The sequence below is a fragment of the Lepisma saccharinum genome, unplaced genomic scaffold, assembly GCF_977018435.1.
Source record: "Lepisma saccharinum unplaced genomic scaffold, izLepSacc3.1 HAP1_SCAFFOLD_588, whole genome shotgun sequence".
NCBI classification, from domain to species: domain Eukaryota; kingdom Metazoa; phylum Arthropoda; class Insecta; order Zygentoma; family Lepismatidae; genus Lepisma; species Lepisma saccharinum.
In genome coordinates, this window is record NW_028143261.1 from 35,187 (window position 1) to 160,056 (window position 124,870).

General features: G+C 36.1%; 2 protein-coding genes across 3 annotated transcripts; one reads left to right on the top strand and one right to left on the bottom strand.

Moving 5' to 3' along the window:
* The first annotated feature begins 22,227 nt into the window (after window positions 1–22,227).
* eIF3a (eukaryotic translation initiation factor 3 subunit a) lies at window positions 22,228–99,754 on the top strand. 2 transcript variants are annotated; one of them, XM_083116329.1, is made up of 21 exons: window positions 22,228–22,413; window positions 30,910–31,106; window positions 32,281–32,429; window positions 35,490–35,640; window positions 41,348–41,548; window positions 45,346–45,554; window positions 46,582–46,753; window positions 48,377–48,574; window positions 65,081–65,197; window positions 66,126–66,311; window positions 68,648–68,785; window positions 72,465–72,674; window positions 73,897–74,073; window positions 77,046–77,210; window positions 82,261–82,475; window positions 84,524–84,774; window positions 87,553–87,893; window positions 89,519–89,607; window positions 92,773–92,847; window positions 94,072–94,271; window positions 98,991–99,754. In XM_083116329.1, the coding sequence occupies exons 1-21, from the start codon at window positions 22,353–22,355 to the stop codon at window positions 99,056–99,058; spliced, it is 3,570 nt and encodes a 1,189-aa protein (XP_082972455.1). In that variant the 5' UTR covers window positions 22,228–22,352; the 3' UTR covers window positions 99,059–99,754. The 2 variants fall into 2 exon arrangements, with proteins under 2 accessions (XP_082972455.1, XP_082972456.1); XM_083116330.1 differs by lacking the exon at window positions 92,773–92,847.
* A 7,431-nt stretch (window positions 99,755–107,185) lies between these two features.
* Window positions 107,186–119,522, bottom strand: LOC145983049 (uncharacterized; the record flags this gene model as incomplete). The annotated part of the gene is made up of 2 exons (XM_083116328.1): window positions 107,186–109,589; window positions 119,305–119,522. Coding segments are annotated over 2 exons (354 nt in total), but the record flags the coding sequence as incomplete, so codon positions are not given.
* Between the last annotated feature and the right edge of the window lie 5,348 nt (window positions 119,523–124,870).

Consider the following 124,870-nt stretch of genomic DNA (forward strand, 5'->3'; position numbering starts at 1 on the left):
TAACTTTTAATTGAGTCCAAACTTGAATATCCCTAATTTTTAATCCGATAGTAGTCCGGTATAATCAATTTACAACATTTAACACAACGCAGTACAAAAGCCTAATATTTAGTTTCTGACTGAATCCTTCCTTCTTATTCGTTCATAACGTTGCAATCATTTCCAAGAACATTTCAAATTTTACATAACATCAGAAAGTTTTAACATTATACTGATATACTTAAAATCCAATCTTTACCGTTCTCCATAATGTAACTGTATTTTTCAAATTATCAAGTGAAAGATGCAATATACAATCTAGATAAAATTTTACTCTGCATTTGAAACTTACTCTGAATTCGAAAGAACCCCAACCTTCTTCATATATTTATTTACTGTACAATAATTTACGGATCAAAGTTCCACATGCAATTTTTTTTGTTAGTTCTTAGTTTAATTAAACAATAAAGGAGAAAAGTTACATGAACTCACAATGATTGACCGTGCAAATGTACGAATCATTATTCGTTAAAGGACAGTAGATTCCACTAGAGTTTAGACCAAACAATAGACCCTTTAATTGACATTAATGGCTTTTTTATTCATTTTCGAGGGTGAAGCTATTGTTATTTAATCTAGCGCCACGTGTCGTGGGTGGAGGAGGAGATGAGTCATCGATGACTCATGCACACGTGTGAGTTTGAAATTAATGGTTTTCCATTAGTGCACAAAAGACACTATTATGTATTCCGTTTTTGACCTAAGCTAACACTATTGTTGTATTTTATTAATGCGTTTCTGCCGGATATGAGTCACAGATGATTTATACTGACGTTGGAGTTTGGAATTAATGGTTTTTCCATTAAGGTACAAAATACACTATTATGGAGTTCGTTTTTGACCTAAGCTAACACTATTGTTGTATTTTATTAATGCGTTTCTGCCGGATATGAGTCACAGATGATTTATACTGACGTTGGAGTTTGGAATTAATGGTTTCTCCATTAAGGTACAAAAGACACTATTATGGAGTTCGTTTTCGGACTATTCTAACACTATTGTTGTATTTTATTAATGCGTTTCTGTCGGATATGAGTCACGGGTGCTTTAGGCACACGTGGGAACTTGGAATTAATGGTTTTTCCATTATTGTACAAAAGACATTTTCGGCCATTTTGGCGTCGGTGGTGAGTTATATTTGGTATAATTAAGGATCCGGATTTACCCGTATTCAACCGATGCCGACGCGTTCGATCGGAGGTAGAAGATATTATAACACATGTTCGCTTTAAAGGCGAAGAAATTGAACGATGTATCCTATATGAAAACGAAGTATGCGAGCAGAATCCATGTTATTAATATTAACCTGTTACGGAAGAACCTGTTATGTGGTTGCATTCATCGGCACCCCCAAACCGCGCGCGTTCATGGACACGTGAGGGGAAAAAAGGTTCTCTATTGTTACGGCCCCCATCGCTTGGTCTTCTTCCGAAGTTGAATGGAAGTCAAGTGTCGCCAAATTTTTACACACGAGTATTGATTTTCTTTGAGGTTCCAATTTTATTTGGTGGAAGTAATGTACGCGGTATTTCTGCCGCCTTTTGTAACATTGCAAAGACTATTTAATCTAAGGCGTAACGAATTTGGCTGAACTAGGAACATTCAGTTCCAGTATCTACAGGTTAAAGTGGATGCGATCCACTATTTGCTCTTATTTCTGGGTTGCGAACCACGGCCCATTTGATTATTGGGTTACAAACATCAGGATTCATGTAAAATTGACCAGATGGTTTTACTGTTAGAGACAATATTTCGCATTTTTTGTGTATTTTTACTCAGAAAACGCTATTTGAACGAATCAAGCAAGAGTTCGCATGGGAATTTAGACTCACAAAGACATTTTTCAACTTTTAACTTGTTATTTTAAAAGTTTATTTCCATTTTTTACTCTAATATCACAATTTCTTCTATTCAGGCAACATTTTTTATTAAATTTTGGACTCACAAAGACATTTTTCAACTTTTAACTTGCTATTTTAAAAGTTTATTTCCATTTTTTACTCTAATATCACAATTTGATCTATTCTTGCAGAAGTGTTTATTGCAATTTTGACTTGCAAAGATAATTTTTTCATCTTCTTTTATTATTTTTTCTATTTATTGCCTTTTGTATCTTATATTTTTAATTCTTAACTTTGAGTTTTGTTCTTTATTTAAAAAATTTCTCTAATCACTAAGGAAGAAGTACTTTTAAGTAAAACTGTATCCACAAAGTTTATTATTACTATTATTATTAGTATTATTATTATTATTGTTGTTGTTTTTGTTTTGATGTAGTTGTTGAATCTTGTTGTTGTTGTTAGGGTTTATTGACTTCCACTACGCTATTTTTGGTTTGCTTCGTAGGAAAGTTTTTTATTTTAGAGTTTCCTCGGTATTTTCTTACTGTTAGGGTAGGTAAAGTTTCCTAAATATATGAGTAGGGTTCCATATATTTTTGTTCTTGCATGTTTTTCATATGATGTGATCACAACAACTCTCCAAGTGCTTTTACTGCATGTTTCCATTTTTATTGAGGCTTAGTGATTCCTAGAGCCACTTTATGCATGAGAGAAAGCTTGAAAATTTCTATCTCAGATAGCCGTCAACCTTATGTCAGAGTATTTTCGAGTATATTTTAGACTTATTATGGGGCAGTAGAATATCATGGCTTGCTTATTTTTTAAGTATGTTGCGCAGTTATTGTATTTTTGCTTTTGCTTTCTAGATAAACTGTATGAAATGTTTAATATTTGTACTTTTTTTTTGCACTTATAAGAGGCCAAACTTTTACTGTAACTAAAATTATTATCTCTCTAAGCACTGAAACCCCTTTACCAAGAGTACTATAACTGAATGTTTATTAATATTGTTTCTTTCATCCCTTAAATATAACTACTTAACAATATAATGACAAATCACAGGACAAGACGATGTTAGCAGATGACTACGTGGCTCTTAAGTCCACCTGCCAAACTTTTCTTACCATGCTATTTACCCTTATAGTCTTTTATTCGGGGTACGTTTCAAGTACTACTTGACTTTTTGAGTGTTTGATTAACACCAGGGGTTATTTGTATCTGTTATGCTGTATTATTTGAGGCTTCTTTTTTATTCTACAATCACTATATGTCCCTGAGAACTAAATTTCCACTGACTGAAGCTTAAAGCTTAGGCTCTACAGCATGTTGAATGGTTAAGCACAGGTCAATATGAATTTTACAGAGGCTAGTAGGAGGCATAGGAACACACGCCAGAGCCTTATTAGCGTGCAAGAAGCATTTTCAGGGAGTACTACGAGGAAACGAAGTTGATTTTTTCGAGGGCTTTACCAGTTACACAGCCAATATTTGCTATTTCAAGTAACTACATGTACCAAAACATTTTACAGCCCAACACTAACTAGACTTCAATTTATATTTTATTAGGTGCTAAATGTAGCAAGAACACTGATTGTACATACTTTTGAGAATCCAACTATTTCAGGATTTTTTCTATGTACGCATATTTTTATTGATTACTAACTTTAACAGACCAATCAGGAAGACGCCAAAATTCACTAAACTTAGTACTATAGTGTATGTGATTGCATGAAAAGTAGAAATTATAACAACCACAAGATTTCGCTTTTTTTTTTTTTTTTTTTGCTTTTGGGACTAATCGTGACGCTGAGGATGAATGGATGGCCAAAAATCTTAAGGACTGGATGTATTTTACCACTACAGACGCCTATGTAGAAACACTAGAGTACTGTTAGCTTTCAAAATTGAGGTTATACTGTACTGTTTTTTAAATATTTCGTATTTGGCACGCTTAACAAGTTACATTTATATCCATTTCAGGACAAATATTGCTAAAACTCTCAAATTAATGTGTACAACTTTATATTTCTGCTATCAAAGGAATTAACAATCCTATTTTACAAACAAAGGGTATTGTTTACACTTTATTTACTTCAATCTGAGACTAATATTTTACAGTAATTGAATCATTCAGCCCTAGTCAATATTTTACTGCATCAGAAAGTTTGTTATTAATCTAATAAGTATCCTATTTTGTGCTATTCTAACGCAAACGTTGTTTAATTCACTGGTTATAATGCAAACTTTTGCACAAATTCGATATATTCACTACCTTCAAACCAAACAATTGTACTTATTTAGCGCATTTCATTTATATTTCTTGTAATTAACTTATGTTTCTTATAATTAACAAACTAAACTAATTACTTTGGCATGTTAAAAACCTTATTTTTTACTATTTCCTATTCTATCAGGTTCTATATTGCTGTTTTTATCAATTATGTAAGACCACACTCTGGTAAATGCACATATATTCTCTTTTATACACACGCACGTCACACACACACACACACACATTTACACACTTATACGAACATACATCTGACGTTTTTCAATATTTTGCTATGAAGTTTGCATCCACGCTATTCAAACAAGGGCAGGCAATGTAGTATTTATGAGTATTAGTAATCCCAAAGTGGTGTTTTTGGTGTCCAAGTTCAGATGAGAGGCTGCTATGTGCCTTTTGCAGGGGATTGCATGTGAAGTGTATGCATATTGAGCATTATTGAGTGTGTAGGCTTCCAAGTTTTGCTGTTATTTTCCTATAATTCTGTGAGACTGTAGAGAGTTCTCCCTTTTCAACCAGTTTTCTTTCATTGATTGGATACTTTTTGGGAACTTAGCAGTTTTTTATGTTATGAAGCAGATTGTTGTAGAATATTTTGCATGGTCTTTGTGATATTGAGTGCCTGCTGTAACGGAAGTAAGTATCTTTCCTTCTTGTGTTGATGTTCTCGTGTAGGTTTCCTATTTTCGGTCAAGTTGCAGTAGGGAACTTAGCAGTTTTTATGTTATGAAGCAGATTGTTGTAGAATATTTTGCATGGTCTTTTGTGATATTGAGTGGGTGCTGTAATGGTAGTAAGTATCTTTCCTTTTTGTGTTGATGTTCTTGTGTAGGTTTCCTATTTTCTGTCAAGTTGCAGTACTTAGAATAATCGCTACTGTCTTATTGATCTACGAAGCTCCTTTGAATAATCATTTGCATGTGACCCTATACTCCACGTTGTACTTTGTTCTGGGAGCTATCTTTTGAAGCCTTGGCATTCTGCTAGTACAGTATTATTATCGTAGAGGTAAATTAGTTCGTGAAAATATGTATTTTTCTGATTAACTATAGTCGCTTAGTTGTTCTAGCAGGTATAAGTAGTTACTGCTGATGTTGTTAATTTTCTATTCGCAGGGGCTATGTATGATGTAGCGTATTTGTGTTGGCTGTCCCTTTTATTCCTATGTTGTTGAGTTTCTCCATAAGCATGTCCTGTTTTACTCTATTCTATGCCTTGTTGCTGCTAGATATCTGAGGTATGTTGCTGGTTCATATCTGAGGTAGCTTGTTTGACTATCTATTATTTTTGCTATGGCTGTGGCTATTGATGTCCCTTTCTGAATTCCATGTTGGTTTCTGTTTATCCTTGTTGCTGCTTGTTATCTGAGTTAGGTTGTTTGACTTCAGGACTATCCTTTTTTAACTTTATTGTTGATTGCTGTTTTGTTTATTTCCTTATTTGTTTTTATTTGTCTACTGAATCTATTTGTTTTGTGTCTTGTAATATTATTTACTATAGTAACAAAATTATTTTTAAAAATTGATATTTATCACCATACTTGTATATTTCTTGTTCAGTATTTGTCAAAGTTTAATTTATTTTGTCCGCTATCTTTAGCAAATAACACTATTTTGAAATTTAATATATAAATTCCTGAAAATTTACTGTAATTTTATATCAACTAACATATTTATTTTAACAAAAATAACAAAATTGTACAAAAGTTCAAATAGCAGAAGAATTGTACTCTTAAATTATTAACTTTGAAAGAATAGTATTTTTAAACATTAACTTTGTAAAAATTGTACTTTTAAAACATTAACTTTGTAAAAATTGTACTTTTAAAACATTAACTTTGTAAAAATTGTATTTTTAAAACATTAACTTTGTAAAAATTGTACTTTTAAAACTTTAACTTTGTAAAAATTGTACTTTTAAAACATTAACTTTGTAAAAATTGTACTTTTAAAACATTCACTTTGAAAAAAATGTACTTTACACCAGAAATAATCAAATATATAGGAAAGAAGGAGAAGTTCTGTTGCTCAGAATAATAAATGTGGGATGGAAGGAAAATAATTTTGTTACTATAGTAAATAATATTACAAGACACAAAACAAATAGATTCAGTAGACAAATAAAAACAAATAAGGAAATAAACAAAACAGCAATCAACAATAAAGTTAAAAAAGGATAGTCCTGAAGTCAAACAACCTAACTCAGATAACAAGCAGCAACAAGGATAAACAGAAACCAACATGGAATTCAGAAAGGGACATCAATAGCCACAGCCATAGCAAAAATAATAGATAGTCAAACAAGCTACCTCAGATATGAACCAGCAACATACCTCAGATATCTAGCAGCAACAAGGCATAGAATAGAGTAAAACAGGACATGCTTATGGAGAAACTCAACAACATAGGAATAAAAGGGACAGCCAACACAAATACGCTACATCATACATAGCCCCTGCGAATAGAAAATTAACAACATCAGCAGTAACTACTTATACCTGCTAGAACAACTAAGCGACTATAGTTAATCAGAAAAATACATATTTTCACGAACTAATTTACCTCTACGATAATAATACTGTACTAGCAGAATGCCAAGGCTTCAAAAGATAGCTCCCAGAACAAAGTACAACGTGGAGTATAGGGTCACATGCAAATGATTATTCAAAGGAGCTTCGTAGATCAATAAGACAGTAGCGATTATTCTAAGTACTGCAACTTGACAGAAAATAGGAAACCTACACAAGAACATCAACACAAAAAGGAAAGATACTTACTACCATTACAGCACCCACTCAATATCACAAAAGACCATGCAAAATATTCTACAACAATCTGCTTCATAACATAAAAACTGCTAAGTTCCCTACTGCAACTTGACCGAAAATAGGAAACCTACACGAGAACATCAACACAAGAAGGAAAGATACTTACTTCCGTTACAGCAGGCACTCAATATCACAAAAGACCATGCAAAATATTCTACAACAATCTGCTTCATAACATAAAAAACTGCTAAGTTCCCAAAAAGTATCCAATCAATGAAAGAAAACTGGTTGAAAAGGGAGAACTCTCTACAGTCTCACAGAATTATAGGAAAATAACAGCAAAACTTGGAAGCCTACACACTCAATAATGCTCAATATGCATACACTTCACATGCAATCCCCTGCAAAAGGCACATAGCAGCCTCTCATCTGAACTTGGACACCAAAAACACCACTTTGGGATTACTAATACTCATAAATACTACATTGCCTGCCCTTGTTTGAATAGCGTGGATGCAAACTTCATAGCAAAATATTGAAAAACGTCAGATGTATGTTCGTATAAGTGTGTAAATGTGTGTGTGTGTGTGTGTGTGACGTGCGTGTGTATAAAAGAGAATATATGTGCATTTACCAGAGTGTGGTCTTACATAATTGATAAAAACAGCAATATAGAACCTGATAGAATAGGAAATAGTAAAAAATAAGGTTTTTAACATGCCAAAGTAATTAGTTTAGTTTGTTAATTATAAGAAACATAAGTTAATTACAAGAAATATAAATGAAATGCGCTAAATAAGTACAATTGTTTGGTTTGAAGGTAGTGAATATATCGAATTTGTGCAAAAGTTTGCATTATAACCAGTGAATTAAACAACGTTTGCGTTAGAATAGCACAAAATAGGATACTTATTAGATTAATAACAAACTTTCTGATGCAGTAAAATATTGACTAGGGCTGAATGATTCAATTACTGTAAAATATTAGTCTCAGATTGAAGTAAATAAAGTGTAAACAATACCCTTTGTTTGTAAAATAGGATTGTTAATTCCTTTGATAGCAGAAATATAAAGTTGTACACATTAATTTGAGAGTTTTAGCAATATTTGTCCTGAAATGGATATAAATGTAACTTGTTAAGCGTGCCAAATACGAAATATTTAAAAAACAGTACAGTATAACCTCAATTTTGAAAGCTAACAGTACTCTAGTGTTTCTACATAGGCGTCTGTAGTGGTAAAATACATCCAGTCCTTAAGATTTTTGGCCATCCATTCATCCTCAGCGTCACGATTAGTCCCAAAAGCAAAAAAAAAAAAAAAAAAAAAGCGAAATCTTGTGGTTGTTATAATTTCTACTTTTCATGCAATCACATACACTATAGTACTAAGTTTAGTGAATTTTGGCGTCTTCCTGATTGGTCTGTTAAAGTTAGTAATCAATAAAAATATGCGTACATAGAAAAAATCCTGAAATAGTTGGATTCTCAAAAGTATGTACAATCAGTGTTCTTGCTACATTTAGCACCTAATAAAATATAAATTGAAGTCTAGTTAGTGTTGGGCTGTAAAATGTTTTGGTACATGTAGTTACTTGAAATAGCAAATATTGGCTGTGTAACTGGTAAAGCCCTCGAAAAAATCAACTTCGTTTCCTCGTAGTACTCCCTGAAAATGCTTCTTGCACGCTAATAAGGCTCTGGCGTGTGTTCCTATGCCTCCTACTAGCCTCTGTAAAATTCATATTGACCAGTGCTTAACCATTCAACATGCTGTAGAGCCTAAGCTTTAAGCTTCAGTCAGTGGAAATTTAGTTCTCAGGGACATATAGTGATTGTAGAATAAAAAAGAAGCCTCAAATAATACAGCATAACAGATACAAATAACCCCTGGTGTTAATCAAACACTCAAAAAGTCAAGTAGTACTTGAAACGTACCCCGAATAAAAGACTATAAGGGTAAATAGCATGGTAAGAAAAGTTTGGCAGGTGGACTTAAGAGCCACGTAGTCATCTGCTAACATCGTCTTGTCCTGTGATTTGTCATTATATTGTTAAGTAGTTATATTTAAGGGATGAAAGAAACAATATTAATAAACATTCAGTTATAGTACTCTTGGTAAAGGGGTTTCAGTGCTTAGAGAGATAATAATTTTAGTTACAGTAAAAGTTTGGCCTCTTATAAGTGCAAAAAAAAAGTACAAATATTAAACATTTCATACAGTTTATCTAGAAAGCAAAAGCAAAAATACAATAACTGCGCAACATACTTAAAAAATAAGCAAGCCATGATATTCTACTGCCCCATAATAAGTCTAAAATATACTCGAAAATACTCTGACATAAGGTTGACGGCTATCTGAGATAGAAATTTTCAAGCTTTCTCTCATGCATAAAGTGGCTCTAGGAATCACTAAGCCTCAATAAAAATGGAAACATGCAGTAAAAGCACTTGGAGAGTTGTTGTGATCACATCATATGAAAAACATGCAAGAACAAAAATATATGGAACCCTACTCATATATTTAGGAAACTTTACCTACCCTAACAGTAAGAAAATACCGAGGAAACTCTAAAATAAAAAACTTTCCTACGAAGCAAACCAAAAATAGCGTAGTGGAAGTCAATAAACCCTAACAACAACAACAAGATTCAACAACTACATCAAAACAAAAACAACAACAATAATAATAATAATACTAATAATAATAGTAATAATAAACTTTGTGGATACAGTTTTACTTAAAAGTACTTCTTCCTTAGTGATTAGAGAAATTTTTTAAATAAAGAACAAAACTCAAAGTTAAGAATTAAAAATATAAGATACAAAAGGCAATAAATAGAAAAAATAATAAAAGAAGATGAAAAAATTATCTTTGCAAGTCAAAATTGCAATAAACACTTCTGCAAGAATAGATCAAATTGTGATATTAGAGTAAAAAATGGAAATAAACTTTTAAAATAGCAAGTTAAAAGTTGAAAAATGTCTTTGTGAGTCCAAAATTTAATAAAAAATGTTGCCTGAATAGAAGAAATTGTGATATTAGAGTAAAAAATGGAAATAAACTTTTAAAATAACAAGTTAAAAGTTGAAAAATGTCTTTGTGAGTCTAAATTCCCATGCGAACTCTTGCTTGATTCGTTCAAATAGCGTTTTCTGAGTAAAAATACACAAAAAATGCGAAATATTGTCTCTAACAGTAAAACCATCTGGTCAATTTTACATGAATCCTGATGTTTGTAACCCAATAATCAAATGGGCCGTGGTTCGCAACCCAGAAATAAGAGCAAATAGTGGATCGCATCCACTTTAACCTGTAGATACTGGAACTGAATGTTCCTAGTTCAGCCAAATTCGTTACGCCTTAGATTAAATAGTCTTTGCAATGTTACAAAAGGCGGCAGAAATACCGCGTACATTACTTCCACCAAATAAAATTGGAACCTCAAAGAAAATCAATACTCGTGTGTAAAAATTTGGCGACACTTGACTTCCATTCAACTTCGGAAGAAGACCAAGCGATGGGGGCCGTAACAATAGAGAACCTTTTTTCCCCTCACGTGTCCATGAACGCGCGCGGTTTGGGGGTGCCGATGAATGCAACCACATAACAGGTTCTTCCGTAACAGGTTAATATTAATAACATGGATTCTGCTCGCATACTTCGTTTTCATATAGGATACATCGTTCAATTTCTTCGCCTTTAAAGCGAACATGTGTTATAATATCTTCTACCTCCGATCGAACGCGTCGGCATCGGTTGAATACGGGTAAATCCGGATCCTTAATTATACCAAATATAACTCACCACCGACGCCAAAATGGCCGAAAATGTCTTTTGTACAATAATGGAAAAACCATTAATTCCAAGTTCCCACGTGTGCCTAAAGCACCCGTGACTCATATCCGACAGAAACGCATTAATAAAATACAACAATAGTGTTAGAATAGTCCGAAAACGAACTCCATAATAGTGTCTTTTGTACCTTAATGGAGAAACCATTAATTCCAAACTCCAACGTCAGTATAAATCATCTGTGACTCATATCCGGCAGAAACGCATTAATAAAATACAACAATAGTGTTAGCTTAGGTCAAAAACGAACTCCATAATAGTGTATTTTGTACCTTAATGGAAAAACCATTAATTCCAAACTCCAACGTCAGTATAAATCATCTGTGACTCATATCCGGCAGAAACGCATTAATAAAATACAACAATAGTGTTAGCTTAGGTCAAAAACGGAATACATAATAGTGTCTTTTGTGCACTAATGGAAAACCATTAATTTCAAACTCACACGTGTGCATGAGTCATCGATGACTCATCTCCTCCTCCACCCACGACACGTGGCGCTAGATTAAATAACAATAGCTTCACCCTCGAAAATGAATAAAAAAGCCATTAATGTCAATTAAAGGGTCTATTGTTTGGTCTAAACTCTAGTGGAATCTACTAAGGACTTTGTCCGCAGATTTTCCATTTCCATTTCCATGTGTGTCTGAGTTGTATAACCGGAACATATACTCCAAGGCTGATATGCGACACACATTTGTACATTAACGAAGTAACTTGCATTACACTAATCTTAGATCTTTCTCTTTTTGACAGAAATGTACTACAAAGAAATAATGTAACATCCAATGGTTTATATTGAGTACAAGGGTACAAAATTATTTACAATGTATTTGCGAAATACCAAAATTGAACAAAGTTGCAAAAATTTCAATGATGGGTGTAATATTCACTCATGCAATATTTACCATCGTGCATACAACTCTATGTAACTCGAATTGAAGATGTACTAAGTGAATTTAATTTCCAATAGCGTGGAAGTTAGTACGCGATCTTAGAAATGCACATTTTCGACAACGTTTTTCAAAATGTGAACATACAAATCACAATCAACATCGGTTTGTGTTAAATAAATGAATTTGTTAGTAATTATAAATCCGACTTACATAAAATGTACATAACAAATCAGTTAGGCTCACTACGTACTTCGCACTAGTTGAACACATTTTCAAGATATTGATGACTCTTCTTGTGGTAATGTCGGTTAGGTTACGTTTTAGATTTTGAACTTCTTTATTAAGTTAAAGCAGGTTGATAGAGGTTGTGTGTAATCTTTAATTTATTTGTTTCTGAATGCAGAGGTGTTTTTCTCCTTTGTAAACGATCGAATATGTTTTCCAACTACGAAACTTTGCTTGCAGTTTGTGTACATATCTTCGTCTATATATTTTTCTCTTTTCTAACAGCATACTCTGTTTAGCTTGTTTAGGACACGTCTTCCTCGATTTTTTGGTACTAAAGTAGGTAAATTTCTTAAATTGGGTGTAATATTAGCGCTGGCACTGCAGTTGGCTTCAGCACGTTCTTTGGTGGAAAATACAGAAATTCTGCTTTTAGATCTCGCACATAGTCTTATTCACAATAATTGGCACTACATACTTGCATTTTTTACATTTCGTCTACAAGCATGAATCCACTGTTTACTTACGCAATTATCGACTGGAAATCTATGATATTTTATGCCAGTTCTTTTAGTTTTCTGGTTATAGTTTTCATAGCTTGCTACAGCACAATTAGACATGATTGCAGTCTATAAGTACAAAAATACAATAAAAATAAATCGAACGCTACAAAATCAATAACCTGCTTGTTCCGATTTTTGCGACGTGTTAGTAGCTAAATGTACCCCGCACCAAACTTACTGCACATGCAACAAGCACCGTCAAACCCGATCCTCCCAGATGACATAATACATACGTACTTCACATAGCAACGAGCACCCCCTGGAGTTAACCTGGGTCATCATCACGGTACACATCAAGGTACACATTATCAACAACCAAGGTGAATTCATACAGGGTGGACACTTCTTGTGTTGAGAAATTTTCTTGTGACGTAGAATGAGCACTTTAATTTCAAATTTGCACGAAATAACTCTTCTGCAGTATCTCTCTTTCATATAGAGTATTCCAAGTACAACTTAATGCGTGAGATAGTAATTTCACCAGATTGTTAAAATTTATTTTATTCTTCTTCTTCAGAAAATCAATGACATCCAAATGACTTCATGTAATAAATGTTAAATATCCAGAATGATTCGGGGCCTCCGAGATGCGTATACTTCGTGTGTACTTCGTGTATACTCCGTATGTGAGTACAGTCGGAGAAAGAATTACCTGGGCCACGGGACTTAGAATTTCGTAACATCTTAAAGCCTGTTGTTTATGCAACCCAAATAACAAAATATTCGCTTAAGTTTGTCACATGACTCATGCCCCAGCCACAACAAACAGCTCGGTGCTACGAGGCCTCCAGAAGAAAATTTCAGGAACTGGTTTCTTGACAAGAGCTACTCGTAAGGAAATATACTATCGAGTGATTAATTAGAGTCATTGTCAAGAAGGTTCACTGAAATGGTGGTTCTCATCACAGACTACATGCCAAACGTTAATTGTTTCAGTCTAGTTTATGCACTGGACCTACAGATTAAAGTGATATCCGAACAAAATGTTCCTCTATCTGGTATTGAATTCGGAAGCCTTTGGTTAAATGTCGAAGACGTTACCACTACGCCATCGGAGAGGCAATGGAACGCCTTGAGAAAGAGACGAGTGAAACCATATTTGGCGTAAATTTTAAAAATAAGACAATATTTTGTGGTCACAGTTTCGAACCGTGGGAGAGGCATAAATTTTTTCTCCCATCGTCCATTTCACGAGCATATAATTCTTCCTCACCGACACGAATAACACGACTGGTAGAAGAAAGCGAAGTAAAACAGCTAACTGAAATAGAAATAAAAGGAAAAAGCGAAACAAATTTTATCCATAATATTCTGCAGTCACTTCAGTCGTATTCACGGAATTCTACCTTTAAGGAGAGCCGTGGTCTCTAACTTATCTTTTTCCCTTCCTTTGTGTTCTCGATTCTCTCTGTCAAGATCGGTCTAAAACTAATTAATGCGACGTTAATTAAACAATCCAAACAACGAAACAATGCCAATCAACTGCACAAAACAACATTCAAATTGTTTTCGAATCGGAAAACAATTGAGATGCTGTAAAATGAAGCAAGATGCAGTGATAAAGTGGGAATTTGGTACGATATAGAATTAAATCGGTGAAGATGTTCGATTTGATTGGATGTTTGTTATTTAGTGTCGCTATTCTTTCACTTTTGGCAAATAGCGACGATGAAGATGAGTAATGAGTGATGATATTGATTAAGGGACACTCACCAAGAACACCCATGGCCAAGCCGAGATTCGAACCAGGGACCCATGCTGTCGTAGCGCGCTGTGCTAAACACTCCGCTACGGAGGTCGGTTAGGAGTGGACATTATAGCATGTTTTGTGTGCGCAATTGGGATCAATGGAATGACTAGGCATATTATATGATTAATAAATTCATATCATAATATCACGTCATATTATTCGGCACGAAGTAACATTAGAGACATTCAATCTTGCATTTTTGCCTTTCAACTAATTCTTCAAATTCAGGTTAATCACAACAATAAGATAAATTATGAAGCAAATGATAGTGAATGTGGGCTATTGACAGTAATTACGAATTACCGGACACAAACATCATTAAACAGACTCGGTGGGTGAGCTCATTAAGTGGTCGACATTCGATCTCGTCACCAAAGTTCCCAGGTTTGAGTACCGTCCTTATCACGGGTCTTTGAGTATTTCGTCATTAATTTCATGCAATGGTCACTCGTCCACGACTCGAAACAAAAGTGATGTTACGTAACAAAAATAATAAAAATAAACATGATCGAAGAGTACTTATTTCATCTCTCACGAAATCTCCTACAAAACCGGGATATATGAAATATAAGTATCTTCACATACGTTTTCGATTTCTATATTTATCTAGTCGAGACCGAGAACGGGAGAGCAATATTCAATTCGTGAAACCGAGAGACGGAGACACTGTCAAGTCTTGTTTCTTTCTTGATATCTCCCTAATTGAGTTGTTGTTCTGTTTGTTATTGGTTTTGTATTGGCAATTATTGTCATTATTCTTCCCCTGTAGGTAAACCATTACGACGATTTATGATGAAATAGAGCAGATAAAAGGGTAACAACAAGAGAGTCATTCCTGTACTGGACTTTAACCCAGAACCTTACGTAACGAGATTTGAAATTCTGGAGAAGGCATCCGTGTTTCGCTTGGCTTTCTCTCTCCTCTAATTCTGTTATTTTATCATATACGTATAATTAAAATGGATCTGAGAAAATATGTTGCGATCCATAATTGTGTTGGTTAGATGCAACATACATGAATTCCAACATGGAATAAATTATTATTTTTTGTTTCGTATGTGGTTGAATATGAAATTTTCTTACACTGTGATAATTTATGATTTTAGTTTTTCTTTTCTGCACAGATAAGCTAATCGGGACTGGACCTTCAGTTTTAAATGGGGTACGAACCACTACGTGCCTCCACCGTGTATCGAACCCGGGATCCCTTGATTATAAGGTGACGACGTTATGGGGTGCGGAATGTATGGTATGATTTAATATTGTGCACTTTTGTTGTTGTTTTATATAAATATCTGTATCGTCAAAAGTGGTGTAGAGTGTGTAGTAAGGGCTGCTAGTAGCACTCAATTAAAGCTAATGAAAAAAACTAGTAATTGAATGATATTTCTAAATTTTGTGTTTTATATGAAGTTAATGCCCTCTCCCCCCCCCCACATATCATTTACTTCACTTAATACTGATAAACCTTTAAAAAATTTACTTGGTTTACAAAGCCAACAACCCCTGATAACCCGTGAGACCCCCTGGAGTTCAATTCTAGCCTGAAAAGTGCTAATTTTCACTAAATTTATTTTCATGTAATATCGTATCTTTTCCTTCGTTGTTAATTTCCATTACTAGACCTAGACCTGAAATGGTTGAAAATGTATCGTCAAATTTTCCCCGATTCTACATACTATATGGCAGCAGTGAAACTAAGTGATCCAGTCTCGCAAGCACGTGCGAGGGGGGATGCGCACTCGGTGTCCCCCCTCCCTGAAGGTGGGTTTTCATGTGTGTGCAAATTTGTATGTGTTACCAGTAAGTAAACTAAACTATTTTGCCTTGCGGTTCTAAGTGTCTAAGTTCTAGCATAGGTTTTTAAATCTTTTAGACGTAATTCAGAAACATCGTTTACATTCTAAGAAAACTCATACCAATACACAAAAATAGCTTCGAACTAAAACTTGACCAAATGTCTATTACCAAGTTCAAACTTAATGTTCATTTAACCTACCTACAAGTTTCCTGTGCATTTTATTACATGAATAGGGTTACCAGATCGCTATAAGGGAAATGTAGGACATAATGTCCCAAAATGTAGGACTTTAAGTCAAAATGTAGGACACAAAACACTCGCAACAAATAATACACATTTCTAGAACAAGTTAGAAAGTAATTTAAAATTTGCACTTTAAGGTTGTTGTTTTTTGTAAAAAATTTCATATCTTAATGAATTCTTAAATGCAAAATTCCCAAACTTGTAATCAAAACTAAACAACACACTTCTTACTACGTTTTAACTGGTACTTCTTAGAGGAACCAATTTTTCTCAAACTTTCAGGTTTCTCAAAATATATTTTTGAGAGACTGATGAACAGTCAAACTCTTTGAAAATACTTATATTAAACCACTCTCAACATTTGCACCGTGACTCAGCAATTACTTGAAATGGTTCAAGAAGTTTCATCTGGGGTAGTTTTTAGTTTTGTTCTCTATACCTCTGCTTTACAATCAAAATATTGAATAAGAAACACCTTGTTCCATCAGTATAAACCCCAAGGCAAGACATTTCGCTCATGCACCGAACAGTGACATCGTCAGAATCTGCACCCCCCCAAAAATATTCATAAATTGATTCCGTTTTTCTTTTTGGGCAATGTCTAAATCAAAATAAATTTCACTATTGAGTTTGGAAGTGCAGTCCATATTATAACTTGAATGACTTTTATTTGTTCGACTGAGCCTTCCCGATGGCGTAGTGGTAACGTCGTTGCCTTGTAATCAAGCGATGTGGGTTCGATACCCGGCGCAGGCACATACCATAGTGGTTCGGATCCCACCTTAATCTGTAGGTCAAGTCTCGATTAGCCTTTCTGTGCATAAAGTGGACAAAAAGCACCAATTCAATCAATCTTTGTTGAACTGAAACAAGTATTTTCCTAATTTATAATATGACGCTCAAAATGTAGGACATTTACGATATTTTTCAAATTCCTCCCTGACGCCGGACATTAGGCTAAAATGTAGGACATGTCTGGGAAAAACCGGACGTCTGGTAACCCTATACGTGAATATCAGCACCCTGCCTACACACCCAAACCCAGACTTTCCGCCTCCAGTTCAAGAGGGGAAAAGCGGTGTTGCTACCGGTTGCTACACTCCTGATTTTTTCCAGTCGTACACGACACCTCTTCCTGTCAACAAGCCCCCTTCGCTCGCATTTCAGGGAGAGGCAGGGAAACGGAGACCCATTCGCTTGCTACGTGGAGGCAACCATCAGGCTTCACCGTGGTTGCCACCTGTTTCGAAAACGACCCAAAACGAAAAATTTGGCAACGCAGAATACCACGAGAACTCCCCCTCCCCAAGGCAACTGGACAAAGCCGATTGGTTCAGCTGTTCATGTGAGCCTCCTTGACTTTCGACGGAAAAGACAAAAATAGAATTTCCAAGTCAGTTCTCTCGCGGGAACCACTTTAGGTGAGGTTGGTCAGTTTCAGAATGGTGTCGCCGCATACTTTTCACCAGGGAAATCCTTTATGACTGGGACCATTCATTGAGACGAATAATTTGGCATTTGTGTTTGTTACATCAATTTAATTTTCTTTGAGGAGTATAAAAACATCCCTGGCAGTAATAAAAATAATTTCCCTTTACAGGGGATATTTTTGTGGTGGGGGTCCACGGCATCCCCACGTTAGTTCGCACAGTGACGATGGGACCCTATGCGGTGATCAGTCGTCACCCAACGAAAAGCTTCTCGTCAGGCCCTGGGCCTGAGAGGGTGTTGCACCATGAAGTAGAAAAATAGATGTTTAAATTTTGGGAAATTTGAAATGACGATATGAGAGATTATATTAGCCTGAAAATTAAATTCTGTGTGTTAGGTAATTACTTATAATCTATTATTATTTATAACATTACTTATAGAATACTATAGTAGCCTTCTGAACGATTCTTTATTTATTTATGTTAGTACAGTGCTATAAAGAAAGAAAGAAAGAAAGCCGTGTGTAGAATTTTCTAAGAGCTTAAAACTATTGGATTATATTTTAATGGAATGTCTTCCAAATTATTTCGTTTCACGCACTACGGAACGTTTCGTTTTTACACAAATCTCACGTTATGTAGAATTATCTCGCTGTCATAATAAAAGCATGGAATATTCTTGATAAAAGCATGGAAAATGTGTTTGCAATGTAAATATAAACTTGCTCTTATTTTCTTTGTTAAAGACAGTCAGTGAATCTAAATCCATAACTACTCACAATAGTAATTCTCTATTGATTATCTTTACGAAGCTACTACTAGCAAATGCAATAACTAAAGTAAAAAAATGAAGAGTAAAATATTACAAGGTAACCTTATTATAAAACGATTTCCAACACAGATATTAATCGTGAATTCAGAATTAAAATTTAACCTGGGACATCAATGCAGTAGATATTATCAACAACCGAGGTGAATACACACAGTGTGGCCCATTGGACTCTTTTTGCGTTCGGAGATTTTCTAGTGATGTAGGATGGAGACTTTAAAAACAAATTTGCACGAAATAGCTCTTCTGTTTATTGATTTGGTATATTTTATTTTACTTCGCTTTTCTGCCACCTTTGGCTAATCGCGAAGATGAGGATGAGTGATAATATGACGAAATTCGTGAAGGGACATTCAAATAGGCCGGGATTCGAACCCGAGCGGGACTCCTTGTGTCGTAGTGTGGTGTGCTAATCACTCCTCCACACAGGTCGGCTATAAGTGTTTGTAATTCACTAACACTTCTAACCTGTACTCATTATTAATATATTTTTATAAAATTTTCTGTTTGATGTACGTAACTACGCCAGGCGGTTAGTGTAATTTTATCAATATTGTTATTAAGTTAATAATATTGAAATAACTGTTTTTGGAGCATACTTCACAATATTGTTAAGACATGAGCATCTGGTTAGGTATATTCAACATGACAGTCAAGATAAAAAAATTTACCATTCAAAATGTAAAATAAGTAATATGTACACATGTGTATTTAAGTTGTTCGTATTATGAACATTGGTATTGGATATCCGGGTTAGACATTCTCTCATACCGAATTTTCAGATCAGTCATTAACGTTACTGCATTAACGAATATTTGATTGCTTAATTTGGTTTATTTTTTCTGCCATTATTGGCTAATCGCGAAAATGAAATTGCACTGAGTAATGAAATTGATGAAGGGACGCTCGCAATGAAATCCCACGTCAAGATCGATCGAACCCGAGATCCCGGACGTCGTAGTGCGTTGTGCTGACTATTTCTTTTATAGTCGGATATAAGACTTTGAGATCGAGGCATAAAATGTGGCATGCTGCTGATTCCTATGTAACATGTGATAGTCTTTACATAGTGTATTATTCTTTGGAAGATTCACTACCGTGCACATAGTATCGTGCCATGAATTCACAGTTAGAGAGATCCACACATTCCCTGTAACAGTGGGTGCGTTCCGAAAGTCTTAACGAAACGAACGCATTCAACGAAAATAACTGGGCTCATGAATCTGGTGAAACCAGTTATTTTACGGACTTATGAGACACTCTAGGCGAAAGCGCAGGCGCAGCATTTTGTTTAGAGAAAGTTTCCGCATGGCGTCAGCGGAAGGAATGTCCTTATGGCAAAAATAAACTCTACTGTGGACACTGTTACTCATTTCAATCACATTCTAAGAACGGTCAAGGCATACTCATCTTGTGCATGTTGCTTCATATCGCTATCTGTTAAAATTATAATACATTTTCCGAACTAGTGCAGTTTGAATCCATCAGCACGTGCTTTGTCTGCAAGGAGCAGACGATTTTTAACGGAACAAACCAGCCTCCTGGACCGTGCGTTTGGTGAATCTCGTTCTTGCACGAAACGCACGGAATGTGACTTTTGGGACAGCATAATGAAACTCACGAAACGCATGGAAGCACTTATGGAACGGCCAGTTACCATAACTCGTTTAAAGCCCCTATCACACGGAACTGGATTTCTAGTTGGAATGCCCTAGTTGGCGATGAACTGACTTTCTAGGTAGAAATCATGGCCGCCTGGCTGACTGCTTGACTGGTTTTGAGGAATAGAACATGTTCTAATTGCTACTAACTTCTTCGACTAGATTCTGTGGAACAGCCAATCAGAGCAAAGTTTGGCTATGTGAAGATAATCTGTGAGTTTGCAAAGTAACCTTTTTTTGTCTGTGGTTTCCAAGTGCATACAGCACGAAAGGCATGTTTACAATTGAAAAAGCTAAAATATTCTTCCATACGTGTATAGTAAACGTTGTGAAGTATGTATTTTATCGGCGCCGTTCTTCTCTACCTAAAACCATTTAATACGAAGCGATATTCCTCTCGGTTGAATAGTTATCGTATTTTAAAAGTGTGAAGTGATACGTTGTTTACATCTCGAGCGGCCGCCATTATGGGAACGAAAGACTATCGACAAGTACGGTATAACAAGTACCGTGTGAGGCGAAAACTAGCAAATGGATAGCCAGTCCAGCGTCAACTAGAGCATTCCTACTGGATATCCAGTTCCGTGTGATTCAGGCTTAACGCGTTAAATTCGTGTGACTTTTGGAACGGGCCCAGTGTCGCGATCAGCGCCACGCTCCACTACCATTATCCTCCAGGTTTGCCCCAAGTATTTCCATTGATGCGAGTCGCTAATGCATGCAATTATCTATGCAATTATCTGCTGTGAAAAATTATTGCCTTGATTTGATTTATTTACTTTACTTCGTTTTTCTGCCACTTTTGGCTAATCGCGAAGATGAGGATGAATGGTGATAAGGTGAGATTGATGAAGGGATAATCACAAAGAGCTACGTATAGGGGAGACCTAACACGAGCCCCACAGAGGGTTATACTGGCTGTGAGTCCTGAGTCAAAGTTACGCTAGTGTGCAAACTGCAGTCCAGGGTGTGCTACGTAGAAGGGAGGTTGACATTTTGGTGTCTTCGGAAACGGTCATCCTTTACACCCCGAAAAAGTTATAGTCATCAAGAGGTCCAGTGTTCGATACAAGTTTCACGAATAACGTGATTCCTATCCAACGTTACACTTTTGGTCGTCCCGATTAGCTTATCTGTGCATATAGTGCACTTAAAACAAACATTGGCAAACCTTGAAAAAAGTTATTAGAAGTCATAAATTTTTGTCGTATACCATGAAATAGAAGTGGAAAATGTTTCACAAATGCGTACTGTTCTACATTCTGCCCATTACAGTCCCGTGGGCAGCTCCCATTTAATGACGAAACAGTTGGGTGTAGAAGACCTGAAGATGCATTTCTTAGTATATTGCAACTTATTACACAAGATGTTTAATCCTGCTAATGAAGTAAAGTGAACTACCACTATACACTATTTAAAAGAGATATTTGTAGAATTTCGGGGGTCGGGCGCCACTTACGCCCGCGAGCCCTTTAGGGCGGGGATATTTCCTTCTTGGGCTTCAATCCTCGAGCCCCCCTTGCTATGTGCATGGCCCGGGAGAAAACATATTTACATGTTGTTGAGCCAAGCATAAGGCTTAATCGACTCACAATATCGCAACTACAAGTTCCTACTTGAGCGGAGCCTTGGTATGGGAACAGATAAGTCTTTATTACTATTTAGTATTTACTCTGTCAAATGTCTCTATGGTCAAGACTTCCGTCCATTACATGACGTCACCATCGCTAGCCACCTCTTTGCACAAGGCATATTAAATGCTTTGAACGGTGTATAAAGAATAGATATCGGACAATTCTATTGTTGCCAACTCTATATTTTTTTTAGCGCAATACAATATTTCTGCATCCCAAGTACAAATCTGTCTATTGATCCTGCTCTTTTAATGAAGTCAATAAACTTGCATAATGTTTCACTCTCACTTAATTATAGTCATGCCATCCAATGACCTTGGTGCAAGTTCTCCTAATTTTTAGGTACAATTAACTGATTTTAATATTACTAATAGTTGGCAATACTGAAGAAATCCCTCATTTCGGTAGCTCGTGGTGGATGAGGCTGAAACTCGTAGTTGATGTGGCAGATTGTAATTTTTTCTCGGAGAATTATTTTTAGGAGTGTGTGATAATTGAAATAAGAAAAGTGTACATATAACGGCCTTTTAATGTATAAAATGAACCGATACGGTGGCCAGCGGCCGGAAAATGCCCTGAAACGGGCCAATGGTAAGTCTCGCTCTAACAATATGGTTAATCACAATGTTTTAGCGTCATATCACAGAAGAGGCAGAAATCTTGCTTACTTTTCACACATTCGATTTACTTACATAATGTAGGAAATATTAAATAATAATATTGTTATTTTATAACATTGTATCATTTTGTCTGTTCTATTTCCATTGACAGAAGTATATACATTATTAGAGTCGATCTTATCTATAAACTCAGTTTGAAAGGCATCTGAACATATGGTATTATTACAGGACATTGTTATCTTTTGAAGAAATCTTCTGTTATAAGCTAGAACTTTGAAGAAAACCACATCTTGAAATCTAATGATAATATGTTAAACATACTGTTATAAATTTCCTCTATGAATGGATACTATGCCTTGTTCATGTCATCTAATAAGCTAGTGTGTGCTCAGTGAAACTAGACGTGTACAAAGATTAGACCTACGATATTTGGTTTGACTGTGTGAAAAACTGATAAAGTATCAATGTAAAATTTTCCAATATGTTCCTTGAAGATTGTAAATGGTTCATTAACCTGTCGGTTAATATATGCATCCGGATGACTGCAATGGCTTGTTAACCTTTGGAGAAGAAACTGCGAATTTACACATGTATGAAACTAGGGCATGTTCCTAAAAATAAGAAATGGAAAAATTTTGCACTAAATAAAAGGGTAGGCATGAGTTTACAATACCGGACCACTCTCCAATTTCTATAAAATTGGCCTACTTACTAATTTCGGTGTCCTGATGACGTATCTGTAGTTCATATGGTAAATCTCTGTTATATCGGAGACACATTTCTTCATTTTTACAGAAGAAACTACGGCTAGAATGTACAATATAAAGAAAGTCTCTAATTCACTTCATACTTCTTATACTTACTTCTTATGCACTCCTAGAGACGTATCTCGAGTTACGAGACGGGGGTCGCTTGTTAAAATTGAATATTTATTTGTAGAAGTTGTAAAATAACGTTGTTAATTACATCGATAATTATCCATAAAGAAACACGGGCACCATCTTCCATGTCAGAACAAATGACGTTCGAAATTCCTTGCGCCGTCTACAGCGTTGCCACACTGTTCAGAGCATTGGTCGTTGAAAGTGATAATTTAGGCGGGAGAGAAAATTATTAACGTGACATAGCCCCACGAACCATCACGGGGACGAATTATGCCTACTAGGTTAGGTTAGGCCTGTTAGGTTAGGTTCCATTAGCACTCCTTTCGTTCAATTTAGCATATACGGACAACTACAGGTAAGTTTGGCAACAGTGCTTCAACGTTGATTTCAGGAAAGTATGGCGTCTCCTGTATTGATGAAACGTTGTTGGTCAGTTACGTGCTACAAAACTATAAATTTCTTATTGAAAGTGATCATTGGTTCACAAATCATTCACGGATAACCATTTCAGGTAATGTTAGGTTAGCTTTAGTTATGTTAGGCAAGCATAGTTATAATATTTCGTTTGTAAAAATACGCAAATACTCCACCGTTGATTTTAGGAAAAATGGCGTGTTTTTTGAAACATTGTTCGTCATTTACATGCTACAAAACAACGAATTCCGTATTCAAAGTGATTATTTGCCCAAAAACCATTCACGGAAGGTTAGGTTAGGCAAGCATAGTTATAACATTTCGTTTGTAAAACTTATAAAATTTCGTTCGTAAAACTACAGATATAAACCTTCATAAAAATTGGAAAAAAAATATTTTTTTTTTCAAATTTCTGACTTCGCCGCCGATTCTTAATAACACATTCGTGATTAGGAGGCCAAAATTAGTTAGTAAACCAAAAATTAAAAAAATTGGAGACTTTCTCTATATTGTAAATTCGCTCTGAAACTACTTACGGAAATGAGTTTCTGTAGCATTTTGAATGTTCGTGGAGGTATTTTCTCACCGTACAACAAGAAATAAGCACTTTTGATTTAATAAACTTGCATTTTGTGCAAAGCGACAAAAATTATGCCGTTGTTTCCATTATGTACCTGCAGATGGCGCGAGCATCGAAAGTCACACGGTCTCGCCAGTGTTTCCAAACGTGCCTTATTTTTACAAGAATTTTTTTAAATTTTTTTTTAACTATGCTTACCTAACCCAACCAAACCTTGCTTTGCTGGAAATGGTCCATGGGGCTATCGTGAATGGTTTTTGGGGCTATCCGTCAATGGTTCATGGGGCTATTGTGAATGGTTTTTGGGGTTATCCGTCAATGGTTTGTGATGACATAATGAACACGAAATTAGGTATTTTTCGGTTAAGAAGGTTGAAACACTGCATACCCACTCCAAATCGACAAAACACAAGCACACACACAGCTGTGTGCGCCATATTGTATGTTCCACAACGGAAGAAAGGACCAAAAGAATTGCTCGTAATGTGAAAAATCTAAGTTATTTTCATGTAAAAAGCATAATGGCACCTTCAACTATGTTCCGCAATACACAATTTGTAAGTACGAACCATTTGAAACTGAAAATATCCGATAGAAATGTGTCTCCGATATAACAGACATTTACCGTTCATATTTGGCGGCAACTTGTTAAAATTGTACATTTACGTGTAGAACTTGTAAAATAACCTTGCGATTTACCACGGTGATTGTCTGTAGACAGCAATTCGGAACCATCTTTCTTTCGCAATTCGCTAATGGTCTTCCTTTACGCACAACAATCTTGCTGACGTCGGACGAGGAATGCCTACAAGGTTAGGTTAGGTTCCATTAGCATAAATACATAGAAAAAATAATATTTTAGCTAAGAGAACTAACTATACCTTGTCTTGCCTGTTGATTTCTTCATGTTGGGAAAATGGCGTCTTCCGTGGAGTTATTGTTCTTATGGTAGGGTTACGTTACGTTAAGAAAACAGTTTATTTCATTTTTTTCTCAATTTCCATACTTGACCGCCAATTATTACATGCAGATTCGTGATTAGGAGTTCACAATTAGTGAGTAGGCGAAATTTCATAGAAATTGGAGAGTGGTCCGGTATTGTAAACTCTTCGCAAAAAGGGTATTCATAGACAGGGCTTGAAAAATCCCGGTCGCCATGGCGACTAAAATTTTCAGCCTGGCGACTGTGATCTTTTGCTGTATTATGTACGAAATTTTGAAGACTCTTTATTCTTTATTTCCGTGGGCGAGGTTCAGCCTGAGGCTGTTCTGCCACCTAACCCGTGTCATGGAGTGTGGCCAATATTTAAGCACATGTTGCGTGCGTCTGTTGACAAAATTTCAATCTGCTAGTGTTGCCATTTACGGAGGATATGTACCAAAAATGGCACTTTTTCACCACTCAACCTATAAAATCGCCAGTCAAAGATCTATCAAATGCTGCACATGATCAATATTGGTCGCAAATGACACGTTGACATGGCATCCGACATCTAATTATAACCCTTTGATAATTTCTTACATATTTTTCTCACTCAAAAATGCATTTATGGAAAAATTTTAACACTGCCTTTCGCCAGTTATTAATTTATCTAATTTTCTGTGTGGCGTAAACTGATATTTTTTAGCATTGAAAAATATCTTCATGGATGAGGCTTTATAATGCAGAAAACCCGGTGTAAATATATCTTACGCTTTTCAAGATATACATTTTCAAAGTTTGGGTTGAGCGACTTTTGAAACACCATATTATGCACAATTGCTAGTAGGTGGTTTCCTGGTGCCTGATATTCAGAGCTGGCGCCTAGCTCTGAAGAAGATTTTTCGAGCACTGTTCATAGATATAGCATATTGATGAAATTTTAGTAATTTCACCAATATTTCTATGTATCAGTCTATACTGGTACAAGACTGATTAATGTAACATAATTTACTGATTTTGATATTATGTCGTGTTAAATATATCTCTCCGTGTGTTTGTGTTTAGTTTTACATGTCCTTAACACGTTCACTGGTGGTCCATTTTGCATTGCATATGCAACAGACTGTTATCTAAATGTATTGCACACGTCAAAATCTGTTACCTTGATTTTGTTTATAACACAAGTATTTTTATAATTTGTCAATGTACAATTAATTTATCTCATTTTGGAGGGAGTCACACGGTGTTTGTCATTGTGTTATATCACTTCTAACTGCAAAACTTTGATAACAGTTCGTTATATCGGAGACCCATTTCTTCATTTTTACAGAAGAAACTACATACGGAAATTAGTTTCTCCAAGTTTTCCAATGTTCGTCGAGGTATTTTCTTTCATCGTGGAATATATTTGACCGGAAAATGATGTATTTTTCAAGAGAAATATCTCGCTGACGCACATTTGCCATTGATTTCGCTACGTGAACTGCATTCTGCATACGTTTGATGACGTAAGCCCCTGTCAGTGTTTAAAACCCCTTTTTTTAAAAATTTACTATTCCCCAAACACCTGTAACTTCTTCGTTTCATCATTTTTAACATCCATACTTACCTATCTGCTTCGCGGAACATTGTTTAAGGTGTATTCACGTTTTTGTGATGAAAGTAATTACAATTTTTCACTTTACGAGCACTTCTTTCTTTTAGTTTTCTTGCGGAAAACACAATATGGCGCATACACCTTCATGCCTCATCGCACGTCGTTCTTGTGTTTTGTCGATTTTCATCTGCTATGCAGTGTTTCAACCTTCGTAACCGAAAAAATACAAAGTTGAAAGGAATGACTTAAGATGACCGGACTCTTCTCCGATTTTCTTCATATTTGGCATACTCACTAATTGAGGCCTCCTAATCACGAATCTGAAGTTAAAAGTTGTCGGAAATGTCTTAGAAATTGCAAAATAAGTGAAAATAAGGTGTTAGTTTTCGGAATGGAAACCGTCTATTTTCGAGAATTTTTTTGTTTCACAAGGAAAAATATATATAGTCCTGATACTACCACGACACCAAATTTTAATTATGTTTGCCTAACCTAACTGAAACTAACCTAACCACACGTCAATGGTTCGCAATTATTTTGCAATTTCTAGACGTTTCCGACATATTTTAACTTCAGATTCATCATTAGCAGGCCTCAATTAGTAAGTATGTCAAATATGAAAAAAATCTGAGAGTGGTCCGGTCATCTTAAGTCATACCAGTTGAATTTTTTTTTAAAACTTTTTCCCATTGTTTTACGAACAAATTTTTTACTATGCTTGCCTAAACTAACCTTGCCGGAAATGGTTCTTGGGGCTATCCGTGAATGGTTTTTGGGGCTATGCATCAATGGTTTGTGGCACCACGCATCCACGACACGTCATGTTTGTATTTTTGGTTGGAAACACAGAAGGTTGCAACACTGCATCCCAATGAACATCAACAAAACACAAGCACGACGTGTATCTTCTAAGAAATAAACTTGTTTTCGTTTCGGAATCTACAAATTCAGACAAGACTTCGTTTTCTTGCACACACATTAATAAGAGGGCATAGAGAGTGAAGAATACTTCCAGAACAATGAACATGAAAAACCACTGTAAAAATGGTAACTGCATACACCTACTCACAACACTTCACAGGCAATAACACAACTCTTCAATTGTTGTGGAGTTGTGTAAAAAAGATTTGCAAACAGTCTAGGTTGATCTTCAGAGTCGGCACAGTACTATTGTGTGGCCTTCCGAATGTTGTTTTGGTTGCAAACTGCATCTTTTTCTATGTGTTCGATCAAGCTTAGATGGAAGATGTTCCATAAGCCTTGGCATTGCTACAGGCGGTAAGGTTTTTTCTGAAAATACCACCATGACTATAAACATTTTCAGTATCACAAACATCATCATTATCTGAGTCAATTGTCATATCCAATACATCATACGTTCTATGCCAAGAGTCTTCCGAATCAACCAGGCATGTAGCCAGGGAGAGAGTTCGGGGGCGATGAACTCCCCCCCTGAAATCCTACAAATATCAAATTTAAATAGTGTGTAGTGGTAATTAATTTTACTTCATTAGCATAATCTTTTACAATAAGTTGTAATATACTGAGAAATTCATATTCAATGCTTCTGTACCTCCAATATTTTTCCTGTAGATGACAGCTACTAATAATAAGGGATGACCTCCCCCCCAAAAAAATATCTTGGCTACGGGCCTGGAATCAACACATTGTTCACTGGAGACGTCGAATGATGCCTGTGCAATTTTATGTAACTCTGCTCCTTTCAATGTCCTGTTTAACCATTCAGTACATTGTATCTTGGTTCTCGACAGCCCTGCAACATATGGTTCCATAGCAACAACACAAAATGCATAACTAGAAACCAGTGGTGTAAACCAATACAGTATTATTTATGTCCCTCAGAAGCTGGAACAAATGCAACCTCTTGCACCAATAATGGACTCACAACCGGCAAATGCTAATTAACAGTGTCAGATGTTGGCTTCTCTCGGCACTGAATGTATTAATTGTATGTTTTTAGGTTCTATTGTGATTTTCCAATTACCAATACATTGTTGTTTCGTCTTTATTGTGTTCTGTTTTGTTTTGTCTTTTTTATTGTCAATTTGTAGACTGTATTCTGACAAGGGATAGGTGGGAGAATAACATAAATATAGTTATTATTTTTATTATTAAGTATTGTGATCGTATTAACATCACGTAATATATTAGCAGCAGTCCATATCAGAATAGCTTGTGGTATATTTCCAACTCCATTGTGTGCAGGAAAAGAAATTACTTGTCAGCTTGTCACCCACACGAAAATAAATTCACACCTACACAAGCTTGATACACACTAACTAAAGAATGCATGTAATAGACCAGGCCACGCCATAGATCACATGCACGTGCAGTATCAAACCTGGTGAAAATAGCTAAAAAGCTAGCTGCACCACCTGGAGAAGAAATTCACTTAGTTCAATTATGTTAAATTATGCTCATGTTTGACTTGGCTACAATTTTGTATATTAAGGAACCCGAGCTGTAAGTTTTTTTAAAAATAAATACTCTGTAATATAGTGCATACTATGGGAAGGAAGGGGATAAGTAACCAATGTTGTGACCACAATAACGGCAGCTATTTTATAAATGTTTTAGGCTGAAAAGCGTATAGTAACTATACTGCGGGATATGAAAATGCAAGCTTCAAGGTCAACTGTCTCCCTGCTCCCCTCTTTGCTCCTTGGCAAACGGTGTTGCCGCATTTGTATCTTTGTCTCGTCACAAAGGGATGCAGTTCTTTGATGTAACTGGTTCTGTAAAGTTGACTACGTGAGTGACACTAATAGTGCCGATGACAATGAAAATATCCTTCGTATGCCACAGCAACGAGAATCATAACTGATCGAAGTTATATGCCTCGGAAATTCTGTAAAGAGAGAAGAACATATCCAGATAAGATAATTTTGATAAGAAGTATTGTGTATGATTGCGGAGAGTATCCAAATGCTGAAAAGTGACACTTGATTTAGCAGAAAGAAATTAACTTACATGTTAAAAAGATTAGTGTTACGAATTGTGCAGAATGTAAAGAAAAGTATAAAATCATAACCGAAAAGTGTAAAATATTGTAATACAAGGGAGAGAGCATCAGCCCAACATGGCGACAGTGCTCTTCCCATGTGCGACCTTGAGGATCACATTTTTGTGTCCCACAGTATACACACATTAGTGAATAATTTGGTTTTGCATTTGAATGAAAGTGGTCAAAGCGTTTCAAGATGGTGGACACAAAAAAATGATTTTTCTCACGTTGAATAGCTCCAAATGCTCATGATGGTCTCACTCTGTCTAAACTACATTTTTGGAGATTAAGAAGATAACCTCTTACCAGTTTTAGGTCATCACTTAACCTATAATTTGGTAATAAAAATACTTTACAATATATTGCATGGTTGGAGAGGTAAATAATACTTTGACCGTGGTAACTGCTGTAAAATTAGATCTTTTGACCTGAAATTTTCAAAGCAGCCAGCTGTTTTAGAAAATGGATCTGTTATTACATTTGGACATCTATCAGTCATAACAATTAAATATGATGGATCAATTTGGCATGCTTGATACATGGTGTGAATTCTTTAACTATAATGACGTAACGTAAATTAAACAATATTAATTAGTTTCTTGTTCAGTCAACTAGAAACAATACAAATTGAATATTCAAATACATAACTCCAAAAAAATGTCATTTTTTAAAATATATGTTTTTGGGCATAATCTGAAAAAACCAATAAAACCCAGTTTTGCCTGGCTTTCTCTGAATCCAGTCCCCAAAATACCAAGGTGTTTTGCTTTTTAAAAGCCCAGGCAAATGGGCACCCCTGATATCTAACAATACACATTGTTAAGTATTTTTTTTAATATTTGCTTCATAAGAAATTACACAAGAATAGGTAAACAATGTACTTATGAGAGACTTGCATTTGCTATTGTGCATTATTTGAATACCACATAATTGAAAGCGTATGGTGATGCAATACAGAACTTCATGTGAAATTTAAATGGCAGGTGTGTAAGTTAATGTCTCATAGATTTCAGTTCTATTTAATCACAAATGTTACTAATTCCAGAGTTCATCGAAGTCGGAAAACCTGCGAGGGCTCTTGACACATTGTATGAGGTTTTCCGAAATAAAAAATGGGCCTACAGCTGGAGCGAGACTGTGCTGGAACCAATCATGTTCAAGTACTTGGACCTCTGTGTGGAGCTGAAGAAGTCTCACATTGCCAAGGAAGGTCTTTTCCAGTACAGGAACATGTTTCAGTCGGTGAGTGGTTATTCGTTGTTAGAGAAAAGACAAGGAACTGTGTTTTTATTTTGTTCCTTTGATGGTAATTTACAGGAGCTTCTACTGCAATAAGATGTCTACTGATGAAGCTTTCGGACTATAATGATAAGCGACACTTGTCATTTGCCAACAAACCTTCAGAAACAAATGCAACCCTTCATACTAGAGTGACAGAGAAGGTTACACATGTCACTTTTTGCTTACATAGCACTCGGAATATTTTTTTGCAAACTGGAAGTGTCCGTGTCATTTATCACTTTGGTCTGAACCCGTGATCGCTTTCCATTCTCCAAAGTATGCAATTATTATTGGTAACAGTCGGTAAGTGTTAATGTTCACAAATCTTACTGGTTAACTGGGAATAATAGTTCATTGAACATTTCAAGGCTATTAAATCTTTGCATATTGCCAGTGTAACAGCAGGGGCAATGTAAATAATGTACAAAAACACAAATAATACCAGTGGTTTGCTCTTGATACCAATGCATTTATGTGTTGAAACATTGAATTAATAAATTAATATCAACCACAAGAAGTATTAAACTCTACTACGTTGTTACATGTTATTCAACTTTGTGATTGTTTGAGAGATTTGTAGGACAAACTAAATATTTTTTCCATTATTTATAACGTTACAATGTTGAAAGCATTTTGTTTCAATTTCTTTCCTACTTATTATGTATAAGAATGTTTGTTACAGCACACTATTTAGTGCTTTTGAAATTACTGTTCAAATATCTTCACATTTAATTTGTTCCAGAAAGAATCCTGTTTAATGGTTGGAAACATGTATGCAATAGTTGATCGTGTAGTGTAATTAGTGTTGCAATGTATGCAATGTAATGTATGCAATAGTTGATCGTGTAATGTAATTAGTGTTTCCCTAAAGTTGAAAACTAAATACAGTTTCTGCCATCATGAAAGTTCTAAACATTATCATGAGAAAATGACATAATATATATTTCCTTTTTTTGTTTTACCAAGGAATTAGAAAAGAAGTTTGAAAAATTAAGCATAGCAGGGGAAATATAAGTAATTATGTTTAATTACTGGATGCCTGTCTGTTAGGTAATTTTAAATTTTATGACAAATTCAACCTTTTTTTATGTCTGCAGTAAAATTCCATTCGTTGTGTAATGTTTTTGCATTCCAGGTAAATGTAAACTCACTGGAAAATGTGATTCGTGGCTACCTCCGAACAGCTGAGGAAAGGACAGAGCAGGCGAGGGAAGAGTCGCAGCAAGCTGTTGTTGATATTGATGACCTGGATAACTTGACAACACCAGAAAGCATTCTGCTGAGGTAACTAATATGTTTTTATTGTGTATTTATCACTGGTAGATATAGTGAAACCCCAATTTTACATTCTCTGGTTTTACATTTTCCCGCATTATACATTCAATCTTCATGGTCCCAATAGAGCAAAATGCTATAAAATTTTCCCGGATTTTACAGTTTTCTACATTGTAAGATCTTTCATCTTGGTTCCCTGAAAAACGTAAAATTGAGGTTGCAGTGTATACGTAAAGAAGCCGTGGTAGCTCAGTCGTTAGGGCATCTGACTACCATGCGAGAGACCTGGGTTTGATCCCCGGCGGGGGAGAACCAGAAATTTTTCCAGCTGTTCAAGCGGCTCCGGTCCCCACCCAGCATTGTATAAAGTGGGTACCTGGAAGAAACTCTGGGGGGTAAAGGCAACCAGCGCCATGGTGCTGATCACATTACCCCCACCTTCGGCCGTGATCAAGAAAGTGTGGGGCCCTAACTCCACACCCCCTATACACCTTCATGGCGTGGTGCACAGCACAGAGGAGCACTTTTTTTTAACTGTATTCATAAAATACAAGTATGGTTGAATGTACAAGGTAACCAAAAAATTTCTTGTCGTTCTAGAGCAGTGATAAACAAAGAGCAATACAGTGGACTGTACGTACCTTTAGGTTTCGAAGTAATCTCCATCAGCATCCAACACCTTTTGCCAACGTTCCTGCAGCTGCACAATACCCTGGTGATAAAACTCGGCGGGCTTGGATGCATAGAAGTCCGTGAGTGCGTTCCACAGGTCTCCCTCATTTGCGAAGGATCTCCCACGGAGGTGGTTGTCGAGGGAATGAAACAGGTGGTAATCTGTTGGTGCAAGGTCCGGTGAATATGGTGGATGGAACAGTGTCTCCCAGCCAAGTTGCTGAAGGGTCTCCCGGGTCCTCTTTGCCACATGTGGCTTGGCATTGTCGTGCAGGAACAGCACACCCTTGCGATTCACCAATGCTGGCTCCTTCTGCCGCAATGCATGGTGCACCCTTTGCAATTGCTGAGAGTAGAGTCAGCAGTGATGGTCTGACCAGCTGGAAGGAGCTCGTAATGCAACACTTGCCGACAATTCCATCATACAGAGAGCATAACCTTTCGTGGGTGCAGAGGTGGTCTTGAGGTGTGAGGAACAGGGTCGCGTGGCGACAACCAATGTCTGGTACGCTTGGGAGTGTCATAGAGGACCCACTTTTCGTCACCAGTGAGCAAGGAGAAACAGGCTGTCACTCGTTGTTCCTTGTTGACAATGTGTGGGGTACCCACTTGCTTAACTTGTATGACTTGCCTATCCCATGCAGGTGAAGTCTGACTGTTTCAGCGGAAACATTGAACCTTTCTGCAAGTCCATCACATGTTAGACAACTGTCCTCGTCGATGGCTGCTTTCAGGGCCTCGTCATCCAACACATGTGGTCGTCCACTGCGTGGTTCATCCAAAAGGCTCACATCTCCCGAACGGAATTTCTGGAACCACTGCCTGGCAGTGCGTTCGTTCACGGCATTCTCCCCAAATGCCTGGCAAATGCAGCGACTTGATGCGGCAGCTGACAGGCCCACTTTAAAGTCATACAACAAACACACGCAAACAAGCTGCTTCGATACCTCCATTTCTCTTCGACACTGGACGAGCTATGACTGCTGTGTGTGCGCATCGTGCCTGTATTACTGACAGTCGATGGTCAGACTAACTCCCGATTGCTTGGCTGGCACGTGCGTCATTTCGTTTCCTCTCTGTGAGCGCATGATTAATGGGACATCAAAAACAGCAAGAACTTTTTTGGTTACCTTGTACATCCAGTAGTATGTCTAATATCAAATCTTTTACAAGAATATATCAAAACTCCCTTGCTTTTACTTTGTGTTAATTTTCAAATTATAATTTGAATGATAATTATCACAGATTGTTTATGTATAACAAAATCATTGATGACAATTCATCAGTAAGTATAAAGGTAACCAAGAAAGTTCTGTCAGTTTCTGAAGACGTTGAATGTCACATGCTCCACACACTTCAAGTTAGACTGGTAATATGCACTTTATGGTAGTCATGTACACATTCAACCAGCAGGTTGGCACAGTTCTACATGAGGGCAGGTGAAGCACCAGCATGATATGGGTCTATGCTACTGTATGAGTTTGAACTTGGAACAAACAAAACAGCAGCAGGTAAGAAAATATGACACACTTTTGCCGATGGGGTGTATGAGTGGACAGTGCAACAGTGGTTTAAAAGATTGGAGGACAACTGTGAATCTCTCAAAGATGCCCACATGCTGGAAGACCAACAGCCATAGACGATAATGCTCTGCAGGCATCTATTAAGGTGAACAATGATCAAACATGTGACGATTCATGAGTTCCGTGGCAGTGCAGAAACTATTTGACATCACCTCCATTAACTTGGAAAATGGTATAAAGTGTGTTGCTGAATGTGACACAAGCAGATTCCTGCATTTCCTTGCCAAATGCAAGTGAGAAGTAGGTTCTTTATGATACTCCATCGTGGTTAACATCACACAAACCTGTTCCAAAACAACCTACAGCACCACTGCATGAAAAGAAGTTTATGCTCTGTGCTTAGTGGGCTACCCAGGATTTCTTGCATTGTGAACGAACTGCTGCCATCTGGCCTGACAATTAGTGCAACTGTGTTATCTTAACAGGTGGAACATGTTCACAAGAAACTGAAAACTGCCACCAACACTTGTGAGTGGCAAAGCTGTGGTGTTCTGGTGAATAATATGAGAATACAACTTCATACTCGCCACCATTGACATCTCTGTCTGGCAGTGACAGTTCCACATGGGTAGAACAGCAGAAGAGAAAAATCTGGCAAAATCTTATCTGCCTTGCTAGCTCAGTTGGTGGAGAAATGGGATATGCCAGAAGACCCAGGTTTGAGTCCTGTTCGAGCCTGCATTTTTGCACATAAATATCTAGGAGTGTGAAATTATAGAGGAAGTACTTAACCTTTGTATTTGTACCTACCTTGCTGATGTAGAAGCTAACATTAATGAAATTCATGGTGTTTTCAATTATATTTGTTTGACAGTGCTGTGAGTGGTGAAGATGCCCAGGATCGAAGTGATCGAACCATCCTCACGCCCTGGGTGAAATTCCTGTGGGAGTCTTATTGCCAGTGTCTGGAGCTCCTAAGGACCAATGCACATGTTGAAACCTTATACCATGATATAGCCCGACTGGTGAGTTTTCTTGTACTCATTTTTTTCATTTCAGATTTTCTTTAAGCTGATTCAAATTTAGTGTGTATGTAAATACATGCCTTACGCTATGTCCAACGTGGATACGGGCAGCGCGGTGCGTGCGGTGTGATGCGAGCGCCGCACCGCAGATATGTGCGTGAACGCAGGGAGTGTCCAACGTTACTGCGTGCGATTGTGTTGAGCAGTTCCGACGAACATGGCTTCCAGTTCGGTGCGCTCCGTGCTATTAATGGAAAGTAATGTAATTAAAATGAAAATATTGAAGGAACACAAGAGACGTCACAGACAAAAGACGCACACAATTTTCAGAAATAGGTTGTCGTATGGAGAATTTCATCATCTGTATCCGCAGCTACGAGCAGATGAAAATGCATTTCATCAGTACACACGAATGACAATAAACACCTTTGACTATATTGTGAAAAGATTGGATGGTGCTTGTTATCATTAATTCCTGTACTCTCAGCTACGGAATCCCACTCCGTATCAACAATTAAACGATCTTTGTAACGAGGGTTTCTTTTATCCCACAACATATTTCTTCTTTGCACTTCTGCAATAAGCCCTTCCATCTTTCTTGGCGACTGGCCACCGGACGGCAAATGCGATACAAAACAAACCTGTTTGAAAATCAAACGTTGCGTGCGTTGCGAGCGGACGAATCGCACGCGTCACGTGTCTACGTAGGACGGGCTCATTTCTGACTACAGGTTTGATCGGATACGACTGCCGCGTTGCTCGCATCGCCCCGCACGCACCGTGCTGCCCGTATCCACGTTGGACATAGCGTTATACTTACATCTGAGACCACAACTCTAGATATTTGCCAGTTTCAGTCTCTCTTAATGACACAATGGTAGGAGATTTAAGGGGAATAGTGGCACTAAAGTTGATCTACATCTTTACAATTCTTATTCCGTATTTACTCATGTATAATGGGTACTTTTTTTTTACAAAATTTTTGTCCCCAAAAACTGTGGGGCATGTTATACACAGAATAATTCGGACAGCCACCATGAAACCACACATGTTTTCACTATGTCACTGGGTATAACACATATACAATCGACAGGCAGAAATACAAATTACCAAGTTGGATTTCTAATTTCATTAAAAGAAAAAAAACACTATAAAACATAATTGTTAACTTTGTAACATTTTGCGACACTGAGAAAGACTGTGCTGTTCTGGCAGAATTCTAGCATGCACCTCCCATCACATGGGATGTGTATCAGCGGTATTTGTCGGGTGAAAAATAATAGAAAATAACTTCCTGGGTGCTGCAAATCCATAACGTAATTTTGATCTCGCTTCTACTACAAAATGAACAAGTTGGTTACAGAAGTGAAAGCTAGATGCTAGACACAGTGGAGGAAGAGGGGAGATTGTGTACGTTGGTGACTCATTGTATACACAAGATGATATTCTCCTCTTGATTCGCATAGCAACAGCTTTATGGCCGACAACTAAGAAAACCATTTCTTGATCTTGAATTGTACAGCTCATTATGTACAAGAAATAATTGCTTGTTGCCTTTCCCCATCAAAAACCAGTGTAAGCATTATACGCTTGTAAATACGGTAGTTAGAATATATTTTTGATCAGAATGATACATATCTAGTACATCTTCCACACAATGTTTTTTCTCCATAAGAAGCACACACACGCTAATAAGGAATCAATTAGATTGAGTTATAACTGATGTCTGGATTTTTTTATGTAGCCAAAACATGCAAAATATGTACATAAATATGTAGAATAAATAACTGAAATATGAAAATATAGGGTTGCTGATATGCAGTTACTATTCCCACAATCAGAAGGGATCTTAATGAAACATGAAGAACAAAGAACCTCAATTTTTTTTTTTTTTTTGTGTGTAAAACAAAATGAAGTGAAGGTAAAAGGGTGGGTCTCTCACAATCAGATAAAAGTTACCAAATTTTATGTTTGTCCCAAAAATGCAAGGGAGAGTTAATTATCTACACTTTTGTTGTAATTTTTTTTAATTTGGCTATTCTGCTTTCTGTACGTGCAGGACAATTGAGTGTGCATTGGACATTTCTTTAGTGCAGTTGTGCCCAAACCTTTTCGTTTCACAGCACCCTTAGAGTTCCAAGATCTTTCCGTGGCACCCAAGTCAGAATGTAGGCCTATCTAACACTTGTAACGCTCAGTTACTTACATTAAGTTAAAAAAGAAACATATTTCAAATTCAGAAATACTTCATTTGTAAAAAGTATTAAATAAGCACATATTTGGAATAAATGTCATTTCAGTTAAAATAGTGGAACATTTCGCGGTGCTTCTGTAAGCCAGCCAGGGCACCGCGGTGCACACTTTTGGAACCACTGCTTTAGTGTATGTTTGACCCACTCATTTGCTTGTTGCAGGACAAGCATGGCTGTGCCACTCTCTGCACGAAAGGAGAAAAGCAAGCACAGATCTGTTTTTTTTTTTGTGTGTGTTAAGGTGCCCTAGGGATCTAAATCCACTGAAGAGGTGAGTCACAATAGGGGGGGGACTAATGTGCGGACGGCTTGCTCAGTGTTGTGGTCTGTAGTGGATGTGAATGGATGTCCTGCTCCTCCTCCGTGCTTAATACGTGTTGTACCATTTTTAAACTTTTGTATCCATTTGAACACACTTCGCCATGGTGTAGCACTTTCACCATACTGTGAAGCAAGGCTTGGCTAGATTTCAGTCTCTGAGATGCCTTAACACCACAAGAAATGGATCACTGCTCACAGTTTGTTCTTCATTGGTGCAAATGGAGAGAGGTACAGCCATGTTTACCCTGCAACAACAGGGAAATGAGTGATATAGGCTAAATGTGAGCTATAGCAACGACAAATGCACACACTATTGTCATGCACATGCAAAAAGCAATGTGGCCAAACTAAAGAAAATTACATCAAAAGTGCAGATAATTATTAATTCACCATAATATAGCTGCTTTATTGAAAACTAAGGTAGTGGTGCAAGTACTGCATTTCGGGAAAAAAATATGTAACATGAAATTTATATACGGTGGAACCCCATTTTTCCAATCTGGATTTTACACATTCCCTTGAAAAAGAAAAGTGAGGTTCTACTGTATATTGTTCCTAATATTGTAAAACGCCTACATTTGTCAATTTTGCTTGACCATATACAAAGGGAAAAAAGTCCTGACTCTAGTTACGACCAATACCAATTGTGTTGAAGTATTATATTACTAGGATACATGTAAACTTGGAATTTCCCCCACCCTCCAACTATAAGAATAGTGGCCTTGCTTAAAGTGTTGCTAATTTTACTGTTAGCTAATCTAGAACAGATCTAAGGTCTTTAAATAACTATAAATAGTAAGCTAATAGTCTGGAATTGTATATATGATCAGGACACATATTTGTTTCCAAACAGGAATAATAATTTTTGCAGTATCACTTCTTACCAATCACCTCAGGTGCCCACTTCTGGTTTGTGCAACACAACAGTTGTGTTCCAGCAATCCCTTCTTCTGTCCTAGAAGGTTGAGCTTTACTCACTGAGGGTACCACAGGGTGTGTGTGTGTGGGGGAAAAAAACAACAAAAAAAAAAAACACTTGCCTCCCTTTATTTAATTTCAATTACAGGGTTTCAAAGTAGTCTCCTTCTGAAGTGATACACTGATTCCAACATTCAATCCACTTTCCAAAGCAGTCATTGAATCCCTTCTTTGACATTCTTATGTAATAAACTCGAAACAGTGTTGTTCAGCTCACTGTTCAATTGAAAATGGCACCCATGAAGTTATTTTTTCACATGCAGAAACAGGTGAAAAGAAATCTGGGTACTTTAGTATTACACGGACTACCTCATTCCTAACCTAACGGGAACAGCTCATCATCATCTGGCATCGTATTTGGCAGAATACATGTGGTGATCGGTTGTGGCTGTGTCCGGTGTCAACGCTTTCAACAAGCTTCTCGGTTATATATCTGACTTTTGGAAATCACAAAGAAGAAATCTCTAATTGTATGATTAATATATTGTAAACTTCCAAATACAGTGTTCCTATTATAACCATAGGTGTTTCTTTTGCTTTCCCAGAAAATAGACTGTCTGAAATGAGGTAGTTCATATAATACTAAAGTACCAAAATCTGAAGCCTGTTGATTCACTGTTGGCATGTCATGACCCGATAAGACATTTGGTCCATGTTAGGCACATGTGGCACCAGTTTGGCTACAACTTTTCTGTGATCTGTGGATTATATCTTCAGCTGAAATGTGCATTATGTCTGTAATCTTTTTTTTATTTATTTATAAACCGTGTTCTTGTTGCATAAGTGCATCTGTGGTGTTCACGTTCTCTTTATTGTTTGATGTGGATAATGTTCCAGGACATGGAGCGTCAACAAGGCTTTTTTCATCCTTCAGTATTTTTTCCAAGGTTTCAATTGCAGATTTCTTCAAGAGAACAAAGCTAAGTGTTGTACACTGCTATAGCTTCAAATCCATAAACAAATGTCTGCCTCTCTCTAACTGGATCATTCCATAATAGTGTTGCTTATTTCACATCATGCAAGGTCATGCCTCCATGACAACAACTTCATGATGGATGCTAGTGTGTGCACATTTGTACAGAATATAATCAGTCCCAACCTTAGGTCCACTTCAGTTGTAAGCATTTTTGCTAGCATAATGCTTCCAGAAATCTTGCAGCATTTTTTATAGCAGACAATACACGAAGCATTTCCTGTAACATTCCGCTTACATTTGCAAATGCGATGTGAAGCATGCAGAGAACGTTAGATTATATATAGAGCACAAAAGGCATACAAGATGAACCAGTGCCTGGTGTTAACAATTGAAACCCATATTTAGTCTTCTTTATATGCTATAAAACATGTATTTATGCAGCACCATTGATTTGTGCCTGACACCTTTGTGTAGGAAAGGTTATTCCTCTCTGTTGAATAGTTGTCTGCTTTTAAAAATGTGAAGTAACACATTGTTTACATCTCACTTGGCCACCATTATATTTGCACTTGTGACCTAGAGGTTGCTTCTGATTTGTTATGCTACGGAATAGGACTGATCCTATTCTCAAGAAATGCCATGAAAGATGCCATGGCATCTAAAATGCCATAAGATTTTTCACTTTTATGGTGACATTTTCATCATGACATAAATGTTACATTTTCATCATGACATAAATGTTAAGAAAAATGCTTTCATCTAAACTGGGCCTTATGTATTTTGATGTGCCCTTGTTGCACCACTGCTTCAAGGTTAGAGCTGCTACAAATATGTTGGCAGATCTAAAGCTGTGCCACCTTGTAATTGAGCTGCCATGGGTTCAGTTCTAAAGTCATTTCAGTATACTGTAGGTCCAGTCTCTGTTAACCTATATGTGCCTAAAATGTACTCATAAACCGTAACTTAGCATTGTGGTTAGTGTGTATACGCACAGTTAACCATAGATAAGAGTAATACAGTTGTTCATTAGTACAGTAATACAGTTGAAGATTGATTTTATGTTTTTCTGGTGACCGAGGTGGAAAAACTTACAGGCAGGAATATATGAAATATGGGAATGTAAAATCAGCCATAACTTCTTGGATACTTTGTGAAACAGGCATTACCTTTCACTATACGAAATGGAACTTGTATGCATTTCAAATAACTTTTTTAACATTTTCCTTGTTATTTTTTCCAGGCTTTTCAGTTCTGCTTAAACTATAATCGAAAGACTGAGTTCCGCAAGCTCTGTGACAAATTGAGGAAGCATCTGGAGGATATCATAAAGCTGCCTGCCCAAGTGGCCAATGTGAGCATCAACAAGCCTGAGACCCAGCAGTTGAATTTGGAGACCCGTTTGGTGCAGCTTGACTCAGCAATCCAGATGGAACTCTGGCAGGTAATCCTTTTTGTCCTTTGTATATCTGTACTGAATGTATAAATCAGCCAATCAGAACACTTGCAGGTCTGGTCAAGGGAGTAAGAGTTATATGCAAAGGCAGATACAGAGAAGCATAGTGGTAAATTTTGCTGATCACAGCTCAAAAGAAATAGCCGAGATCAAGAATGTGTGGGGCCCTACCTCCACATCGTGCCTATGTCCACCTTCATGGTGGTGCTACAATGTGCACGGGGAACTTTTAATACTCTTGGATATTTTGTAGTGATTGAATATTTGAAAAAGAACTTATAAGCAAGTTAACAAGCAGTGTGTCCAATAAATAATTCCTTCTCGTGAAGAGGACAACTGATGGAATAGGTATGCACATACTAGCTCAGGGGTAGAAAAAACTTGAAAATTAATCCAGGCACCAGCCTCTTTTTTTTCTTCAGGATCCAGCTTTTTTCATATTTATTTTTCAAATATAGTGTAAGAAAGTCATGAATCCAACTAAGATAAAGCTACACATTGAGAAATATGATCGTGAGACATTTAATTTATTAATTAATGCAAGATTGGATTAAAAGTAATTACAGTCAACTCTCAATTCTACGACCCCGTGTATAACGACCCTCTCGAAGTAATTTAGAAAAATTTGGAAAAAAAGTTGAAAAATTGAAGGAAATCGGCCGAAAAATGCGTTGTTTTTTTCCTCCACGCATTCCCTTTACGAGCGCTCTACTGCTCACAATTGGGTCTGAACTAAAAATAGACACCACCACACCATGCTTGAGTGATATCCAATAGCACTTGACCTCTGCCCTCCCTTTCCTCAAGCGCACCAATGTGACCTCGCACCCGACAGCCGCTAACCAACGTGCCAGGTTAGCTCTTGGATACACGAGAAGATGCTTGGATGTTATTTTAAATCGACTTGTTTCCTTGTTCTAAGAGCTGCTGAAAACTCGCGGGGGAGCAGCCCGAAATGACTGCTGGACTTGCAGTCTTTGCCAATGTGTATGGCAGGTCAAGCTCTTTCATAGATAAATACACCACCTCGAGAGATAAGATCGCAGGAATGTTCGAAAATACAGATGCGTCGCGCCTGGAAGTCTGCCCCATCTGTCCAACTCTGACCTAGAGTTCAGTAGGTTCCCGTGAGTGAGCAACTCTCGACCTTGTAGCAGACAACTTCGATAACCGCTTTCATTCAAAGCATGTTCTTTGTTCCCTGCAACACTTCATAAAAAAGCGAAACTGTTAGAGATAATTAAAACCACATAGGCGAACTAAAGATCATCAACCCGCTTAATGCATTGTCATCCAGTTTTCCACAAAAGTTTACTTCGATCTTACGTGCATCATAACTCCCGTTTCCCACTTCATATGTTTTCCTAATTGTGTCGATGTCGTAATAGCTGCCAAAAAAAGTGTTCCGTTGGCTGACTGACTTCTCCCTCTTTTCCTGTGAGCAAACGAGGGGGGGGGGGATGCCGATTGTTTCAGCCACGATTTTCTTGCTCCTGTGTGCACATGTGCTGATTACAGGCGAGGGTGGAAAAGGACCCACCCCTCTTCCTTTCCTTTGACATCTAAAATGGGGCAACCAGTTCCGGATATATTTTTGAAAACAAACAAAAACCATAGAACAAGTAAAAAAAAAAAAGTAGCCCTCCCCCCCATTCCCCAGCTCAGTCTCCGCTACTGGTGTGCACAGCAATGTTGATAATTGCAGAATTCGGGTCCCCTTTTTTTATATGCTGTTGTCTGCATAGAAATATTGCCCGTATTATTGTCTGTTGCATGGTAAAACGTAAAGCAAGGGTCATTTCTTTCTTCTTTACACTGCTGTTAAAAGTTCTTGCGTTATCTTGGGATTTTTCTCTTCCGCCACCTGTTGCTCGAACTTCCAGCCGGTCTCCTTGAGTGTTTTGTCTAACGTCTGCAAAGCTCTTGCTTGCTGATAACAGCGATGACTCATCCAGCGCGAAGGAAAAAGTTATTGTTTTGAATCTCGCAAAGCTGTTTTGATTTGACGATAAGGAAATTCGATCTCCAGAAAGAAAAACAAGAGTTAAAATAACTTCATGTTCTGCACCTTCTGATAAGCAAATCTGTAAATTGAATTTGCTTTTCTTCAGAACCATTCATGTGAAGAAAGAAAGAAAAAAAAAGTATTCAATGTAGGAATGGTCGCTGAGACTGATGAAAAAGACATTATTCAAGGGGAAAACGATTGGAAGGGTGGGTGTTTGACCGAGAATACTCCTAAATCCAACGTGAGAGTAAATAACAATCTACCATTTTGATATGTGAAAATGCACAGTTTCAGAAAGCTTGTTTTCAGTTCATTTTATGCTGATGGGCTAATCAGGACTAAATATACAGTTTAAAGTGAAATTCAATTCCAAATCCGAATGATTATCGACTGCGACGCTGTTTAATGACGTGTCCTAGAATATGCATTGGGAAACGCACAAGTTGCGCATTTCCTTTTTCACGCTGGATTGCAATGCAAGTCAAGGAAGGAGTTTGGACTGCTCCCTTGAATGGGGGAGGAGGGGGAATGAAGTTGGTTGAAGGAAAGAAAAGTTACTTTTTTTTACGATGTATTTTACACAGCCGAACCAGAACGAAAATTACAGCCCTGCTTTTATTTTATTTTTTGCCTGGTGCCTAGAGAGGTTGTGTTGTTTCTCCCGAGAGATCTAATCTTACCAGTTAATCTTGTAACAGACAATGCTCCAGTAGACCCGTATAAAATCCAACATTCATTCTGCCCGATTATCTCCCGACTTTTGCTGGCACCAGTCTGACTAGTGTCAAGATTCTTCGAGTTTTGCTTGCAATAAGCGAGAGATTGTTTTCCTTTCCATTGGTCTCAGTGCAAACGGGTTTCTCATGAACTAAAATTGTAAGAATTTCCTGGAAAAGCAACGACTGTGCACAATTGAAAGAAAGTAACATTATTTTAAATTCTTTTTTTGTGAAAACTTTTTCATGTTCTATTTTCCTTCTCACAACACGCATTCTGTGCATAACAGGTTGTATAACTACCAGGATAAATGATGTTACCATCTACTAGGCATCTTTGTGTCCGTTTGAGCTCCATTTAAGCTGAAAATTGGTGCAAATTCCAATAACGACCCCTTCAAAATAATGACCCTTTTCCCGGGAACTGTGAAAGGTATTTGAATCGAGAGTTGACTGTAATTATTGTGCTGGAGTGGCCTTCCCTACCATATCACCACATATTTTAAAATTCGGTTATCAACATTGCAGATGTTTATTATTCTGATTTAATTATGCACATGATAAAGAAAACACAAAGACACACTATACTTGTTATTTTAAAAAAGATAATGGAAATTTTCATAAACGAACTTGAAATATTAAAATAATATATATATATATATATTTTAGAACTTGAATTTGAAAATTCAAACATCAGGTGAAAATTTTCAGGTGCCATGGCGAACGGGCATGCTGTACTAGCTTCTTGTACCTTTATTATTTTGCTTTTCTTTTCTTTATCTTTGAGCTAATTAAGATTATGAAGATTAAGTTAAATTGATGAAGGAATACTCACTAAGAAAGCCTTGGTCCAGACTTGAATCCATGCTTTTATTTTTTATTATTGTTACATGAAAGCAAATATTAATTTTATGTTCATGTTTTAAGGAAGGAAAGACACAGTAGTGTAATAAATACACAGGTAATAAGTAAGTTGAATGGAAAAAAAATAGTAATTTGCTTCTGTGTATTTATTAGTGGAGGAAGATGCGGGAGTATATTCTTTTTTTTGTCTTTTGCAGGAAGCATACAAAGCCATAGAGGACATCCATGGGTTAATGAACCTCTCCAAGAAAATGCCAGTGCCAAAGACCATGGCAAACTACTATCAGAAGCTGGCAATGGTGTTCTGGAAAGCAGGGAATTGCCTGTTCCATGCAGCTGCTCTTTTCAAGTTGTTCCAGCTCTCCAAGGAAATGAAGAAAAACATCACACCTGAAGAATTGCAGAAGCAAGTTATCATTATATATTAGTCTTTTTATTATATATTTGGCAGGCTTAGAAGGCTGTTGCGCTAACAAGTTTAGTTTAAAGTTTACGGTTCTTAAAATTTAGCAATTATATGACTTCACAATTCAGTTTGCCTTTGACAAACTCCACTAACAGATCTAGTTGTTTGTTGGTGCAGAATTACATTATTTTTCATCTATCAACTCTCTGAAGTCTTTAATTTCTTTTAAGTCCACTTTTATGCTTAGATAAGCTAATTAGGATGGTACGAACAGTTCAAGGTTGTATCCAAATCGCTGTGCAATGGGTCTCCATCAGGAATTGAACCTAGAGCCTCTTGATTACAAGGCAACAGCATTAGTCAGCAATGGCTTATAATGGCATGTGTATTTATAAATAACATAACTAATAATTTCATAGATATGATATTGCTGTAAATGGTCTTAATTGGATGCATGGTTTAGGCATTTTATTATTGTTTTTATGAACATAAATTCACATACAATGCTTTTGTAACTTGTTAATATATCCTGTATACTTACTAAAACTAGTCTGATATTTGTATAACTAATATAACTTAGTGCAAATCCTGTCATTTTTGTTTCTATTTTTCACGGATATGAAGGTGTAATTCATATAGTTTTGTTTTGTAAAGTGTAAATGTCTTACATATGTAGTTTCCTCTTCTAAGGCAGAACCCATTGAATTTGCCTGTGTTAAATTATTGAAAACTAAATTCAGATTTAATCTCTTCCATTTCTTTTGTTAAAGCTGGAAATATAAAGTCACCGTCATTATTTGTTAAATGTTATTTTCCTCTCATAAAGGTTGATGTTCAGTACTTAGTTGTTTCTGCAGTTCTTACTGACATTACATGTTATTCTTGATATAACTGTTGAAAGTATCAAAGCTTTTAGTATTAAAATGGTACAGTAACTACTGGGAAAAGAGTGTTTCATTAGTTCTTCCATGAATGTGACAATCTGGAAGAATTTAAATTCATTTTTTATACTTCCTGTCCTTTTCAGAATGGCCTGTCGTGTTCTGGTTGCTACACTCGCGATTCCTCTTCCTTCAGCTCATCCGGAGTTTGACAGATTCATTGAAACAGATAAAAGCCCCTTGGAGAAGGCTCAGAGGTTAGCCATCCTTCTGGGTCTCTCGCAGCCTCCAACTAGAAATTCACTGCTGAAGGATGTTGTAAGTTTTACTTTATAATTGTAAGTGTTTAAAGTTGTTGCTCATAACTCCATCTTGTTTTTAATTCTTTCACTACAATATTTCTAATTGAGTGGGTTTTTTTTTTTATTGTAAGTGTGTATATACTTTTTTTTTGTGTTCTACATGTATATTGTATTTCCTAACTTGTGCAGTGGGATCCACTAGTATTACTTGGCAAATTGTCCATGACTATTTTCATTAATTTTTCTCTTACATCCTGTGTGTTTTTAAGCGATGGATTTTTATGTATGCTGGTGCAGAAATTTGAGAGTTTGATACATAGAGTTTGGGAAAAAACTTCAGATTAAAAATAATCGAACTAGATCCAATCGTATTTCCTTAGGAATCCAAACTACATCCCATTGAAGAAAAAGTGCAGTTATCCAGTATGGCAAATCCTTCTTAATTTTTCCCATTTTCAATGCTGCAAAGGAGAAGAAAAGAAGCTTTTACAAACAAGTTCCCTCCCTCTTTTTTTTCGTTCCCGTCAACTAGGAAGGATTCTGTAAATGTTTGGGCAAAGAAGCGAATGGTGATAGTCCTCTTGTCAAGTCTCCACTCACATTTTTGTGGAGGGGGAAGGGCGAACAAAGACACCTCATTGTGCTCAAACTCTAGGGAAGGCAGAATTTAGCGAGAATTGGTTTGGCAACAGTGTGCTTGTGTCAGGATCGGCCCGTTTCATCTTCACAGGGAATGCAAGAAGTGCTGTTTTCCCTTCCTGTCCGACAAGGGAGGTAGGACAAATGCAACTTTTGCACCTCCTCTTCCCTCCCGCCTCTCAACCTAACATCTGAAAGTTCAAGGTCGCGGGGTGAACAAAACAGCTGTGAAAGCAAGGAAAAGGAGGGGATAGTTGCCTGGTCAACAGACCAGCCTTCTGGCAAGTTTTACGACATCAGCACTCCTTGGAAAACGTTAGAGCGAATGTAAGATCGAGGTAAAAGACCTATTATTTAACATAGCCTTTTGCCGGGACCTGGATGGCTGAACGTATTATGTGGGAAAACGTATGATGCAGGAACGTTATATCGGGGTTTCACTGTATTGTTTTGTAATTCGAGTATGTCATACTTTCATATGCATACTAAAGATCGAAAAAGACAACTGAAATATCATGTGTAGTTTTCAAGAAATTGCACATTACTGGTCAAAATATCGACCATATGTCCTCAATGGAGATACATGGGAGGGTCGATATATTGACCATCCATAGGCTAAAGGTTAATAATACATAACCAGATCTTTTCTAAGAAAGATACAACATTTTCATAATAATCTGTGTATTTCTTATTTTTTGTCACTTCTTGCCCTCTGATGATGAGACTTGCAAAGTAATAAAATAAATAATAACCCATGGTGCTACAACCCGTGAGGTCCTGGGCCTACCTACTGACTGCCAGCTTCACTCCCACATACATCAGCAGAGGTGGCCGATCATTCAACCAGTTACCGAGTGATGTGTGGTCAACACGACAAATCTCGATCCTTGTTGTAGGTTTTCAAGAACAGGTTACGCTACTCATTCAGTGTTTATAAGTTTCATGTCAACTGAAGTGATAAGCGTAGTAATCAATGGCACTTATTTATTTTTTTCAACAGGTTCGTTTTAATGTAGTTAACCTGGCATCACCCCAGCTGCAAGAATTGTACCAGTGGCTAGAAGTAGAGTTTCACCCACTTCATGTGTGTAGCAGAGTTCACAAAGTCATAGAATATTTGGAATCATCAGAGAATCTAGCCCTACAGCAGTACATTCCAGCTCTACAAGATATCACACTTATGCGATTGATAAGACAGGTTAGTATTCTTATGATGTTCCCATTTTGTTTAGCATTAGGCAGGGTATAATTATCTACATGAAATATTCTCAGTAATTTTGATGTGATGGTGATTACTGATTAGTATTCCAAATCGTATGCTATAATAGCAGAAGTGTAGAATTTAAATTTCTGTGGGATGGATATGAGTAGATCTATATACTTGCTCTGAATAAGTAAATTTTGATGCATTGTTTTCAGGTTCAAAATTTGTTTGTACAGTTTATACCCTGAAAGTTTTCTTTTCAGGCACCTCTTGTTTAAGAACTTTAAATGCAGGAAAATGTAAGCTCAAGAAATTATTCCAATATTTAATTGTATTAGGACCAGGAAATTTACATGTAAAATCTGGAAACTTGAAATTGGTGTTCCTGCACATGCTGCAAAGTGTCAGTGGAGCCAGCATGTGCCAACGAAATGTTTTTTCTTTGTTTTTTTTCTACTTCCTTCTAATTACTATCATTTATGGACCTTGATATCTTGGCCTTGTTTTTCTTGTCAATGTTATTTTTCTAAAATTTGCACTTTATTTCTACCAAACATACGTCCATTGTGTTTGTAAACTAGTGTTTTAATGTGTAGATCACATGGCTGTCCAACTTGTTTTGAATCACTAAATTAGTGTTGACTTTAACAGTGCTCCAATTTATTGATTCTAATTAAGCCCAACAAAATACTACTTTTAGTGGAATCTCGATTACACAATTTTCAGGGGACCAAGCTAAAGAAAACTTAAAATGCAAGAAAATGTCAAATCGAGGAAAGTTTCATAACATTTTGATCTGTTGGGACCATCAAGATTGAATGTATAATGTGGGAAAATGTAAAATCCAGGAACGTAAAACTGGGATTCCACTGTGTTTCTCTTTTATGTTTAGTTTAGATAATTGTAATTATTGTATTTTTAAGCCTAAAATGCATTTCTAGCTGTTCTAATTTAAAAGTACAGAAAACTTTACAACATATTCTTTGGTATAAAATTAAATACAACAAATACTTTCCGATACCACTTCATTGCACAGTGATCCAGAATGCCAAAAAAGTCGGCGAAAATAGAAAATTTGACTTTTCGGTTAGGAGATAAAACATGAACACTTCTGTAAATAACTAAACAGGGCATGAAACTGCAAGAGAAATTTATCTCTAAATTGGTTATTTGTTCTTTTCTTCGGGCCTCAAAATGCTGATTCGTGAAAATGGAATTTTCGGATTATATTTTGTACTTATTTTTAAGACTTGTAGCAATATTTTTTCGCCAGATAATAAAATTGATAATAAAATTGCATTAGGTAGACTCACTACTTCTCAGCAATGCACAGAAATAGAACCCATATTGGAATTAAAATGACATACAATGTTTTTATTTTTGACTTGAAAATACGAAAGTTATCTTGAGTTAACATAGCTTTCGCCGCTACTTCCCGTGATTATTTCTAAAGCAAAAGATACTTTAAAGTATTGCAAAAACGGTACAGGAGAAAAGTTTTGCTAGTTTTGACAAATTTAGCTTATATGTTAACCTGTGCTCCCCGCTATTAATGGGTCAGCTGACAACACTGAACCAAACCTGATCACACGTGCACACGCTGTGGAATGGGAGTCCAATTTCACTATCAGCTGATGCTTAATACATGTAGCAGTAGTGCAGTGTTGATTACTTTAAAGCATTTGGTTAACATACCGTTATTTGTTATACTAATTGTACAATTTTGAACATCTTTATTGTATTTCACAATTGATAAAAATGAAGGGGGAAAAGAACATGTTGAAATACCAAACAGAACGTATGGGTGAAATTTACACCGGCAGTGTTTCTAAGGCACTGTGGGCAGAACTAACAACACTAGCACAGCTGATTCAAGGTCATGACATTCGGAAGGGTTTACTGAAAAGGTACTGAGAAAGGAATGATCAAATTAAGCATTTGTTTCATTTGTCTTATATTCTACAAATATTGACAATATCGCTGAGGATTTTGTAGAGAAGATTAGTGTTGATATGTGGTTGCTCTGCATCAAATTATTTTAAAGATATGAGAATTATCGCCAAATAGAAGATAAATTTCTTAAAAATAATTTCAGTTGTCTTTAGAAAAAAAAAAGATGTTTACTCTATGCACTCTGAAAAGCAGAATGTCAGTTTTGAAGAATGTGTCAAGAGAAAAAAGCTGAAGAAGTTTGCTGGAAAAATTCGTCCAAGGAACTCATATTCGCAACCAAAGTGCATTTGAAGGAAGAAGGATAAAGAGAGACATTGGAACCATTGGATAAATATTATTTAATGTTTAAAATACATTAATTTTTCTTGAAAGTGAATAGATAGGAAGTTTCCTTTCTAGACATTAAACAGTGATTGTGCATCAATTCATTGTAACGAAAATTTTTGCAATTATTATTATTGTTATTATTATTTAATCTATTTCTGAGAATGTATTTCAGTCTTCTAACTGTATTAATTAGTATTAATGTGGTCCCAAGTGCACATTGAAATAGGTCAAAATAATATTTCTTTAAATATAAAAACCTAAATAATCAATCTTATGTTAATTATGTGGACCCAAAGTGTCAAATTTTCCTTGAAAATGCTAATCTTACACATTCGTATTGATTTAGGGGTCAAGTAGCAAGCTCCTGTTTGTTGCCAATTTTTGTGGCATTCTGGATCATTGGGCATTGGCATCGACTCAGCCCTAAAAAAGTATACTACCATGAAGATGGGGACAGAATCAATTTCTGAAACATTGGTGTATACAGTGGAATCTCAATCATACATTTTCCCATATTATACATTCAATCATCATTGTCCCAAGAAAGCAAAGTGCTATAAATTTTTTTCAAAAGACATAATGGATTAAAGCAGATAAAGTGGATAAAGAAAAGTACAGAATATTGGTGATACCATGGACTAGTTAGCGCACTGGATTTGGAGTTAAATCACAGGTCTGTTGCAGGTTCGATTCACACCACCAACAGAAATAAATTTGTTCACCTGAAGAGGAGATTGACTGATTGGATTGGGTTAATTTACATTGCTTTTCTGCCACGTGTGGCAAATTGCAATGATGGTGATGTGATGACATAAATGAAAGGACAATCACAAACATTTATATGGACGACACATGTCCTGCAGAGGATTATACTGGCTACAGGTCCACAGCCTCATTAGTCTACAGTCCAGCACTAGACAGTGAATAATGTCCAATTAACATTACAGGCTAGTGAGATATCAAGAAGATTGTCCCGTATTCAGTACATTTGCGGACGTTATTTTTCTACTGTAGAGAACATTAGTCTTCTGGCCAATCTTCTTTCTCATAGATTTCCTTACATCTTCTTTCTCTCACTTATGCAATTGATTTAGTTCAATCTCATCCACTCCTGTTGCTTTTTCATTCTTTTTTTATCCCGGTGCTTGCTCAAATTCTTCCTTCAGCATGGGAAAACCTTTTCTTATCAGGTACATTGCCTTCATTTTCTAAATACAGGGTGCCTGGACTACGCCTTTTGTTGTGTATCGCGCAACAATTCAACATTCCCAGTTTTCCAGTGGTTTTGCAACCTTGCTCGTCTTCTATCATCCACATTGGTTTCTTTGCAAATGATTGTTTTCTTTGCAAAGTCCATATGGTTTGCTTCACAATACATCAAATCACACCTTCCAGTTTTCTTTAGTTCCTCAATTTACTCACATTTCTGCTTCATCCATTTTCGTTTTGGCGTATCAATTTCTCATCCTAGCTGGTTATTTAACATCCTGTACTTTGTTCTTCTTCCTTCAGTGTTTGCATTCCTCCATTTTCTTCTTTCCTCCATCTTGTCAAGCATATTTACCCATGGTTTATTAGTTCTCTTCTTTTTCTATACCTTATTGTTTCTTGTGCTTACCACTGCTCTCAGCTGTTCCTTAATTGAGTTACATTCTTTGAAGTGTTTTTCAAGTTTGTGTTTCTTCCTCTTTTTTAAGTTTCTCGATGTCAGCCTTCTTCATAACGTGGCCTTTTGATATTTTCTTCAAGTGGACATTTATTTTGCTGTACAGTAGGTCATGATCTTAATCTACTGTATATCAGCACCAAGGTTTAGTCTATCTGGTATTGTTTATTGTCACTTGGACATGTCCATGTGTAGCATCTTCTTTTAGTTGTTGGAATAGTTAATGAGTTGCTTTTACAGAAATTTTCTAAGAGATCACCCCTCTGAAATCTCTCTCCCAATTCATATCTTTCTATTGTATTTCCATGTTAGTTTTTACTACTACAGCATTCCAGTCACCCTTGACAATGATGCTTAATCTTTTCTTTTCTTTTTTTTTTTTGTTCAGTATTTTCATGGTTCACCTCCAGTCCTTCTGTTAATGCATTCTTTTTCTCTCCTTGCAATCTCAACACTACTGATGACTGATTTACATATAATCTATACACATAACTCCTTTCACAACTTACATTTTATTTTACAGTATTTCATGACAAGAAGGTATGCAAATATTTAACTGCAACTTTAAAATGCGAATGAAAATGAATGAATTTATTTATTGGTGTTATACCTATTGTAGAAATTTTTACATTCCTGCTTTCAACTGTCTATCGTTAAAGGCAATGTAAATGATGAGTACAGATTTGAGTATTTCTTGAAAATTTAGTGGTATGTGGAAAATGTGTGCTCATACACTGACCATACATCACTTAATTAAGAATATCATATATTTTGGAATATCAATGATTATTTGATGCGGATTTCTGATGATTTAGCATGACGAGAAGGTTGTTATATATACTGAGATGTTCCAACCGTCCAGTCCTGGTGTATTGATATTTAATGTCGGGAGCACAAATTAATGAATGTATGAACTTGAAAACATTATAAAAGTATGTACGAGTAAAATTGTTGCGATTTGTGCATTGACTTTCAAACCCTTAATTCCTGATGTCTTTATGGTACAATGTTCAAATTTCATGAAAGGCATGAGGAAAATCATACATGTTGGAATATCAGTGATGATTTGATGCGGATTTCTGATGATTTCCATGACGAGAAAGTTCTCGAATATCCTGAGATTTTCCAACCCTCAAATCCTTGTGTTCTCTGTAGGTTCGTGTTTCTCAACCACTGAGCCTCTGTCAGTACCAGGCCCCGTATCAATTATACAGGAACTAGAGAGGTTCTTCTGAAATCTGTTGCTTTCGTTTGTCCAGCAATTTATTTGCTAACAAGCCTAGACATAATCAACGTATTACTCTTTATGATTGTACCATTATATCTTTATTATTTATTATTAATTTCAAGGGCACATTTTAGTTAATGTATAAAGTTTTTCAAGAGAATTTAGCAGGGCATGATCGTGCAAAGACTGCTCTAGGGCAAATGAAGCATGGTTCAAATTACATGTGCAGAGTAATATTTATGCTGTCGTCTCCTGAAGTTAACAGATTTGGAAATTACTTGGAAATTTGGTGGTATGTGGGAAGTGTGCACTCAGGAGCATACATCACTTAATGGGGAACATCGTACATGTTGGAAGATCAATGATGATTTCTTACGGACTTCTGATGATTTGCATGATGAGAAGATCTGCCGAGATGTTCCAACTGTCAAGTCCTGCTGTTGTCTCTAGGGCTGTGTTTCTCAACCGCATGACCTCGGCCAGGTACCTGGCTCGCATTGATTACACTGGACCGTAAGAGGTTCTCGTGAAATCTGCAACCTCAGCTTGCTCAGGAGTTTTTGTTAATGAATACATGTGTTTCTCAACAAGACCAGACGTAATCAAACTATTACTCTATAATTATACCATAATTTGTTTCTTAATATTTATGTAAAAGTTTAAAAAAAATAGTTATTTACAAGTAAATTTTGCATTGAACATACATCACTTCATGGGGAACAACTTACATGTTGTAAGATCAATGATGATTTGATGCGGATTTCTGGTGATATCCATGACGAGAATGTTCTTGTATATACTGGGATTTTCCAACCCTTAAGTCCTGGTATTGTCTCTGGGCCACATGGGGCAGTGGTCTTCTTGTAATTAAATGATTTGTTTCCCTTATGAGAAAGTTCTTATAGCTGGTATTAAACTGTGTGTAGGTATCATTGAAACTGTATGATCAATTGTTTCTGGGGTAGATAGTTTTAGAAAACATGTAATGTTTTCCTTAATATGGAATGTCTTCCTTAATATGAGCCATATTCTCTTACATTCAAAATTATTTTTTCTTTTCAGAAAGAATAAAAATATGAAGTTCATAATTCTTGTACAAGAAAGAAGCATGTAAAAGGCAATATTTTGTAATGATTTCCAATCGTAAAAATTGCAGCTACTCCATTTGATGTGCACAACTTTGAGCTAAAAAAGAATAAAGTGTGGTCCATAATTCTCACATTCGTACCTTCCATTTAATTAGTAATGGATAATTTTTGAGACATTTGAATTTCTAGACTTGCCCCATATTTCAAGAGATGGTTTTGCAGTAATTATAGTATTTAATTATTTTTTTTGTATACATAGTTGACATGGTAGTACCTCACTTTAATGTATTTTGAAGGAAACTGAAAGAATGAAAATGTAAAAATTGGAAGAGCATGTGCCATTGTATTACTTTTCAAAAAGTCAATGTTTCATCAGGTATTTAGCTGGAGAAACAATCCTGATGCAAGCATGTTTTTAACTTCCAGGATAATTGTGTGCTTGAAAAGTGTCTTTTCGTTCATTAAATATATTCTAGATGCAAGTCATTTCACAACTAAGAATTTATTTTATAATATTTAATAAGGATGGGCCAATATGAAATTTTGGCTGATACCAATACAGTACCAATATAACATTTATCGATACCGATAACCGATATTCTACCGATCCGATATAAAATTAGAAATGGTCCTTGAAGACCCTGAAATTTTCATTGATCTCCAGAATAAATGTGTGTTTCGAGCTGATTGCAATGCAAAAGAAGTTGAATATTTAGACATTTACTTTTTCAGGAAGTAATGCATGGAGATTATCCATAAAAATTACAACAAAATGGCAGAATTTTGCACTAAGTTATAAGATATTTATCGATATATCGGATGTATAATAATCCTAGCTGGTTATTTAACATCCTGTACTTTGTTCTTCTTCCTTCAGTGTTTACATTCCTCCATTTTCTTCTATCCTCATCTTGTCAAGGATATTTACCCATTGTTTCTTAGTTCTCTTCTTTTTCTATACCTTATTGTTTCTTGTGCTTACCACTGCTCTCAGCTGTCTCTTAATTGAGTTACATTCTCTGAAGTTTTTTTCAAGTTTGTGTTTCTTCCTCTTTTTTAAGTTTCTCAATGTCAGCCTTCTTCATAACGTGGCCTTTTGATATTTTCTTGAAGCGGACATTTATTTTGCTGTACAGTAGGTCATGATCTTAATCTACTGTATATCAGCACCAAGGTTTAGTCTATGTGGTATCGTTTATTGTCCTTTGGACATGTCCATGTGTAGCGTCTTCTTTTAGTTGTTGGAATAGTTAATGAGTTGCTTTTACAGAAATTTTCTAAGAGATAACCCCTCTGAAATCTCTCTCCCAATTCATATCTTTCTATTGTATTTCCATGTTAGTTTTTACTACTACAGCATTCCAGTCACCCTTGACAATGATGCTTAATCTTTTCTTTTCTTTTCTTTTTTTTTTTTTTTTTGTTCAGTGTTTTCATGGTTCACCTCCAGTCCTTCTGTTAATGCATTCTTTTTCTCTCCTTGCAATCTCAACACTTCATGACTGATTTACATATAATCTATACACATAACTCCTTTCACAACTTACATTTTATTTTACAGTATTTCATGACAAGAAGGTATGCAAATATTTAACTGCAACTTTAATATGTGAATGAAAATGAGTGAATTTCTTTATTGGTGTTATACCTATTGTAGAAATTTTTACATTCCTGCTTTCAACAGTCTATCGTTAAAGGCAATGTAAATGATGAGTACAGATTTGAGTATTTCTTGAAAATTTAGTGGTATGTGGAAAGTGTGTGCTCATACACTGACCATACATCACTTAATTAAGAATATCATATATTTTGGAATATCAATGATTATTTGATGCGGATTTCTGATGATTTAGCATGACGAGAAGGTTGTTATATATACTGAGATGTTCCAACCATCCAGTCCTGGTGTATTGATATTTAATGTCGGGAGCACAAATTAATGAATGTATGAACTTGAAAACATTATAAAAGTATGTACGAGTAAAATTGTTGCGATTTGTGCATTGACTTTCAAACCCTTAATTCCTGATGTCTTTATGGTACAATGTTCAAATTTCATGAAAGGCATGAGGAAAATCATACATGTTGGAATATCAGTGATGATTTGATGCGGATTTCTGATGATTTCCATGACGAGAAAGTTCTCGAATATCCTGAGATTTTCCAACCCTCAAATCCTTGTGTTCTCTGTAGGTTCGTGTTTCTCAACCACTGAGCCTCTGTCAGTACCAGGCCCCGTATCAATTATACAGGAACTAGAGAGGTTCTTCTGAAATCTGTTGCTTTCGTTTATCCAGCAATTTATTTGTTAACAAGCCTAGACATAATCAACGTATTACTCTTTATGATTGTACCATTATATCTTTATTATTTATTATTAATTTCAAGGGCACATTTTAGTTAATGTATAAAGTTTTTCAAGAGAATTTAGCAGGGCATGATCGTGCAAAGACTGATCTAGGGCAAATGAAGCATGGTTCAAATTACATGTGCAGAGTAATATTTATGCTGTCGTCTCCTGAAGTTAACAGATTTGGAAATTACTTGGAAATTTGGTGGTATGTGGGAAGTGTGCACTCAGGAGCATACATCACTTAATGGGGAACATCGTACATGTTGGAAGATCAATGATGATTTCTTACGGACTTCTGATGATTTGCATGATGAGAAGATCTGCTGAGATGTTCCAACTGTCAAGTCCTGCTGTTGTCTCTAGGGCTGTGTTTCTCAACCGCATGACCTCGGCCAGGTACCTGGCTCGCATTGACTACACTGGACCGTAAGAGGTTCTCGTGAAATCTGCAACCTCAGCTTGCTCAGGAGTTTTTGTTAATGAATACATGTGTTTCTCAACAAGACCAGACGTAATCAAACTATTACTCTATAATTATACCATAATTTGTTTCTTAATATTTATGTAAAAGTTTAAAAAAATAGTTATTTACAAGTAAATTTTGCATTGAACATACATCACTTCATGGGGAACATCATACATGTTGTAAGATCAATGATGATTTGATGCGGATTTCTGGTGATATCCATGACGAGAATGTTCTTGTATATACTGGGATTTTCCAACCCTTAAGTCCTGGTATTGTCTCTGGGCCACATGGGCCAGTGGTCTTCTTGTAATTAAATGATTTGTTTCCCTTATGAGAAAGTTCTTATAGCTGGTATTAAACTGTGTGTAGGTATCATTGAAACTGTATGATCATTAGTTTCTGGGGTAGATAGTTTTAGAAAACATGTAATGTTTTCCTTAATATGGAATGTTTTCCTTAATATGGAATGTCTTCCTTAATATGAGCCATATTCTCTTACATTCAAAATTATTTTTTCTTTTCAGAAAGAATAAAAATATGAAGTTCATAATTCTTGTACAAGAAAGAAGCATGTAAAAGGCAATATTTTGTAATGATTTCCAATCGTAAAAATCGCAGCTACTCCATTTGATGTGCACAACTTTGAGCTAAAAAAGAATAAAGTGTGGTCCATAATTCTCACATTCGTACCTTCCATTTAATTAGTAATGGATAATTTTTGAGACATTTGAATTTCTAGACTTGCCCCATATTTCAAGAGATGGTTTTGCAGTAATTATAGTATTTAATTATTTTTTTTGTATACATAGTTGACATGGTAGTACCTCACTTTAATGTATTTTGAAGGAAACTGAAAGAATGAAAATGTAAAAATTGGAAGAGCATGTGCCATTGTATTACTTTTCAAAAAGTCAATGTTTCATCAGGTATTTAGCTGGAGAAACAATCCTGATGCAAGCATGTTTTTAACTTCCAGGATAATTGTGTGCTTGAAAAGTGTCTTTTCGTTCATTAAATATATTCTAGATGCAAGTCATTTCACAACTAAGAATTTATTTTATAATATTTAATAAGGATGGGCCAATATGAAATTTTGGCTGATACCAATACAGTACCAATATAACATTTATCGATACCGATAACCGATATTCTACCGATCCAATATAAAATTAGAAATGGTCCTTGAAGACCCTGAAATTTTCATTGATCTCCGGAATATATGTGTGTTTCGAGCTGATTCCAATGCAAAAGAAGTTGAATATTTAGACATTTACTTTTTCAGAAAGTAATGCATGGAGATTATCCATAAAAATTACAACAAAATGGCAGAATTTTGCACTAAGTTATAAGATATTTATCGATATATCGGATCTATAATAATCCTATCTGGTTATTTAACATCCTGTACTTTGTTCTTCTTCCTTCAGTGTTTACATTCCTCCATTTTCTTCTATCCTCATCTTGTCAAGGATATTTACCCATTGTTTCTTAGTTCTCTTCTTTTTCTATACCTTATTGTTTCTTGTGCTTACCACTGCTCTCAGCTGTCTCTTAATTGAGTTACATTCTCTGAATTTTTTTTCAAGTTTGTGTTTCTTCCTCTTTTTTAAGTTTCTCAATGTCAGCCTTCTTCATAACGTGGCCTTTTGATATTTTCTTGAAGCGGACATTTATTTTGCTGTACAGTAGGTCATGATCTTAATCTACTGTATATCAGCACCAAGGTTTAGTCTATGTGGTATCGTTTATTGTCCTTTGGACATGTCCATGTGTAGCGTCTTCTTTTAGTTGTTGGAATAGTTAACGAGTTGCTTTTACAGAAATTTTCTAAGAGATAACCCCTCTGAAATCTCTCTCCCAATTCATATCTTTCTATTGTATTTCCATGTTAGTTTTTACTACTACAGCATTCCAGTCACCCTTGACAATGATGCTTAATCTTTTCTTTTCTTTTTTTTTTTTTTTTGTTCAGTGTTTTCATGGTTCACCTCCAGTCCTTCTGTTAATGCATTCTTTTTCTCTCCTTGCAATCTCAACACTTCATGACTGATTTACATATAATCTATACACATAACTCCTTTCACAACTTACATTTTATTTTACAGTATTTCATGACAAGAAGGTATGCAAATATTTAACTGCAACTTTAATATGTGAATGAAAATGAGTGAATTTCTTTATTGGTGTTATACCTATTGTAGAAATTTTTACATTCCTGCTTTCAACAGTCTATCGTTAAAGGCAATGTAAATGATGAGTACAGATTTGAGTATTTCTTGAAAATTTAGTGGTATGTGGAAAGTGTGTGCTCATACACTGACCATACATCACTTAATTAAGAATATCATATATTTTGGAATATCAATGATTATTTGATGCGGATTTCTGATGATTTAGCATGACGAGAAGGTTGTTATATATACTGAGATGTTCCAACCGTCCAGTCCTGGTGTATTGATATTTAATGTCGGGAGCACAAATTAATGAATGTAAGAAACTTGAAAACATTATAAAAGTATGTACGAGTAAAATTGTTGCGATTTGTGCATTGACTTTCAAACCCTTAATTCCTGATGTCTTTATGGTACAATGTTCAAATTTCATGAAAGGCATTATTTTTATATTTAAAATAACTTTAAAAATTGGTGGTATATGGAGAAAAATGCACTGAGCATACATCACTTAATGAGGAAAATCATGCATGTTGGAATATCAGTGATGATTTGATGCGGATTTCTGATGATTTCCATGACGAGAAAGTTCTCGAATATCCTGAGATTTTCCAACCCTCAAATCCTTGTGTTCTCTGTAGGTTCGTGTTTCTCAACCACTGAGCCTCTGTCAGTACCAGGCCCCGTATCAATTATACAGGAACTAGAGAGGTTCTTCTGAAATCTGTTGCTTTCGTTTATCCAGCAATTTATTTGTTAACAAGCCTAGACATAATCAACGTATTACTCTTTATGATTGTACCATTATATCTTTATTATTTATTATTAATTTCAAGGGCACATTTTAGTTAATGTATAAAGTTTTTCAAGAGAATTTAGCAGGGCATGATCGTGCAAAGACTGCTCTAGGGCAAATGAAGCATGGTTCAAATTACATGTGCAGAGTAATATTTATGCTGTCGTCTCCTGAAGTTAACAGATTTGGAAATTACTTGGAAATTTGGTGGTATGTGGGAAGTGTGCACTCGGGAGCATACATCACTTAATGGGGAACATCGTACATGTTGGAAGATCAATGATGATTTCTTACGGACTTCTGATGATTTGCATGATGAGAAGATCTGCTGAGATGTTCCAACTGTCAAATCCTGCTGTTGTCTCTAGGGCTGTGTTTCTCAACCGCATGACCTCGGCCAGGTACCTGGCTCGCATTGACTACACTGGACCGTAAGAGGTTCTCGTGAAATCTGCAACCTCAGTTTGCTCAGGAGTTTTTGTTAATGAATACAAGTGTTTCTCAACAAGACCAGACGTAATCAAACTATTACTCTGTGATCATACCATAATTCCTTTCTTAATGTTTAATTTCATGGTCACATTTTTAATTAATGTAAAAGTTTTAAAAAAAAAGTTATTTACAAGTAAATTTTGCATTGAACATACATCACTTCATGGGGAACATCATACATGTTGTAAGATCAATGATGATTTGATGCGGATTTCTGGTGATATCCATGACGAGAAAGTTCTTGTATATACTGGGATTTTCCAACCCTTAAGTCCTGGTGTTATCTCTGGGCCACATGGGGCAGTGGTCTTCTTGTAATTAAATGATTTGTTTCCCTTATGAGAAAGTTCTTATAGCTGGTATTAAACTGTGTGTAGGTATCATTGAAACTGTATGATCAATTGTTTCTGGGATAGATAGTTTTAGAAAACATGTAATGTTTTCCTTAATATGGAATGTTTTCCTTAATATGACCCATATTCTCTTCCATTCAAAATTATTTTTTCTTTTCAGAAAGAATAAAAATATGAAGTTCATAATTCTTGTACAAGAAACAAACATGTAAAAGGCAATATTTTGTAATGATTTCCAATCGTAAAAATCGCAGCTACTCCATTTGATGTGCACAACTTTGAGCTAAAAAAGAATAAAGTGTGGTCCATAATTCTCACATTCGTACCTTCCATTTAATTAGTAATGGATAATTTTTGAGACTTTTGAATTTCTAGACTTGCCCAATATTTCAAGAGATGGTTTTGCAGTAATTATAGTATTTAATTTTTTTTTTTTTGTATATATAGTTGACATGGTAGTACCTCACTTTAATGTATTTTGAAGGAAACTGAAATAATGAAAATGTAAAAATTGGAAGAGCATCCTATTGATTTGCCATTGTATTACTTTTCAAGGTATTTAGCTGGAGAAACAATCCTGATGCAAGCATGTTTTTAACTTCCAGGAAAATTGTGTGCTTGAAAAGTGTCTTTTCGTTCATTAAATATATTCTAGATGTGCCATTTCACAACTTAGAATTTATTTTGCAATATTTAATTTAATGAAGAAAAAAGATATGCAAATACAGTGGAACCTGTACATTCCTGTATTTTACATTTTGCTGCATTATTCACCAATGTTGCAAAATGTTATAGAATTTTCCCGCCTTTTAAGTTTTTCCAGCTTGGTTCCTAAAAAATGTAAAATCTAGGTTCCACTATATTTAACATCATCTTCAATACAGTGATAGAATCTGGAAACAAATTAATTTCATTATTGGTGATAATAGGTCCTGAATTGTGTGCATTCATCCCTTAGCCTATACATACAGGTACTGTGAATGAGGGTAACAGATTTAACCATTGCGTGAAAATTGGGTGATCTGCAAGAAGGAATCTGAGTATGCCTCACATAATGAGGATGGTAATACATGTTGGAATATCAATGATGATTTGATGCGGATTTCTTATGAATTGCATGATGAGAAAGTTGATATATATTCTGAGATGTTCCAACCCTCAATGGACATTTCGACTAATTATTTTTTTTAAAAAAAGAACATTCATTTAAAATGTATACCATCTATAAATAACTCCTCATTTTTAGGTAAAAGAATTGGCTTCACAATTCTTGAGCCGAGGATTACGCTCATTGTCCCGCGAATGGAAAACATATGTTATCAATAGAATAGAAAGTGATTGTTACTACTTAGAAAATAGGAAGTGTTCACAGCTTCTGTTACATTTTTCTCTGCAGAGTTAACAATACTAATAGGATTTTCTGTTGCCTTGTGTGAAAGCAAATACCAGATGCCCCTGAAAAATGACTTGTTTGGCTGTGATTTGGGGGGGGGGGGGCAAAATGAATGTATGAAAACTATGTAATCATACAAGCTTCTAGAGACACTGTTATATTTGCTTACAACGTCGTGCATTACCATGAGCATTGCCAGAAATGTTTGTACAGAGAGAGGTTGAGGGACCAGGCCATTAATAAAACTTGAATAGTAGAAATAATAATAATAGTTATGGTACAACAGTAACCTAATAGATATCATCCACTTTTATTATTATTATATCCTTGGGGAGGCTCTGCTATTCAGTCCACCAGAGGAGTGAATATCCATCGCAAATGTTTTAATTGATTGGGGAAAATTTTGATCATAAATCTTATGCTGTGTGACGAACCCTTTATTCTTTGGATTATGTGGTATAATATGGCTCCTGAATTTTACACAATTTTTTTCAATCTCACACATTTTTTTTACTTTGGTTATTCTGTTTGAATACTATCTAACTGTACTTTATTAACAATAAAAATAAAAATATTTCTGGTCTTTTGTAACTTGAAATGAGGGATGCCAATGCTCCATGTATGAGGACAGTCTTCCCCACATACCACCAATTTTTAAAGTAATTCTCAAATTGGCTATCCTCAGGAGAACACAATATAAAAATAACCCCTTTCATGAAATTTAAACTACCCTAAAGACATCATCAGGAATTAAAGGTTCGAATGTCTATGCATGTACTTACTTCTATAATGTTTAGAAGGGAAGGGGGGGCTATGAATGAACCAATTCGACCTCCCTCCTAACACCCATGTGCATTACGTACACTCACTTTGAAAAACAAACAATTGATATTATTTTCTGCTACACAAAAAAAAAGTCTGGTATGTACTGTCGTGCAAGAAGACCCTGTAATATTTTTTCTGTAGGTAAACTCTGTGCACTGCAGTAATAATATTGATACTAATAATAATAATTTAACATTAAGAATGATTGATGCAGAGAAAAATCTCTACAAAGATTAATATTAAATAGTATTTAATAAGATGTCAATAAAAGTAAGTACCTTATACAACTTACCTTGCTACATCATTATTTGAAAAAATGAAGCTACTGTGAATGCATTCACACATATGGTAGATTACCAGAATCAACTTTTGCATATCCCTCGTGTGCCATAATCAAAACTTTAATTTTGTAAATCACAGATAATCCTCTTCAGCTTTCAGCATTATCACAAGGAATGGATTTCAAGAGCACAAAACAGATGGCTGATTTCACAACCAAATTACATTATAATTGAAATATTCAATCTATATGCAAGGTTCTTTCTGTTTTTGTGATGTACATGGTCAATTTTTGCACAACTTCTAAGGTCTGACAAGGAGTGTACCCACACTTTCACATATGCTGCAATCTGTTGATAACTCTTAAGGCCAATTTCACAATAGAGTGGTAAGACATACCTGTTACTTCAGGCCATTTGCTGTGGAAAATGGCTTTCGAAAATTGGAAGGGGAAGTGCCAACTCAGATGTGTGAATCTTATGGCAAAATTGCTTTGGTTAGAAATCAGCCTATATCTTTGTAACTAAGACAATGCAGTTTCCAAGAAGAAGAACATCAAAGTTTTCCTGGTGAAACTACGGCCTCCCCGATAGCGCAGTGGTAGTGTTGTTGCCTTGTAATCAAGGAGTCCTGGGTTCGATACCCGGTGGAGGCGCAAGTGGTTTGGATCCCACTTTAAACTGTAGGTCCAGTCCCGATTAGCTTTATTGTGCATAAAGTGGACTTAAAACAACATATCAAATCAAATCCTGGTGAAACTTTTATATTTGTTGTAAATAGCCTCAGTACAGTGGAACCCCGATTTTACGTTCCTCAGTTTTACATTTTCCCGCATTATACATTCAATCTGCATGGTCACGATAGAGCAAAATGCTATAAAGTTGTCCTCGATTTTACATTTTCCCGCGTTCTAAGTTTTTTCAGCTTGGTCCCTTGAAAAACGTAAAATCGAGGTTCCACTCTATTATGCATGGAGGCTTACATTATTGCCTTGATTTTGGGACAACTTAAAGGATTCAGTGTTGTTTGTTCAAACCTGTATTCGATCCTAAAACTTATTCTTGTATGATTATCATCATTCCAGTACTGTATTTTTTGTAATTCTAGGTTGCCCAAGTTTATCAGACTATTCAATTTGTTAGGCTTCTTGAACTGGCCAAATTCACAACACCCTTCCATCTGGAAAGACTTCTGGTTGACTGCGTGAGACACAACGATATGCAGGTAATATTTGTTTCTTGTGTAAAACATTTCTAAGTGAAATGTAAGGTAATGCCATTGGTCTTTCTTGTTCAAGTTTATTTTATTTTTAACGTTCAGCATGTCTGAGATATTCTTTTCTCAAAACACTGAAGATGAGTGCTGATGAGGGATGGTCTTAGGCCAAAAATAATGCAAGGTAGGAATGGCGAGATTGTAGCTTGGAGGAAAGAACTGAAGAATGGAGCTTCCTTCCAGGAAATTATCATTATTAGACACAAAATCTGAAAAATGTGATTGTCAGTTTTATTTTAACAAATAGTGAAGTATTTAAGAATCAACACGAACTTCAATTCATTTACAAAACAATTAATTATTTTACATCTCTCTATTTCATTAACAAATATCCTTGTAAACAAATCATTGAGCAAATTAATCCCTTTTGTGTGAATTTAAATATGCTGGCATTAAGGCATGGATATTAATAGTGAGTGGGGCTATACGATTGAGATTTACGAAAAGGATTTATGTAAACCTAAACAAAATGTAAAATTTCATGTAAATTTGGGAATAATCAACTAACTATAATGTATTAATAAATTAATCACGATAGAAACTATTACAACTTAAATTAAACACCTTCTACCTAAATTTCCCATCCTATAGTCATACTCACAATTCATGTGACTAATAGGGTCTGTTTCTTATTGTGACACTCTCCCCATGACTCCGAGCATACCAGCCAATCAGATTGAGGCATGATGTCACCCAATGATACCAGCTCATTTCTTGTTTAAAATGACACTTTCGAAGTTTTACCCCAAATTTCATTATCTTGAAAATGTGAGATTGCCTTTTGTGAAACATCAGGGTCTTGTTTCAATAAGAAAGAGTGGAGTTAGTATTGTGGGAACTGTACCATTCCTGAATGTGTATTGAATTTATTTTTCAGATACGAATTGAACATGGAACAAGGTGCATCCATTTTGGAATGAATTTGTCTGAATCACAGAGAGAAGATGTGCCTGAAGGCCCATCCCTGCAGTCTATGCCTAGTGAACAAGTTCGTAACCAGCTGGTGAATATGGCAACTGTCCTTCATCGATCAATGGCAGTTATCAACCCACAGAAGAAAAAGGTGCGTTCTCCTCTTTCTGTTGTTATTTTGAATTGCTTCTAGTGATTACGTCATGTACACATCCACAAGCACCTCTGAAATATACAAAGTGACATTTTTACTGTCTTTTCTACAACTTTAACGAAAATTTTTGATTGATTGTCAACGTATAGACAATTACTGTGTGGAGTATGTGTACGTACCTCTACTACACCACCTTGAATAACGTAGTGTGGAAAACTGCACTGTCCTGGACTCTGGCTGGTTCCACTCAAATATGATACCGCTAGAGGCGCTGGTGTCGGTACAGCTGCATGGCATTCGTCTGCTTATAATGGAAGTAAATGTAGTTTTCGCTGCAACATCTGATTCTTTTACATGAAGCATTTCTATGAATATGATATTTGGTACAGTGGTTGCAAAGATATTAACGAATATTCTAGTTATACTTTCATTAATAATACGGGAGAAAAAATACACCTGGAATGCTCTTGGTAACTAAAATTTTGGGTATGAATTAGGTTCATTATTATTGTTATTATCATCATCATTTCTTTTAAAATATACACACTGACGCATTTGTATTTTTGATATTTACTGTCTCTTTTCTTCCGCTTTAAACTAATCGTGGCGATGATGATAATGATAATTACATGAAACGATAAGAGGAAACCCACAAACCTTCCTTAGTGCCATCGACATGGGTGTTATTATCATCATCATAGTTTCTTTTAAAGATATACACACTGAGCATTTGTATTTTTGATATTTACTGTCTCTTTTCTTCCGCTTTAAACTAATTGCGGTGATGATAATAATGATGAGTGCATGAAATGACAAGGAGAAACCCACAAAACTTCTTTAGTGCCATCGACATGAGTGTAAGGAAAATTTCAGACCAATGGGACAAGCGACATGGGATGTTCACACTGATGTGACTAGTGACAGACACTTCCAGACTGTAAAATAGCATTCATTGCGCATGAGGGTCCAAACAGCAAACGACATATTCCTCTGTCGTATTTGCGTGCTACTTGTTACTTCGGTCTGAAAGCTCCTTCAAGGAAGGGTGCTCAGACTGAAGCGACGTGCTACAGGGGGAGTTCCCAACTAAGTGACAAGCGACATGGTGCCTTCAGTCTATTAGCAAGCGTTTGCTGCTAATTGTGATAGGTGACACGATAAACCGCACGTTACAACAACAGATCTAGGTGACACGATAAGGCACATGTGTCGCTTTGTCGCTCAATAGCTTGCAAGGTGTTGCTGTGGTTTGTTGTTTAGGCATGCACTATGCAATGAGTGTCTTGCTTTAGGCAGATTGCACAACAAAGCAGCATGCGACACTTATCGCTTGAGGATTTCATCAACCGAACGTGGGCCTGTGCTGTCAGTCACGCTGCTACGATGTGAAATTCTGCTCTTGATTGATTAGTTTCAAAGTGACATGCATGTCACTTTGGTATGAAAGTTGCCTTGCACCGAAAGACCCGTTTCACTTTGGTGTAAAATCTCCTTGAGGACATGGTGCAGTCAGAGTTTGTGTCCCTACGATTCGAAAGGCTGCATTGATTGATTACCGACTGCTCGCTCCCAAGGGACACTTGTGGTTTGTCGGCTCGGTATGAAATATCTCTGAGGATACTATTTATATTCTAATAACATAGAAAAATAAACTCTAGTACACAATCCAACACCTGACGTCCGGAATCACATTGCGACGTTTCTTCTTGGTTATGCATGCTATTTATTTATTAATTTTATTTTACTTTTCTTTCCAAATTAATGCCATTTCCTGACTGCAAATCACTCCACAAATATAACTTGTTTCCATCAATTCACGCCTCTCAAGACGAACAAATCTACACAATATATTCCAAAAACTAACTAAGCTGCATTACTTTCGTAAGAAAATTAGCAGCCGTACTGATCGCACTGCCATCTATGTTGTTATCCATCTCGGGAACCAGTTTCTTGGGTTGTTTTGCACACTACGTTTTTCAAGGTGCTATACCTCTACTAATGATCAATATCTATTTTATATTCAGGTAAGGCTCATTAGAATCTTTAGCCTGCATCAGAAATGGCATATTCTAAGAATTGTGAAGTGTTATACCCATTTAGAATTTCTCTAAGAGCATCTTAAAAGTGACAAGAAATTGGGTAATTTAAATTAGTAATTTTAGTAGTTGTTCTTTGTATGATAATCGCACAAACACTTTTTTTCACTACATGCAGATATTTGATTAATTATCTTCTGTAAAGAGTTCATAAAGCAAATCTGAGACTTAATATGTATCAAGTCAAATATTCCCATACTATTTTTGTGATAAACACTTTCTGTTTCTTTATTTCAGACGGAACGAGATGAACTCCGTACACAAATGGTTGCAACATACCATACTTCCAAGGTTCGAGATCACCAGATAATACTTGCACGCCACAAGATAATTGAAGATCGTAAGGAATATCTCGAAAGATTGAACACTGTGAGGGTAAGTATGATAATTTGATTGAAATTTTGATTTATTGGTTTATTGCCGATTTGATTTGCCAGTTATTTTGTTTGTGTATAATAATTATTAGTGCTAATATTTTTTACCTAAGAATCTCCAGAATATGCAAGCTAAGGAGCCACTTTCATAGGAATATCACATTGTAACCATAATTTTTGCATGTAACACTACAACTATTTGAACTTTCCTATGGATGTGTAGTTTTTGCATTTTCAGTGCAGCATTGTAAGAAATGAAAGTTGAAAATTTATCCCTAAAGATGTGTACTGAAATTGGCGAAATATAGTGTTACAACTGGAGCTGAGTTGACCAATGCCATTGTATCGATATCTGAAAGTATTGGGTGGATACTTACTAGGGATGGGACCGATTAATCGGTACTCTATCGGTATCGGCCGATATAGGCATATCAGTGAATCGGTTTATTGGTAAATTTACCGATTATTTTACCAATCTGATATATCGAAAAATATCTCATAATTTACTGCAAATTTCTGCCATTTTGTTGTAATTTTTATGGATAATCTCGATGCCCTACTTTCTAAAAAAGTAATTGTCTAAATATTCAACGTCTTTGGCACTGCAGTCACCTCGAAACACACATTTATTAAGAAGATCAATGAACATTTCAGGTTCTTCAAGGACCATTTCTAATTTTATATTGGATCGGTAGAATATCGGTTATCGGTAAATTTTATATCGGTACTTTATCGGTATCGGCCAAAATTTCATATTGGCCCATCCCTAATATTTACCAATATCTGATGATACTTCTCGGACATTTTGGTCCTTTACAGTGTCTGCAGAACTACTGCTCGACATTTTCATTGAGCCTAATTATCCTGGAAATTATGCAAAATTTGAAGTTTAAATTTATTTTGCCCCAATTTTATTTGAAAAACTAATTTACCATTACATTACCAGTGTCTTAATATTCTGATGTTATTCTTAAAAGTGTTAAAGCAAAACTGTGGTAAACTGATGCTTACAATTGGAATGAAATACTTGCCCACTCAGTATTTTGAAAAGCTTTTAATTGTTACGGTTTTCATGCATCGGTATCAGTGGGAATCTGCGAGAATATCAGTATCAGTGTTGGTTCAAAGTGATATCTGCCGACCTCCATGGCAAAGTGATTAGCACAATGCACTATGACACCAGGGGTCCTGCGTTAGAATCCCAACTTGGGATCCCAACAAATCTCCAATTGAAGAGAAGAGACCTAAAAGTGTGTTCCTTAAATATTAGATAACCACCTATTATCTTTTTTCTTTTCTTTTTTTAAGTTGTTGCTGAAACAAGTTTGGCACTGACTTGGATAAGTCATTGAAATCAACTTTGGGGGGGGGGGGTGTCTACCAGTCTGGAAAACCTGGAAAAATCAGTGACTTTTATTTTTTATGGAAAAGTCAGGGAAATTTACTATTTCTGGAAAAAAATGTATTTTTGTAGACCTTGTACAATAGAGATTGTTTAAAAGTTTGGATGTTGGCTGCAGCAGGTGGTATTCATTCAATGACGAAGCATACCTTTCATCTGTAGGTTGTAGTTTCTATCTCCATGTTAGACAAAGATCTCTGTCTATAACAAATGCTGTCTGATGCCATACCTTGGCTTATCAGTAGGTTTGGACTATGCAAATTCTTTTTTATATCAGATTTTGATTACTTTGAAATCTTTTTTAATTTACAGTTGTATGGTCGGTCGTTTTAACTTTTATTTATATAACAGTTAGAATTGAAATTTTCACAATTAGAGAAGTTATAGGATTCTCACACACCTGAGAACTGGAAAATTTCAGGGAATGTGAAGCAAAATATACAAAGCTCAGGTAAAATCTTAATGGTTGATGAATGAGTCCCAATGAAGCTGAGGGACTTTAAATGCTCCTGTCTGCTCATAACCCAGGCTGTTGTAGTATTTCTCTTTCAGCAAGGATTACATATCTATTTGCTTGTTTGTTTATCATTTTAAATATGTTTCCAGGGTTGACCAACTGCATTGCAATATTCAATACTATATTGGAATATTAAAATATCTGCAAATTAGCTACTAAATCCTTTTTCATACAATACTGGTGCAAAACTTAAAATTTGGTATAATTCCCAGGATAATTAGATTACATGAAAACATTGCTCTGTATTTGGGGAGATCCTGCATATAGTGTGTGGTATTGGTGAAGAAATTCCAACTGATATTTCAGTACAGATACAGCAGCGGCAGTATTGACTCAACCCTAATTGTTATCTGTAGTTAGTCTAGAGCAGAGATCGCCAAACTCCCAAGCCATGGAACTACTTTCCACATTTGAAAATACATAGCAAAGTACATGGAATAAATAAAAATATTAAAAACTGTTTCCTTTTTTATGAAAAAGGCATATACGACTTACTCACGTTGTTACAATACAGTATAAGTACTTAAAAAAATACTATAAAATGATTACTTACGGTTCGTGAGTATATGTTTTATAGAAAACACAACGTTTCGAAACGCAACTGGTCTCTTCCTCAGGTGCACTTCTTGGCAATCGGAATTACTTCATGCCTACGTCAATTTACACAAAGGAACAAGGAATAAGGTAATGGTAAAAGGTCATGGTTAAAAAAGGATATTTGTTAAAACTGCCCTATGTGCGCATAAAAACTCACTTTCTACCATTGCCAAGCATGAACCTCAAACCTAAAAATGACCATAAAAACATGTCTCCCATTACACGTTAAAACCCCTCCTCAAGCAACATCTACATGGTAACAGTTACCATGTAGACAATGTTGTGGTCACTTACGTGAAATGTAGAAAATTTCACACTTCCGCATTGCACAATTTAATAAAAATCCGTCGTACAGGCATACCTACCTACAATTTAATGGTTAAATCCTATTAATTTCGAAGATCCACTGTCTTCATTCACAAAAGGGTACGGCCGTTGGTATATACTTATCTGGGGTAAATATTATAAAATTTTGCTATAATTATGTATTATTTACACTAGTTATGAACATTAGTCAGTATGTAGGAGGTGGGATGAAAAAAGGAAAGTTAAAATGTTTAATTCAATAACCCACAAAGATAGGTTTTCATTTCTGAAAATTTCTTCTTTTTAAAATGGTTGTGCAGGCATAATCAGGACAATTTTTACATGCTATTTCATTTAAAGTACCCAACCTCAATTTTTTTACTCCGCCCTAACTTATGTGCTTCTATCTACCTAACTAATGACTTGGTCTGGAAAATTTTTGTTCTTGGTCTGGAAAACCTGGAAAAGTCAGGGAATTTTGTTTTCAGAAAATAGTAGACACCCTGTGTGGAAGGTCATGGAGTTATGATTCTTTTGTCAATAAATGTTATTCTTTATTTTCATTCATTTTTTGAGTGTTGTTGAATAAACTCAAATTGTTTGTATAGCATGTAAAGTTGAAAGTTTGATACTTATATTTTACTATGTTAAAAGACTTGATTTGTTATATTCATGACACAAGACATGAAATAATGACTGTTTAATTTGAATAACTTCAAATTGCTACATGGTTGAAGTATTGGTATTAGCTAAAACTGTTATCGTGGTTGTATTTTGGACTTGCACACTAAATGTTTCATGCGCATATTTCATACTGTCCTTTCTCTGTTCTTTTACATGTTCCTGTTGTATTTATAGGAGGAAGAAGAGGCTCGCAGGCAAGAAGAGATGCAACGTCAACAGATGATGGCAGAGCAGAAGAGGCTTGAACACGAAAGGGAGGAACGAGAGAGGAAGCGACAGGAGAATGAAATTCAACAGATAAAAGACAGACATCTCAAGGAGAAAATGCAACAGATTTCGCAAACATCACATGGGCAACGACTTCTCAAGAAATTTGAGGAAGATGTAAGTAGCATTGTTTTTTGTTGTGTGTGTGTGAATTTTGAACAAAGTACGTGTATTCTCTTTGTGCACATAACGAAGAGCTTCTTCATGTTGAATCCTGGTGAGATAGTGTAGATCCCACTATAAAACTGTAGGTTCAGTGTCAATTAGCTTGTCTGAGCATAAAGTGAACTTATAACAATAGTCAGGTTTTTTATTTTCTTTTTACACATAAGTATGCAACTATCTTAAACTTTATTTAGGTGTCACTATTCTCAATTTTGAATTTCTCAATTTTGAAAACTTGGTATTTGGTGGATTGGTGTCATATTGTTTAAGAACTTGGTTTATGTTTCTGATTGGATGAATTGTTCTCAGTGAGCAAAGTTTAGCTGAGATTAAAGAGAAGTGCTTGAATAAATTGCAGTAATCTTTAGCTGCAAGGTACCTTTTACACGCAAATCTCTGCTGATGGGAGATTTCCAAGTGTACACTTCTCAAACATGCAGTACATAGGTACAGTCATGGAGACTGCTGGGTTGTAACAATCCCATTAAATTTAATGGAATCATTACAACCCGGAAGTGTCCATGACTGTACATAGTACGCACAGTTTATATACATTAAACATTTTATTGAAATTAATTCGGCTCTCTTATTAAGTGAAAAATTGGAATTCCCTTCCCATCAAGCACAGTTGGAAGAAGGAAGAAAAAAATAAAATTTTGCATAATTCGTTTTGTACACCTGATGATTTGAGCAAGTCCATGCTTTGAAATTAAAAACAATTTTAAAAAACTACTATTTGTAAAGCATGCAATGCCCATATTCTGTTGTAATTCTTCAAGTGTGTCATACCTTTGTATGTAAAGAGATGAAGGAATAAAATAATGGAATATCTTGGAGAAATGTCACTTATATTATACAGCCATGTGATCCTTTGGCATATATGTCCTGTCCCAGCATTTAGACATTAGTTAGAGTTGGACCATCTAGAGTGATCTATGTAACAGTAACCCATAAATATATATATATTCTTATAAGCCTACTAAAGAATATATTTCCCAAATTGTAGTGAGTAAAAAAATTACAATACAACCAACACATGTTGGGTCCCTTTTGTTAGGGCATCGTATATTCGGAAATATAATGTGTGTGTCCATTAACTAAATTTCATTCTTGGACTTTCCTTTTGTGTGCTTTCAGATAATATCTATATCGTTGTCAAATGCTTGTTTTGTAGGAAATCCGCAAAATGGATGCTGACCAGATCGCTGCAAGGGAGGTGGAAGAACTTCAGAAGGAGAGGCGGGAATTGCAGGCAAAGATGAAATCTCAAGAGAAGAAGGTGGACTTTTACGAGAGAGCCAAGCGTCTTGAAGAGATACCATTGCTTCAGGCTGCATTTGAAGAAAAACAGGTTAGTGTTTTTGGTTGAAGGCATCAACAGTTTAATATAGATGAAATATTGTGCGCTGTGATTCTCTTGCTAGAAAAATCAGATTCCTCAAGAACTTTTTTAATTTTTGTAAGTTCTCTATGAAAATTTGTATGAACAAAGCCTGTATCTATCGAAGACCTGTATACAATAAGAAGTTGAGAGCAGTTGACACCTTCAAAAATGTGATATGGCATGAGGTTGCCATTACAGATGATACATTAGCACATATCTTCGTCAATTTGCAGACTCGCATACAAAAGTGCTTGGATGCTATAGAGAGTCACTTTCAGCATATTTTCTAGGCAGACCTTATTTTGTAAAATACAAGATGTCATTTTTCATAGGGAACCAAACTTAAAAAGTTATTCAGGAATGTTTTGCCTTCCTACTGAGAGAATTACCATGTATAAGAACAAAACATTCCAGATATCAGAGTCATTCTTTTCTTAATTAAAATAACTTGTGTAGGTAGCACCTTATATCACATAAAGCTGCTTATTTGAAGTTTATTTTACAAAACCAGTGTAATTAAATTAAACATTAATATTCTTAAGCACAATATCAAAAAGATGGAATAGCACAAACATGTTTGAAATTAATTTTTTGCACAAATACTGTATGCAGTGGAACCCCGATTATACATTTTCAAACATTATGCATTCCATCTGGCTGGTTCCAACATAGGAAAGTGTTATAAAATTTTCCTCGATTTTACATTTTAAGTTTTTTCAGCTTGGTCCCCTGAAAATGTTTAATCGAGGTTCCACTGTACTACTTATACCTATATACTAGTAATTAATCTCAAGGTTTACATTGGCCTGAAAAATCCAGGAAATCGATCTATGACTGAAAAGTAAAGCTGGATCGATATGAAATTTTTGCTGATACTTTCTTTCTAGACCATGAGTGGTTCATTAATCTCATATAATTTATGTATATTCACCTCACTTAGTAGACAATTTCAGTGGTTGGTACCACAGCAATGTATACAATTCAACCTACATAATTGGACTACGATTTAACCATAATTTCTAGACCATACTGCCATCTGTTTTTCATTCTTATTAATGAAAATGGAAAACCTAACCATGTTACTAGAGGCATGCATATTTTGTTTTTGATGAAAACCCGAAATATGAAATAACACATTCTAATGTTCATTTTTCTGAAAGGAGATGCATTTTCCTACCCTGTTTTGTCACAAAATGATGCGAAATGAACTGCAAAATGCGAAATAGACTCTTAAACACTAAATTTAGGGTTTAATTACCAATGCAACACTTTGTGAAGTTTGTGAATTATACTGTGAATTATGCAATTCACGGAGAATTGATTAATTCTGCTGCAAGTACAGTTTGTAAAAAAATCAGCACATCATCCTCATGGGGCTACCAAATACTAGTGAACTGTTTTGTACCTGTTAGTAAACCAAGTGTGTGTTTACTGTGTGTATTACAAGGAAATTGCTCCTGATGGTTTTCAGTTGATGTTTTGATGTTTATTTACAATTTTTAAATTACTCCTTATAATTTTATTATTGTAGGTCACACACATAATTCATATATATGCATATAAATTGAATATGATGTGTTCATTTGTTTCAAATAGTGGTGTAAATGAGAAGATTGTAATGGTCATTGGTAATGTACATTGTACTTTGGTCAAAAATTTGTGTCAACCTTCATTCTGGGTAATATATCCTTTGTAAACCATATGTGAGCTAGTGTCGCTATTTTTTTCTTTACAAACTGTATTTGAGAGGCCAAAATGGACCCCTTTATACAGTAATAAACTTAATATTCTGGTAACTACATAAATGTGCTATTAGAAAGGATATGTTTATTTTGTGTAGTACGTGCAGTTTTGAAATCAAATTTAGAATTATATTCACAATTTTAAAACCCAAATTTCATTTTATATACTGCTTTTTCACCGCTATAACAGCAAAATGTTATTTTATTTACCAAAAATATGTGCCTCTACACATTACTAAATTCGTTGATCGTGCATAATTGATTGCAGTAGGTTTCTACCTTAGAGTAAGAACTGCATATATGCTCATTATCATAAATATAAAAACTCTAGAATTTTGCCATAAATTATAAGCTGTTTACAGATACATCTGATAGGTAAAATCATGGGCATTGTTACTTTAATGCCTATATTGGCTGATGTAATAGAGTGCCAATTAATCTGTTTCTGTTTAGTCCCTAGTTTCAATACAATTGTTCATAAGGATCCGGCCTGAATATAATTTGGTTATTATAAAAGATATGCTAGGAGATGTAGTTCTGTTTTCGGAGACTATTAATTTCCTCCTAATGTAAATACAGAATAGTACAGTTGATTTCCCTGTGAAATACATGCAAGAAAACCATATTTCGTAGATTTCAGTATATGTGACCAAAATGTGTACCATAGTCTAGTATGCATGACCAAAATTGCAGCAACATAGACTAGTATGGGAGACGAAAACTGGCTCCATGGTTAGTACATGTGACCAATATTGCAGCACCATAATTTATTATGCAAGACAACAAAAAATTAGCACCGTAGTCTCTTACGGTGTTACAGTTTGGTGTGTCTTGCACTTGAAGCCAGAGCTTATCAGTATCTCCACTGTAAAATTGTAAACAATGCAACAGTTACATAAAACATTACAGAATACGTAATCTTGAAATCCATTTGCTGGAGAAGTTAAGAAATTTGTTTTTTCACAATGAATGAGAAGAAGCCTGAATCTGTCTCACCTTACTTTTGGGTATCTTCCATTTCCTTTTTTTTTTTATGGATCTGTTTATAGCAATTTTGTGGGAACATATTATCAGCTACTTTTTGGTGCTGCCAACTTGTGCAGCCAAACCTGCAATATGTTAGTTCTTGTCTTATTTTTTTGTCCTCTTGTCTTTCACTATTATCTCTTGTTGAAATAAAGTGACTTTACCAAACAGGTTCAAGATCGAGAATTCTGGGAGCTGGAGGAGGCCGAGAGGATCCAGAAACTGACTGATGAAAGAAAATTGGCCGTGCAGCACCGGGAGAGACTTGCCCGCATGAAAGAGGACAAGGAGGAATTCCTAGAGAAACTAAAAGCAGGACGAAAGACAATTTATTTGGTAAGGCTTTGGCATCTGGAGACTAACTTTGATTACTATTGACTAAAAGATATGCACCAGTAGGGGAAATAATAACTACCCAAGCATGTCTTGCAATGTTATGTAGTTACTTATCTTGAATGTTAAACCTTTAGTGGACGACCACTTTTGATACTGGCTAGCTTTTTGGGATGGGAGTTTTTCAAGTGCATGCTTTTCAAATACTGTACAAAAGAAATCATAGTACTAATTGTTATAGGTTTTTTCCAGAATGACTGCAGGTTCAGCAGTAGTGGAAAAAATTGAATTTTGTAAAAAAATCTTATTCGGAAGACTGTTATGGTTACAAAAATAAACTATAGTGATTGAAAAAGTTTTGTATGTAGCACCGTTATGTACTGCAGGTTCAGCAGTAGTGAAATTTAAACATTTTTTTCCCAACGATGAAATTTTACAAAAGAAGGTGAGAAAAATTGAAGTTTCGAAGAAAAAAAATCTTATTCGGAAGACACTGCTATGGTTACCAAAATAAACTATAGTGATTGAAAAAGTTTTGTATGTAGCACTGTTATGTTCCTATAATTGTCGTGCAAAATCCCATTGAAAGTATCTCGATACTTGGGGGGGATTAAAAATTACGAGGGCCATATACATACCATTTGGGCTGTTGCAGTGATTTCAACCCAGCAGGTGGCATCGAACTGTCATCTGGTGAAACCATATTGTTGATCTTGGCCTGTAAGATGGTGCCACGGTGTTGTGCAGCTGGCCGTGGGCAGTGTCAGTTACTCTCACAGAACAGTAACCAGTCTGACAGGTGATGGACTTGCATGACAAAAATGGTTCTTATGGAAGGAGGTAGATAACACTGCTGTCCTCAAAGGTGTTACAGGTGGTGAAATAGCAGTTGTCTCAGCCAGCCGCTAGAGGTTAAAAACATACCAGAACCCAATTTCAATTACAAAAAAACCTCAATAATACAAAGTTAAGGGGCGAAAAAAGTTTTGGCTTCAAATTATTCAAGCTTTTTTAATATGGTATCTGTTTTTTTTAGTGAAAAGAATAGTATAAATTACTCCTATAACAGATATTTTAACCTTTAGTGGGTGGCTGGTAACACAATTGTTGTTGTTGTTACAAGAACCACGTGGCAGCAATTAACGGGCCATTTCTTGAAAACTACACTTGACATTTCAGTTCTGTCTCTTTTGTTATTTTGCATACATACGAAGGTATGACATACTCGAATCTCAAAATAATAAATTAGGGATGGGCCAATTTTGAAATTTTGACCGATACTGACAAAATGCCAATATATAATTTAACATACCAAGAACTGATATGCTACCGATCTGACGTAAAATTCCAAATGATCTTTGTAGAACCTGTGTGGTTCATTGACCTTAATAAATGTGTTTCCATGTGACTGCAATGCAAAAGAAGTTGCATATTTAGACATTTACTTTTTTAAAAAGTAGGGTCTGAAGACTATCCATAAATATTGTAACAGAGTGGCAGAATTTTGCACTAAATTATAAGGGGTCATTCCATGTCAAATCAGGCAGGAGTTGACCCTCATAGTCAACGATTTTGATGATATTTGGTACAGCTTTGCTTTGCTCCAAAATCAACACCTGTCAAAGGATTTTGCTGAAATGTGATTAATACGAATTATAGGAGGGTTGTTCAAAATGTCAATTTTGAGCAACATGCCTTTTTCAATTACGTATATCTCTCGAACGAATGAAGATACAGAAGCGTTCTTGAGCTGATTGTAAAGAGGAGAGATGGTAGCATATTATGAGATGATCAAATGTTGAAACTTAGTAAAATTTGAACACACTGTTCAAATTTCATGTTTGAACAGCTCAAAACACCTCCAATCGATTTTTCTCATTTTTGGATTTATTTTAACTACCATCCTTCCTCTTTGTACTGAGAAAGTCTTATCGAGGTGTTTTTTGATATAAGGGAGAAAAATGAAGTTTAAATTTGTCCTGCATCAGCAATGCACGGAGCTGCAGCATCCATATGATGAGACTTTACATTTGTATCGCGCTAAAGCATATATATATACGTACTTACTGTTCAGGTACAGATGATATTCCACTTGATAATTGGCTTCCTTATGTGCTGTTATTACTAATATATACATTATTGTTTGCATATTTTTAGCCACGTTTGTGTGGGACAAGACGTGGCCGTGATATGAAAACTTCTGTGTTAGCCAAGAAAATGAGGGGGGAAAAAAATGAATATCGGGAATAATTCCATAAAAGATGGATCTTGGTCAGTTGTTAGACCACTACTAGAATTGCAAAATCTCAAAAGTTCCCACCCTTCTCTCCTGTGCTTCCTCTTAAGCAGCAGATTCACAGACTCTTAGTTACTCGTCTATATCTAAGCAGTTATTTTTTTTATACTTTTGATCTCATTAGATGGACTGAAGAATAGGTAATGTTTCGTTGTTCAATAATGTCAGTGGTTTTCACGTTATGTAGGAAAGCATCTTTGAAAAAAATACAATTATTGTGGTACTTTTTGAAGTTTCTCTATTGTAACTTTGGAATAAATTATGCGACAGAAAATTGTTTGGAATAAAAGTTATAGCCTAATTTATAAGCATTAAACTGATATAAGTTTTAATGTATTTAATTAAAGTATCGCCATAAGATGTGTCTCCAACGGCTAAGTCCCTAATGAATGACAAATTGTTACACTTTCTGATAAAAGTAAGAGACTTGGTAATATAATTGTTATGCCATTTAGGGTATTTTCAGTGGAGAAGCCAATCGCTATGTGCGTGCTGACGCTTCCCATGTCGAAAAGAGTCTGCCATATTGGATACTTTTGGTTTGATATATCTCTGGAACGGTGACACCTATCAATGTATGGTTTTCTCAGAAATGCTCCAAATAATGTAAACTTTCACATTAAATCAATAAATCTATATTTAAAAAATAAACCATTGTTTTGTGAAAAACTAATTTTTTAAAGCATTTTCTGAGAATAACTGCGAGTTGAAAGTTACGTTGATGGTTATCTTCTTACATTTTCAGTCATATAAATTAGAGCTGATTCCAACATCTCAAAATGCGGTCTTTAGCAATAAAAATTTGTAGAATTGAATTTATTACAAATAGCAATTTTTCAGTAACATTATAAATATAAAAATAGTATTTCACTTTTTTTCTTCTTTACCTTTAGTATTTTAAGTATTCAATTCATCTAAAATTTAAATTAAAACTTCTAACTTTGGGAATATGTTTAAGACTGCTAACTAGTAGCGGCGATTGATAGTAGTGCCTAACATTGGGAGAAAGGGCAAATAATTTTCTAATTAGGCAAGAGTTTGCATTAAGAGGCCATAGTGCGAGGTAAAAAGTGGCAGCAAAAAGTTGGTGGTAACTGCCCCCAAGTTGCCCTAATCGCTGCCATTGCTTCTAACTCTCAGTTATTCTTATAAATTATGATAAGTAATGAATATTTTCACAAACATTTCTGACATTCGTCGTTTTCCCCTCTTCATTTTCCTGGCTAACAGAAGTTTTCATATCACAGCCACGTCTTGTCTCACACAAACGTGGCTAAAAATATGGAAACAACAACGTATATACTAGTAATAACAGCACATATGGATTCCAATTATCAAGTGGAATATCGTCTGTCCCTGAACAGTAAGTATATATATTCTTTAGCGTGACACAAATGAAAAGTCTCATCATAGGGATGCTGCTGGAGCTCTGTTCATTGCTGATGCAGGACAAATTTCAACTTCATTTTTCTCCCTTATATCAAAAAAACACCTCGATTGGACTTTCTCAGTATAAAGAGGAAGGATTGTAGTTAAAAATATCCAAAAATAAGAGAAATCAATTGGGGGTGTTTTGAGCTGTTCAAACTTGAAATTTGAACATTTGATCATCTCATAATATGCTACCATCTTTCTTCTTTACAACGAGCTCAAGAACGCTTCCGTATCTTCACTTGTTCTCGAGATATACGTAATTGAAAAGGGCATGTTGCTCAAAATTGACATTTTGAACAACCCTCATATAATTCATAATAATCATATTTCGGCAAAATCCTTTGACAGGTGTCGATTTTTGAGCAAAGCAAAGCTGTGTACCAAATATCATCAAAATCGTTGACTATGAGGGTCAACTCCTGCCTGATTTGACATGGAATGACCCTAAGATATTTATAGATATATCGGATCGGTAAAATAATTGGTAATTTTACTGATTAGCTGATATACCGATGTGCCTATATCGGCTGATACCGATAGATTATCAATTAATCGGTCCCATTTCTATAATATATCCATTGTTACGATTATTAACAATCAGAGTTTGAAAATGTCTATCCTCCCCCTCTCAACATATTGTGGGATAGAGTTTATAAATGGGCTATTTACATTTAACCACCATTTGTTGCTGTTTGTTAACTATGCATTTTGCATTATTTCCAGAATGTCTAGACTCTGTCAAGGTATCATGAGGTATTTTGCAGATGACTCAAGATTCACTGGTTCCAGAAAATTATCAGCCATTGTCTGTGATTAAATATACAAACCTCTCTTGTGTACGGATCGGTCACTGCCATTTCAGCCATTCTTACTTACTATGTAGCATGGATCCACCATTGCGTTTGTCGTGCGGAGTCTGTTTAACTGTCAAACACATTCTGCTGGAATGTGTTGACTTTATACAACTGCAGTGTAAATTTATGTTCCGCAAAGACTTGATACCCTTGTGAAGATGGTATTTGAATTTCTACGTCAGACAGGATTCAGGCACTGCATTTAACTTCCTCTTAATTTACCATGCCCTTTTCATGTGTTTGTCTCGTGCAGACCACAATACAGTCTTGCACTTTTGCTTTTCAGGGAGATTTACCGCCTTAATTTTAGCTAAGAGGGTTCTTTCTTGCATCTTGATGGGTGAAAATATTCTAAAATGCTGATGTTTAATAAACAAATACACAGACACATTCTGATACCAATACATTGATGTGGGTGTGACTCCAGTGCTACTTTTTAGAAACTTATAATGTTTATATTTCATTGCAGGAGAAGCTAAAAGAGTTTGAAACTAAATTGGAAGAGGAGAGGAAGAAGAAATTGGCTGAAAGGAAGATCAGGCGGAAAGAAGATAGGAGGGAGAAATGGTTGAGGGCAAAGCAGGAAGAGGAAGAGAAGAGAAAGCAAGAAGAAGAACGAAAGAGAAAAGAGGAAGAAGACAAGGCAGAGAAGCAAAGAAAACAGGCAGAGGAAGATGAGTATAGGTTAGTTGTGATATTCAACATCATTTTTCTTCCTCTGCGAAAGTTCATTTTAATATTTATGGCAGAAATGCAGGGCTTAACAGAGCTGTCCTTTAGAATGGAATACATTTCATATTTCCATGAATAATTTCTTCAATGAATTAATTTTGGAGGCACTCACTGTGCTCAGGTAGATTATGCCTTGGATGTGGATTTTACCGCATTGCTGACTATACTAGGATGAGTAGGACCTATCATTTTATCAGTCCCCCAAGCCTGCTGCATAAAAGTCTTTAGGTTGCTGTCCCAGCCACACTCGCACCTCTTGTTCAACATATTCATTATCCGCACTTACTTTTTGGTAATTCAAAAATAATACATTATGCTGGAGGCTAAACCATGAGAACACCCTACTGCAGTTGCTATGCTGTCTATCATCACTCGCCTGTCAACTTATATCAACTCCTCTACTCGCCGCACTGTTGGTTCTATCACAATCTGAACAGAATGAGCAAGTTCGGTCTTCGTCAACAATGTTTGACCATCCCTGAGATAATTTCTCAACCCAATTGTGTGTTAATGCGACAAACACTTCTCACTGTAAACAGGAAACATTTACTTATGAATATACTTTGCATGAAGTTCTTTTGCTCACATAAAAAGCACAACAGCACTCTGCTCATCTAACATACACTCCTCGAGCATGGTCACCATCTTTATAGGAGCTGGCCATGCTTGCATCTCCTAACTGAATATCGTCAAGCTAGATTGTGCTGCCACCTAATTACACCTTTAGAAACTACTCACTACTATTTTTAGCTATCCCACATCATCCTCTGGTCATTGTAAAGTTGTCATAGTTGCTCATCAGGGTGAGAAGCATTGGACCATAAATACATTTTCATTACGACAGTGATTCCAAGGTTATTAAAACATATTTTGAATACTGTGATTTTTGCATTTCGTTTGTCACAATATTAGGTCGTCATATTTAGAAAAAAATGTAAAAAAATATGTACTAATGTTCTAACATTAATGAAACTATGCATTTATACAAATGAGGAGTCTAGGGGGAAAACTTGATAAGTCACATTTTCCTGTTTTTACAAGAGAACAAATTCAAACTTTCAACACACTACTTTCCCCCTGTATACCATTTTTAAACTTTTACATTTCTCAGTACTTACAGAATTTTTCATCTGCATATTTACCATACAAAACTACACTGGTGGTGCTATTTAACCCATTCCCTGTGGCAACATTGAACGGAAGTGCTTCCAAGAAAAATCATCTCTATGTAGATGCCACCGCAAAATCGTTTCATCATAAATAAATAACTATAAAAAGACTTACCACATACTGAAGCTAAGGAAAACAATCTATGTATATACTCTGCCGCAAATTGTAAAGTGCAAAACAACACTCATTATAAAAATAATATTTTTCAGGAACCAAGAAAGCATTATGAATGGATTGTTTGCTCAAAAAGACTAATAGAAGCACAATAAAGTGATGTCTATAAAAATGACTTGCCACAATACAACCACCGTGAATTTTCAAATATCGTCTATAAATAGATGCTCCGCAAAAAAAAGACCACTTGTAGAGTGTCTGTATATAGATGTGCTGCAGGTAATGGGTTAATGTCATCAACAACAGCAAATCAATAAATTTGGACTTGTCAGGTTTCCCCCGAACCCTTCAAATATGGAGTAGTAAATACAAATATAAATTTTGGTCGAAAAATCTAACATGTGTTAGGAGTAGCTATCCTGGGTTAAAAGGTGAGGGCAGAAGGTGTGCTTATCCCACCACAATACTTGTTTAACAATAAATTGTTAAATAATATAAGAGTTCATTGGGATCGCATCTCATTTTGTTTAAATATATGATACACTCCCCTCCGCTCCCCTGGACATATAAAGTTTAAACAATCATCCCCTTGAAATATCGAAAGAACTAAAATAAATTATTAGATAACATAAGGGTATCATTCCAATGGTTGTTACATTTCATAATTGTTATTATCAGAGTTTGTAAAATTGTAACGTGATATTGTTATATCTCAGAAAGAAGAAAGAAATCTTGGACCTGCAGGAAGAAGTAAGACGGCAGAGGGAGAGGGAAGTGGAAGAGAAGCAAGTACGAGCTCTGGAGAAAGAGCGAGCCAGTTGGAGAGCCTCCTTAGGTGCCGAGAAGGGGGCACCTGAGAGGGAGAGGGAGGAGAGGAGACCTGAGCCATCGCCACGTGTGGACTCGTGGAGGAGAGGTGGCTCATCAGAGCCTTCGCAAAAACCAGCAGAACCATGGAGACCAAGTGGTAAGTGCTTTCAAGAATCTTTACATAAATTAAAGGTGTCACAATAGCCCGTGCTTATGCACTTGGTAGCACCATTCTTTACGTTTTCGTCATTGATTCCTCTTTTGAAATGATGTTCTCAAAATGCACTTCCTTAGGGTTGTGAAAAACACACTTAACGTTTAGTAGACTGAGCCTCACGTGAAGGTACACTCTGCAGATGGGACCTTTTCATGCACATGCTTTTTCAAACTTGCTGTGAAGTACAAAATAAATCGTAGCTCAAGAACCAATTGTCGTAGAGAGATGAAATGTGTTTTGTTTGCTTTCTTCCTTTCTTTTAGTGGAGGTAAAATTTATACATTGTGCTTACCAATAATGAGGAAGAAGAAGAAAAATGATTTTATTTTTAAATGTCATACAACCCCCTGTGTCCCCCCACCCCCAATAGACCGAAGTGAATGGAAAAAATGTAATATATAGCAGTTGGACATTTCTACAAAGTTTCATTGGAAGCAGGCTAATACTTCTTGCGCGAAAAAAAATAACAATGTATAACAGCGGTAGTGTTCCTAGCTGATCAGAAAAAATCCAGAATTTCAATAGTGACAATGGATATATTTTCTTTTAATTCAAATATGTCATACCTTTATTCTAGGGATGGGTCGATATGAAATTTTGGCCGATACCGATAAAGTACCGATATAAAATTTACCGATACATATTTTACCGATCCAATATAAAATTAGAAATTGTCCTTGAAGAACCTGAAAGGTTCACTGACCTCTTTAATAAATGTGTGTTTCAAGGTGACCGCAGTACAAGATAAATTGCATATTTAGACATTTACTTTTTTAGAAAGAAGAGCATGGATATTAACCATAAAAATTACAACAAAATGGCAGAATTTTGCACTAATTTATCAGATAATAATCGATATATCGGATCGGTAAAATAATCTGTAATTTTACCGATAAACCGATACACCATTATGCCTATATCGGCTGATACCGATAGAGTACTCATTAATCAGTCCCATCCCTACTTTATTCATATACTAATTAATGAACAAACAATTCAGAACTGAAATATCACATGTTGTTTTCAAGAGATGGTGTTAATTGCTATCATGTAATGCCACCTGGTCTGGACAAATTTCGAACTTTGGGCCATAGCCCCTGCGTACCCCCTGAATCTCTTATTCATGCATGTTACTAAATTGTTGCTTTTTGCGCATTATTACATGTAAAATTGATTTTTTTTTTTAGAAAAAAGCAATAGTTTAGAAATTATAGCTCTTTTTATGTATATCTCTATCTCATAATATTACAAGGGGTAACTATGCTTGTTAATAACAGTAACAATGGACATATTGTTTTGTAATTCCAGTATGTCGTACATTCATATGTATACTTATGAACAAAAAAGACAAGTCAAATATCATGTGTAGTTTTCAAGAAATGCCACATTAATTACTGCCATGTAGTGCTGGGGTCTATATATTAGGGTGGATCAAATAAAAACGGAACCGGGGCCACAGAATGAAATCAACAAGGTTTATTTCAAATGTAATCTCCAAAGTTACACAAGCACTTGTTCCACTGTTTCTCCAAGCGGTGAATACCCTGCTCGTTGAACTCCTTTGTCTGAGATTGGAACCATTTGCGAACATTGTCCATTGTCCGAGTGGAAGCGCTGACCCTTCAATGCCTTTTATCAATTAACCAAAGATATGGAAGTCGCATGGTGATAGATCAGGGCTATACGGTGGGTGTTCCAACACTGTCCACCCAAACATCGCCAACGTTTTCTTTGCAACAGCTGATGTATGTGGCCACGTGTTGTAACGCAGCAAAGCCACTCCAAAGGACAACAGGCCGAGCCATTTGGCCTTGATTGCTGCTCAGATGATACTGCTGCCCCGACCGCCTACGCATATCACGTGCTCACGCGAGACTATCCGAACCATCTCATCTGTGCCTGATCTATCCCGTCCTGAAGCTTCACCACCCCCCACTGTCTGTCGTATCTCTTCATTCCTTATTCTATCCCTTCTACTCTTCCCCAATATACATAACAATATACCGTACTTATCAATATAATTGACAAACAAAGCATGCCAAATATGAGATTTTCAGGTACATATTTTTCCGACCTTTGCAATGCTTGCATAACAGCATTGAAAATAAATAAATTGTGTATTGAAACTTGATAGTGAATAACTCTTGTACTATAGCTCCAATTTGAATGAAATTTTGCAGTTAGTGCCAATTAATCGTGGGAAAAACAAAGAAATAACATCCCTACCTGAAACATGAAGATTGAAGTGACCAAATTTAATTATATAACTGTACATACTTACGGACTCGTTATAATAATAAGAAGCAGCAGCTTGAGAGAATATTGAGACAAAATAAAATGACACAAATTTAATTCCACTCACTTCTAAAGGACACTAATCTTTCAGACAACAATAAACATTTCCTGCTACCTCGAAAATTCACTAATGAACGTTGACTCACCTTCTCTCCATTCTGTAGCATAGAATGCTGGAGATTCTCGGTTCAAATCCTGGATAAGGACAGAATCATTGTATTTGTCCCTTCATCAATTCAGCATGTTGCCAGCTTATATACACCATAATTATTTTTTTAATGTTATTTTTGCATTAAATCTTTATGTGGGTGAAGAAGAACATATAAATCAAAAGTATTGTTTATATTTGATAATATTTTATACTTAAATTTGTGTAATGTAAACAGGTTTGTAATGTGGACATGTATTTACTTTCTGTTTCAGGGAAGTTTATGGATCGTGAGCGTGAGCCAAAGGCAGACGAATGGAGAAAGCGGGATGCAGAGAAAGATGATAGAGAGAGAAGTGGCCTTAGAGAAAGGGGTGGTTTTGATAGAGGTGGCCCAGAAAGGGGCATTGATAGACCCAGAGGTGGCATGGGAAGAGAGAGAGGAGGAATGGACCGAGAAAGAGGTGGAATGGACAGAGAGAGAGGTGGAATGGACAGAGAGAGAGGAGGAATGGACCGAGAGAGAGGTGGAATGGACCGAGAGAGAGGAGGAATGGACCGAGAAAGGAGAGGTTTAGATAGAGAGAGAGATTCAGATGCTGATAGAAGTACAATGGTAAGTACTGCACAATTTTCTTCAAACTCGACAGTGTTAGTTGAGAATTCTTTTAATGAAGGTTTCATTGGTTTGATTAGTGGAGATGCAATGCAACAGTTTCGTTCTTGCTTTATACTGTGCATTCAGTCCCAATTAGTATGTATGTACAGTCAGTGTTAAATTGCCATTGTTATAGTGGGACCACACACAAAAAGACTTGTGCATACCCAAGACTCCTGTGCATTGTGCTCCTGCATGGAGGGGAGAGGCAGAGTGGAGCATGCTTCCTTATGGCATGTTGAACTGATGAAGAGGAAGGTGCACGAAGGATTTTGGCCAAAGGTTCTTTCGTTTGTGGACACTCTATGTTATGTTGAATAATCCACTGAAATTCCTGAAAAATAATTGTGCATCGTGTATTGTTTCCTTCTTTTTTCCATCATTTTCTGGCTTGCCTGCCAAAATTGAATATGGACTACATCAATTTAGTTTTGAGTTTTTCCATAACAGAGTCAATTTTCTCCCAACAAATACCAGTCTGATATTGTTCCATGAAGAATTCAGTTAATACTCTTTAATTCATATACGTACATGATCAGTTTAACAGGCAGATTTGCTTTTGAAAAACAAACTATGTAGTTAAACATGTACATACTTTATTGTAATTTATGTGTTAATACTCATTAGTATAACAACAAACTTATGCAGTAGCTCAGTCGGTAACTCATCTGACTACCATGCTAAAAGGTCCCGGATTCGATCCCCGGCCAGTTCAAATCCGGGAATTTTTCAAACGTTGGAATCGGCCCCGGCGTCCACCCAGCGTCGAATGACATGGGTACCTGGGAGAAACCCTGGGGGGTAAAGGCGGTCAGGGGCGTGATGCTGATCACATCACCTACACTCACGACCAGATCAAGAAAGTGTGGAGCGTTACCCCCCACACCCCCTATACGCCTTCGTGGCGTAGTGCTAAGACAGGGGATCACTTTACTTTTTTTTTTTTTTTTACAAGCTATTTGTGGAATAGGAGTTGTAAAATTATTGGCGATTTTACTAATACAGATCATGCCTTTATTGGCTGGTACCGATAGAGTACCAATTAACATGTCTCATCTTTATTTTAGAGATGGGCCGATATGAAATTTTGGCCGATTCCGATATAAAATTTACCGATACCGATAACCGATATTCTACCGATCCGATACAAAATTAGAAACGGTCCTTGAAGAACCTGAAAGGTTCATTGACCTCGTTAATAAATGTGTGTTCCAAGGTGACTGCCGTACAAGTTGCATATTTAGACACTTACTTTTTTAGAAAGTAGGGCATGAAGATTATCCATAAAAATTACAACAAAATGGCAGAATTTTGCACTAAATTATCAAAATTATCAGATCGGTAAAATAATCGGTAATTCTATCGATACACCGATATGCCTATATCGGCCGATACCGATAGAGTACCGATTAATCGGTCCCATCCCTAATTTATGTGTTCGTTGATGTATAAATCATCCATCAGTTAATTTCCTTTCTTTCTCGTGTTAGACTGGTGGTTATGCTCATTATGTGGGTTCTGAGTGGAGGTTTGGATTTATCGAGTGTATTGCGCATATTAATGTGTTACACCATCTATTCCAGGGAAGTTGGAGAACCCCTAAGTCTGCAGATGCCGATGTTGATGACAGAGATCCAATGAAGGAAAGGGGTTCAAGAGACATGCCTCCAAGGTAAACTTGTAATTACTTTTCATAACTTAGGGACTAGTTTAAGCATATATGCTTTGGATTCGGTTCTGGAGTGTAGTTATGGAGCCATGTTTCATCCATTGTAATATATCGACGGAAAAATTCGTGTTTATTACGGTTGAATATCGCTAAACATTGCTCCGAATCATCAAAACGTTGTTGCTTTTGATTGATTGTGAGCACGCGCGGCACCCATTTTGCACACAGCTTTCGCATGTTCAAATATTCATGCACAATATGTCCAACACGTTCCTTTGATATTTTTAAAGTCTCAGCTATCTCGATCAACTTCACTTTACGATCATTTAAAATTATTTTGTGGACTTTTTTTATGTTTTCGTCGGTAACAGCCTGTTTGGGGCGTCCACTGCGTGTATCGTCTTCGATGCTCATTTCGCCTCGTTTAAATTTAGCAAACCACTTCTCAACGGTTGATTTTCCTGGTGCAGAGTCCGAATAATGTTTATCAAGCCAAGCCTTGGCTTCAACAGTATTTTTTTTTTCACCAAAAAGCAATGCTTTATTAACACACGAAATTCTTTTTTATCCATTTTTTCACAATAACAAAAGCTGCTTCACTCACAATGCTATATCTCACAAACTAATTATCCGGCAGCTGTGAAATTTATACACGTATCTTTTGAAGGTTAGTACTAAGTAAAAATTACATGGATTTAATTCTATTAACGCCATCTATGAGTCAGCCTATGAACTTTTCAGCCCAACTGTTATATCATAGCACAAAGAGGTTTTTCTTAGAGTATCAACAAGGTGATTTCCAGATGGGCTTCTGAGCTTTTGAGAGTAATGTCACTCTTGTCTTCAGTGATTGAAGTGCAAAGATGTGTCAGGGTAAGATTATATAATAAAAAAATGACAAGTAGGTTCGGATCTTTAATTTGGCATGGATGTTTGCTTTTGCTTACATACAACAGACCTGGAAATAAACACACCACCTGGCATGTGTTCAAGAACTAAATACATGTGTTTTATGGTTTGTTAACGGCCAGTAATTTGGCCAGCGGAGAAGGCCATTCAAGTCCTTATTCGCTGGTCTTTATTCCCAAGCCAAGTTTAGTAATGACAATTATTGTTATCTGTTACAAGAAATTAGGACACTGAGACACATGGAAAGAAATTATTTAATGGACAGCCCAAATACTTACATTGTCAACATCTCACTACATACATTACCATAACAGCTGACTGTCGAAGTGAGTTGACAGGCCCATCATGCACTGGGTGAGGACAAGAGACTGTCGCTAGCCATGCGCATAAACAGACACTAGTACTGAAGCACTTCTTAGTAAACAATGAAGTTTGACTTTAGATCAGACCAAAAACTGTTCGAGCAAAGTTTTTCTCTCCCAGAGAGTTAGAGCGATGTATTGGAACTGTTTTTGATGTATCCTCTTTTCGCCCTTGGTTTTTCGGCTACGCTGCTACCAAGGTGGAAATGCTGCCTTCGCTATTGGTCAGTCTACCATAGCTCCACCCCCACGTGACTTAAATTTTGCACTGAAGAACGATAATCGCGTAGCACAGAAACACAATAACACCTTGTTTGAGAGTTGATTTTGGAGGACGAAAAGTATCTCTCTCTAATTAATTTTAACTGCTCACAGCTCAAAGTTACGTGGACAGTTAGTTAAAGTTATGCGTTCTGTGGCTGTCTAAACTTCACTGAGGCGAAGATATATTTTCGGGCAGGGGTGTAGTTCAAATTTTCATATCAGTCACATTGACAAGGAAATGTCCAAACTGTAGGCTGGCTGGCACGCTCGCAGAAATTATGTCGTCTGCTAGAGTTTATGTGCTAAACCATTGTTTTGATTCCAGCTGCATACTCCCTTGAGAACAGAGGGTCGTTGTTCAGGACGAGGGCGAGAGTCTCGTTGGGGTTTTTAAATTTTAAAATGCCTGAAGTTTCGGGATTAACTGCATCTCACTGCTTCCCTAAATTCCAACCATCAAGCCAAACATGAATTGATGGTGACATGAGCCGAATGTGGACTGGATGGATATCAGAGTTTATTGCGGGAACACACAGACTTCTTTCTCTCGAAGTAGGCGCGGTGATCTAATATATATGCAGGGCTTCATGGGAAAGAATGCTTGTTCATTTGAGACGGCTGTCCTTTTCTCAGAGAGCAGAAAAATGAGATCTTGGGGGAGTGTGGAGAAAGACCGATGGTAATGATAAAAGGTAATTGGTACATCAGTCATAATTATATGCATTTGGTGTGGGAAAGGTCCGGTGTAAGTAGTAGTCCAATCAGGTGCCATTTCTCCAACGTCCACAACGTCTACTATCGCTAATCAGGCTGGGTCCAGTTACGTGAAATTTCAACCGATTCTGATAAAATATTAATATACATAAAATTTATTGAAACCAATACTCTACCAGTCTGATATAAAATTGCAAGTATCCCTTGAATGTTTCATTACCTTCTAATTAATGTATGTAGATTACTACAATGGATTTTATTTTATGAAACGAAGCTGTGTATTTAGACATGTACTTTACAAATCATGGGTATATGAATTATGCCTTTATATTCATAAAAATAAGAACAAACTGGCAGAGTTTCGCAGTAAGTTACAGGCTATATTGAATCAGTAAAATTGTTACCATACACTGATATTCTTGTGTCAGCTGATACCGATAAAGTACAATTACTAATCTGTTCTATCCATAACTGATAATGTACTCTGATATAAAATGTCTGTTTCCGAATGGCTCATTCACCTCTTTCCTCATTTACTGTATTTAACTAGGTCTGAAAGAGATTTGCTTTTAGGAAATAATTGTGTATTTAAGCACCTGAATTAAGTACTCACTACAGAAATAATAAATGTGGCAGAATTTTGCACTAATTTACAGATTCAGGCTATTTCTATAAATTTTAGATCAGTAAAATTATTGGAAATTGCAAATTAACATGCAAATATATTTATCGGCCAATACTGATAATCTAAGAATATTATAGAGTAAGATTAAAGTGTATTTGCAGGATTTGAGTGCTCAATTTTTATTTTTTAAATTTGTTGAAAATGTCCAGTCACAGATATAGCAATTACACTTTTTAACTGCTAGATGTAAAGAGCATCCAAGTTGCAAGCTTGGATAATATTTCTTTGTTTCAGGAGAGATGAGAGAGATAATAGAGATAGAGAAAGGAGAGAGGATAGAGATAGAGACAGGAGGATGCCAATTTCAAGGTAAGAATGTATATATATTCTTTCCATCCTGCCATTAATTTTCAAGATGCCCATATGTATGTCATATGGATTGGAGAAATTTGCGTGTTGCCCTGGAAAACATGGAAAAGTTTGGGAATTTCATTATGATTTTTCTGTAGCCACTTTTGCAGCACAAGAATGTGTGTGTGAAAACATTGAAAGAGAGTGAGGTTGTAAGGACGATCTCAGAATATCCCAGGTTACAAGATTTCAGTGTGTGCCATATTCCACATTGGTGTATAAATATCCTAGAACTGCCTTGGGCAGGCAAGTAGCCAGGAGGCAGGCAAGTATTAATCTTCACAATGGAAACAACTGTTCACCAAGGCAAGTGCTGCCAAAATCACTAAAATTTCTGCAGAAAAATGGCTTATTCCAGGGTACTGCTCTAGTAAATATGAGAAAAATCTAGGAACACCCACCTCGTGATATTTCTCTTTCAATACTGAGTCCCATTGTAATTCAATACGTTTCATTGGAAGTTCGGGGAAGCGAGATATTTTTGTACTTCAGAACTAACCTGTCAATCAACTTGCTTAGTAGACACTCAGCACCGCACCTACACCTTAATTGAATGCAGGAATATACCTCTGTAGGGAAAATAGGTCAATCTGGCGAAGTTCGGAAAAAACCGAGGCTCTTTTCATGAGAAAAGGAAAGTGCACAGGATAACTTCAATTGTAGATAGCATTGCATGAAATGCATGTACGGCCAAGGTGAGCTGCAGCCCACGAGTTTGACATGGCTGTTCTAAGTGTGGTGTTAGCTAAAATATAGTGACTTATTACACACATTTTAAATACAGGAATTGCCCTAATGCCAACCTCCATGTCAGAGTGGTGAGCACGGCACACTATGACTCCACGTGTCTTGGGTTTGAATCTTAGCCTGGGCATGGGTGTTCTTTGCAAGTGTTCCTTCATCAATTTCTTCATATCATGGCTCATCCTCACCTTCCCTAATAGCTTTAGTCTGGATAAATTTGGTTCTTGGTCTGGAAAGTCCGGGAATTTTGTTTTTATGAAATTGTAGACACCCTGATGTCCACATGTAGGTAATAAATAGGTCCCACTGAGAGTTAGTAAGATGTATAAAAAATGTAGGCACAATTTAGAGTAATGATTGGATAGGATTGTACCTTAACGTTCAACATTATCAATCATAAAATTGTAGAAATCCTCATGTTCTTTTGCTTACTTTCAGAGGAAAGGATGATCGTAGAGGAGATGATCGTAGAGGAGAGCGAGGCCGTGGAGGAGGTGGATTTGAGAGCTCCGACTGGCGCAGCAAAGATTCTGGTGCTGAAAGGAGAGGAGATCAACGAGACGGAGATAGGAGAGGAGGAGGGGAGGAGAGGAGAAGAGATGACAGGGGCCGAGGAGACAGAAAAGAGGAGGATAGACGTAAGTGTTGGTCGTCTTAACCTGTGATAAAAGTTGTTAATATGTGGAATTTTTCGTAATGCCAGTGTTTGAAATTGTTTATCAAGTCTGGAAATGAGAGCATAATGTTATTTTTTACCTATCTTAATCGTTGGTTTGCCAGTTTTTGCTACTACAGATTCCATTGATAACCGTAAAAATGATAACAAATGTTTTGCTGATCCGGTACAAAATTGCAGATCTTCCTTGAAGAACGTGAATGGTTCATTAACATCCTTAATCAATGTACATAACCAGAGACTGAACTGTGCATTTAGACATTTACATTATGATACTAGAGCATATGTATAAAAATAAGAACAAAATAGCACCATTTTGCGCTAAATATATAGATATATTCAGAATCATTCACCTATTTTTCAACCTGTGTGAGCAAGATTTTTTTTATTTTATTTGCTATTTTATTCTTTAGTTTACATCTGATGCAAATATGACCTGAGCTATAAAACCTCCATAATAAATGTTCTCAATAAAATTACAATCTGCAACTTACTTAATCATCAAATATAGAATGGTCCACTTGTAGATCAACATGAGATCGAGGGTGGGAATTTTTACAACAATGACTGCTTAAATGAGCTCTTGTAATTAATATGATCATCACTCATTCTCATCACTGTGATCAGCCAAAATACAATACAATGTACAAGGCTCATTCAATATATAACCGGATATATGTTGAAACAAATATTTATTACAAGCACCAAAAGAACTACAGTACTATGTTTCAACATAGTCCCCTTTCCCCCAGTTCAATGCACCTACGCCAGTGCTTGATAAGGGCACTGATTCCACAGAAAAAGAATATTTTGGATGCGTGTGTAACCAACTGTCATGCACCGCTGACTGGACTTCGTCGTCATTGTGGAACCTCGATCCACTTAGTGCATCTTTCAGTGGGCCAAAGATGTGGAAATTGGAAGGTGCGAGATCAGGCAAATATGGAGGGTGGGGTAACTTTTAGGTCCTTGATGGTAGACAATGTGACGCTGGCAGTATGTGGTATTGCATTGTCATGGAGCAAAAGCACACCAGTGGACATCAGACCATGTCGTATCTGCAGAATGGCAGGTTTCAGTTTTGGTGCAAAAGATTGGAGTAGGTGGTACTGTATAATGTAAACCTCTGGGCAGGTAATGTTCAAGAATTGGCTCCTTGTGGTCCCAAAACAAAGTTAACATGACCTTTCCAGCACTCCATTGATCATGCACCTTTTTCGGTCTGAGAGACGAAGGATGTCGCCATTCCATTGTTGTCTTACATTCAGGTTCATAGAAATGAACCCAACTTTCATCTCCAGTGACAATACGATTAAGAAATGCCTCACCATCAGCTGCATAATGGCACAAAAGCTCCCTGCACGCATCAACACGTCTATCCTTAATTTCCGGTGTCAAACGTTTTTGGAACCCACCTCGCACACGCTGATCCTACACTTATTTCCATCTGGGAAGCAGTTTCACTGACAGTAATATGCCAGTTCTCCCGTATCAAGTTCTCCACTTGAGCAATGTTGCTTTCCGTGACTGCAGTGAGAGAGCAACCTGGACGCGGAGAATCTTCAACACTGGTTATGCCTGTTTGAACTTCTCATCCCACTTGTACATGACTCATACAGTTGTCACTGAACTGTCATGCGACGATGAATTTCTATCGGATACACACCTTCACTCAACAAAAATCTCACGACACTTCGCTGCTCCAGCTTGGAGCAACCCTGTAAGTGTGCCGCCATCTTGTGTAACTGTTTCCCAGCATCCCGTGCACGAGGCAGGCATGCCAGTCCCAGCTATGAATAGCTTACAGATGCCTTCACAAAATAAACATATAACAATCACGGTCGTATTTTAGATTTTTTATACTACTTTTGAATAGAACCTTGATTTTTCAGGGGCCAAAGTGAAAAATTTAAATGCAGGAACATGTAAAATCAGGGAAAGCTTTCTAACATTTTTCTATGTAGGGATCATAAAGACTTTCCCCTGTATTATTTTTTCTTAACATAGTTAGAAAAATATTTTGCCACACTCCTCTTTCAATTACATTAGATCTGAGAAGCACATAAATGCAAAATTAAATTTTCATGAAGATAATATTTGATAATATTCTTGGATTTTTCCTTTCTATTTGGAACAAAAACTCATTCTTGAAACAACCACACACTGTAAATGTGTGATTCACAATTGAAAAATAGAAAAGCGACAAGGAACCAGGATATGTTTGGGAAAGGAAAGGCAGTCCCATTATTCTATAATTATCCCTCATATTTACATTAGTCATGTACAAGTAAGTATTCAAGTATTTTATCATAAGAAAAGTAAATGCATATTTGAAAAAAAATATTTATTTCAAAATAATGACAGTGTTTCAGACTGTTATTGAAATGAAGAAAATGTAACAAACCTGTTTTTATAATTTGAATTTTTAAACACAACATTTCCACTGTTTCGAGGTTCGTTTTCAAGCAGTAAGGATGATGAAGTTGATTGGATGGCCACAGGTTTGGTTCGATTCTACCTTTATATTTTCTTCTTGTTGATTTTTCTATATTTTTTATTTAGTTTATACAGTGAGTCTCACGATCAACATGTCCGTGGAGTGACGTGCCTGCCGGCACACTGGATGTCAACATCCGCGTAACTGGAACAGCTAGCTATGGAATGAAATAAGCTTGTAGAATTGCATGGACAGTTAAAATGAGCATGAGTTGTTGGAAATGTCCTCCTGTGTCCACACATTTTTTTAGCAAATTTTCACTAACACGCATCAGTTCTTCTTCCGAAATTCCTTCAGTTTCTCTCCTGGTGTTTTCTTTTAAATTCTTGTAATGTATCACTTCAGGTTCAAAAGCTCACCACGCACACAACTTGAAAATACTATGTTTCTTGTGCAAGGCACCAGAGGGATTTTTGAGGAGTATGTTCCAATCGTGCTTCAACGTAGTCTAATTTCTCCTGTAAGCGCACACTATTTTACCCTTTGCTTCTTATCAAGGACAGACCCTGTTTCCCTCAATTTGATCACAAGTATCCAAACGCTGTCTCTGTGTGGAACAGGAACATCTGGAAATTCTGCGGCAAAACACCTTCTAACTTCCCTACAAAAATTTGTAATGACGTAAGTCATAAATGAAAATTTGTTGTTTTAAATTGCACGTATAACATGGCATTATTAGACTGCAGAAAAGCCTAGTAATACGTAAACTAAAACAAAACAATCTAAAACACTTGTTAATACTTTAACACTTCACAAATACGTACAAACTGAACACCAGCTATCTGGATAATGAAGCACTGACGTGTCCTGTGGCAAGTCAACGTACGGCTGTGGGTCTAAATGCCGGCAGATGCACTCTCACTGCCCGGTATGCTGGCCGCTGCTCTGCAGTCAAGTCAACCAACAGACTCGCTGTAGATGTAAACATCTATGTTGTATTTCAATTTTTTTGTTAAACAAAAAGCCTTAGCATCTATAAACTAATAAATAAAGAAAGAAAAATAAGGAAATGAAGAATCCAAACCAGCCTGTGACTATCTAACATCACAATCCATCGTCCTTGTTATCATCTGTAAAAACGTTGCAGTATTGTCTTTTTAAAATACTTATACGCAGGGGTAGAAAAATACAGGGTGCCCAGTAGCCATGGCACCTGAAATTGTTAATTCAGGCCATTTTTTTTAAATAATGAATACAGTATTTGTTTTTTAATATTTGTATGTTTTCTGTATCTCATCATAATAATGAACATGCCATTATAAAGTTTTGCACTGTTGCTAGCCGAATTTTAAAATCTGCAGCAATAGGGTAGAGAATATATTAGAATGTATTACATTATTTATGCTGTTACAGCTTAGCCTTCTAAAGGAAGAATTAGAAGCACATATTTTTTATAAATATAAAAGCAAGATTTCGATACAAAAACAGAGTTAATTTCGGGTTCAAAAGCTGTAAATAAAATAAAATTTCTCTGTTATAGCAGTGGAAAAGCAATATATAAAATTACATTTTGGTTTTAAAAAATGTGAATGTAATCCAAAATTTGATTTAAAAACTACACAAAATAAACATATCCCTTCTAATAGCACATTTATGTCGTTACCAGAATATGAAGTTTATTCCTGTATAAAGGGGTCAATTTTTGCTTTTCAAATATTTACAGCAGAATTAATCAATATTCCATGAATTGCATAACTCAGGATAATTCTGACTTCAGAAAATGTTGCGTCGGTAAATAAACTGAATTTCGTGTTTAAGAGTCTGTTTCGCATTTTGCAGTTCATTTCGTGACAAAACAGGGTAGGAAAATTCGCCTCACACCTTTCAGAAACATGAAAAATTAACATTACAATGTGTTATTTCACATTTCGTGTTTTTGTCAAAAACAAAATATGCATGCCTGTACCTTTAATGCATTCTTGAATTAATTAATAAATCACATGTTTTCGGATCACATTTCATGGCTTCTCTTAGTTTTATTTATGGCTTTCATGACCCGTATTTGAAAAAAAAAAAAAACTCTTCTGAGAAAAAGGGTTGCCACCTGAATTATTTTTAGTCTTGTCTATCCCTGTTTATATGCCAGAACTTGCTGAGCCAAAGTGGATCGAGACTTCATAATGACCCTGTATTTTCAGTAAAGTATCCATAATGCATAGTAAATCTTGCCTTCTTTTTTTCCAGCTCGTATGCCACCAAGAGAAGGGAATGAACCAGAAAATAGTGAATGGACGACAGTGAGCAGACGTTGAACGTAGCCATACAAATATACACATATAATCCAAACTAAATAGTCCAATACAATCATGTAATTGCCTGTTGCATATAATTATTTGTTGACAGTATTTTCTTAATTGGAGAAAGACACTAGCAAAAACCTTATTGTGTAAATGAAAAGGTGCTGAAAATGCGAATATTTATCTTGTAATTTAGATTAGAATTTGGAATGTATGTATGTATGCTTTTTTTAAACAGAAGAAGCACAAAATGAGTTAGCCTCTTATAAATGAATATACTTGTGTATCTGGTTGTAGTTTCGGACTTAACTATTGTATTAATGCAAGAGCATTATAAGAAATGATTATTGCTTCCATACCACATTAAGCTATTTAGTTGTATAACCACATTATTTTTCATTTCACCAGTAGGTATCGTATTCTGCAGTCTTTAATATGGCAAGGAGTTAGTTTTTTTTTTTCGTTTTTTTTACTTTTATTAATTTTTATTCTATATTGTATATATTTTTTCATGTACAATATTGCACCTTTTCTTAGGGACATACAGTATGAACTGATGTTAATTCATGCACTTATTGGTTACTGCTTATTTTCATTGATAAACTCTCTCTCTCTTCAAGTTGTATTGTAATAAGATCTTTATCAGAGGAAGGAATGTTGATGTCAAAAGCACATCAGAAACTGTTCTGGAATAAAATATTGGAGAAGTGATTATCTCATTTACTTATAGCTTGTAAGTAAACCTTCAAATTTTTATGTTGCAAATGAAATCATTACTTTGTGCCAATATGTACACTCCTGTTCAGATTGTGGCACATTCTTCAACCTTACGATCTTATAAAAATGTACCACTTTATGTGAACAGGAGTGTACATACAGCTCTGCCTGGGGGGAAAAAGCCCGACAATCTTGGGAACTAAAGTGTGCAGCAATGTTGTTCTAGCAGCAAGAAATTTATTTTGTATTTTTTTATTCATTTTTGTGGATAACAGTCAGAGATTTAAATAAATATGTAATAGGTTTCTGATGTCATGATCTAACAACATTCTTAGAGTAAATCTTTGCTGCAAGATAATTAATTTGGTACATCTGTAGTTGAGATTGATGTTTTAGTCCATGGACTACTTTGACTACAGCATGTATACATACATGTAATATCCTGAATATATGTGTAGCCAACAGTAGATAATGCTATTACAAAACTGGAGAAGTAAGGCGATAATGACACTATTTACGGTTTAACATGATTAGTATTTTGTATATTTTTCTACACAAAATATGTACTATTTTTGCCTATAAAAATTATTGAATTTTAAATCAAGAGAATTTAAGCGTGTTTACAATTTTCATATTACATTTCCTTTCGTATGATCTTCATCCCATCAGTACATACAATAAATTTTATTTCCATTTTTTTTTCTTAGAGCCTAATAAACACTATTAAATTATTACGAGATTAATGTACTTTCATCAAAAGTGATTCTGATATCTATAAAATCCTTACCTACATTCTATAAATTATTTAAAACAATCCATCTTGGTTTATGCTCTGATGCTTTATGAGAATTTTTTTCAAGATTTTTTTTTTAAATTGTTTTGAAAATGATAGTTCTAATATAGTGTTAAAAATTCACCAGAATAAAAATAAAATAATAGTAATTATAACACTGCTTTTCATATAAGTTCATGTAATTTTAACGTGATGAATGTGTGTGTTTGGTGTTGAAATATCTGCAACTAGGACATTTTACAGTAACTTCTTAATCATAGGTTACGTTCCCTGCAAACAGCAGTGTAGTCATAAATACTACTGGAGAAATACTTGTTTCGGGGAACGCTACTTTGTGCCCACCCGTAGATTACTGAGGTCAAGATCCCAGGCAATCAGAGAGACTGTAGGGTCATTCCATGTCAAATCATCCAGAATTTTGTGAAAATGTCACCCACCATCCCCGATTTTGATGAAATTCGGTATACTTATAGAACTTTTGATGCTGATTACAAAAATGACAACTTTTTTTAAATTGGTCAAAGGGTTCAGAAGTTACGTGCTTTTTAAGATCTCCGTGTACGCCACATGCGGCTCCACTTTGAATGTCACGCATTAGGTTATAAACGATTGTATCTTCCCTCGGGTTTGCCGTAGAAACTTCAAGTTTGTTTTATTTTGTTCAGAATAGTATAAGCTTTCATTGAAATAACGTTTCAGATGAATGCATCAATAAACATGTATTTTGATATATAGTTTTATGTATTTTTTTAGAAAAATAAATGACTAACTTCAAGAGTGAATTTCATGCAATGCTCCCCCTTCAATTTCCCCCCAATTTTATATGTAGGTAGCTCAGAGTGTGTACTAATGCCTGATGAAAAAATTGGGATGGGTGGTTCAGAGACAGGGTGATTAAAAAATCATTTGCATAAAATAACATTAAAAGTAAATCTTCTTAAAAATTAGCACAAAACCTGAAGTACAATATGTTTTAAGCTACAATATTCAAACTTTATGTTCACTATGTGTGAATGTAAGCATAGGCGTAACCTGGCGGGGGCAAAGGGAAACACTTGCCACTACAGAATTTATATATTAATTAAAATTTACAAGTTAAATATATTTTGTGATACTCCTGGCACTTGAGGAACAAACGAATGAAGAGTAATAATTGTGGTTTTTCAAATGTATTTATCAAATAATCCTGGACACTATTTTTATGCGATGGAAAACTTTGTGATTATCTCAACCCGAAGATAGTTTCCAAGTGACATCCATTAAGATAGTACCTAAAAATTGTACTCTATACATTGCCAAAATTTCATGTACTATAAATTGTGCCGTTCACATTTTATTTTGACCATTCCAAACACACTAAAGTATTTGACTTATCAATAAGTACATAGGCTATGTCCATACATTTGTATTGTTAATGTCCACTGGACACACAATATTTTGTGGCCAGGAGTAGGAAGTTGATGAACCAAGTGGATGCGAGAATTTAATAGCTGCATCTCCATTTTCACGTGGACTTTTGAAGCAATCCTACAAACAAGTTTGAGTCGCGCACACACATGCTACTACATAACTGTTTACAGTTGGAATTCGGAAAGCCACTTCTTCACAAAAGTCAAATCATAGTTATACAAAACATATTACATCAGCACATACTATTTTGCTCTGACTGTTAAACAACTAGTGTTTCGAAGTAAATAGTTACAAAGTTACAAGTACAGTTACTTTTTATTTAGGAATTCTAACTGTAACTACTTTTAAAAGTAAGTACCTGTAACGGTAACAAGGGTAACAGAGTTACTTTTTGCAGTAGGGAAATAGCTAAATTGGACAATTCTGTTCAAGACTATAAAAATAAAATATGTACATTCTCCGGATGCTACGTGAAAGGATTTTCTTGGAATTGCTGGCAAGGAAGCTATGCTTTGTTGCATGCTAAATTTAGAACATCCACGCTTTACTGTAATTCATTTCTAATTGGCTTGTGAAAACTCCATTGTTTTTGGTAGACTGCTGTGTTCGTTTGGAATGTTGTTGTCCAGCTAGGAAAAAGTCATTGTCAAGGGAGTGGACCTTTGGATCTTGTTGAACTTGGAATGGGGGAGAAAGAAATAGGTGCAAGAGGAATCAATGACACCATATTCAAAACACCATGGTCAGCATACAAATTATTTTTTAATTATAATCGTTCAAGCAAAGTAATAATGTAAATATATGAATACATATTATGTACTAGAAACATAAGTAAAACACGGAAGTCTTCATGATCATTGATTTTGTGTACCTTTTACACAAATCAATGATCATTAACAGTAAGTTACTGTTACAGTAACTAAAAGAAACCCAGTTACTTGTAAAAAGTAACTTACGGAACCTGTAAGTTCAAAATAGTGCATACTTCCTGGTACTGTTGTAGTACTTTGCAATCGCTGACACATTGTACTGTGGGTTGTCATTTCACCCTACATGATTACTAAGAAATTTATGCCTTGAATACTGTTTCTACGGAATTGGTACATAATTGCCGTACTTGTTGCTTTATACTATAGAAGTCTATACAAGTATTTTTTTCTGTTCCAACCATCCCGTCACAAGGATATTTTCTGTGGTATGTGGCGAAAAAGCTCAATTTGAAAAAAAAACTTCAATCAGCACAAATGTGTAGTATTAATTCTTACGTCATATTACGTATCCCCATGAAGAGTAGCCAAAAAATAACTTCCATATTGAGATAAAATGCACAAAAAGAATGTTCTCGAAGATAAATTTGCTAAACTTGAGAATGTTAATAATGATTTTATATATATATATATATATATATATATATATATATATATATAATTATATAATATATAATTTTTTCAAAAAATGAAGACTGTTGAAACTAACTTAGATACAGTGGAACTTCGATTTTACGTTATCCAGCAGACCAAGCTGAAAAAAATTAATACGCGGGAAAATGTAAAATCTTAGAAAATTTCTAAACAATTTACTATGTTGGGACCACCAAGATTGAATGCAAAATGAAGGAAAATGTAAAATCGAGGAACTTTAATATGACTTCCACTGTAATTATTACTTGCAAATTTTAAATTAATCTATAAATTTGGGAGAGGGCAAGAGCTTCCCTTTGCCCCCGTCAGGTTACGCCTATGCTTACATTCACACATAGTGAACATAAAGTTTGAATATTGTAGCTTGAAACATATTGTACTTCAGGTTTTGTGCTAATTTTTAAGAAGATTTACTTTTAATGTCATTTTATGCAAATGATATTTTAATCACCCTGTCTCTGAACCGCCCATCCCAATTTTTTCATCGGGCATTAGTACACACTCTGAGCTACCTACATATAAAATTGGGGGGAAATTGAAGGGGGGGCATTGCATGAAATTCGCTCTTGAAGTTAGTCATTTATTTTTCTAAAAAAATACATAAAACTATATATCAAAGTACATGTTTATTGTTGCATTCATCTGAAACGTTATTTCAATGAAAGCTTATACTATTCTGAACAAAATAAAACAAACTTGAAGTTTCTACGGCAAACCCGAGGGAAGATACAATCGTTTATAACCTAATGCGTGACATTCAAAGTGGAACCGCATGTGGCGTACACGGAGATCTTAAAAAGCGCATAACTTCTGAACCCTTTGACCAATTTAAAAAAAGTTGTCATTTTTGTAATCAGCATCAAAAGTTCTATAAGTATACCGAATTTCATCAAAATCGGGGATGGTGGGTGACATGGCCTGGATGAATTGACATGGAATGACCCTGTAGGAATAGCATACCATGTAAAGAATCCTGGCTGCAAAACAATACAATTGTTAATAGTAGTTCATCGAGGACAGAGGACCACTGCAAACCTTCCTTTGAAGCAGCACTAGTTGCAAGCATGAAGTTTGCAGCAATAACTTCCTGCGATGTGGAGAGAAGGTTCTCCATGTACAGTTATTGATACTTGTGGGTTGTAATGAACCCATTGAAAGCCAATGGGATTGTTACAACCTAGAAGTGTCCGTGACTCTACAAGTACCTACTCACAGACAACCGGCAGAAATTCACCACAGACAATATAGAAAATCATATGTTGGTCTATTGCTTCAAAAATGATAGTTTCCATTGAATCACTCAAGAAAAAATAAACAGAAAAGCTTCCAAAATTCCCTCTCGAAATTTAGTTTTGTTTCAAATGTCTCCAAATAAAATAATTGTATCTTGAAATAATTCTGGAAGCTTTCCTGGTGAATGATGAAGAGGTTTTCTTATATCATCCAGGTGATTTCTGGATGAGCACCCTAGAGCTAACGCCACTCATCATCATCACTTCAATCCTTGAAGATGAGAGTGTCGTTAGCTCTCGAAAGCTCGGAAGCCTATCCGGAAATCACCTGGTTGATATCCCGAGGAAACCTCTTTAATTTGTTTTAAAACAAGATAAAATTATAATGTTATGGGGATGAGTTAGTTATGCACCAATTGTGCATTTATTTCAATATTGCCCAAATGGTCAATAAAAAAGCCTGGGTGTATCCAAGAGTATGAATTTCTCTCCATGTTGCAAGTGGAAGCATTTTTTTTTTTTTATGTTGATTATTAAGCTGGACACTATGTTTGAAAAATATGATGAATAAAAATTTTCAGAGCCCCATGGAAACTGATCCGATGGCCTTAAATAGAAGATATTTAAAGACTGAATATTTGTCATTTTGTGACATAGTGTACCTCCAGGTTACAAAAAGTATCAGGGTGGAACCCTGGCATGACTACACCACTGCCTACCCTGCGTCACAGTCCAATCATTATCATATTTCCTAGTAATCTGAAGCCCTGAAATTCAGTTTCAACATAAATAAAAAATATAAAACCTACAGAATTCACAAATCTATGATACACTTGTTTTCTTATAAAATGTATTTATTATATAAAAATTATTTTATTACATGATTGGTTCACATTTTGTACATTTAACATATAAACATCCTCTCCTTTATGCTATGAATTTGATATTTTTTGTTAAATGAAGTCACATGCATACCCATTTCAGACATTCAATCTAATATGATCATATCAAATATAATCGTGGCATATTATTATGGTTCATGCTACTAAATTGCATATGTATTTACATAAGTACATTAATGTTGAGTTTTTTATGCTCCTGTCTTATTCTGTCCTCTATATTGCTTAGTAAATTAATTGTTAATACTTGTGGCATACACATATATCACATTTAAATTGAGGGGAATGAATATGAAATTGTTTTTCTGGATTCCCTGGTGAGGAAAACGCATCAAATTGTTTAGCAATGAAAGTGAATAATCTGTGCTAACACTTGATTTACAGTGAAATCTTGTGGATAGGAAAATAAGCTTCAATCTAATATGTAAATGTATGGTTATCTCATGTAGCATAATTATAGTACAGGTTATGCATTAATCATTGTAAATTATCCTTATGAAATGCTTTTTGAAAAGCAAATATAATTACAATGTGAAGATCTAATAAAACGAGTAATGCACTGAAAAGGAGCAGAAAAGAAAAAAGAAGAAAAATTGATATTGTAACCTGTGGCAATGAAAAAGTTTGAAGCAGTTTAAATGTGTGTTAAAGTGTAAAACAAGTGTAGTTAGTGTTATATCCAAGGCAGTATTGAATGAAAGCTTATCTAGGGATCAAAATCTGGACAAAGTAAGGTAAGATTAGTTCAAAGTTAGTAATTTTACTTGAGTGGGATAATTACCTATTTGGACACGTGATTTATTAAATAGCTAATTCTAACATTAAATGATCTCATCAAATTCGATGTTTGTAACAAGCAAAAATACTATCATTTCAAGTATAGTGTGTGTTATGAGAAATTTCATATAATTATGTGTGGGTCACATAATAGTAAATAACTTGCATCATGAATCACATATAATTAATATTTATGAAGAATTTGCCCTTATGCTAAGCAAATATAAAAAGGGTAAAAATTTACTATCCGTCGGACACCTATAACTTCTTCGTTTCGTAAATTTTTGACATTCGTATGTGTATTGACTTTTTTTTTATCAAAGTAATTGCAATTTTTCACATTATGAGTACTTCTTTCTCGTAGTCTTTTCGCTTGCCTGAGACACAATAATGTACGTACACCTTCCTACATAATCGCACGTCGTGCTTGTGTTTTGTCGATTTTCATTTGTTATGCAGTGTTTCAACCTTCGGAACCCAAGAAATACCCGTGAACAAATCTCATCTGATCTATTTTTTTTTTTTAACCTTTTGGATCCCAAGCGTCTCGAACGAGATACCCAACTGTAACCCTCAAGGTCCCAAGCGTCTCCATCGAGACGCTGTGTCAAGGTCGTAGTTTTTACGTTATAACTTTTCTATTTTTGGCTAGAATTTCGATTTTTTCTTTTATATTGTTCCTAACACATGTATTTAACAGAAATGTTTCTTGCACCTTTTTTTTTCTTCATGAAAATGGAGGTGAAAAGGCGGGAAAAGGGACTTCTCTTTTCAAGGGAAAATATAAATTTCAAACATTTCAACAATTTTTAAAAATAATTTTTGGGGGTTTTCTCCCTTCCCCCTCCATATATACGTCAAATTTGCATAAATTTTGCATTTTGTGCATTTTGAAAAAAAAATTGGGGGGGGGGGGGCGGGGGGAAACGCCATTTTTTTAAGAAAAGTATTTTTGAGGGGATTTCCCCCCTTTCCCCCTCCATATGTACGCCGAATGTGCATAAATTATATATCGTCTGAATCTGTGATTCATTCTGCGTACAACGGTATATCTTTCATATTTCTAGGGCATTTAGTTTCTGAGCTATAGTCGTTTCAAGGTACCGCTGCATTTTGAAGCTTGAATCAGTGGCGTGCCCACCATTCCTTTTGGGGGTACAACTCAAGTTACATTGGTCATACGACAATGATGCAAATATTTTTGTGTTCCTTACATGCCAGCGATAATTTCTATGTGCATTTTGTACTTTTCATATCCTTTTTTTTCGGGGGGGGGGCGGGGGGGGCGAAACCTCATTTTTTAAAAAAGTATTTTCAGCGGATTTCCCCCCTTTACCCCTCCATATATACGCCGCAGGTGCATAAATTATATATCGTCTGAATCTGTGATTCATTCTGCGTACAACGGTATATAGTTCATATCTCCAGGGAAAATAGTCTCTGAGCTAAAGTCATTTCAAGGTACCGCTGCATTTTGAAGCTTGAATCAGTAGCGTGCCGACCATTCCTTTTTGGGATGTACAACTCAAGTTACATTGGTCATATGATAATAATGCAAATATTTTTGTGTTCCTTACATGCCAGCGATAATTTCTATGTGCATTTTGAACTTTTCAAATCCTTTTTTTCGGGGGGGGCGGGGGGGCGAAACCCCATTTTTTTAAAAAAAGTATTTTCAGGGGATTTCCCCCCTTTCCCCCTCCATATATACGCCGAATTTGCATAAATTTCATATAGTCTGAATCTCTGGTTCATTCCGCGTACAACGGTATATCACTCATCTCTCTAGGGCAATTAGTCTCCGATCTACACTCATTTAATTGAAACTCTGCATTTTGCTCAAAATCGGCTCGGGACCGAGAGGCTTACTTGTGAAAATGGCCTTGGGACTCAAAAGGTTAAACTTTTTCCACATTGTTTTACAAAGAAAATTGTAATGTTTCATGGTGCTATCCGTGAATGGTTTTTGGGGCTATCCGTCCCGGAATCGGTGGGAAATTTAAACTAAAAAAATATTTTCGTTTGAAATTTTTTAGTCCAAATTTCCCACCGATTCCAGGCTCTGCCCCTGGGGTAATTGACCTACCGCTACCGCAGCCCCGCCCCTGCTCCAGCTCTCCGGCTTTCTCTATAGAGTCCCTGTTAAAGGCATGTTAGAAATTGGCCGGAGTCACCTGCTCCCAAATGAGCCCCAAACTTTTAAATTTGAAGAAATCCGTTTCCAGGATACGGAAAACTTACCTGAATTTCACCACGCATCCACGACATGTCATATTAGGCATATACCCACAGCCCATTCCTTCTAAGGAGTAGCTTACATTCACTGCCACATTTTCGACATTCCTTTCCTTTCTTCACGATCCCGTGTTCAGTGTCTACGAATTTCACCACACATCCACGACACGTCATGTTTCTAACTTTCGTTGCAAACACAGACAGTTCGAAACACTGGATACCCAATGAACATGAACAAAACACAATCACGACGCGTGATGATGTACGAAGGTGTATGCGCCAAAGGCTATTGTCCGTCGAAGAATTAATTTTCAACAAAGAACATGAATTTCCGCTATGAAACATTCCCACATCACACAAAACACCTTCCAGATGTTAGACAATGCTACAGAAAGTTATTACCGTAAGTAGTTTCTTGTGTAAAAATGAAGAAATCTGTCTGATGAATAGTAAATTAGTACCATAAAAAGTACATCTCTTTTGCTATATGATAGTACTCTAGTTCAATAATGTACAAACACATTCAAATTTTTCATTCAAGAATTTAAGAACATACACTGGATGCTTGAATATCATGGTATTTCATTGGTAATTAACATTGACACTTGCACTTTTTTCTCTATGTATATACAAAATGCACACCATAAATGTGAACACACACATGGGTCTCTTGTCGATGATTTAAATTCAGGCAACTCCACACACATTGTCACGCACACACACACACACATAAACACAAGCACAATAAAAAAAATATATGAAATGGAAAATTTGTTCCTCCACTTATGGCAGAATATCTATGTTTTGATTTGAAGTCAGAATTTTTGCCTCGTAGGGCTTAGTGAAGAACAATGACACACGAGCACATATGTGCAGTCCGTTCATGAAAAATAAGCGTAAAACATGTTGGTTGAGCTCTGGAGACTTCAATAGAGCATTATGGCACCATTCGTCTTCTCTTCCAGAATTGGTTTTGGATTCTTCTTTTCCCTGTTCTCATTTGTTCCGATGTAGATGATGATGATGTTCAGCAAATGGACTATTACGGCACCAACAACGAACCTAGAAAGCGATATTTAAAATTTTAGATCCATATTTTACTTTACCTAATTATTTGTCTTTGAAAGTAATGCTGTTACTGAGAAACTACCAGTGATGTTTTACTTTGTACTGTAAATTGAACTTTGTGCTTTGGTGTGGAAGAGTTGGGTTGAGGGGTGGAGGATGCCATGTATTGCTGGATCAACATTGTATATGCATGGCTATATAATTATAAACAGTAATAGAGATTCAACTTGCAATATCCCAGAGGTACTGTAGTTCATTTTCCGATTTGGATTCAATGTCGTTCCTTTCCGAGGTCAACAAGTGCAACTCCTAGTGGTAACGTGGGGGCATCCAGGGTTTGATACCCAGTGGAGAAACGCTACGCAGTGGTTCCGATCCCACTTTAAATATAGGCACAGTCCCGATTAGCCTATATGCGCATATAGTGGACTTAAAACAAAACTTCAAGCAAGTGCAACCTAATATTCGCATCATGAAAATTTGATTGTTGAGCCATATTTCAGTTTTCTCTTGTGCACGAACTACACCCGTACAACAGCAGACAACTTTTGTTACATCTAACTTTTATTATTCTCTTTCTTCTTTTTTTCCATCTTCCTCTTGTGCTACTGTTTTTATTTTTACTACAGCTAGCATAATCTCACTATTCCGCACTGCAACAGCGCCACGGTAGCTCAGTCGGTAATCATCTGACTACCATGTTCAAGGTCCCGGGTTCGATCCCCGGCCTGTTCAAATCTGGGAACTTTTCTAACATTGGAAGCGGCCCCGGCGCCCACCCAGCGTCGAATGACATGGGTACCTGGGGGAAACCCTGGGGGGTAAAGGCGGTCAGGGGCGTGATGCTGATCAAATCACCCCCACTCATGACCGGATCAAGAAAGTGTGGGGCATTACCCCCACACCCCCTATACGCCTTCATGGCGTGGTGCTAAGCACAGGGGAGTACTTTACTTTTTTATATATATATATATATATATATATATATATATATATATATATATATATATATGTCACCACACTTAAGGGGTTAACCAGGTTTCATGTAAACAATTCATATTCATGTAAAAATACTACTGCCAACTGTGGAAGACAAGACCAGCTTGAGAAGAGTACTCTACATGTGAAAGGTGAAATAGGTAGAAACATGCACAAAACACTGCTGTAGGTTTCAAAATCAATATTTTGTTTGTATATATTTGGTTGTTTTGTTTCTTATCATTCACATTATTGTGTTTGTGATGGCTGTTACAGCTTGTAACATTCCTCCTCAACATATTTTCTTTTGTTTCAGCAGTAGATAATTTTCATGAAACCTATTTTCAGTATATGTTCCACAGTCATCACCCCCATTTTGCCACTGCACTTGGCTAGTTAGCACATGCTCACTTGCATTGATGTTCTCAGCCAACATAGACAGACTGTATGAATGTAAATATCAGTTTTATATTCAATTTTATGTTAACTGTTAAGATTTTAGTTTTCGTATTACCAAAATAAGAGATACTGAAGATTTCTATCCTGTGTTTAGAATTTAGATCTGTAAATGCATCAGAGTTGCAGAATTCAGTACCAAATTGATTTTAAATTAACCCTTTACCCAAAATTATATGAAGATTCCAATAAGGTGAAGAAGAAAGGGACATTCTAGTGTTTGAGTTTGAAGTCTTGCTCTTTTGATATAGTTATTGAAAAACATCTACTAAACCTATAGGAGGAGTTTGGACTCATTAAACTCGCTTTAAATATGGCATGGTTTTTGAGTGTGTGTTGATGCGTGTAAAAACACATGACAATATCACTAATGAAAGTCAATAGCAATGACACAATTTGTCTGTCGACTCGACAACCAAGAATGCCCACTGCTCATGGTCGACTTTTGATTGCATCACTGAAGTTCCTGGTTATGGTTGTTATTTGTGAGTGTCCCTTCATCAATTTAATCATATCGTCACTTATCATCATCATCACGATCAGTCATAAGTAGCAGAAATACAATGTAAAGTAACAAATACATACATAAAAAGGTAAAGTGTTCCCCTGTGCATAGCACCACGCCATGAAGGCGTATAGGGGGTGTGGGGGTAACGCACAAATACATACATAGTGGATGAAAATATGGAGGGCCAGAAGGGCTGATAATAGAAAACATTTGCCAGACACTACAAATGTTTCAACTTTTGCAGCCATAGACCTTGGTATGGACAGCAACAATGAAATCTAGGTTTTGGGTAGAGGAGGAGTGGTGGTTCATCCTGTGGTTCAATTCCAATAATGTGATTGTCTTGCTAATTCCAGTACAACTGCCTCATAAATTATTATACAATAACAGTATTCGCATGTGCAGTGTATAGCCTGGATATTTTAATTTGTAAAATCATGCAACATGAAATTAAATGTATGTCGACCTCTCTTCCACAATAGTACAGTCACAGACACTTCCGGCTTGTAACGATTCCATTGAATGTCAATGTATTCATTACAAGCCGGCAGTGTCCGTGACTATACATGTTTGCATTTTGCAGACAAAGGAGGCTCCAGCATCTGGACTCCTAGCCAATTGAATCCTCTGTGGGGCCTGTGTTGTATGCTGTCTGTATATTTTAAATGTTTGTGATTGTCCCTTCATCCATTTCAACTTCATCAATTAATGACATTGTTATGGATATATAATTAATGTATGCCAACCAGATAATAACATGCAAATTAACTGGTATATTGTTACCTGATTAATGTGATGGATACTAATAATATGATACCTATGAACATTTACTAGATTTGGCTACTGAAATTATACATGTCCTATTATGACTCTATATATATAATCATAGCTACTTAGATTTGTTTCCCAAACTTCTGCTTTCTGTATTCAGACCATTTAGTGAAAAGGAGGGGAGGCATCTTCCACCAATAATCCAGAAATAAATATTATATGGTAACACTGTTAAGCCTTGTTTCCATGTTAATAAAACATTAAAATGTTGACCAAAGCAAACTGTTTCCACCCTCTAACAAGGTCTTCTTCAGATGAAACTTCACCACAAATAAATGATAGTTACAAAACATCATCTTATATACAGTGGTCAGAAGTAGCGAGCTACTTGTAGCGTCGCTACTGTAGCGAGCTACAAAATTTGTAGCTGTAGCTGTAGTGACGCTACATTTTGAAAATTGTAGTTGTAGCGGTAGCGAAGCTACAAAATTCCTGTAGTTGTAGCGAAAATTTCGCTACAGCTACATTTTTCCTCAGCATTTTGAGGTGAATTTTGAATGTGGCAACAGCGTCAGAAAAATCGGCAATAACCCTTAATTTTGCAGGAGGTTCATAAAGACAGTCTATTACATGGAGGTACAGATTATATAGATTGTAGGTTATAGATATCTGCGTAATTTATTTAATTAGTAGCTGAATAATTCAAATATCCAGATAACTAACTGACATATATGAATATATTCCTGCTAACAGCTACGTCTTTTTAGCTGCATCGCTATTTTGGGGAGAAACATGCCACGTTTGCTGCACCACTGGAAAAAAGTGCCTCGTTTGTGTCACACCCGGAACCAATCCTGTGGATATTCATGGTGTAAGAGACACCAAAATGACATTAATTGCTGTGTAAGACACAACTTGCAGTGCAAAAACGAGCAATGGATTTTCCAAGTATATAGGATCTCACCAGCAGGAAATTATTGTTACAGGAATGATAGAGTTTCTGGAATTACAATTATTTTCGCGATAGTATTTGTTCACAAATTTAAAAATTACAATACGTTTAGAACAGTCAGGTTTACACGACAGTTTCCTCAATAATTTTATCATATTGCAAAAAGTATGTACGAGTTAATGACTTTCCTACAGAAACTACAATTTTCTTTAGTTAATACGTATACATAGTTTTCAAATTTATATATTTCTCCTACTTTTGCGTCACTTTTCTGTAACTTTTGCTAATCATGACATCATCATCATCATCCCTTGCCGTTTCCTGCCTCTGTCTGGGTCAGCATACAAGTCAAGCCTCTCCATTTTTTCCTGGTCTTCCACCACTACTTTCTTTCCACGGTGTTCCAATCTTGTCCTCTTCTCTTAACACTCACCGCTATCTGCTCTTTCGAAAGACATCTTGGTCTCCCCCTTGACCTTATTCCCACTCTTTGTGCATTGTAAGCTCTTACTGGTAGTCTTTTTGCATCCATCCTCTTGATGTGTCCAAACCATCTCATCTGTGCCTGATCTATTCTGTCCTGAAGCTTCGCTACACCCACTGTCTGTCGGATCTCCTCATTCCTTATTCTATCCCTTCTAGTCTTCCCCAATATACTCCTTAAAAATTTCATCTCCACTGCTTGCATCTTTCTTTTGTCTCTCTCTGTCATTGTCCAAGTCTCTGCTCCTTACGTAATTATTGGCACATAGTATGTGTTTCATAGGTACATCCCTGTTCCATATTAATATTCGAACACTTTGATATAGTCCACCACCCATTTGTCCTCTTCTGTTTACCTCCTCATCTATTCTTCCACTTCTCTCAATCATGACAATGGGATGAATGGTTTATTTAAATATTCTATTATCTATAGTCGCTTTCTACCACTTTTGGCTAATTGTGAGAACGAGGAAGAATGATGAATGATGAGCAGTGTGGGGAATGATCCTCCCAAATTGGCGTCTTTCCTAGTTTTTGTTTTGAGTCAATTTTATGCATAGATAAGCTGATCGAGACTGGATCCGAACCACTATGTGCCTCCGCTGGGAATCGAACCTGGGGTCCCTTTTGTAGTCAAAGGGCGTCAGGTACTTTTCATTCAAAATGCTGTCTTCATATCAGTTTATAAAAAATGAAATATTTATTCTCAAGAAAAATATGTTGATGTGAACATAAATACGTAATCCTACCAAATTTGATTTGTGTATAGTTGTAATCATTAATTTAGTTAACACCCTAATTGCAATATTCATATATCAAATTTGAATTGATATGCCACTTGCATAGGTATGGTATTCTCAAAAACTATAGCCAAAATAAGTAACTGAAGTAACACTGCTATCAAAATTATTGAATGACTGGAATCATGATAATAAATAACAGAATCTATTTACCAGTAGTAGGAGATTTTTTAATACCCATATGGTTGTTTTTATTTTTTTATGCAGAAGTAGCGCAAAAATAGCGAAGTAGCAAGTAGCGAACAGGAGTAGCGTAGCGAGCTACTTTTTGGTAAATGTAGCTGTAGCTGTAGCGAAGCTACATTTTGGAAGAGTAGCTGTAGCTGTAGCGAAGCTACTTTTAAAATGTAGCGTTCTGATCACTGCTTATATATACACTCCCAGACAATTGACACTAACTGACAGGTACCTGGTAAAAGTCTGGCCTTATCAATACTTCCACTAATGGACCTAGACTGATTCCTTATCTCCTGGACTCCTTCCTTCCTCTTTTCTTTCTTCGTTTTTCTTCCTTCTTCTTTCCTCCTTCCCTTCTCTCATCATTTCCACTCTTTCTAGCACTCCTTTCCATTCTTTGTTAATTTTCAGCCCTCCATTCCAGTTCATTATTTCTTCTTCTCCTTTTTTCTCTATTTCCTTGGCTTCTTTCCACTTCCTCACTATTCGTCTCTTCTCCCTCCTTATCCTCCTAGCCTTCTCCCATTCTATGTCGTGTCCCGTTTCACTTGTATGCTTGAATATAGCATTTTTCTCCCTCTTTAATCTTACGTCATCCTTATGTTGCTTCAACCTGTCTTTCAGTCTCTTTTTTGTTTCCCCTATGTATTATGTACATACTCTCACATTCCTTGCACTGAACCTCATATATTATCTCTTCCTCTTCCTCCTCTCTGCTTTCTTCATTCCTCTTGTTAGCTATCCTTAAAATACTACGGCCTCCCTTCCTGTACGTTTTTACGCCCGCGTTTCTAAGTACTTTACTTATTGTCTCTGTGGCTTTCCCCAAACTCCTTATACCAAACCACCTCTCTTTTTCTTTCCCTTTCCCCTCTCCTATTTACTTATCTTCTTTAATCCTTCTTCTTCTGTTTACGTCAAGTCTGTCTTCCTTTTTGTACCCATTATTTTCTAGTTGATCCCATAGGCTCTCTTAATTTACTCTCCTTTTCTTCTTCTTTCATGCATATTTTCTTGACACTGTGTTCCATATTCTTTATAAAAAAAATTTTTGTCCCCTCACTCACATCACTTCTTTTGTGACAGAAGACTCCAGCTGCACACTTTTTCTGATGCCAAGTTGTCTCAATCTCCTTTCCTCTCTCCCTTTTCATCATTATATCTAGGAAACTTATCTTCTCTTCCTCTTCTGTTTCAAGTTCCAGTAATATGCCTTGTGCTTCATCTTCAATTTCTTTGACAAAAATGTCCAGCTGCTTTCTTGTTCCCCTCCATATGCCGAAACACTCACCTCCAGTCCTTTTCCCAGATAGCATGTAAGTTAACTGCAAGTTAAATCGACATTCGATTTAACTTGCAGTTAACTTACATGCTATCTGGGTTATAAGTTCAACCACCTGCTCACTGTTCTTCACTGCTCTGCTTTCTTGCTCTTTCACTAACACTCCAATTATCTTCTTTATCTTCTTCTCCAAGGTTTCCAAAACATTGTTCCTGCAATCCATTACTGGCCTCAGTTTTATCTCCTCTTTGTGTATCTTTGGAAAGCCTTTCAAACTGGGTACTCTTTCTGACTCTTTTATGCACTTTTTAAATCCTCTCCTCCCACAGTATTTTATTATCTTCTCTCTAATATTTTGTTCCTCTTCGGAACCACAGATCTCCTCATAGCTGTCCCCTTTCAGATCTTCATACTTCCTCTCCTACCATTCTTTTTCCATCACTACAATGGCTCCTCCCTTATCTGCCTGCTCCACCACAATATAATTTCTTGCCTTGATTTTCTTCATGCCTTCCCTTTCTTTCTGACATAAATTATCCAATCTTCTCTGCTTTTCCATTTCTTTCTTCAATATATCTGTCGTCTTCCTTCGAATCTTGTCCCTTTCTGCCTCTTCTTTTATCTGGAGCACTGCTTCCTCAATGTCATACATAACTTCTTCATAGTCCACATTTCTCTCCTTCACTTTGAAACCTCGGCCTAGTTTCAAAAAGGCTTCCTCTTCTTCCGATATTTGTACCTTCCCGATTACCACCACCCTTCTACTTCTGTCCTCCTCCTCTTCCCATTCTCTTCTTTCCTCTTTCCATTCTAGTCTCTCTCCTTCATCTTCATTCTTATCTTCTCTCTCTAAATTTTTCCTGCCAGCTTCTCATTTCTTGGAACGTGTATTCCCTAGTAAATATGGAGAGCCCATCTTCTATGGAATCCTCTATTCTTGTCAGGTCCTTCTTCAGGAGATGGAAGAAATTTTTGCAGCAAATGGAAAAAGAACTGATATGGAATGAAATAAGAGCGAGAAGAACGGAGATAAGATTGAAGGAGGACCTGACCTGGAAGGAAGAAAGCTGAGAAGAGGAAGGGATAATATATGAGGTTCAGTGCAAGGAATGTGAGAGTATGTACACAGTACATAGGGGAAACAAAAAAGAGACTGAAAGACAGGTTGAAGCAACATAAGGATGACGTAAGATTAAAGAGGGACATACATACAAGTGAAACGGGACACGACATAGAATGGGAGAAGGCTAGGAGGATAAGGAGGGAGAAGAGACGAATAGTGAGGAAGTGGAAAGAAGCAAAGGAAATAGAGAAAAAAGGAGAAGAAGAAATAATGAACTGGAATGGAGGGCTGAAAATTAACAAAGAATGGAAAGGAGTGCTAGAAAAAGTGGAAATGATGAGAGAAGGGAATGACGAAAGAAGAAGGAAGAAAAACGAAGAAAGAAAAGAGGAAGGAAGGAGTCCAGGAGATAAGGAATCTGTCTAGGTCCATTAGTGGAAGTATTGATAAGGCCAGACTTTTACCAGGTACCTGTCAGTTAGTGTCAATTACCTGTCAGGAGATTCCACACTCAGGAATTCCTGAAATGAAATGTTCTAAGATGTGGAATGGTGCCTTCTTGTTGTTTTGTGTATGGATCCTGTGTGTGAGTGTATACTGGGTGGTCCATTTATAATGATAGAGTATGGAATATCGCATGCAGAATGCATCCAATCGAAAAATTGCACAGAATAAAAGTTTGATACTATTGAGGGGGTAAGTCAATGCTGCAAAAATTTCGTCGCCGCCACCCACCCCTTAGGGGGGTGGGGGTAAATGTGAAATTTCAAATGGAACATCCCCATTCGTTTTACATATTTGGATTCCGTGTTGAAAAAGAAGTATTTTTTGTTCGATTTTTTTTTAAGAAAATTGTAAACTTCGAGCTTTTATAAACATTTGGTAGTTTCAGTTTCATTTTGTTCTCTTTGTGTAATAATAGTTTTGGTTTCCGATGAGAACATTGCAAAAACGAATTTTATTAAAAAAAAATGTGTGCAAAGAATTCGGCAAAAGAAAATTATTTGCAATTTATGTTCTTGTGTAACAATAAATAATATTAATTTGTTCCAACTCTTTGGTTTCAAGGAACAATTTCACATGAACAACAAAATTAAGTATGTTACTACAAATTAGTTATCATTTGAGGTACACAAATAAATGTTTAAAGGAGCAAATGTTCAAAATGATGACCGTTCTCTTCGATGCATTTCAAAACACGGTGTCTGAAGCTCCACACTGTTCGTCCCAAAATGTCAGGAGTGATAGAGGCACAAGCATCAATAATTCGTTGCCGAATGTTTTCTGGCGTTGTTGGAACAATTGTTTGAAGACAGTGGTTTGTACACACACCCAAGGTCATCCTGTTCATTTTGAACATTTGCTCATTTAAACATTTATTTGTGTAACTCAAATGATAACTAATTTGTAGTAACATACTTAATTTTGTTGTTCATATGAAATTGTTCCTTGAAGCCAAAGAGTTGGAACAAATTAATATTATTTATTGTTACACAAGAACATAAATTGCAAATAATTTTCTTTTGCCGAATTCTTTGCACACATTTTTTTAATAAAAATAGTTTTTGCAATGTTCTCATCGGAAACCAAAACTATTATTACACAAAAGGAACAAAATGAAACTGAAACTACCAAATGTTTATAAAAGTTCGAAGTTTGCAATTTTTTAAAAAAAAAATTCGAACAAAAAATACTTCTTTTTCAACACGGAATCCAAATATGTAAAACGAATGGGGATGTTCCATTTGAAATTTCACATTTACCCCCACCCCCCTAAGGGGTGGGTGGCGGCGACGAAATTTTTGCAGCATTGACTTACCCCCTCAATAGTATCAAACTTTTATTCTGTGCAATTTTTCGATTGGATGCATTCTGCATGCGATATTCCATACTATCATTATAAATGGACCACCCGATATATAAGATGATGTTTTGTAACTTTAATTTATTTGTTGTGAAGTTTCGTTTGAAGAAGACCCTGTTAGAGGGTGGAAACGTTATGTTTTTATGTATATTTTTATACTATAAAAGTTTGCCTTTGTCAGCATTTTAATGTTTTATAAATATTATATATGTTTCTGCTGTTGGTATATTACACACAATGTGATATTTGAAAATTTTCCAATGAGGGGAAATAGTCAAGTGACAAGAATTAGCAACCAGGGGTGAATTCCCCCTCATCTTCCCTTCAAAGGCCACACTAATTGTACACATAGCTAACCAATTACTAGTCACATACCAGAAGGAATAACCATAAGAAGCCATATCGGTTGACGTCCACAAGTTCTCCATATCTTCTCTTGTCATCACATTGTATTGTAGCTTCTGGTAGAACTGAACGGCCCACAAACTGGCAGCTGCTAAGTCAAAAAACACTGAAAATATAAAAAAAAGGATTTTGTTAAGTAATGCACATGGAAGACAAAATGTGTTATTTTTCAGCAGTTTGAAAAATTTCTATTCAGTTGAATTTCAGTTATTTTATTCTAGATTATCTGTAACTCTTAGAATGTGATGCATGTATGATCCGTACATGGGCTCTTCTGTTCTTTACTGATAACCATTTTAAATTAACAGTAATTTTCATTAAATTATAATAAACATCATGTTTAAATATGAAAATATGGGGAAAAGATAAATTAATGTAAATGTGACGAAAATATTCGCCATCAACAAATGTATTTGAGAAGATTAAATATTTACTTCTAGTTTTTAGCAAGCAATAATTCTGTTCATTACTGTTAAAATACACAAGAAGTGCCTGTAAAACATACTATTAGTTTTGTTACTCATTACCTGTAAATAGTAATGAAATTACAGTTACTCATTTCATAAAGTAACTAGTTACAATTGCCATTACTGAACAAAACAAAATGGTAACGTCGTCACTTTGTAATCGAGGGGTCTCGGGTTCGATACCCTGTAAAGCACATTGCACGGTAGTTCGGATCCCACTTTAAACTAGATCCAGTCCCAATTAGCCTATCTGTGCATAAATTGGACTTAAATTAAAAATCAATCAATGGTTCAGTAAGAGGAGCCCAGGCAACTTAACATGGGGTGGGGGTCTCATCCAAAATGCCAAACTAACTTCCTTGTTTGCATTTAATTTCTCGTGCATTGTAGCTGCGGGGGAGGGGGGAGAGCTTGGAACTATTTTACGTCCGTCAACCCTATTCCATAATCAATGCGTAGCTATATATTCGTACGTTATAAATCTTCTTTATATTTTTCCCCTTTAGGGTTCCGAATATTTAATTTGGGGTGGAAAGACACACAAAATTGAGGTACGCCACTGGTTTGTAGCCTATCTATTGCAGTCAACTAATAATTAATTTAATATTTATTTTGCGTGCACAATTTGATTCATGTTCAATGGCTCTTATTATATAACATGTTAGATTCCACTTTCTACGAAAAATATTCCACAACAAGTCTTGTTCAAAGCAACTGCAAATATATTGTTGCGGCAGAAAGAATGATTCTTTTGTAGAATTTACAAAGGAGAATTAGGATCATCTGGCAGAACTCCTTTACATTCGTGGGCCAATTTCAACTGGTACTGGCACCCGGCATTTCTTTCCCATGCAAGCTCACGAGGAAAGGGAAAAAATGAATAGGTAGGGTAGAAAACTCTCACGGAAGTCATCGTTCTGTATCAATGAAGCTTTTGTTTTCTTTGGCTAGCTCAAGTGAGACGACTTCAGGATAGCATGCTTACATGCCTTCATGGCAATCGAATCTGTAATCGGTGGGCAACGGAATAATAATGAGCATTACATAACTATAAAAAGATTGTTTTCATGTGCAAGTCACGATTTGTTGTACCATATATTGAAAATGCAAAAAACTGCTTTTTTAATGTTTTTAATTACCGGGAAGCTACTTTATGTTTATTGCAGAATTTAAAACTGCTTTCAGGCTTGAGAAGTGAGATCAAAGGTACCCGGTTCGATTCCCTGTGCGAGACGTACAGGTTCTTGTCCTCCTTTAAACTGTGGGTCTAGTCCCGATTAGCCAAATACACTTGTAACGCCACTACAGATCAAAAAGCCTGTTCAACCACCCTGGAAGCTTTTCTTACTACAAAATATTCAGTCCTTGTAGTGTACCGAGCGTAAGATACATTCCAATGTCATGCGGAAAACGTTGTGATTGGCAGGAACAAGGAACTGTTACACGTTGTTGAAAGCTGAAGCTTTCCCACGACTTTTGCAGCGAACATTCTACTTCTACGTTTAGTTGACAGCCTGTTACACGAAGCTCGGGAATCCTTTAGAAGTCATCGCTGATGCTAATAACTAGCCTCATTCCCCATTCGACTCATTAGCATCTTGCGATGGCATGTTTTTCTTGACAGTGATCACTGAACTATGCTACCTGTGAGCAAGGCGGTAATCAAGGGACAGAAAGTTTAGTTTGGAAAGGCGAGGAGAGAAGAGGGAATAGAATTTGCTAGAGTTCATGGGAATTTCAGTCGGGCGCACATAAATGACGAATTAATATACAGAAGTTGGTGAAATTCAACAAACAGTTTCAATGTTATAAACACATAAGTGCCTCTTCACAAACTGATCCATCTGAACGTGTTTATTACTTCACTTCTGCACTGCCTTGTCCATTGAGACTACTGTCGTCTTTGATTCGCCCTGTATATATTTCAACACCAGAATTACGTTGACGATCGATACTTTGATGTGCTGAGTAAAATTGATTATTATATGTACGACTTATGAATAGATACAGCCCATTCGTTGTCTGCTGTTCTGCACATTGCTTACATGGGAGGAAATCATTATATCTACATAAATTTCGTAACAGATCCGCCAATCGGAAAAGTTAAATGTGGTAGTCAGATTTGCGGAATTGTCATATTCAATCACGCGGTAAGTTAATGTGGGGAGGTCATGTGCGAAAGTCTGCTATGTCCTTTGGTGGAGTGCACGGGATTTCCGGGTAAAAATGCAGAATTTGGTGGAATATACGAGATTTCAGGTAAGAATTTAATAGTACGGTTTCCCATGTTGTAGTATTATGGCGGATGCCATGTTTGATTTCTTTCAAAGTGAACAGAATTAAAATGCAATTCTGAAAAAAAGTGTCCTGCAAAAGAGAAATGTAAAGTCAGTTTACTTGTTATGTATGAATTAAGAATGCTCTATCTGCTATTGAGAGTCAAGTGCAACGAGACATGGTTCTGAGTGTCTGACAATGTTCTCACACAATACTGTGCAGCAAGTAGGCGTGAACAAGGATTGTTTAAAATGTGTCACTGGTATTTGCTGGTCCCTTCCTTTCACGGAAAGACCAGCCGGGGGGAAAAAAAACTTGGTTTCATAACTCGGCCTTGTTTTGTTCCACGCCGCACGAAGAAGCTTCATGCTAGCATACATCTTGCGTGAAGAGATTAGACCTCGCAGGTATCTTGCAGGCAGCAAACGTCTATGGCATATATCACATGATTGTATTTGAGCACGCCATGCCAAAGACTTCGCTGCGTAGCCTAGATTCCACTACGACTGACATTTCCTCCACGGCCATAATGACCCGTCACTAGAGAGAGAGAGAAAGGGGTGGAGAGAATAGAGAGACGAAGCACAAGAGTTCTTTCGAGTCTTTAGACCCAGAAACCATTAAAGGTTGTTTGTCGGATGGAAAGATGGCTTCTGTTCTTAACGATGTCCATGCACTGATCACTTTTTCTGATGTTTGTCGCCGAACGGAACACGCACGACAAAAGTGCATAAATGGAGTCATTAGAAAGTAGTATCAGAAGCTTCATGCTAGCATACATCTTGCGTGAAGAGATTAGACCTCGCAGGTATCTTGCAGGCAGCAGACGTCTATGGTATATGTCACGTGATTGTATAAATGGTCCACGCTACGTTTGGGGCTGTTCATTGCCAAACTTTTCCGGTGGCCACCCCTGTTGTGTCCCTAAATAATTTCCTTCGTCATTTGGTTGCCTTAAGATTTTCATTGGAGCGCGATGGGATGGCTATTCAAACGTTATTGTCAACGAAGGTAAGGATTTCTCGTGTAATCGATAATTAAAATGGGTTTAGTAAAGTTTTAAGATTATGTAGCAAGTCATAAATTTCCGAAGATTACATTCTCCTCAAACTAAGAATTAATACATGAAAAAGCAGACATTTTCCCTTGTATTTTCGTCCTATCTTTGGAAATAATAATTTTAAAATTACAATTCCTGTAAATATGAAAGCCCTAGAGGTTGCGAGAAATGAAACAGAAGATAAACCATTTTTTGTAATAGTTATTATTCTCGATAAATGTGTATATATAAAACAGAGGACAATATTTACTAGTCATGCGGAAAAGTATGATATCACGTAAGGAAAAAAGAGTCCGTTATAATATATATATATATATATATATATATATATATATATATATATATATATATATACAGGGTGTCATTTTAATGGCGCCCACGGACCACGGAAATGTATAGAGGACATCAAAACAAACAACTTTTTTCCGTAACATTTTTCTCGTTGGAGCGTCGTTTCGGCGCTACAGTCGTTCAAAAAAGCCCGTTTTGCCGCCTGAATGCTGGCAACCACACACAACATTTCATTGCATTTGTGACGTCATATCCCGTCGTGAAGCGATGCGTTACAGGGTTGCCAGGAAAACACATATTCTGTGAAAAATGACATAGCTACAATCAGCCACATTATGTACCGTAAAACAAAACGAGAAAACACGTTCTGTAACCTAACAGGAAGTAAACAAACGATACGAAAAATTGTAGAAAGAAAATAGAATTCAAGTGGAAGTGGTCATATCGAATTTTGTATCAGCTTGCATCTCAAATATTTGCAAATCTAGTTACCAAGTTGGCATCTACAATTTAGTCTATCCACTTCGTTCTTTTGATACTAGTCTGTGACACACTGAACAGATGACAAAATAGAAATGAAAGAACTCAAAATTCCAAAGGTAAACAACACATAATATAATGTATATTCAGGGCATTATGAGGCAAGTGACAAAAATTGTTCAAAATACAGGGATATAAATAGTAGTAAAACAAAATCTCCGACGACTGTGTTTATCTGCGCACCGGATACACATGTAATAGTTTGCAACTCTGAACAGGGCAGTATATTTGCTACTGATTCATCATTAGATTGTTACTGTGTTGTAGGTGTTTTAGCCGTAATGTAACAACGTGAACCTCGGATACTTCCGTTATCAGCACAAAGTACCACAAGGCATCTGGACACAAACCTGTAGATATCAACCTTGCAACGAGATTTGCAAATATAATTGACATGTAGCTGGGCGTAAACAGCCACATGTAAGTTGTAAGTACAATAAAAGTTATTGTTGTTGATATTTGACATGTAGGCTGAGACAAAATTCGATATTGACTCTTCATTTTGAATACGTTTTTACCATTTCTCATATCGTTGGTTCACTCCCCCCCCCCTCCCTGAGATGACTGCTGATCTTCTGGCTGGTAGACTATGATGTTCGGTCTACTGGACGCGTTTCTCGCTTCGTTTTACAGCTAATAATGTGGTTGGTAGTTTGTCATTTTTCACAAAATTTGTGCGTTCCTTGCAACCCTACCGTGCGCTGTTTCGCCGCAGGAAATGATGTCACAAATACGATCAAATGTTGTGTTGGGTTGCCAGCATCCAGGCGGCAAAACGGTCTTTTTTGAACGGCTGTAGCGTCGAATCGACGCACCAACGTGAAAAATGTTACTGAGAAAAGTTGTTTGTTTTGATGTCCTCTACACGAATCTGTGGTCCGTGGGCGCCATTAAAATGACA

Excerpts from the sequence above, each read along its gene's own strand:
- eIF3a (XM_083116329.1), top strand. The coding sequence starts at position 22,353 with ATGTATAAAATGAACCGATACGGTGGCCAGCGGCCGGAAAATGCCCTG. Across the intron at positions 32,430-35,489 it reads CCAGAAAGCATTCTGCTGAG|TGCTGTGAGTGGTGAAGATG; the intron begins GTAACTAATATG and ends TTTGTTTGACAG. Across the intron at positions 68,786-72,464 it reads AAAGATTGAACACTGTGAGG|GAGGAAGAAGAGGCTCGCAG; the intron begins GTAAGTATGATA and ends TTGTATTTATAG.